The sequence below is a fragment of the Hevea brasiliensis genome, chromosome 3 (genome assembly GCF_030052815.1).
Source record: "Hevea brasiliensis isolate MT/VB/25A 57/8 chromosome 3, ASM3005281v1, whole genome shotgun sequence".
In the NCBI taxonomy this organism is placed as follows: Eukaryota; Viridiplantae; Streptophyta; class Magnoliopsida; order Malpighiales; family Euphorbiaceae; genus Hevea; species Hevea brasiliensis.
Window position 1 is genome coordinate 8,081,098 of NC_079495.1, and position 144,179 is coordinate 8,225,276.

A 144,179-nucleotide genomic window follows, 5' to 3' on the forward strand; every position below is an offset into this window, starting at 1 on the left:
ATGCATCGATAACCGAGGCAGATGCATGTGTAACTGAAGAATTAATTACTTTGACTAAGGCAAGTCAGATAAAGAGGAAAAATCTAGAATGGGAGAGATCGGGAAATGAGGGGGGACCCGATACGAGAGAGATCAAAAAAGGAGAGGGTCATAATAGGGAAATCGGAAGAAAATAGAGAGATTAAATAACTTTCAATCAACTCTCTTCATTATTAGAGCCGAGTTAGTTAAAGCGTTGCAGGCATGATCAAATCCTCACCACACCCCTCATCTGCAGAAATGCCCACCTAGCTGACAGACACCAAAACAGTTATGGCAGTCCTGTACATCTCAATCTCCACCGATGATCATAATCGTAAGGATGGACCCGGAGCCCTTGGATCAAAGAGCAGACGATAGGTTCAGCGCTTTTTATTCCCAGCCTTTAGATCCATCTTGTAAGGCAAGACACTGATCTGTTAGATTAAAAGAAGAAAGGACGGGTATTCTCAATGGAATCCCGACCCTCCATTTTGATTCTCTTTAATTTTCAGACATCAGATTATGTCTTTTTGAATCTAAACCCTCCGTCTCCCTTGGTGAGATCCTGACCCTTCATTATGGGCATCCGTTCCCTATAAATACCTGCATGCAATAATGTAGAAGGGACAGGCAAAAGGAGAAGGTGGTGATTATAGTGGAAAGACTCTGAAATTTGATTCAGTCTTGCTACTTACCATTCTAAGCTTTCATAGTGTTAGGAAACTTTAGAAACCAGTTTTCTTAAGTATTTTCACAAAAAGGGAGCTTTGAACCCTGAGATTTTCATTTTCAGTGCCTGTTCATTACTCTATTTAGTTCCATTCTCACCGCTCTATTACCAGCACATTACTCTCTAAGCTCAACTTGGTTTCGATCTATTCCCATTACGTCTGGCAAGTTCGAGTTCTTCTGCCGTCAACTTTCACCTCTACAAGATTTGTGGACACCAGAGTTAGCTCATTTGTCTCCTCAACTTCCCACAGGTAAGTGTCTAGACTGTCATTTTGTCAAATACTCGTGTTTTATTTTCTCTATTTTTATTCTTAAAATTTCTTTTATATTCAGTCACACTAAAATCTCAAAGTAGATTATCCAGGCTAATAGTTATTTCCCGGGTCTTCTTTTTCTATTCATTCATAAACTCTATTTATCACCTCTTAGTTTTCATTTCCTTCGAGAATAGACGTTCAGGTACTGGACGACTTGTAGATAATTTAAAAGATATAGGTAGAAGTATCTTAACATGAGAGCTTCGGGCCTGAATGAATGAAAAGTGACATAAGGTAGGCATAGCAAAAGGTCGAATAGATCAGAAATAAGAATGGGTCAAATAAACAAGTTATGAGATCGGGCCTCTGAACAAAACTAGGCGAAAATATGATAGATCGAGAATTAAGATGAGATCGGATCCCGGACTAGCGACAAAAAGAGATCGGACATCGAAGAGTTATAATAAAATGATTAGGCGGAAGATCGGCAAAGAGTTCGGTCTTTCGTCCACTATCTAGTTATAAGGTCTCGTAGGCTAGGAAAAGCTTTACCCAGACTTTTTGTGTCTTTGGTACTCTATTCCCATAAAAGGGAAGGGGGGGGGGGGGGGGGAGTCCAGAAATACCCTTTACCTGAATCCTTAGTCCCAAGTTTTTACAAAACTCCATTATAATGAACATATTAAGAGTTCAGGGTAGAGTTCTCACCCGGACTCAGTTTAATTTTTAACGCAAACATATTAAGAGGTCGAGGGAGAGTTCTTGCCCAATTCTCAACCAAAATCTTAAAATATGTGGAGATCGGAGGAGAGTTCTTATCTGAGATCTTTCACTTAAATTTTTAATAGAATACTTTAAGAGATCGGGGAAGAGTTTTTACCCGATTCTCAACCAAAATCTTAATAAAATATGTGCAGATCGGAGGAGAGTTCTTATCCGAGATCTTTCACTCAAACTTTAAACAGAATACTTTAAGAGATCGGGGGAGAGTTCTTACCCGATTCTCAGCAAAAAAATATTAATAAAATATGCGGAGATCGGAGGAGAGTTCTTATTCGAAATCTCCCGTTCAAACTCTTAACAAAATACATCAAGGGATCGGGAGAAATTTCTTACCCGAATTCTCTTATCTAAAATCTAAATTAAAATATCACAACTTCAATATACAAAGTAACCCCTAAACAAAAATCCGCTATACAACGCCTACTCACTAAAGGTCATCTCATGTACTCATGTTCTTGAGTAGCCCTGAATAGTGGAATATCAACTTTTTCTTTTATCCATATGAAGGATTAACATCGGCACTCCAACCCCCCCCCCCCCCCCTAATTACCAATTTTAATTTATGAAAAATACTATGTTAAATCTGCTTACCCTCGTTGAGGGACGAGGTGGGGTGCCTAACACCTTCCCCACCCGTATACGGACCCCAAACCTAGAATCTCTATTTTTGAAGTGGTTTCTTTTTTAATTTACTTTTACAAATGGTTTTCTTTAATTTCCTTCAAAATTAAAGTGGCGACTTCTCACTTTTCCCACTTCGATGAGAACTCGTTCAGGCGACCACAAAAACCCTTGCGACAGCTTCGTGACTCCGCTGAGGATTTTGTTTTTAACCCTGGTTTAGAGGTCCAAAAACATATTTAATTTTATGCTCATATAAATTAAAACTGTAATTAGGGGGTTTAACTTGCAAAATTTGAAGATCTTGATATATTAATTGTTATTATTTTTTCTAACCATTTTGCTTACTTTGGTTGTCTTATTCCCACAGTAATCTTTGTTTTTTTTTTTTTTAAAAAAAAAAACTCCCCCTATCCAGGGAAGAGGTAAATATGTCCCTTCACACACTGAATACTTACACAATGTCCTCACACACTTCAGCCCTATACCCGAGCTTTCTTACCCTCTTAGGAAATAGGAGGGAGTCATATAGTGGTACTCGTGGGTTTTACCCCATTAGTATCCGTGAAGGCTTCTGCTCAAATTGGAACTTGTTCCATTTGCTGTGATACCTGTGGAATCTCCCGATAGTATCATGGTGGTGGAATGGGGCTCTACTGTTCACAGTAGGGACGATTTAGGGACTTGTGGCTTTTAGAAAATTAGACCTTGAGCTAAACAATCACATTAGCTGAAAGCCATAGCAAACTACCTCGTAAGATAGAACTATCCAATTAGATAGTACTTACTCGGTACTAGGACTCTCCTTATTTTAGCACAAAAAGGGACATACTTGCTTTTACCTTACTCTGTTTGTATTTTTAAATTTTTTTTAAATAAAGGGTAATTTTGAATCATACTGTTAGAATGATCTAAACACCTTCCTACTTTGATAGGTGTATGGATATTACCACACTAGTAGTATAATTCAAAATTACCTGAATTTATTCTGCTGACAAATTTCTCCACAGAAGTTATGAATTGGAATCTGCAAAGGGTAAAATGAAAACTTTAATATGGCATCCTCGAGTCAGTCAACAGAAGAAGTTCCAAGGTAGGAACAGAATGCTAGACAATGGTCCGAACTGCTTCATAGTTCAGAATCCCCACAGATTGACGACATTAGGGCAGACATCGGCCTATTACCTCCATTCGATCCAAACAAGTTTGAGGTTAGAACGACCGGTCTTGAGGATCTATCCAGCAGTTGGAAATCACTTCCCGATCATGTCAAGGCAAAGTTTGAGGAAAAGTATGGAAGGATTGCGACCTTGATACGGGTTAGAATACAAGTTTCGGTGTTAAAGGCCATGCTATCAACTTGGAATCCCAAGTATGGGGTGTTCTCCTTCAACGACATAGATACAACTCCCACTATAGAAGAATATCAGGCGCTGCTGGAAATCCCTTATGTGGCTTAGAATCGGATCTACCTACACCTCGAGCATAGACAAACCTAGAAACGGTTCCCGCATATGCTTGGAATCCCTGCAGAGGAAGCAAAGGTGAAAGAAACCATCAAGGGAAGCACACACGGGTGGTATTGGACTTACATCAAGAAGTATTTGGATCTGTACATTCAAAACAAGCAATGCGAACAGGCTTCATTGACACTAGCTTTGGGATTTACGACCTGATCTTGTTTCCCGAACCTTTGGGAGTCATAACTCACAGTGTCATAGAAATGTTTTGGGTAGTAGATAAGCAAAACATCAACCCAATACCTACAATCCTTACAGAGACCCTTTTGACTCTAACCTATTGCAGACAACAAGGTAAGGGAATCATCAAGTGCTGTTCCCAATTGCTACATCTTTGGATCCTCAGCCATGTCTGTCCTTTGGAAACTAAGGGATTAACTTGGTATCCCAACCAGCCGCTCATTGAAAAAATGGCTAGATTGACAGTAAGTCCAAAGAATGAACTGCAATGGCAAGAGCAAATTCTAAGCTTCAACAGTCATAACTACTGCTGGAGGAAGTTATGGTCTGTGGGTTAGCCTATTTTGTCCAGTACAGGGGACAATCATTTGGCACCTTTGATCAGATTGACAGGATATACAAGTTCCATCCCAGCTTTAGTAATGAGGCAATTCCGTTCAACCCAGCTTGCGACTAATGTTGAAGTACTTCATCAAGCTCATTTCTATCATGAACCCGGTAGAGAGGAAGAACTGAAATCATTTCGCAAGTCCTGGGAAAAGGTCACCATGATTGAACGGTCACCTAAAAGGCCAAGTACCACAGAAGATTACCTTAGATGGAGGGCAAGCAGAGATTAGGGATACCCAGTTTCCGAACCAGCAGAACCAAAGGGCAGCACACCTCGTCGAGAAGTGCTTTCAAAAGAAGTTAACGTCGAGTTGGTCAGCTCTCTACAAAGTTCGAACGCTAAAAACCAGCAACTATAAGAACGGATAAGGCAATTGGGAGACCAACAGCAAATCCTAAAAAAGGAGGTAAAGAGACTCAGGGAAGAAGCAACGACAGAAAAGGCGAAGTTTGAAGAACATGAAACACGGTGGGAGAAAGAAAAAACCTCGCTTCAAGGTGCAATAAGAGAGGTAGGAGTTCGGAATAGCAAATTGCAAGAGAAATTGAAATACCAGGAGATACTTATGGAAAAGTATAAACAAGAAAGCAAGAAGAAGAAGCTTGAACTAAAGGAACAGGCACAACTGATCAATGACATTTTGAAAGAATGCGCTAAAGAAAGAAAAGAAAAAGAAAAGCAAGCAACCCTTCATCAAGAGCTGAGAGAAAATGTTGGCCAGCTAGAAAGAATGATAGCACAAGGGAAACAAGAACTCCTGCCAGAATCTGAATATGCCTTGAAAATATTCAATCCCGCCAGACAAGAAGAAAGACTTTATGAGTATCTCAAAAGATGTCATTGTATTCTAAAGAATCTTCCTGAGCTTAGGCAATTGTAAAAAATGCTACGTATGAACTATTTGATTAATGAATCGTTTTGACCCATTGTTTAGCAAAATGTGAATGAATAGTGTAACTCCCGTGGGAACTATCCTCGTTAGGGTTATTCAAAAAGATGAATACGTCACATGGACAAGTATCATGGACACGTATACGATCCCGTCATTCATTGTTGGACTATCGAGGGATGCCATAATAAAGTTAACGCAATTCACCTTTTGCAGACTCCATTTCGGCAGTCATTTGCCTCTGTATCCTTTGTCCAGTTAGGACTTTTAATGCTAATAGAATTTAAGAATGATTTAAAATACTTCCCATAGGAAATCAACATTGCTCCTAGCAAGGCAAACCCGACTAAGCAAGCAGTTCCACCAAGATGAGTGTACTTAACAAGGTTTCTAGTGAAGAAGATAATGGAAGACCAAGAATAAGTACATAATCTACAGGGACAAGTTTCAGAATTAAGAGACCAAGTCTCAGAACTGATGAAGGAAATGTCCCAAAATAGACCCACATCCGAACCAAATTTGCCATTACCTCCCCCACTCCCTACAACAGTTGATTCTCATCAAGCATCAACCTCTTTCACCTTTCAACCTCCTATTTCGGATCCGACAATCACTGACAATCCGACCCTCCCAAATAATGACTTACCTTTCCCTTATTATCCGATTGTCTCAAATGCTAAGTTGCACCCTTCCATAACAATCCCTCCAGTTCACCCTGCCCCTTATTTCCCAACTGGGGGAATAGCTCATGCAGTAGGAGGAGAAAGTAAAGCAAAAGAAAATGATAAGTTATCCACTCTAGAAGAAAGATTAAGAGCGATAGAGGGACTGAATATGTACGGCTTAGTAGATGCATCGTCACTGAGATTGGTACCAGATGTGGTGGTGCCACCAAAGTTCAAAGTTCTGGACTTCAACAAGTATATCGGAAATTCAGATCCCTACATCCATCTGTCAACTTACATAGCCCAGATGTTTGCCCTCACTGAAGATGATACGCTTTTGGTCCATTTCATTTACGAAAGTCTCTCCGGGGCAGCTTTGCGATGGTACATATAACTGGATAGGAGCAAACTACGCTCCTGGAAAGATTTGGCCGATGCTTTCTTGAAACAATACAAGTTCAACTGCGATGTTGTCCCCATGAGAAGAGACCTCCAAAATCTGGTGCAAAGAGAGAGGGAAAGCTTCAAAGAGTATGCCTAGAGATGGAGAGAGAAAGCAGCAGAGGTATGCTCCGGTAACTGACAATGAACTCTGCTCTCTATTCATTGAGACATTGAAGGCTCCGTACTCAATCTTATGATCGAAAACACCTCCAACGGCTTTTCAGACATCATTAAAGCGGGCGAAAGAATTGAAGCTAAGCTCAGATTAGGGAGACTACAGGAGTTGACTGAGAACTCTGCAAAGAAGACCGCCAGTTTTGGAAAGAAGAAAGAAGGTGATGTACACTCCATCACCTGACAAACCCAACCTCCATTCTCTCAAAATAATTTTCAGTCATACCCTCCTACTCAAGGCCCGACAATAGCAAACATTCCGCCCTCTTTCCCAAATTATCCTCACCCTTGCCCACAATATCCACCGCAAGCAGCTTACAACCCCAGACCGCCCGCCCAACTGAATCAATCAAGACCACTTCCTCCCCAAACCAACCCGAGACCACAAAGGAACCCTGATCCACCTCTCCTCCTTCCACTTAGTGAAATATATCGGTACTTACTCAGTATAAATCAAATAGTGCCTATCCCCCTTGACCCGAGTTAGCCACCATATCCTAGGTGGTATGACATCAATGCCCGATGTGAATATCATAGCGGGGCACTCGGGCACTCAATTGACAACTGCGGAGCTCTCAGAGGAAGAGTACAGGCCCTGATCAGAAACAGTTGGTTAAAAATTGAGGGAAATGGTTCTCTTCCCAATGTCACTTCAAACTCATTGCCTAATCATGGTACAGGTAATGGCGTGAATATGATAGAGCCAGAGGATGAAAATTCAATTTTGGAGGTAGATCAGCTGATTCCTCATTTCGAGAAGATTTTTGCTATGGCAGTAAGAGAGGGATATCTATGTCCTCAAACGTCTGGGTTAGAAAGTGACACAGGATGCCCCTACCACAGAGGAGCGGCTAACCATGAGCTACAAAACTGTGAGGAGTTTAGGCAGGAAGTCCGGAGGATGCTGTTACTCAAAACTTTGATATGTCAACAGAGACCGAGGTTGGAGGGTGAAGTGAACATAGCCAGGTTTGGCCGGAATGCCTCCACCCCTAATCCTAGATTAACCTTTTCTGCTCCTTGCATACCAACATCAACACCACCAATAACAACCATCCGAACCCCACCTCAACTCCCAGTCACAAACACCCATACAGTGCCTTAGAACTACAATCTTCAAGTCTTTACTCAGGAGGCATATAGTAGCACTTCAGCTCCTACCCTCAACTATATATATACTTAACCCATAACCCCTCCTAAGCCATGCTTCGCTCCCCATGAGCACTTTAAAATGGCTTATGCCGGACCCTCCAATAATGCTACTCCCTAATCGAACCCAAAACTTGTCTCCCTCCTGTAAGATCAGGAAACAGAATTTATAACTCGGAGTGGGAGATGTTACGGAAATGATGAGAGGGAAAAGAAGAAGGGGAAAGTAAAAATGGGAGAGCCATAAGAAAACATGGAGGACGGGGCTGTGAGAGTTGAGAAAGGGGAACCTGCTGAACCAAAGGAAGAGGAAGAACTGTTGCTACAAATAATGAAGCAGAGTGAGTATGACATCATCGAGCAATTGAGAAAGATGCCTGCTCGAATTTCATTACTGTCGCTAATACTAAGCTCAAAAGTGCATAGCCAAGCCTTGCAAAAGGTTCCAGACCAGGCCTTTGTGAACCCCGATATCATACCGGGGCAATTTAAGAAAATAGTGGGGGCAAATTCAAGCGTCTAGTTTTGTCATTTTCTAGGAAGACGAGATAGATCCGGCTGGCTTGAAGCACAGCAAAGCTCTACATATGACAATCAAATACAAAGGGTGCATAGTTGCCAAAGTCTTAATCGACAATGGATCTACCCTCAATGTCTTGCCTAATGCCACCTTGGCAAGACTACTTGTTGACTCATCAGCCATCTGCCAAAGTGCCATGGTGGTAAGAGCCTTTGACGATACAAAGAGGGAGGTGCTTGGGGACATCGATTTACCACTGCAGATCAGGGCATGCACTTTCAATGTCACTTTTCAAGTGATGGATATCGAGCTTGCATACACCATGTTGCTGGGGAGACCCTGGATCCATTCGGCAAACGCTGTGCCTTCAACTCTGCATCAGAGGATTAAGTACATAATGGGTAGCAAAATCATCACAGTAAGAAGGGAGGAAGCCATGCTAGTCACCAAGCCTCAATCGGTTCCTTATGTGGAAACAACCGAAAGGTCCTTGGAAAGCTCTTTCCAAGCACTGGAGTTACAAGGGACTACCCCGATGGATGAGGGGGCTGCGGCTATGGTTGCGAAGGTAATGTTGAAAAGCGGCTATGAGAAGGGCAAGGGATTGAGGGCCGCATTGCAGGGAATTATTGAACTAATACCAGCTATTCAGAAAATCGACCATTTTGGTTTGGGATATGAGGAAGATGCTCTTATGGACGGGAGGTTCTGGATGAGGAACATCCTCCGGGATCAAAGGTTTGACAAGAGAGTGGGGAAAACGAAAGTTGTCCAGAAAATCACCGATGTTTTCACCAAGCCAATCATTCAGAATCCAGTAGAAAGTGAAGAGTCTCCTGAAGAACCATTCGTTGATGTCGTACAACTAGACTCCCTGTCTGAGGCACTAATATCGCCAATCACCAAGGGGCAAGAGCTAGGTAATTGAGAAGCAAAAGACATTCCTATGCTCAATCTCGAGTAAAGACCATTGACCAATTCACACCTAATAACTCAATTGACTCAGAAGTTCCTTATGTTAATTTTGAAACTCTCATAACTGCCATTACTTCAAGTGATTCTGAAGAAGAACCTGTAGAAGAATGGGGTGAAAGAGACGAACCTTCCCTGGTGCCTTGTGGAGATGAAACGCACACCATAAATTTAGGGATTGAGGAAATAAAGATGGAACTTAAAGTCATAAATAATGGGGAATTTGAGAGTATGGTCAGCTTGCTCAAGGAATTCATCGATGTATTCTCATGGAGCTATGATGATATGCCTGGATTGGATCCTCAAATAGTAACTCACAAGATCCCTTTGATTCCTGGGACGGTTCCAGTAAAATAGAAGTTAAGAAGAATGAACCCCAACACACTGCTCAAAGTTAGGGATGAAGTCAAAAGGCAGTATCATGTTGGATTCTTGGAAGTGGTCAAATACACTCAATGGATAGCCAACGTTGTCCTAGTAATGAAGAAGGATGGAAGAGTCAGCGTGTGTATTGATTATAGGGATCTGAACAAGGCGAGCTTGAAGGATGATTTCCCTCTCCCTCACATAGATGTGCTGGTAGATAATGCTGCAGGCCTGGGGAGATGTTCGTGTATAGAAGGAGCATCAGGGTATAACCAAATCCCCATGGATGACGAGCACAAAGATAAGACTATTTTTATTACCCAGTGGGGGATATTCTGTTATCGGGTCATGCCATTTAGATTAAAGAATGCTGGAGCTACTTATCAACGTGCCATGTTCACATTATTCCATGACATGATGCACAAGGAAGTGGAGGTGTATGTGGATGACATGATTATCAAGTCCACGGAGGGAGAAAGTCATGTACAAGTATTGAAAAAGGTGTTCGAAAGGCTCTGGAAGTATCAACTAAAATTGAACCCAGCTAAGTGTGTGTTTGGGGCCAGGTCGGGTAAGCTATTGAGATTTAGAGTAAGTGAAAAGGGAATAGAAGTGGATCTAGACAAAGTTCGAGCCATTCAAGAAATGCCATCCCCAAGGACAGAAAGGGAGGTGCGCAGTTTTCTGGGAAAACTAAACTACATTTCGAGATTCATTTCCAATCTCACTACTAAAGCTGAGCCTATTTTTAAGCTACTCGGGAAGAATAACACCGCTTGGTGGGATCAAGTTTGTCAAGAGGCTTTTGAAAAGATTAAACAGTATTTGTCGAACCCGCTAGTATTGGTTCCTCCAGTGATGGGAAGGCCGTTGATTTTGTACATGGCAGTTTAGCAGAGTTCAATGGGGTGAGTTTTGGGGCAGCACGATGACACGGGGAGAAAAGAAAGAGCCATTTACTATTTAAGCAAGAAATTCAATGATTACGAGTCGAGATACTCATTCCTAGAGAAAACCTGTTGCGCATTGGCGTGGACGGAAAATCGACTCAAGCATTACATGTTGAATCACAAAACATGGCTCATTTCCAAAATGGACCCGATCAAATATGTATTTAAAAGCCCGTTCATGTCAGGGAGGATAGCAAAATGGCAGGTCATACTCTCCCAATATGACATTGTCTACATGACATGAAAGGCAGTAAAGGGAAGCATTATTGTTGATCTCTTGGCAGAAAACCCGATCCAAGATTATGAAGCCCTGGATTTTGAATTCCCCAATGAGCATGTTAACGAGGTCAGCAGCAAGGACAAAGAATCGACTGACGTATGGGAAATGTATTTTGACGAAGCAGTCAACTTGTTCGGTAATGGGATTGGGGCGATTTTGATATCCCCTGATGGAAAACACTTCCCAATAGCCATCAAGCTAAGGTTTGACTGCACCAATAATATTGCAGAATATGAAGCCTGTGTGATGGGTTTACAGGCTGCCATTGAAATGAAGGTCAAGAAGTTGGAGGTGTACGGAGATTCGGCCTTGATCATTTACCAAGTCAGAGGGGAATAGCAGACTAAAGACCCGAAACTGATCCCAATCAAAAGTACCTCTTGGAATTGATCAAGAAATTTGTAGAGATTTCCTTCACTCACCTCAATCGCGACAAGAACCAATTTGCCGATGCCTTAGCCACTCTGGCTGTTATGGCTCAGATGGAAGAGGGACAGACAACACAGGTGTTATAAATCAAAGCAAGGAGTGAGCCGGCTTACTGTTTCATGATCGAAGAAGAAACTGATGGTAAACTCTGGTATCATGATATCCAGGTCTACATCAAAACTAAAGAATACCCTCCAGGGGCAAGCTGAAATGGAAGAAGGATGATCAGGAGATTAGTACTGGGATACTTCCCTAGCGGTGAAATTTTGTACTGGGAGATTAGTACTCATCAGTTGTTTAACTTGGTCTCGCCTTAGCCTTTTGCAATGTGGGGCATTGACGTAATTGGTCCCATTAATCCCAAGGCATCCAATGGGCACAGGTTCATCTTGGTGGCTATTGACTACTTCTCCAAATGGGTCAAGGCAATATCATATGCTCATATCACACAAAATACATTTCTCAAATTTTTCAAGAATAATATTATCTGTCGACATGGTCTCCCCAGTGAAATTGTCACCGACAATGCTAAGAATCTGAACGGCCCAAGGATCCAAAGTTTGTGTGACCAGTACAAACCGGTTATGGCAGAATTCCCAAGATTTGTGAATGCAGATGCTGTTAAAAGATATTATACCTTAAAAAAAAAAAAAAAAACGTAGGAGTGAAAACCCGAAAGAGCGCTCCTAACAAAATGTGCGAAAGAAGGCGAAAACCCGCAAGGGCGCTTTCTGCAAAATGACCAAAGGGTGAAAACCTAGAAAGGCATCCTGAAAAAGCGAGCGAAAAAAAAATGATAAAAATAAAAAACAAAAATCTAGGGGTGAAAACCTAAAAGAGCACTCCTAGAACCAGAAAACGGAGAAATAAAGGAGGGAACCCACGACCAAAAGAGGTAATAGGTCACCACAGCACGAACATTCGTCGGAAGATTACTTGAAATAATGGCAGTTAAGGGAGTTCGAAGTTAGCTACAAGGAATCTGTGAGATCCAGTCTTATACCATTTTCCTTTGAAATTGTACCTCTATTCTTAAACCTTAATAAAATCATTCATTCTCTCTAATTTGTTTTCCCACATGTCTTCATTTATGCACTATTAATCCATTAAAACTTTATTATAAGATCAGGATTTGGATATTGATAACCTCATGTACATTGCTATGAGATTTGCAGGGAATGAACCATAGCCGGGCAAAAAAAAAAAAAAAAAAAAAAAGGGAGTGAAAACCTGAAAGGGCTCTCCTAGCTGTCGCAATGGATTTTGCGGTCGCCTGGACGATCACTCACCGAAGTGGGAAAGAGTGAGGAGTCGCCACCTTAGTTTTGAGGGAAACTAAAGAAAACCATTTGAGAAGTTAAATTAAAAATGAAACCACTTCAAAACAGAGATTCTAAGTTCGGGGTCCGTAAACGGGTGGGGAAGGTGTTAGGCACCCCACCTCGTCCCTTAATAAGGGTAAGTAGATTTAATTCTGCGTCCTTTATAAATTAGTTAGGAAGGCTTAGACGGCAATGTTAATCCTTTTGGTAGAAGGAATATTTGATTTTTCACTAAATTTGGATCACCCAGATACATAAGTAAATGAGACAACCTTAGTGAACGGGTGTGAGAATCGGATAAGAACCCTCCTCCGATCTCTTTTAAGTTGTTTATTAAAATTTTGAGGGGAGACCGGATAAGAACCCTCCTCCGATCTCTTTTAAGTTATTTATTAAAATTTTGAGGGGAGACCGGATAAGAACCCTCCTCCGATCTCCTTTAGAGTTATTTATTAAAATTTTGAGGGGAGACCGGATAAGAACCCTCCTCCGATCTCCTTTAGAGTTATTTATTAAAATTTTGAGGGGAGACCGGATAAGAACCCTCCTCCGATCTCCTTTAGAGTTATTTATTAATGTTTTGAGTTGAGACCGGATAAGAACTCTCCTCCGATCCCTATTTAATGTTTATTAAAATTTTGAAGGGAGACCGGATAAGAACTCTCCTCCGATCTCTTTTTACGTTTATTAAAATTTTGGATTGAGACTGGACAAGAACTCTCTTCCGATCTCTTTCAGATTAACAGGAGCCTGGAAGGGATTTCTCCGATCTCCCGGATTTTTAATTTCAACTACATGACATAAGAACCTAAAGCTAAGGATTCTGGCGTTCTAAGATGCTGGGGATAAGGCTTCTCGATACCTTTTGACTAGATAGGGAAAACTAGACTTGATTTACCGACCTTCCCTGCGTTCATTTTACCAATATCTATTAATGACCGATCTACTCTGTTTCGTTTACTTTGGTCTTATTCCACTTTATGACATCTTTGTCGAATTGCTGTTTACGTCGGCCTAATAGTTTGGCTATCTTCCTGACGTGTTGTTCACGTTCTCTCTTTTAAAAGAGACCCCTAAGTTGCAGTTACCTACGTTTACCCAACCATTTACATATTACTAGGAGTTAGAAAACTTGCTTTCAGAAATGACGGAGATCAATAAAATGAACTGATCACTAAAAGATGATTTGAGAGTGACTTTCTTTGGGGATTGCTTATGCAGAAGTGATCTTGAAGAAAATAGTAGACGTAAGAAGAACAAGGAAAATGCGGAAAATAAATGTAGATACTTAATAAAGCAGTAGCATGAACTCTTACAATAACATTTCTCTTGGGTTCTCTTGTACAAAATAACCTTGAAGAAAGTTACGGATGTATAAAGAACAAAGAAAGTGTGGAAAATAACGTAAACAGCAATATGGACTCTTACCTGTGAGGAACCGGATCTGCTAAAATAGTTATGGGGTGGCAAACAGGGATAAGACAGTGGACCGATTAGCCTGAGAGCGGTGTTCTTCGTGAACTGGAGAGTACTTAGTTAAAATGCAATCAGATCAAAAGAAACGAATGATATTGAGCTTGGACAGCGAAAGCAGAGATAATAAAAGGCAGAAAGTGAGAGTATGACCAGATAATGAACAAGCTGGAAATGTAGAGTTCCAGTATTCAGAATCTTTTCAAGAAAACACTTCAGAAAACTAGTTTCAAAAGTCTTTTTGATCGATACTTCTAAATAGCAGAGTAACAAACTAAATGAACTTTCAGAGTTCCTCTACTATAATAACAACCTCTTGTCTATTTTTTCGTCCGTCCTTTGAACAGTTTTTCATGCAGGTATTTATAGGAATCGGATGCTCCCCATGAAGGGTCAGGATTTATTTTGAGGGAGATGGAGGGTCAAGATTTTGAAGGACATGATCGGATGTTCAGGAATTAAAGAGAATCAAGATGAATGGCTGAGATCACTCTTCAAAATATTTGTCCTTGTCCTCTTTTAATCTGACGGTCTTGAATCCTTTTGTCCGGAACGATCTGAGGGCTGAGAGTGAAAAGGTGTTGGTATTGTCGTCTTCTCTTTTGATCCGATGGTTCCGGGTTCGTCCTTACAAGTGAGATCAACGGTAGGGATTGGGATGTACAGGACTGTCATGACATACTCTGGCATTTGTCAGCATTGTGGGCGATTCTCAGGCGTGCGGTGGAGATTTCGTCTGCCACGCTTTAACTACCTCGGCTCTGATTCTGACGACGGTTATTGGGATTTGTCTTATTCTTTTTGCCTACCGATCCCTCCTCTTCCTGATCTCTTTCACATGTTCTTTCCGACCTTTCATGCTGGTCTCCCACCTTCCGATCTATTATTCCGATCTCTCCTTTTCTCTGGTCCGGTCTGGTCAAAGCATTAATTGTCCCTCGATTCCCAAAGCGTCCGCTTCGTCTTTTGATTCAGCCACGAGACTAGGCTTTGACATAGGCCTTTTAGATAGGATGTTCCACTGGTCTCTAGAGATCGCCCAAATGATGTAATCCTAAAATGTAATCAGATCTCTAGAGATCGCCCAAATGACGTAGTTAGACCTTTATTGTAGTCCGTTCCCTAGAGATCACAGAAATGATGTGATCCAATTTTAGTGTAATCCGATCCCTAGAGATCGCCCAAATGATGTAATCCGATCTTTTGAAAATAAAGACTTTATTTTGTCGGTTATCATCTTATTTTTGCATTGATTATTTTCCGATCTCTAATATGGTTGTCCGATCTGGTTCTTTACCTGAATGACACTTAACTGATCCTTTATTCAAAATATTTAACTTATTATGCCGATCTCCAATTAACCGATCCCTGAACATTCGGATATTTGAGAGAAGTGTCAGAACAGCTGTCGAATCCCACCAATCGATGCGCTGCCTAGAACATCGCGAGCATTAAATGCTCGGACTAGTATAAATAGGGGTGGGAGGGTTAGCCAGTTGTTCTCTCATTCCATTTTCAATCCCCTTTCACAACTTCGAAGTTCTCTCGCTTTCTCAAGTTCTTCCGACGCCGATCAGACTCCGGTAAGGGCTTTGATCCTTTTTTAGTTTAAATTCTTTGTTTCTTTTGAAAATGAGCGGTGCCGAAGGTCAGAGAGCGGCGAGCCCCCCTTCCATTCAGTTCTCATGGTCTTCCGATGAAGAAGAGGTAGTCGGGCCAAGCATGCAACCTGAACCCCCTAGGGTCTCTGCTCCAGGTCGGGGGCGGGTCATACTATCAAGGCTTGCACCTACTTCAAGGAGAGAGACCCTTCCTATAGACGAGCTTCCGTCGGTTCTTCGAGAATCCGATCTGCAATCGTTTGTTCAAGAATACAATATTTGTCCTGATTCATATGAGCTGATCAAGTGCCATGGCGATCTTCGTGTCGATCATTCTTTTGAAGAGGATGACATGGTTATGGTGTACGAGGAACAGTTAAAGGCCGGTCTGAGGTCCCCTCTAGACGATTTCTATAAGGAGGTCCTAAAACTTCACCGAGCATCCATTGTTCAAATTCACCCCAACTCGTGGTGGATCTTGGTAGCTTTCCGAGGTCTATGCCGAGCTAAGGGAATCAGACCTACGGCCAAGGTGTTCGCCGAGCTGCACAGACTAACTCGCGAAAGGATGACGAACATTTGGTTCTTTCAGTGAAGCCTCATTGCGGGCTCTTTTCCGATCTGCCCTCATCCCTTAAGAATTGGAAGAACCGGTTCTTCATTCTGAGGAGTAAAGATCCGAGCTGCTTTGAGGACTTTCCTCGTAGCTGGTGGTACCAGGGGCCCCTGCTTCCGAAACACATTACCCTGAGTCAAGAGGAAGGCTTAATAGTGATGGATCTGAAGAGTCAGGCCGCCACTCTAAAATATTCCTGTCCAAATGCGGTGGCGCGAATCGCACCATTGGACCATGCAGCTAATCACCGGCCGAGATCGCGAACTTCCGCTCTCTGACCTCGGCATTGGTATTTTCTATATCTCAGCTCTCAGGACCTTAGCGATCTCACTGACCTCTTCTTTGTGCAGGTATGGCTGGTGGTGAAGGTTCTAGGAAGCGAAAGGAGAGAGAGATCTCCCGGAAAGTGAAAGAGATTAAGCGTGCGGAACGGCTTCAAACACCCGGTTACGAACCCGGGGAGATACAAAGAGACCCGCCTCAACCTTCGGATCCGCCAACCACTGAAGCTGTCCGATCTCCTCATAGATCGGAAGAGCAGCCTCTGACTCTTCCAGTTGTTCCAAGCACGGAAAAGGGGCCTTCTCAATCTTCTGGGAGGACCTCCTCTCGCGGCGCCCAAAAGCTAATGGAGTCTCTGAAGAATAACCGGACTGTTCGGGAGAACCCCGGTTTTGCCCAAGTCTTGGGGTCTTCCATCTTTCTTCGGGAGGATCGGGACAGGCTATCTTCGAGCAGCCCTGATGATATCTTGACTCATTCCATGAGCCTGAATGTGGAGTGCCTGGTGAATCAGACCATGGTTTGGGAAAAGGTCCAGCGTCTGGGTAAGGAGATCGGGAAGAAAAATCAGGAATTGGCTTCACTCCGATCCCAACTCTCATCCGCTCGGGATTATATATCTCAAGTTGAGGGACGGGCAAAGTTCCATGAAGACAGGCTGGCCGAACAAAATCATATTTTGGCTGAGAGGGAACGTGCTCTTGGGGAAGTCCAGGCACTTCATGCCAACGAAGCCGCTCAGGTCGCCCAACTCATCGAAGAGCTTAAGGAGAAAGACGAGGAGCTTAAGGCGAAAGATGAAGAGATGGTGACAGGGATAGCCGGAGCCTATGTGAATGCTCACAAGGACCTCTTGGCCGAACTCCAAAAGCGCTACCCTGAAGAGGACTTCTCCTGGATGGACGACCTGGCTCCCGAGGGCGACGGCGAAGATAGTGAGGAGGAAGTGAACTGAGGAGAGAGAGTGAGTGAGCCAAATGTAGATCAGGCTGGGGGTGATCCCCCAGCCGAATAACTTGTACAAATTATGATATGGAATGAAATGCCTCTTTGTTCAATGAATGGTTGTGATCGGAAAATTTTAGACCATTGTTTGTCTGAGTATTTGATTGTATGAGCACAGCAAATCGAAAACTAAATGCGATTATTATTCCAAGTATAAGAGATCGGAAAGTACTTTAAGCACGAGATCGGTAGGGAAGAAATGCTGAACGGAACTTGATTGAAAATTTAACCCGAACACTTAAGATCTGAATCCTCATTAAATCGAACCAAAACTTTAGCTCTTAAACATTTGGAAAGGAGGTCAGTAATAAAACCGGTAGGAAAAGATCTATTGTCAGTTCATTTTATCAACAGAGATCAGGAATATACTCGACAGGTCCGGAAATTCGACAGCGGGTTTGAGAGTTCGGTAAATGTTTTGAGAGATCGGCGGAGCTTTGACGAATGTAAGGACTTAGCGTTGATTCAATTCCTTTTAAGGAGAGATCGGAATAATGACTACCTATCAAGGAAGGATCGGAAATGTAATTAACTGTCCAGAGGAGACTTAGTACCAGAGATCGGCTTCAAAGTTTTATTAATTTTGGGGATCGGCCAAAATATGGTGTCGACACTAGCTGAATGTCCAGATGAGAAAGTGAAAACCCACAATGGCGCTTTCTACAAAATAAGTGAGGGCGTTCCAGAAAAGTGAGGAAAAGAGGAAGTCGTAGGACAAACCTGGGGGATTCATTCTGACCTTCTCCATTAGTCATTTATCTTCGAGATCTTGTTAAGTACACTTCGATTGGAAGAACTTCTTGCGTCAGGTTTGCTTTGCTTTGTCAGAATTTTAATTTCCAGTTATCAACCTCTGGTTCCTTGATCCAAGTTGATTTTAATTTCCAGCATTTTAATTTCCTGTCATCAACCTCTGGTTCCTTGATCCAAGTTGATTTTAATTCCTAGCATTTTAATTTCTAGTTATCAACCTCTGGTTCCTTGATCCAAGTTGATTTTTTATTTCCAATATTTTAATTTCCAGCCATCAACTTCTGGTTCTTTGATCCAAGTTGATTTTAATTTTCAGCATTTTAATTTTCAGTTATCAACTTTGGGTTTCTTGATCCAAGTTGATTTTAATTTTCAGCATTTTAATTTTCAGTTATCAACTTTGGGTTTCTTGATCCAAGTTGATTTTAATTTCTAGCATTTTAATTTCCAGTTATCAACCTCTGGTTCCTTGATCCAAGTTGATTTTAATTTTCAGTTATCAACATCTGGTTCCTTGATCCATGTTGATTTTTATTTTCAGCATTTTAATTTCCAGTTATCAACCTCTGGTTTCTTGATCCAAGTTGATTTTAATTCTCAACATTTTAATTTCTAGGTTGATTTTAATTCTCAGCATTTTAATTTTCAGGTTGATTTTAATTCTTAGTATTTTAATTTCCTGTTATCAACCTCTGGTTCCTAGATCCAGATTGATTTTAATTCTCAGCATTTTAATTTTCAATACCCCAACCACCCAAAATATGGATCCAAATCTTTACATAATTCTTATACGAGAGAATTTCATTCTCTTTAATAGAATTATGTAAAGAGGGGCAGCTGTAGACACCATATTTTGGCCGACCTTAGAAGTCAAGGAACTTTAAAATCGACTTTATTATCCGCTCTCAACCGACGTCCTTCGATCACAAATGGCTTTTTCGAACTCACCGATTGCTCGACCATGGAACAAACCGATCTCATACTTAAGTTAATTATTCTCTGACCTCTTGATCTTTGTCAGATGAGTTCAAAACAATATCCAGTCTCCAGACCATCCGATCTTGCCTACTGATATTCTTCGATCTCTTTATACAAATATTGCTAAACTTCATTTGGCTAATGTTAAGATCAGACTTCTCACTTGAATGCCCCAGATTTTCCTTAAAACAAAGTTAAGGTTGCTATCCGGTCTGATGATGATTCTGATCTTAAGAGTTCAAGTCAATGTCAAGTCTTTGCAATTCTAATGTTCCAAAGTTTTATCCGGTATTTGGTCATGACTTAGTTCGATCTTATGCTTACGTGTAATGTTTTTCTGATCTCTTATACTCTTATTAATAATCGCTTTCAAGTTTAATGTTCAAATACGTTCAAACAATTAAGTACTCATACAATTTGGACGCTTTCCAATCTCATCAAGAAATTGAACAAAAAGGATTTCTATTCATTTCAAAGTAAAATATATACAAGTCATTCAACAGGTGGAACACCCCCAACCTACTCCCTAGGTACATCATCCGCCCCTCCCTCTCTCTCTCTCTGGCTCCTCGTCACTCTCCTCTTCGACCTCTGGAATGAGCTGGTTCGTCCAGGAGAAGTCCTCTTCAGGATAACGCTTCCTCAACTCAGCCAGGAGATCATTATGGGCGTTCACATATGCCCCAGCCTCTTTCATTGTGCTTTCCTCTTCCTTGGCCTGGAGCTCCTCCTCCTTCGCGCGAAGCTCCTCAGAAAAATGAGCGAGATTAGCAGATCGACTAGCTCGGGAGTCTTTAAGTTTTCGCTCCACCTCAGCTATCCTCTCTTCGTGATGCTTCATCAGATCTTCTATTCTGGCGATGTAGTCATTAGCAGAGAAGAGTTGAGCTTGTACAGCTGAGGCATCCTGGACCGCCTTAAGGATCTCCTTCCTTAAGGCATGGGCTTTCTATCGGATTACATGTTGATTGGCAATAGCCTCCAAACCCAAGCTCATTGTCTGAGTTAGAATATCATCGATGCTATCCTCTGCCAATCTGTTCCGCTCTTCTTGGAAGCAGATGGAGGCGCCCATGACTTTGGCTAAGCTGGGGTTCCCTCGGGTAGAACGATTCCTTTCTAGTGATTGGATCAGGAGTTGAGTGTCTCAAGAAAGCATCCTAACAGAAGGACCAGAAGACTTCCCTTCCACATTGGAAGGGATCGGAGGAGGCAGAGGAGGTGGAAGTGCAATCTGCTGAGAAGGAGGAATGACGACCTCTACTTCTGGGATCGGCTACTCTTGAGGTCAGGGAGGGGAGCTCGGTACCTCTACCAGTTCTCGCTGAGGAGTCTGAGCAGCAGTAACAGTGGCCTCCTTCATCACCCACACCTTTCGAGAGACCTCCCTCTTTTGCTTGCGGCTTTCCTTAAAAGCGTCGCCACCAGCCATACCTGCACAGGGAAGAAGTTAGTGAGTTCGCTAAGATTCAGAGGCTAGAGATATGGATTGTACCAAGACCGAGGTCAGAGAGCTGAAGCTCATAGTCTTCATCAGTGATCAGCCGCATCATCCACTACTTCAGTTCAGCCATAACCACATCTAAGCACGAGAATTTATGGGTGGATGCTTGGGACTTTAACTCTTTCACCATGGTATCTTCATCCTTATTTAAGGTGATCTTCTTCAGGATCGAAGCGACCAGGTGTTGCCAACTCCGTGGGATACCCTCAAAGCCGTTCAGAATTTTGCTCTTCAATATAAAGAACTGATTTTTCCAGTTCTTCAGCGAAGAAGGGAGATCAGTGAAGAGCCCGCAGTTCGGCTTTGCCTGAAAGAACCAAAACTCGTTATGCTTCCTTCGGGTAAGCCTGTACAGCTCGGCAAAGACTTTAGCTATGGGCTCCAGTTTCTTAGCTTGGCAGAGTCCCCGGAAGGCTACTAAAGTCCGTCAGGAGTTCAGATGCACTTAAGCTATCAAGACACGGTGGAACTTTAAGATGGTTTTCAAAAATTAGTCTAAAGGAAAACGGAGTCTGGCCTTCAGCTGCTCTTCGTATACCATGATAAGATTTCCTTCATCAAAGAAGTGATCGACCCGAAGATCGCCATGGCATTTGATTAGCTCAAAAGAGTCAATCCGCAGATTATACTCTTGGCTTTTAGATTGGAGATTGGTTTCTCTCAGGACCGAAGGCAACTCATCAACTGGCAGGTTTTCTCTTCTCAAAGATGCTCCTTGCCTCCGTCTGGTGGCCGGACCAGTAATCGAAACGATGGCTATGTTGGGACGTCCTCTTAGCCCAGTCGCATCGCCTTCTTTCGAGGTCCACGAAATATGGACGGAAGGCGGGCTTGCAACTCTCTGACCCTCGGCACCATCATTTTCGAAAAAATAAAAGAAATTAACTAAGAAAAGAAATCAAAACCCTTACTGGAGTTTGATCGGTGCCTAAAAACTTGAGAAAATGAGAGAAAATGCTAAGATTCTTAGAGAAGCTCTGAAAATGACATAAGGAGACAACTGACTCACCTCTTCCCTTTTTATACCCATCTAAGCATTAAATGCTCACGAAGTCCTAAGCGACTCATCGGTTAGTGGAACCGACCACTTCCTTGACACGTCGCAAGAAGGTTCCACAAACATAATAAAATCGAATAAATGAGATTAGTTAGTCAGGGTCATCAGATTGAGCAAACTTCCAAAACCACGGATTGGCTAATGGCGATTCATTTAGAGATCAGATCGGATACACATATCAGAGATCAAAAAATAACTAACGCAATAATAAGACAAACATTTAAACAAAAAAAAATTTATTTCATTTCTAAAAGATCGGATTACATCATTTGGGTGATCTCAAAAGATCAAATTACATCATTAGCACGATCTCTAAAGATCGGATTACATCATTTGGGTGATCTCTAAAGATCAGCACTACATCCTGCCTAGCTTAAGACTACTCCGATGTTCAAAAAGCAGGCCTATGTCAAAGCCTAGTCTTGTGGCTAAATCAAAAGTTGTGTTTGATCTGAAAGCCAGCCACAAATGTTAGATAGATGTACAGCTCAGATGGGGTGACTATGACTCTCATGATATTGAGCGGAGTCATCGCCGATGTCATCGACCAGAACCGAGCTGCAGTCGGGACGCCTGATGTGGATGGGAGCCAAATGAACTTCAAGAGGCAGTCACCAACATTAAGATTGAAATTAGCAGTCCTCTTGCCCGAGATCGGTCCACTGATTATACGGGTAGACCGATTTGAGATTAGCACGATCGTCATTTTCGATCTTGATCGGTAAATTAGTCAGATTTCCTCACTGTCATCAGATAATGTCCTCATGATTTTCCGATTATCGGGGTCATAAATTTTTAGGCAAAGGGCAAAGAAAACAGTCAGAAAAAAGATCAAAAGCAGCCACCATAATCAGAATTATTACAAGAGAAGCTAGAATTGGAGAAATGGAGCATTGAAAAACTGAAGGAGGAAAATTGAAGTGTGAAGGGGATTTCCCGTAGGTGCATATATATAGGGCCTGGGCATTTATTGCATACAGAAACCAAAGCGGATGCATCGGTAACTGAAGAATTAATTGCTTTGACCAAGGCAAGTCAGATAAAGAGGAAAAATCTAGAATGGGAGAGATCGGGAAATGAGGGGGGACCCGATACGAGAGAGATCGGAAAAGGAGAGGGTCATAATAGGGAGATCAGAAGAAAATAGAGATCGAAAAGTGCAGAGAGATTAAATAACTTTCAATCAACTCTCTTCATCATCAGAGCCGAGTTAGTTAAAGCGTTGCAGGCATGATCAAATCCTCACCACACGCCTCATCTGCAGAAATGCCCACCTAGCTGACAGACGCCAAAACAGTTATGGCAGTCCTGTACATCTCGATCTCCACCGATGATCATAATCATAAGGATGGATCCGGAGCCCTTGGATCAAAAAGCAGACGATAGGTTCGACGCTTTTTATTCCTAGCCTTTGGATCCATCTTGTAAGTCAAGAACCTGATCCGTTGGATTAAAAGAAGAAAGGACAGATATTCTGAACGGAATCCTGACCCTCCATTTTGATTCTCTTTAATTCTCAGACATCAGATTATGTCATTTTGAATCTAAACCCTCCGTCTCCCCTGGTGAGATCCTGACCCTTCGTTATGGGCACCCGTTCCCTATAAATACCTGCATACAATACTGTAGAAGGGACGGGCAAAAGGAGAAGGTGGTGATTATAGTGGAAAGACTTGGAAATTTGATTCAGTCTTGCTACTTACCATTCTGAGCTTTCATAGTGTTAAGAAACTTTAGAAACCAGTTTTCTTAAGTATTTTCACAAAAAGGGAGCTTTGAACCCTGAGATTTTCATTTTCAGTGCCTGTTCATTACTCTGTTTAGTTCCATTCTCACCGCTCTATTATCAGCACATTACTCTCTAAGCTCAACTTGGTTTCGATCTATTCCCATTACGTCTAGCAAGTTCGAGTTCTTCTGCCGTCAACTTTCACCTCTACAAGATTTGTGGACACAGGAGTTAGCTCATCTGTCTCCTCAACTTCCCACAGGTAAGTGTTTAGACTATCATTTTGTCGAATACTAGTGTTTTATTTTCTCCATTTTTATTCTTAAAATTTCTTTTATATTCAATCGCACTAAAATCTCAAAGTAGATTATCCAGGCTAATAGTTATTTCCCAGGTCTTCTTTTTCTATCCATTCGTAAACTCTATTTATCACCTCTTAGTTTTCATTTCCTTCGAGAATAGACGTTCAGGTCATGGACGACTTGTAGATAATCTAAAAGATATAGGTAGAAGTATCTTAACATGAGAGCTTCGGGCCTGAATGAATGAAAAGTGGCAAAAGGTAGGCATAGCACAAGGTCGAATAGATCAGAAATAAGAATGGGTCAAATAAACAAGTTATGAGATCAGGCCTCAGAACAAAACTAGGCTAAAATATGATAGATCAGGAATTAAGATGAGATCGGATCTCGGACTAGCTACAAAAAGAGATTGAATATCGAAGAGTTCTAATAAAATGATTAGGTGGAAGATCAGCAAAGAGTTCGGTCTTTCATCCACTATCTAGTTATAAGGTTCCGTAGGCAAGGAAAAGCTTTACCCAGACTTCTTGTGTCTTCGGTACTCTATTCCCATAAAAGGGGGAGGGGGGGTTCCAAAAAGACCATTTACCTGAATCCTTAGTCCCATGTTCTTACAAAACTCCATTCTAATGAACATATTAAGAGTTCAGGGGAGATTTCTTACCCAGACTCAGTTTAATTTTTAACGCAAATACATTAAGAGGTCGGGGGAGAGTTCTTACCTGATTCTCAACTAAAATCTTAAAATATGTGGAGATCGGAGGAGAGTTCTTATCTAAGATCCTTCATTTAAAATTTTAACAGAATACTTTAAGAGATCGAGGGAGAGTTCTTACCCGATTCTCAACCAAAATCTTAATAAAATATGTGGAGATTGGAGGAGAGTTCTTATTCAAGATCCTTCACTCAAACTTTAAATAGAATACTTTAAGGGATCGAGGGAGAGTTCTTACCCGATTCTCAGCAAAAAATCTTAATAAAATATGTAGAGATCGGAGGAGAGTTCTTATCCGAAATCTCCCACTCGAACTCTTAACAAAATACATCAAGGGATCGGGAGAAATTTCTTACCCGAATTCTCTTAACTAAAATCCAAATTAAAATATCACAACTTCAATATACAAAGTAACCCCTAAACAAAAATCTGCTACGCAACGCCTACTCACTAAGGGTCATCTCATGTACTCATGTTCTTGGGTAGCCCTTAATAGTGGAATATAAAATTTTCCTTTTATCCATACGAATGATTAACATCGTCACTCCAACCCCCCCTAATTACCAATTTTAATTTATGAAGAATACAATGTTAAATCTGCTTACCCTCGTTGAGGGACGAGGTGGGGTGCCTAATATCTTCCCCACCCGTATACGGACCCCGAACTTAGAATCTCTATTTTTGAAGTGGTTTCTTTTTTAATTTACGTTTACAAATGGTTTTCTTTAATTTCCTTCAAAATTAAAGTGACGACTCCTCACTTTTCTCACTTCAGTGAGAACTCGTCCAGGCGACCGCAAAAACTCTTGTGACAGATAGAAAAAAAATGATCTCTAAAATTGAAATGGAGAAAGACAGAAAAGGTGAAGCTCATTAGATTCTATATCTGTATTTTAGTTCAAGTCAATGAATAGTGACATTAATTGTATAAGGTGTGTTAGTAACATAAATGGAAATTGAAATTGAGGTGACTATATTTGGCCTTTTATAATTGTTATTTTTAATTATATTTATATTTAGCAGCAATTATTATTATTTATTTAAGTTTTTTTACTATATATTTATTTCTAATTTTATAGAAAATTTCTATTATTTTCTATTTAGTTACTAATTTAACTATTTCAAATCGGGGACCCTCCATTGATAGAGTAGCTATTTTACTCGTAATTTTTTTATAAAAAAATAAAAAAAAATATTTATTCAATGAGAAATTAATTATAAAAATAGTAATTTTAATAATATGGACTGAGTTGGGCCAAGGCCGAATCATAAGTTTGCGTTTCAGTCATTACAGCCCAGGACCATATGAACCATATGGCCTCAATGGTTTTAGCTTGACTACTCTGCCATATTCACCCAGCTGCAGAGGAGGAGACGCAGGCTTTTTAAGGATATGTTTGGATAAGGGTAAAAAAAGGTAAATAAAAATAAAAGGAAATAAATAAATATTTTTTTATTTTTTTAAATATAAAAAATATATATTCTTTTCTGTTTAGCTTTTTATTAGCATAATGTTAACATTATGTATGGATAATTTATAATTTTTATTTTTTAATTTAATTTTAAATTATATTTTAAATAATATAAATTATTATTATTAAATTAATTTTAAATTAAAATTTTTTTTATTTAATTTATTTTGAATAAATTTTTATAGGTTATAATAATAAATTTTCAATTAATTTAAGTTGTAATTAATTAAAATATGTATTTAATTCCTTTTATACTTAGTATAGTTTTCATAATTATTTCGTTTAAAATTTAATAAAAATATTTTATTTAAAAAATAATATAAATTTTATGAAATTTTTATATTTTTATATTTGATCTCATAATTCATGTAAATAAAAATTTATTTTTTATAAATTACAAGAAATACATTAAATTAATAAAAAAATAACATTATTTTAAAAATATATAAATATAATTTTTTTGTTATTAATATAATAAAAAATTAAATTACTAAATAATGAATTAATTATTCAATTTTAATAATAATGAAAATATATAACACTATTATTAATTAAAAATAATATTATATTATATTATTTTTTAAAAATACTATATCTAAGTATAAATTTTTTTATTAATTTGATATATATTTTATAAAATAATTTTTTGACAAAAATGATTATCACTTTATATAAATTTAAAATATAAAATAAATATCTTTCATAAAAAATTAAAATTTAAAATATCATCATGTTCTATTGATATAACAAATATTAAAAATACATATTATTTTTCTAAAGATATATTTTATAATTTTAATACAATAATTTTAATTGTTTTTAATTATTTTTATTTATAATTAAATTTTATTACAATTATATTTACAATTTATCTTTGAAATTATACTTATATATAAAAATATAGTTGAAAGATAATTTATGTATAAAAATATAGATATTTAATTAAAATTTAAAAATAATTGTGTTGAAAATTAATGATAATAAATATGAATAATCAAAATATTAGTTATTATTGCATTTGATATATAATTATAATGAAATAAAATATTGAAAAGTTTAAAAAATATTAAATAAGAAATTTATAAAATTAATAATTAAATAAATATTAATTAAATATATTTAAATAAATAAATTTAGATGATGATAACTAATAACTTTTGACAGAAATAAAAAAAATAGTATAAATAAAAAAAAAGATTTGAGAGCACTTTGATAAAATGAAAATACTTAATAAGAGAAGAGTACTTGAAGTGTATTAAATGTATCATATGACATACTATATATAGACAAACAAATAAAAACTACTTAAATAAAGTATTAATTGATAATAAATATTATTTAATTAAAAAATGATAATAAAAGCATTCAAATTCAATTTCTATAATAATAAAATATTTTCTATTTACTTGACTATTTTAATTAAATCATAATAAGTTTGCCATAATGATAATTGCAATAAACATTAATTAATATTAAGAAAGTGAAAAAAAAAGAATATTAAATTATTAATATAAAAAATAATACATACTAATTATAAAAAATTAAATCTCCATATTTTATTTCTATAACTTTTTATATAGATTACACTTTTTGTCTCTCAAATATTTTTACGAAGATTTTATAATAAAAATAATAGAAAATATATAAGGTAATAAAAATATTTATAAAAGATATAAAATAATTTAATGTTGATTAAATTATATAATAGTTGATTATGATATTACAAATTAATTACTAATTTTCTTTAAACTAATGGTCATCAACGACTTATTATTATTATTATTATTATTATTATTGAGCGCAACATGTGATAAAAAATTTTTTTGCATAAATAAATTTATAAAAAAAATAATATAAATAAATTTAAATATTGTCTTTAATCATAAAAAGTCTTCATTTTTTAAAATTAAAATTTAAAGAAAATAATAATGATAATTAAAAGAGAAATAAAAAAATTAAATAATAATTAGTATTTATAAAATAATATAAATAATTTTTAAATATGTCACGACCCAATTTATGGGCCGGACCGGCACTTGGACTTGGGTCAGCCTAAAGCCCCCTGAGGCCCGTAGTAAGCCTAACTATTCCTCAACCCAACTCTAAGGCCTATTTGGGACTAATTTCAAGAATTTAACCGGACAGAGTCGGACCATAAAATAGACCATTCAACAGAGAGTTTTTGACTCGCCCGACCTGTAAATACAATATATAATAAATTGGAAAACTCAGCTCACCCTCCACATAATCAAAATATCATAACTCAAATAAGAGCTCAGCTCCCTTATTCAATCCCATCATGCATACAGTTAATAATTTTACAGGTCCAACATAACTTTTATAATAGAGGCCCAAAATAAAAAGAAGTGCGTCTAACACATGCGGAGTCTAAAATTTAACTCAATTGTATAAAATATAATAAATACTATTAATGGACCTGCGAAGAAGAAAAGCATGTTAGTCACAACAAATAATCCTCCTGTAGCCTGGAAAAATAGAAGAACAGGAGTGAGTGTTCAACTCAGAGAGTAAAATACCAATTTTAATCATAATCTCTATAACTATCTAAAGCTAATGCACTCTGTGGAGTGAAATGCAACATCATTATAATTTTCATATCATAACAGCAAAAAGGCAATTCGGAGCACTTACACACCCAATACTGTTAAGCAATACATATATAGGAGTTGATCCCCTATACAGCCCTCTTAATCCAACATTTGCCAGCGAGTATCTCTCAAACCGGACTTTCGCTTAATAAACCAAATGCAGGGTCCCAACAAATATCTCTCAAGCTGTGTATACCCCGAAGGACCAGGTCCCAGCGAGTATCTCTCAAGCCGTGTCTACCCGTCCTGTCCATATCCAATACCATACCATATGCACGCTACGCACACACATTGCTCTAAATTACCACAAACAACATCCATGGCACTTCAACAATTATGAATGCAATATAAAACGTGCCTAGCATTTAACTATATAGATACATATTTATAAGTGATGCATGGGCATGCTTGAACCTATAATAATATCAAAATTACAATTAAAATTAATATTTTACTCACAAACTTGAACAGAGGTCACTGTGGCGGCTGGGCGGAGGAGGAAGGTTGTCCCAGCTCACCTAATAATTTTATTGCAATTATTTAATATATTTGACTCAATACAAGTTTAGAAAAGACCAAAGACACCCTAAGTTGTGTTGAAAATCCGGCAGAGTCTCTCCTATACCTATGACCTACCCAACCTGCAAAATGGTTCAAATAATACTTCTAAACTCAACCCATATCTCATCATCATTATATGGCCCCTCCAAACCAAGCAATAATCATAACATCAGACAACTCAATTTTAAGACTTCAAAACTAATATTTTTCAAAAACTATCCAAACTAACCTTAAAAATTCTATAAACCTGTCCCGCGGTCCTTAACAATATTATAAGGCTATTGCAATAGGAATTGTAATTTTCTTATCATCCACGAATATTTTATAAATTTTATTCTAACCCAGTATAAGGCAAAAATTGAGTAATGTAGAGTTCGAGTTTACCTATGCCAAATCTGACAACTGGAACGCGTCCAGAACGTCTGAAAATGGTGGGGTAGCCTATAATCTTGACCCAGTTCTGAAATGGTTCCAGCAGCTTATCTGCTCGGCCCGAAATTGCAGATCCGAGCGACGATCAAATTTCTACGAAATGAAAGTACATACGTAAAGTCCACAATACTAATGTTAGAATATATATATATATATATATATATATAATAATTATTTGAAAATTAGGGATGTTACATTCTTCTCCCCTTATAGAAAATTCGTCCTCGAATTTTACACAAGGCAGAACAATGACACATAGTTGCATATCAAACTTATGAGTACTTGCTGTGCATATCCCGCTCTAACTTCCAAGTGCATTCCTCCATAGATTAACTCCTCCACTGGACTAACCATAGGGATTTGCCTTGACCAAAGTTGTCTCATCTGATAGTCTACTATGGCTATTAGTTGCTCCTCAAAGATCAAATTCTCATTTAACTCCACTGTGTTTGGTCGCAGCACATGAGAAGAATCGGGAACATACTTTCTAAGCATGAAAATGTGGAATACTGGGTGGACATGACAAAGGTTTGGTGGCAACTCTAACTGATAGGTAACTGCTCCCACTCTGTCCATGATCTTAAAAGGTCCTATATAACGGAGTGCCAATTTGCCTTTTCTTTCCAAATCTCAAAACCCTTTTCATAGGAGAAAACTTCAAGAACACGATCACCCATTGCAAATTTTACATCTTTCTGCCTTGGATCTGCATGGATGGTTAAAAATTTTTATGTCTATTTGCCCCTGCTGTAGTATGGCAGCTACCATCCTCCTTCTAAGTCTAAACCATCACATCTGACTACTCGTTTACCCCTCTTTTTTTTTTTTGTCATCTCTAGTACTCATTATAACTCCACTACTCTCGACTTGATATCTGATAACTTTAATCAACTTTGGCACTTACCTCACTTTTATTACGCCCTAACGTGTCTCTTGGTGACTTCAGTCCTCATTCCTTTGTTTCAATAATCTCTGTTCCCCAAAAACATGACTTATGTTCCTTACCCTTTAGTATCCTATGAAATGCTTTCCTGTAGCACCTATCATATACATCTCGTTCGAAAACCTTTACTTGTCCTATGACCTCAATGGTCAATACCTATAAATCTTCTCACTCCCATGATACTTCAAATTTTCAATCTCTTTTGTGTCATTACTAAGGTCCTTAGACCAGCTCTTGTCTATCTTATGTAACTAGTTATATAGAGCTCCATCCAAATGTCAAGTGTACCCTACACCACTTATTAATATTGGAAAGTAAACTGGGTCTCTTCTCTTATAGGACAAATGTATTTGTATTCCTTGACAACCCAATTAATGCAACTTTATCGTTTTCCACTCCTTCTCTGGAATGAAAATATCTAGACTTCTTCCTAAAGCTTCTTAGTATGTGGCCTACTTCTGACACATTGGCACTTAGATTGAGGCTCTACTACTCCTTTAATCTATTATCTCATAATAACTTGTTTCAAACATCTCTTAGTGTGTTCCTAGCATACCTATTCCTTCTTATCCTCATCATTATAACTAGCTCTACCGAGCTTTCTTCCTGTCCTTTGGATCTTATCCACTTTCTTTTCCTATTTCTGCTATCGTTGATATCTTTTCAACATGCTGTACTTATTCCTTAATCTTAGTCCTATCTCACCCTTACACCTTTTCCTTCAAGGATGTCCATCCCATCATCAACTTTAACTTTTTTTTTTTTTTTATTTCTTAGTCTTATCTTGATTACTAGTTCCATTACTTCGAGAATTCTAACTTTACGATTGACTCCTACCAGCACATTCTTCACATTACGTAACACTTGTAATTAACCATAGAAAATTCTTTTTGTATCCCCTTTCCCAACTTACCTATCAGAACATTATCATTCCCTACCAGCCTTAGTAGGAAATTGCTCATCCTGGATGGATAGGAGCCCCAGAAATTATAAGTTCCATCTGAACTAACACGGCTGTGGGAAATATGTGTCATGCCTTAACCCTGAACAAGATACTTCACGTTTTCATTATCCTTAATATAATCACATATATTGCCCATAGCTTTCCAAACTTCAGCCTCAACTTTTCCCATTAGCAACAATTTCATTCACTGTAACTCATTAGCAAATAGCACTTCCTTCAGCTTATAGTTCAAAAGGGTTGTAAGCCCTAGTAACTAGCTCGATTTAACTCCTGTCACCTCTCTGATTATTCTTTCATACTTAACATTAGGTGCACCATTATCATCATTTTCGCCTCAAAAGATTGGATATGTACTAACGCCCATCAAATTTTCAATTAATTGGGTCACTTTGACACGACCTCTCTTCTTAACATAATCTCCTAGAATCGAAACACGAGCCAATTTGAAAAGAAGGAGAAATGTTCTCCCACCATTTATAGTATACCATTGTTTGATAAACAAGATTTAGCTCATATCCCTTAGTCTTCCTTTTTAGTTTCATTATTTCTTTGTAATTATTGTGTGTTATTACAAGATATCAGTTGTATCTACAATTTGTTATACTGTTATCCTGCCTGACATATCATCTTAGAATTTACTATTTCCTTTTTACTCTCCATTTATCTTCCATACTTATAATTATTTGTCCAATGCTCCTTATACTTAGTTATATTCTAGAAGATAAAAGCACTCACAGATTCTTTCAGATCTACTCCAATCTTACCAACAATCACTCCACTAATCCATGTACTTCTCAATATCTTATAATTACACATATACTTATCTTGTCCTATTTGGACCGTTATTAGCGTTCTGCTATATATTATCATACTATTATTTATTTATTTATTATTACTTTTTTTTACATAATTATTCTATCGATCACACTGAAAATATATGTCTAACTCTAATTTTTGACTCTAGGTCTCACCACTCTAAATTTTAATATCAAGCCTCTGTGACATTATCCCTCATCTTGCATATTTATATGTCTTATGTTGACCTTTATCCAACTTACTCCTACTGATCTTGCTTCTTTATTTGACAATACAATTCAAGTTACCACAGCACACTCAACAGTTACTATCTACTTTGGTCGCACACCTCACTTAATTTCCATTATACTGTCAACAACCAAAAGGGTTCTTATGTCATTGCCCCATTATCCTACCTTAGGGGTAGAAAACAGATAAGGTCTAATACAGATCCTGTAACTCTAAGCTCTAGGCTTAGGCTCCTAACACTACATCAATTATGACCTGCTCTGAGTCCTGTACTTCTGGGTTCCATAACTTAACAGTGTTCTTCCTAATGCCATCCTTTTTTACGCTCTCTATCCTTATTATTTTTTTTTTGTTTATCTCGTTTACCCTTCCTAGAACCACATTTATCTCCTTAGTATTTTGGCTCTATTCTTTCTAATCTTTCCTAATCTGTTTTTCTAGTTTATTCTTTAGCCAACTCTTTTTATCTTACCCAAATCAGAACTTTCACTCTTCCATCCTTTAGCTCTATTTTCTTTTTGAACCTGATTGTCATATTAGAAACTTATACCTTTTCACTATCCCTACCACGTCATCTATACCTCAATGTTACTCAGAATTGATCCTCTAACTACCCTAGCTAGACTTCTACTGGCATTCAGGCTATCTCTCCTACTACATTTGAACCACACTCCATCTATATATATATATATATATACATATTCTATGATTTATCGATGCTAACTTTTGCCCTTTTTCTTTTACTTTATTTGGAGTATACTTTAGTCTTAAGCATTAAGAAGCTAAGGATGAACTTAGGGAATAGCAGTCATACTTCTCCTGCGTGATCTCTATTCTTACCCTTTTGGACTACATACTACCCCCTACTACCTTAGGGAGGGGATATGTAGCAACTCTAATTTTTCATATCTATTTAATTAGCTGAAACTTAAAATACTAGGTATCCAAAACCGTCCTTCAATTTAAAAGCTTCCATACATCTTGATTTTACATCTTATAATTCCTACGAGGAACTTATACCTTCTCCGGAACACCTGAGCTAACAACTCTCTATCTCACGCTACAATCCCATCTGGGACACTACTCCATAAGTCATCATTATCAGTAATAACCTTCAATCCCTTCTGAAAAGATAGGACTATACCCTAACTTACTACAACAAAGGTACCACATTTACCACCTTGCCAAAACCATGTTAAATTAATGACTCTCTTATTATATCATAGCTCTGTAAATCATCAATTCATAGTTCCTACCTTCCCTAGGTAGTAGGGTTGTACTTTACACCTTGTTGATACACGCAAGGTATACTATTCTCACTAAGCTCTAAGAAAAACGCCTGTTGTACTGCAAAAACCATCCAAAATTTCATACCGAAGACCAGATGGTCTCACTCTATAGATGTCACCTTTACTTTGCAACTAATCTGCAACCTCTGGTCTGATGGCAACTCTTGATGTAACTCGAGCTCATGCTAGGGTAACCGAGTTACTGACTCTAGTTACCACCCAACTGTGACCTTTCGATATTCTAGCTCTAGATCCCTAACTAGGAGTTCCCAACTCCTCTGCAGATATAGAACTCTATTCTGGCATAATTGTACCAAAACAGGGGCCATCTACAAACACCCTCATTATGGAGCACCACGGGGATACACGCGCTCTACATAATAATCTCATGTCGGTACTATAATCTGCAACTTACATTGCAGACATCGAGAACATTGTATAGTTACTACGATATGTCCTGACAGACTAGGTCTCCTAATCTCTTATCTCTCTTGAATCTACTGTTATCATAAACTTACTCTGACTGGGTCATCCATTGACAACTGCCAACAGTGGTATCCTCACCCTTATCTAGTGCAATTATACTATCAAAACTCACCTTTATGTACTTGTACCTAGCACCAGATAGGCACAACACTTAAACCCATACTGAGAGAAATATAGTGTTTCTTGGAGAACGTATTTCCATGGTAGACCTCAACATGTCTGCTAACTCTATTTCACACTTCTATGTACTTCACAAAACTGAGGTGCTAAACTGAAGCACTCTTATATTAACCGAGAAATTACAGAAAAAAGACGAAACAGAATCCTATACTCTGCATGTGACAACTCTAGGTGCACACTTTCCCATTAATCTAAAGCCTAAGCTCTAATACCACTTTTGTCACGACCCAACCTATGGGCTGGACCGGCACTAGGATCTGGGCCAGCCTAAAGCCCCCGAGGCCCGTAGTAAGCTTAACTATTCCTCAACCCAACTCTAAGGCCCATTTGGGCCTAATTTTAAGAATTCAACCGGATAGAGTCCAACCATAAAATAGACCATTCAACGGGGAGTTTTTTACTCGCCCGACCTGTAAACACAATATATAATAAATTAGGAAGCTCAGCTCACCCTCCACATAATCAAAATGTCATAACTCAAATAGGACTCAGCTCCCTCATCCAATCCCATCATGCATACAGTTAATAATTTTACAGGTCTAACATAACTTTTATAATATAGGCCCAAAATAAAAATAAGTGCTTCTAAAACATGCGGAGTCTAAAATTTAACTCAATTGTACAAAATACATTAAATACTATTAATGGACTTGCGAAGAAGAAGAACAGGTTAGCCACAACAAATAATCCTCCTGTAGCATGAAAAAATAGATGAATAGGAGTGAGCGTTCAACTCAGAGAGTAAAATACTAATTTTAATCATAATCTCTATAACTATCTAAAGCTAATGCACCCTGTAGAGTGAAATGCAACATCATCATAATTTTCATATCATATCAGTAAAAAGGCAATTTGGAGCACTCACACACCCAACACTGTCAAGCAATACATATATGAGAGCTGATCTCCTATACAGTCCTCTTAATCCAACCTCTGCCAGCAAGTATCTCTCAAGCCAGACTTTCGCTTAATAAACAAAATGTGAGGTCCCAGCGAGTATCTCTCAAGCCATGTCTACCCCGAAGGACCAAGTCCCAGCGAGTGTCTCTCAAGTCGTGTCTACCCATCCTATCCATATCCAATACCATACCACACGCACGCCACGCACAAACATTGCTCTAAATTACCACAAACAACATCCATGGCACTTCAACAATTACGAATGCAATATAAAATGTGCCTAGTGTTTAACTACATAGATACATATTTATAAGTGATGCATGGGCATGCTCGAACATATAATAATATCGAAATTATAATTAAAATTAATATTTTACTCATAAACTTGAACCGAGGTCACTGCAGCGGCTGGGCGGAGGAGGAAGGCTGTCCCAGCTCACCTGACAATTTCATTGAAATTATTTAATATATTTGACTCAATACAAGTTTAGAAAAGACCAAAGATACCCTAAGTTGTGTTGAAAATCCGGCAGAGTCTTCCCTATACCTATGACCTACCCAACCTGCAAAATGGTTCAAATAATACTTATAAACTCAACCCATATCTCATCATCATTATATGGCCCCTCCTAGGCCCTCCAAACCAAACAATAATCACAACATCAAACAACTCAATTTTAAGACTTCAAAACTTATATTTTTCAAAAACTATCCAAACTAACTTTAAAAATTCTATAAACTTGTCCCGCGGTCCTTAACAATATTATAAGGCTATTGCAATAGGAATCGTAATTTTCTTATCATCCACAAATATTTTATAAATTTTATTCTAACCCAGTACAAGGCAAAAATTGAGTAATATAGAGTTTGAGTTTACCTATGCCAAATCTAACAACTGGAATGCGTTCAGAACGTCTGAAAATGGTGGGGTAGCCTATAATCTTGACCCGGTTCTGAAATGGCTCCAGCAGCCTATCTGCTCGGCGACGATCTAATTTCCACGAAATGAAAGTACATACGCGAAGTCCACAATACTAGAGTTAGAATAAAAAAAATATATATATATATATATATAAATTAATTATTTAAAAATTAGGGATGTTACAAAATATTACTTTAAATTAAAAATTTTCTTAATTTTTAAAAATTAATTAAAAAATAATAATTAAACTCATAAATATTAAGGTAGTATTGTAAATAACAATGATAATTAAAAGAGAAATAAAAAAAATTAAATACTAATTAGTATAATGAAAAATATTTTTGGTTGATTATAATATTACAAATAAATGATTAATTTTCTTTAAACTAATATATATATATATATAAATTATTTAAAAATTAGGGATGTTACAAAATATTACTTTAAATTAAAAAATTTCTTAATTTTTAAAAATTAATTAAAAAATAATAATTAAACTCATAAATATTAAGGTAGCATTATAAATAACAATGATAATTAAAACAGAAATAAAAAAATTAAATAATAATTAGTATAATGAAAAATATTTATGGTTGATTATAATATTACAAATAAATGATTAATTTTCTTTAAACTAATGGCCACTAATGACTTATTATTATTATTATTATTATTATTATTATTATTATTATTATTATTATATAGTAAATAATATTTTTACATAAATAAATTTATAAAAAAATAATATAAATAAATTTTAAATATTATATTTAATCATAAAATGTCTTAATTTTTAAAAATTAAATTTAAAAAAAATAATAATGTAAATATTAAATATTAAGATAGTATTGTAAATAATAATGATAATTAAAAGAGAAATAAAAAAATAAATAATAATTAGTATTTATAAAATAATATAAATAATTTTTAAATATTACATTTAATTACAAAAGATTTTAATTTTTAAAAATTAAAATTTAAAGAAAATAATAATTTAAATAATAAATATTAAGATAGTATTGTAAATAATAATGATAATTAAAAAAAAATAAATAATTAAATAATAATTAATATAAAGAAAAATATTATGAAACGTGATAAGTAATAAATTTTTTAAGAAAATTGTTACCTAATATTTTTTTGAGATAATTACAAAATGTCTTAATTTTAAAAAAATAATAAGATAACAATAATAATTAAAAATATAAAAAAATAAATAATAATTAATATAAAATAACGTATTTATGAAGGTGATAAGTGAAAATTTCTTTTAAATTCTTATTAATTTATATATATATATAAAAAGATTAATTCGCTCCTCACTGTTCCTCTGCTTTCTTAACCCTCTTCAACAAGAAGGCCCCAAGTTCTACCCAGCTGATGACGTGAAGAAGCCAATTGTCAACAAGCGCAAGCCCAAAACCACCGAGCTGAGGTTCTTACTTATGAGATGAAAATTAGAATTTTTGTTTTTTCAATTGCATTTTTATTTTTGCTTTTAATTTGATGCTAAGGAGATTATAACACCAGGGGCGGTGTTGATTTTTTTGTCGAGGAGATTTATGGGGAAGAGAGTCGTTTTCTTGAAGCAGCTTCCTTCTGGTTTGCTTTTGGTCACTGGTGAGTCATTTTCTTTTCATTTTTTTTTTCTTTATTTGGTGGCTGAGGTAATCTTGTTGAGTCCTGTTTGGATTAGAGAACCATGCGTGTGATATTGGATATAAGATTGTTCTAATCATGGCATATGGGATCTATTTCTTGTTTATACAGAATATTTCGTTTTACCATTTCTAATTGCCCCATCCCAAGAACAGGAAATACCTTTATTGAACGCTTTGTTAATTTATATTGAAAAAAAAAAATCATTGGAAGCTAAATTTCAGTCGTCAAAAGGAGGTTGTAAGGGGGGTGTTTTACTCTGATTTATGAAAATCAGTTTATAATATAGTGTTTATCTTATATAAGCACATTTATTATTAAAATGATTATATTAAATAAAATTTATGATAAAATTTTAAAAATTAAATAAAGATAAATATTGTAAAATATTTAGTTAAATTATTTTATAAGTATTAAAATAAAAAGATGGTTCCCAACTTATTCTTTAAGATAAACTTGTAAGTTTAAAAATTATTATAAATAAACAGGTCTTATAAGTTAAGACAAACACCCTCTAAATTTAATTTCAACCATAAGTTTGTTAGCTAAACCTTTTATGGTGCATCATTTTTTTTTCTTCTATATTAAGTAGGTGTATGATCCAGACGTGTTATGTAACTTTTTTCAAATATCTGTATCTGTATCTATATTTATATAAATGTAATAAAGCTAGTCCCTAAAAGATGGCTCTTTATGTTATTGACAGATGTTGGTTTATATTGTAGCTTTTTAAAATTTTTTCATATGTATGTATATAAACTACTTAACCCTTCGTCTCTTTTATTAATTATGTTATGTTATGTTATGTTAGCTTTTTTCATGTGTTAAAGTTATTTAATAGATTATGACCCTTGATAATACTAATGTAAATTATGGAAAATTCTTAAGTTATATCTCATTTAAATATTTTCATTTTTATCATAATGAGTGTATTTTTAATTCATTTAAGTAATAAATGTAGTAATTTAATTTTATTGTATTTGCAAAATAACTTTTAAATTTTAAGCGTTGATTTTATGGAAAAATATAAAAAGAGGAGCCTTCGCATAAATTAGATAGTTTTATTGTTATTATAAATATAAGTTTAGTTTTGTCCATTTTTCTTTTAATATAATTTCTCTTTGAAAAGAGATAAAATTCAAACATATAATCAATATATCAAAATCAAAAGGTAAGAAATGTAGTGCTATTATTTTTTTTATTATAGTTCTCATGAGTGGGAGCGGAAGATAAATGCTATGATTCAGGAATTGGAATTGCAGCAAGAGAATTTGAGAAAAGATGTAACACCCCTATATTCGGTAGTGCGTTCTACTGTTCCTGTGACCAGTGTTGTCCGGACAGCTAGGATGCCTAGAACTACACTTCGATATGAGTGAGGAAACATAAAATAATGAAATACAAGAAAAGAAAATACAAGAAAAACAAAGGAAAAATAATAGCAAAGAAATGTAACCAAGTTAAGAAAGCCGAGAACCCTAGCGATGGGTGACCGCACCGGGAAGTCACGCCGTGGACCGTTGACTAGCCCTGGACCGCAGGGAACCCTGAAAAATATTTTTAGGACTTAAATAGACACCTATTGAAATACAAATACCATTAGAAATATTAAATGAAAATTAAATAATTAGTACAAAGAAAAGTGAGAAATCGAAAAACGGACAAAACCCAGTGTTACCGAAAAATCGGGAATGTAACCCGAACAGGGGCATTGTGGTTATTTGACATCCCGAGTTGTCTTTTGACCTAAATGTCCATTAAAAATAAATAATATTACACTTGGAAAATGTCATGAAAAATGAAATTAGGGGTACCTAATATAAATAGCAAAAGTGGAGTGTGATTTGAGTAATTAGCACTTAAACATATTAAATTATTTTCTTAAGTGAGTGGAGCACTATGGGAATTTAATAAACACTAAGTGGGCAGATTACTCCACTAAAACTTCATCTTCCTCATTCATTCAAACACCATGGCCGAAATGAAGAGCTCCCAAAGTCCTCCCATGGCCACCCAAATGCATGGCTCTTTACACCCATTTTCAAGCTACATTTTCTTTACTTATCTTCATTAAAGTTTATCCCCACGTCACAAGGAAGAGTTTGATAGCAATTTTAAGAAGTTTTAGCAAGTCCCAACAATAGGTAAGTTTGTGTTTTTTATTATTGCTTTGTTAAAGTTTGTAAGGATGTTATGGGTGTTTGATTTATGGAGAAATTTTTGAGGTTTGATGTTGAATGGGGATGTGTACTTTTGGCAGCCATGGAAACACCTTGAAGACAGTTTATTTTTGCTTGTAAATGGTGAATTAAAGGATTGATTAAATGTATATGGTGTAGGAAATTATTTGGGTGATGTATACTTAGTATATGTGAATGTGTATTAAAATTTGAATGCTTGGAAATTATGGGAATGTAATGCATGAAATGGCAGCCTGGTTTGGCGAACCATAAGGATGTTATTTCATGTTTGGATTATAGAATATTAATGTTGAATTGTGTTGGTTATTATGGCAGTTTGAGTATGTGTGTGATGGTGTGAAGTTGGACATGTAAAAGTGTTATGGTTAGGTGATTGAATTGTTGTAAATTTGGTTTAAAAAATTCTGTACCAAATGGTGCACATTGAATGTAATTGTAAGCTGCCAAAATGACCTATAATATGTTGTGAATTATGTTTAGTTATGGTACAACCAGAATTGGCTTGAATGTTGAGTTTGGTAAGTGTTAAAAGTGATCCTTGATTTGTATAAAAGAAATGCAATAAGGCAGTTTGAGTTTTAGGCCTAGAACTTTAAGTGTGTGGCTCCAATTGGTATGAGACCAATTGGAGGTGAAACTAGGCACAAAATGTGTCAACTTTCATGAAGAAAGCTTGCTAAAATTCTGCTTGCAAGGTAGCTTGAAAAATGACCAAATCCGGATTAAGGCAAATAAGGCCTGAAAATTGACCATTTGGGCAGCAGTTAGTGTTTAGGCCATAACTCACTCAAAACAGGTCCAATTGACCTGAAATTTTGACCATGAATAGTTAAGACCCATATCTACAAGTCTTATGAAGACACCAAAGCCCAGAAATGACCATAAGCAAGTCAAACAGCTTGCACAAGTTCGGGTCTGAAAACTGGCCGAACCTAAAATGACCTAAAGTGATCAATTTTGGTGCAATTTGACCAGCAATAGTAAAATGACCATAACTTGGCCTACATAACTCAGAATGACCTGAAATTTTGCCCTGCGTTCCATAAGACATAGATCTACAAGTTTGTAGTTTTGACCAAAACTCGAAAACCGAGGGAACTAGGTCGTCCGGCTAGGTCAAACTAGTATCCCAGAATCCAGCAAATTGCAAGAAAATGCAATATACAAGGAAATGAATTTGGTAACATGTACCAACCCTAAAAAACTATTGAATGTGACATATTAGTAACATTAAAACCTAATTTACCTAGAATGCATCGAGGGTCGACATATTAGGTTGACTAAGCAAATAATAGAATTCAGTGAATTAATTATCGAGCATTATCGTTAGAAACAGTTTAAATGAATACTGAAACACTTCAAATTGTATTTCTCAGTTAGCAAAGAATCAGGAAAAGGGAAGGAAACACTGAGTCAAGACTAGGAGACAGTTATCAGAGGTTTGTGCACAACAGCTAATTCTTTTGAATTTTTTAATTGAAATGAATTATGACTATTTGTATATTATTGTTTTAAATTATGGAAATGTGTTTGAATGAATATTTATTGCTTGAAAAGCATTGTAAATGGTTTGAAACTGTGAAAAATTGTTTGAATGATATTGATGGATACTTACTGATTGAAAAGCATTGGAAATGATTTGAAACCACAGCTATCATGTATATTGATTGTATTCCTCGCTAGCTTGCCTAGTGGGACGAATTGAATTCCCTCTCTGGTTGAAGTATTGAGGTGTGTGCCTGTTGAGGACGAATCGAATGAGTACTCATATTTTTGCTAGCTAGCTATGTTATTCCTCATTAGTCATCGACTTTTGGGACGAATTGAATACCTCATTAGCCATCGGCTTTTGGGACGAATTGAACTTTGAAACATGATTAAGCTATGTGTGATTTATTGATATGTATTGTGAGATTGTGAAATGAATTTAAACTCTTATTCACATTCACTGTCTTTTGAAGTTAACTATGTGTTGATCTCTGAGATTTATTATGATATTGTGTTAAATTCTTTATGACATTAATTGTCTTGAATTTAACTATGATTTTGCGTATCTATCATTTATATAATTTATGAATTGTGATTTAAAGTTGTATTTGGTTAATATTGTGCACCACTGAGATATTGTCTCAAATGATAGCTTTTTATTGTCCGCAGTAGACAGACTGGCAAAGCAGACTAGACTGCTAGTACATCCAGCGAGAGATTATCGGGTATATTGAGTATACCACATTTTGCATTTTGTACTGTAATGTATGACCACTATATGTATATATTGTTTTTGGTTTTGAGCAGTTGTAAATTAAAATTATATATTGAAGTTGTAAAGTAAATTATGAGATATTTTGACTTGTAAAATTTGTATTATATTTCTTTTATCTCATCCTTTGAAAATACTGAAAAATTATTGTGGATTTGAGTTGAGAAAAATATTGTGTAATTTAACTGTTGGAGTTGAGATTGGGAAATATATTTGAAGTGCTTTTTACAGATTTTCTGAAGAACTGTTTTATCCAAAATACAGATGGCACTCTGCCAAAATTTTTACAGAAATTACTAATAGTCTAAATGTGTTAACTGTTTCAAGTCAGTTCACAAAAATTTTTTAACACCTGTAAATAGTGCTCACCACTGTAAAATGAAGTAAGAAAAGTTTTAAAATTCCTTGTAGTGTACTTAATGGGTTATCAGTAGACGAAGTTGGTAATTCATTAGGTATACTACGGGATCATGTTATGCCTTACAGAGGGGTAGGGTGTGACAAAAGAAGCGGAAACAAGAAATCAAAGAGCCTTAGGTGAGATTAAAGCACTCATTGCAGAATGTGGAAAGGGTTTCGGGAAAAGGTAAGGGAATGTTGGATGAAGGAAGATCCAATAGTAGTGAGTTAGGTTGGAGTGCCTATATAGCAGCATTATCTGCTTGGTTTGGAAGCAAAGCTTATGAGGATCCACTAGCAGATCTGTATAACTTGAAACAGGTTGGATCTTTATAAGAGTACTTGAATCTTTTGACGAGTTGTATCCAAAGGCAGAGATTAGGGAAGATCAGGCCTTGAGCTTCTTTTTGTCGGGTTTAATGGACAAGGTTTAAATCCCCATTCGAATGTCCAGGCCAAGGGCATATTCCTTGGCTAGATTGCAGGAAATAATGGTTATCGCAATCCAAAACAAACCAAAACCTCTTCCGAAGACTTCTTGTTGTGGGTTCAATTCTAGAATCAAGTCAATTAGTTTAAGTTTTCCAGCAATAAAAACCACTGTGCCAACGGTGGGAGCAAAAGAACAAGTAAGTGCTTCAACTTCTAAACCTGTTAATGTCTTTAATAGAAACCTCCAGATTACTGATAAAGAGATGGATGAAAGGAGGGCTAAAGTGTTGTGTTTTTGGTGTGAGGAGAAATTTACTTCTAATCATAAATGTAAGAAGAAACAAGCTTTTATTATTCAATTAGTGGATGGTGTGGGGGAGGAGAATAATGATGAAGAGACGGTTACAGAGAATAATGAAATTCTTGGTGTTCAATTGTCTTTGAATGCCATGTGGGGGTTGCAAGGAACTCAGATAATGAAGATTAATGGGGAGTGTCAAAAGAAGAAATTACATATTTTGGTGGATACGGGAAGCACACACAATTTTTTGAATGATAATATGCCTAAGAAATTGAAGTGCTCGTTAATAGTAGCAAGGGGGGTATCAGTTGAAGTCGCAAATGGTCAAAAACTTAATTGTGAATCTCTTTGTAGAAATTTTTTAATGGACAATGCAAGGAAGGGAGTTCACAACGGAAGTGTTTATTCTCTCATTGGATGCTTATGATTTAATATTGGGTGTTGAATGGTTATCGACCCTAGGGACAATTCTTTGGAATTTTCAGACACTTAAAATGTCATTTGAGAAGGACGGGGTGGTATGTGAATTATTAGGCGAAGGATGGAATCTAGGCATAAAATAACTTAATAGTATGCATGTTGAAATTGTTAGAATCTAATTCAAATATGTTTGATTTAGTCTTCATTTTTTAAATTGTTGCATTTTAAATTTTAAGTTGTAATCTAATCTTAACTAATTGTTGAGATTTAGATGATATTTTTGTTTTGTTTTGTTAGATCTAAGTGTTATATAAGCAGCACATTAATTAAGATTGTCAATAGAGTTGTCCAGATTCCTTTCTATTCAATAAAATGCTTTTTGTTCTTCCGCATTAATTTTTGCTTTAACAGTGGTATCAAGCCTCAGTTATCCTATGGGCAAACCTTTAAGTCCTTGATTCACCAATGGCCTTAACCAATTTCTCCTTGTCTTCACCCCCTATATTTTCAGGAGAAAATTATCAAATATGAGCTATCAAAATGAAGTCCTATTTACAAGCTTTTGATTTATGGGATTCAGTAGAAAATAATACTGATCCTACCCTACTACTAGAAAATCCAACTCTTGCTCAAATAAAAATTCACAATGAGGAGAGAGCTAAGAAATATAAGGCAAAAATTTGTATAGAATCTTCAGTTTCTGAATTCATAAAGATTATGGCTTGTGAAAATGCAAAAGAAACTTGGGATTTGCTCAAGGAGGAGTATGAAGGCAATGATCAAACAAGGTTCATGCAAATTTTAAATCTCAAAAGAGAATTTGAGATTCAAAAAATAAACGAGTCTGAAAATGTTAAAGACTATTGCACTAAGCTCGTGTCCATAGCCAACAAAATTAGACTACTTGGTGAAGAATTTCTTGACAAAATAATTGTAGAAAAAATATTAATTAGCCTCCCTGAGAAGTTAGAGCCAAAAATTTCCTCACTTGAGGTTCATGCAAATTTTTCACAAATAACTGTTACATAATTAATCGATGCTTTACAGGCTGTGGAGCAAAGAAGAGCAATCAGATAAGAAGGAACAATTGAGGGAGCCTTGAAGGAACGGAAGCGTGAAAAACACAAGTTTATACCATTGAATTCAAAAATTTTCACCTAGGGTCACATGCATCATGCAAGATTTATTATGTTTTTGGATCTGTATTTGCCATTTAAGATTTTAAAATTAATCAGATTAATTTTAGAACCCTAGATTAAATCAAGAACGATTACACTAACCTCTTGATGCACCGCAATGTTCTGCGCTTTGAGATTCGTCTTCAGGACACCAAATGTTGTCCCTCTAGCTTGTCCACACCAAGAACACCTATGGCAGCCCTTGAATAGCTTCTAAAGCTTTTTCTATTAATTAGAAATTCAAGTTCTGCCTTTTAAGAGATTAGAGATGTAAACAGGACACTAGAAACAATTTCTAGTGTTCTTAATTCAAGAGATTGATGGCTAATCTCTTTGAATTGATAAGAGATGAAGAAGAAGAGATAAAAACCCTCAAAGTGGCGTGACAAAGGAGTGTGGCTGCTGGTTGTATTTTATTTTCTCATAACAACACTTAAATAGCTAGGTTAACACATTAAACCCTTGCCACATGTCACCCTTTGATTAGCTCTAAGTTTAAGTGACCCAATCACATTGTGCCAAGTGTCAAACCTATATTTAATCTTGATTTTAATCATCTTACATGATTAAAAAAATTTGGCAAGCTTATATGTTATGCCATGTGTCACCATCTCATGGTGCCACGTGTCACACTGCAAAATGACCAAAATGCCCCTGTGTCTTAATTTTGAGTTCTTAACCCAAAATAATTATTTTCTTCTTCTAATTAATTTATATCAAATATAAATTAATTAATTAATCTCTATTAATTAATTTCTCATTAATTAAATTCATATTTAAACACTTTAAATATAAATTTAACTTATATTATACATCCAATAATCTAGATTTGGTTTCAAGTCATGCTAGGGACTTTGCAATCTAATTGCAAACCAAACCTATTTAATTAATCAATTAAACTCTTTAATTAATTAATTAAATCATATTTAATTAGGTGATAACTTGTGTATGTGTGTGACTTACTAGGCTCATCACTAATTGGCAATGAGACATGATATCAACTCTTAATATCATCAGAACTCTTTCTTACCATAAATGATTTCTCTAAATCATTTTATGAACCTCATAGACCATGGTTAACACCTAGCATAGCATGCCATGGCCACCCAATTAGTAATAAGGTTTACCTTAAATGAACCTATAATCATATGTTACCATGCACTAGAATCTCTCTGTTACAAAATCCCAACTCAAGCTGGAGTCATGGTTTATGTCAAACTCCATTTGCTATGAATATTATGTTCTCTTTTAATTTCAGCTCTTGATTAAAAAGATTTTCTCATCAGAAACTCTTTTCTGAATAAATCTATCTGTCCTGGCCAGGAACTTGAAACATCAAGAACAATTAAATGAACATAGGATTTTATCTCTATTTACTTAGAGGAACAGATTCCATCTTGATCAACACCTACCTCCATATATAACTAGTAGGAGCCAACACATGCCCATATACCCATACATAGTACAAGTATGAAAGCAGTATCAAACTCAAACTACCTATATACAAGATAACTGTGCTATCTCAGGTCTAAAGATTATATGCACTGATATGATTTATGACAAAACATTGACAAGAGTAAACTCCATGTGCTTGTCATAAGCGTCACTAGTTCGGCCTACTTATCATTTATAAGTGCCTATCATATTTGTTATATGGCATGAGACTCACCATTCCATCTTATTTATATCTCATATAAATAACTTGGGAACAAACATGAATACAATCTTTCTGGATAAGTCATGTCCTTATTATGAAGTATCCTCGATTGTGAACCTATTTATGATACTTTGTGCTAGAAATATTGTCACTCATATTCTTAACAACTTAAGAATAATATTTCTAACAAAATATCAATGGACCTTTTCTATTACACATAAATATATTATGTAAACGGAAAAGTGGAAATGCCTTTATTAATAAAATATGTACAAGATACATACTAAATGATATGCTCTAGGGCATACTACTAACAATCTCCCACTAGCACTAGAGCCATTCATTACAATACCTTAGACCCATCTTCTCAAGATGTCAGTCTAACTGAGTCTGTGACATAAGCTTAGTGAATGGATCAGCTGAATTTTCAGCTGATGCTATTTTCTGCATGGCTATATCGCCTTGCCCAACTATATCTCTGATAATGTGGTAGTGCCTTTCTATGTGTTTGGATTTTGGGTGAGACCTTAGTTCCTTAGCCTGTATGACTGCTCCATTGTTGTCACAGCAGTGGAACCGCCGACTCAATGGAAGGAACTATTGTAAGTTCTCACACGAACTTCTTTATCCAAACAGTTCCTTTGCAAAGATCTCGATGCAAAGAATATACTCAGCCTCGGTAGTGGAATCTGCAGTCGTACTCTGTTTGGAACTCTTCCAATTGACTGCACCTCCATTACAAATGAACACATACCCAGATGTTGACTTTCTATCATTGATATCTAATTGGAAATCAGAATCAGTATAACCATCCAATTGCAAGTCTCCATCTCCATAAATCAAGAATAAATCCTTAGTTCTTCTCAAGTACTTAAGAATATTCTTGACAGTTATCCAGTGTTCCAAACCTGGATTGGATTGATACCTGCTAGTCAAACTAACAGCATATGCGTTATCCGGCCTAGTACACAACATTGCATACATTAAACTTCCAATAGCCGAAGCACATGGAATCCTGGCCATCTTATCTCTTTCTTCAGGTGTCTTTGGAGACATCTCTTTAGAAAGATGGATACCATGTCTCACTGGTAACAATCCTCTCTTGGAATCAAGCATGTTAAACCTCTTTAACATCTTTTCCAAGTATAGACTTTGGGATAAACCTATTATTCTTTTCGCTCTATCTCTATAGATGCGAATCCCAAGAATATAGGTTGCCTCCCCTAAGTCTTTTCATGGAGAATGTATTTGACAACCATACCTTTATAGTCGTCAACATATCTGTGTCATTACCCATCAACAGTATGTCATCCACATGTAAGACAAGGAAAGTGATAACACTGTCACTAACCTTCTTATATACACATGGCTCATCCTCATTTTTGATAAAACCAAAGGATTTAATGGCTTCATCAAAACGGATGTTCCAACTCCTCGAAGCTTGTTTCAACGCATAAATGGATCGCTTTAGCTTGCATACCTTGGAACCATCTTGGGATTCAAATCTCCTAGGTTGTTCCATGAAAATGTTTTCTTCAATGTATCCATTGAGAAAAGCTGTTTTGACATCCATCTGCCAAATCTCATAATCATAGTATGCAGCTATTGCTAATAAAATTCTAATTGATTTAAGCATGGCAATAGGCGAGAAAGTCTCCTCATAGTCTATTCCTTGCCTTTGGCGAAACCCTTTCGCTACTAGCCTTGCCTTATAGGTCTCTACCTTTCCATCAGAACCAATTTTCTTCTTGAAAACCCATTTGTTCCCTATAGGTATAATACCTTCAGGTGGGTCAACAAGATCCCAAACTTGATTCTTATACATGGAATCAATCTCGGATTTCATAGCTTCAATCCATTTTGAAGAGTCTATATCTGATATAGCTTCTTCATAGGTAAGTGGATCATCTCCATGATCTACTTCTTCATGAGTAGACAACTCTTGTTCTTCTTCATGAAGAAAACCATATCTCACTGGTGGGTGAGATACCCTGGTTGTTCTACGAGGAACAGTTGTAGATGTTTCATCAATAGGTATAGGTTGACTAGATGGATCCATATCCATCTGATCTGTTGGTTGGTAAGAATTCTCCAATTCTAACTCTATTTGCCTTCCTTTGCCTCCTTCTTGGACAAATTGTTGTTCAAGAAATGTGGCATCTCTACTTATCACAACTTTTGTGAAGTAGGCAAATAAAAATAATATCCAAAACTATCTTTTGGATATCCAACAAATCGACCTTTTTCTGATCTGGTCTCCAATTTATCAGTGTTCAGCTTTTTGATATAAGCTGGACAACCCCAAATCTTAACATGCTTAAGACTTGGTTTTCTTCCATGCCATATTTCATAAGGTGTGGAAGAAACTGATTTTGATGGAATCCTATTCAGAATATACAAAGCTGATTCTAATGCAAATCCCCAAAAGGAGATTGGCATATCAGTATAGCTCATCATACTACATACCATATCCAATAGGGTACGATTTCTCCTTTCAGATACACCATTTAGCTGTGGCGTTCCTGGAGGAGTCAGCTGAGAAACAATGCCATGCTCTCTCAAGTATTCATCAAATTCAGTACTCAAATATTCACCTCCACGATCTGATCGAAGAGCTTTAATACTCTTTCCTGTTTGATTTTCTACTTCAGATTTAAATTCTTTGAACTTTTCAAAGGATTCATGTTTGTATTTCATCAAATACAAATACCCAAACCTTGATTTATCATCGAAAGGTAATAAAATAATGAAAGCCCTCTAGCCATTTCTTTAAACGGACCACATACATCACTATGTATTAGTTCCAAAATATTTTCAGCTCTTAGCCCTTGTCCAACAAAGGGTGATCTAGTCATTTTGCCTTGAAGGCAAGATTCACAAGTTGGAGTAGGCTCAGAGCCCAATGAGGATAGAATCCCCATTTTCTCCAATTTTGCAATCCTATCTTCTGCAACATGACATAACCTTAAGTGCCAAATATATTTTGAACTTGAGTTGGTTTTCACCATGGCATTGCATTCTTTTAGATTGCTATACTCTAGCCATGGAAACACTTTCTTCGGCAATGGAAACACTTTCTGTTGGCAATGGAAACACTTTCCTATTAGCGTGGAAACACTTTCCTTTGCCTTTGTCACTTTTGTCTTCCCTTTCTGCTTAGCTATTTTCTTGGAAGGACCAGAATCAAGTTTCTTTTTCTTATTGCCCTTCTTCTTGTTGGACTTTCCAGAGAAGAAGATGCAACCAAAGCTACCTCTTTTCCTTTATTGCTGGCATATTCTTTTGGGCAATAACCAGCATGTTGAGTAAACGGCTAAGGTGCATTCTGTTTAGTCATATGGAAATTTGTCACAAAATTCCCAAAAAGACTCGGGAAGGGATGAAGGATCAAATCTGTTTGTAGTTGGAAATCCATGTTGAAGTCAAGATGTTCCAACCGCTCAATCAGCCGAATCATCTTGTGGACATGATCCCCAACATTACATCCCTCGGACATCCTCATACGGAATAGCTGTCTAGATATCTCATACCTAGCATTCCTGTTGTGCTCACCATACAACTCTTGTAGGTGAAGGAGGATCTCACTCGCACTCTGCATGTTCTCATGTTGCTTCTGTAACTCATTACTCATAGAAGCAAGCATGTAACACTTAGCTCTCATATCATGCTCCTTCCACTTGTCCAAAGTTTCATGTTCCTCTTGTGTGGCCTCCGGAGGTAAGGGACCAGGAACATTTGAATCTAGAACATATCCTATATGTTCAAGGTTCAGACAAGTTTCAAATTTCTTAGCCAATCAGATGATTAGGTCCTGTCAACTGTTGTGATCAAGTATGCTTGCAAGGATATTGGATGGTGGTGGTTGTTTTGTGCTCATTTTTATCGTAAAAATTAACTGCAGAAAATAACCAGATTAATTAGTAAATGTATCATGTAATTAACCAAAATGATTATGGTCTTTTAATCAAATTGGTCCTCCCACTAACTTAGCGAATCCTACACTTCCAAAGTAGAAAACGGAAATCCTAGTTGGATAGATTTCTAGTAGGTGATTGAATTCTTATAATTCTATTGATCATCCTCAGGTACATCCATTATTGGAATTACAATAAACTATAAGCGAGCAACTTTTTGCCCATCACATCTCATGTGAGGTTCAATCCTTTACCTAGCCCCTAATGCTCAAAATCTCAGGTACATCCATTATTGACTTATCTTGCATTAGTTAAGTTGATCCCATTGAGCCAGTAATTATGCAAGTAATTTTAATGTCCTCAGGTACATCCAAAATTGGCCACCAAACCATTTACATATTTACAACATCTCATGCTTAACAATTATTCTTAAGAAAATCTCTTAAATTAATTGCATCTCATGCAACTATTTAAAATTTCTTAAAATAATTGCCCCAATGGAGGGCTTATATTATAATTACTTTAATTATACCATTTCCAACTTAATCATTTGTTTGGAAGATTTTATAGCCATCCTAATTACTATTAAGGTCTCACTTTGCACATTATCTATTTAGCATGCATATATCATATAATTGCATACATTCCCATACATCTCATGCATTCATGGATAAGCAGTAAATATGGTATGATCATGGACTTTCTAAGGATTCAATTCGAGCCACCAAGAATTGAATCAGGGCATTCCTAGGTGCATTTCATTCATTCATTTTACAAGAGTTGCTGAAGGAGTACATAATCAACACTTGATATTGAATTCCTCCCACTGGTCCCACCAATGCTCTTGACCTCCTTGAACTTCTTGCAATCCAATATTACATAGTAATCCTTGGCATACCAAGGCGAATTTACAAGAACTTAAATAAATGAAATTACAACTCAAAAAATATTACAAACTTAATAATACATGCCCAAAATAAATTAAAATAAATTAATTAATTTACAATCCCAAAGAAACATAAAAGAAATAAATCCAATCACATTAGTCTTTTATAGTCCATGATCATCCATCATGCATATCACTATTTAACAATTAAATAAAACATACATACTTAAATTAAATTGAATATCTCATATTCAACTTAAAAATCCAGATTTGAATATGATTCAAATAAATTTAAAAATTCAGATTTGAATCTCATTCAAACAAATTTAAAAATTCAGATTTGAATCACATTCAAACAACTTCAAAAATTCAGATTTGAATCACATTCAAACATTTTTAAAAAAATCAGATTTGAATCACATTCAAATATTTTTTAAAAAATCAGATCTGAATTTTATTGAATCAATTTTAAAAAATCAGATTTAAATATGATTCAAACAACTTTAAAAATTCAGATTTGAATCACATTCAAACAACTTTTAAAATTCATATTTGAATCACATTCAAACAATTTTTAAAATTCTTATTTGAATCATAATTTAATTGTGTGATTAAAACAACTAATTAAAAACTTTAATTAGTCAAAGAATAGGCCTTAGATCATACAACAATTGCAGAATTAAAAGCCAAACCTTGAACCACCCAAGGAACCATTGTTGTCGCCACCAATGGTGGCTTCACCATGTGTGACGCCACATCTCATGATCCAACCAGCAATGAATCAATCATCTCATGATCAAATCACACAATTAAATCATATAATCAACAATCTAAATGGCAAATAGTGGCTCTGATACCAATTGAAGGAACGGAAGCGTGAAAAACACAAGTTTATACCATTGAATTCAAAAATTTTCACCTAGGGTCACATGCATCATGCAAGATTTATTTATGTTGTTTATCATTGAAATCAAATAGATAAAAATAAATCTTGCATGATGCATGTGACCCTAGGTGAAAATTTTTGAATTCAATGGTATAAACTTGTGTTTTTCACGCTTCCGTTCCTTCAAGCCTTTCTAGTAGCAAAGTCCTCCACAAAGAAAAAATTTTCACAATGTGGTATTTGCAAAAGTTTTAACCATGAAGAAAAGAATTGTTGATATAAAGGCAAACCACAATGTTTTAATTGCAAAAAATTTGACATTTATTAAAAGATTGCAGGTTTAAAAATGAAGAAGCAAATTTAGCATAAGAGGAAGAATCTCTTTTTTGAAGTTTGGAGAGAAGTGCTCCAAGAAAATCAGAAGCAAAAGTTGGTGAGAAGTGCATCAACAAATGGTGAGAAATGCACCAAAATTGTCAGTTGGAGAGAAGTGGTTTAACATACAAATTTGTCGGCTGGAGAGAAGTTCTCCAACACTCAAATTGCCAGATGGAGAGAAGTGCTTTAATAAAAAAAAAAAAAAATTGTTTTGAGTCCATGTTTGAATTAAGGGAGAGAATGTTAGAATCTAATTCAAACATGTTTGATTTAGTCTTCATTTTTTAAATTGTTACATTTCAAATTTTAAGTAGTAATCTAATCTTAATTAATGGTTGAGATTTAGATGAGATTTTTATTTTATTTTGTTAGATCTAAGTGCTATATGAGCAGCACATCAATTAAGATTGTCATAGAGTTATACAGATTCCTTTCTATTCAATAAAATATTTTTTATTCTTTCGCATTAATTTTTATTTTAACAGAAATAGTGTTTTCGCATTTTAATTTTCATGACCTTTGTTTCAGTTGTCAAGAAAAGAATTAGTTATTTCTTACTACGAAGAAGCAATTGTGGCTCGAATTGGAAGCCTTTTTGGAAGGTTATAAGATGTTATTCAAGAGCCTAAATCTTTACCTCCTTAAAGGCTGCATGATCACAAGATTGTGTTAAAAAAAGGCTCTCAACTAGTGAATATCCATCCTTACAAGTATGCCAGAGTTCAAAAGGATGCTATTGAGCAATTGGTTGGTGAAATGAAGTTGGCAGGGGTAATTTGGGATAGCAACAGTGCTTATGAAAGTCTTGTAGTGTTAGTGAACTAGAAGGATGGGATGTGGCATTTATGCATCGATTATAGAGCATTAAACCATCAAACTATTAAAGACAATTATCCAATACCTATAATTGAAGAATTGCTTGATGAATTAGTAAGAGCGACAGTCCTTTCTATGATTGACTTATGGTCTGGGTATTAACAGGTTTGTATGTGGGAGTTGGACATTCATAAAATAGCCTTTCGAACTCATGAGGGACATTACGAGTTATTGGTGATGCCATTTGGTTTAACCAATGCCCCTACCACATTCCAGAGCTTGATGCACTCTATATTCAAGCCATTTCTGAGGAAATTCATTTTAGTGTTTTTTGATGATATATTCATATACATTCGAAACAAGGAGGACCATATTAATCATTTGAAATTGGTGTTACAAGCAATGGCAGATAACCAATTGCTTGCGAAATGCAGAAAGTGCACTTTTGGATGTGGTGCTATAGAATATCTTAGGCATGTGATATTTGAAGATGGGGTACGAACTGATGAGAGTAAAATTGAAGCAATTAAAACATGGCCTCAGCCTAAGAACCTTAAACAAGTGCATAACTTTCTTTGGCTTTCGAGCTATTATTGAAGGTTCATCTGAAATTATGATAGTGTTGCTCGTCCACTTACTGAACTATTGAAACATAATTCTTTTATACAGACAGATGGTGCCCAACATGCCTTTTTCACACTAAAAAATGCAATGTTAATAACATCAGAGCTTGCTTTGCCTAACTTTTCTATGAATTTTATTGTTGAAACAGATGCTTCAAGGATTAGAGTAGGGGCAGTGCTCATGCAATCAGGTCATCCTATATCTTTCATTAGCAAAGCATTGTCCGATAAACATCAACGTCTTTCTGCCTATGAGCGTGAGTTGTTGGCTATCTTGTTGGCGGTGAAAAAATGGTAGCACTATTTACAGTCACGTCATTTTACATTCTTGACAGACCATCATAGCCTTAAGTATCTCTTAGATCAAAACTAAGCACTCCTAATCAACAAGCTTGGATATCAAAGCTAATGCAGTTTGATTATGTAATCAAATATAACAAGGGGTCCGACAATGCTATGGCAGATGCATTTTTTAGGTCACCTAATTTGTCTTTGAATGCTTTAACATCCATTTTTTTGCCTTCACCATTATATGATCAGATTGCTTCTACTTGGTGAACAAATTCTAATTTGTCTAGGTTAATTCAAGAGAAGCTACTTGACTCTGGATCACATCTGACTTATAATTGGTATAGTGACCAATTACTCAGGAAAGGGAAGTTGGTTGTGGGATTTGATAATACTTTGCGCTAGCAACTCCTTCATCACTTTCATGCTTCTTCTTTCAAAGGTCATTCGAGGGTTTCGGCAACCTACAAATGGTTATCTGCGGTGGGGTATTGTGTCACACCCTACTCTTCAATAAGGCATAACATAATCCCGTAGTACACCTAATGAATTACCGTACTTCGCCTACCAGTAACCCATTAAATATACTATAAGGGATTTTGAAATAATTTTTGTTCATTCATTTTTTTTTCTGGTGGTAAATTTTTCACAAATTTTAAAAACCTTTAATAGGCACTAAATCACAAATCAAATTTTTTGGTAATTAAAATTTTTGCAATTTTTATAAAAATTCCGGTAAAGTGTCAGCTGTATTTTGAGAAAACAGTTCTTTAAAACCTGCAAAGAAACACACTTTCAATATTTTTGCTCAACCATAACTCTATTTCAAATCATTTCTCAACACAATTCAATCTAAAAAATGTATAAATTATTTGCATCAACTATCTTAATTCATTTTCAACTCAAACTCATCATAAATGAAACCATACATAAATTCAAACTCAAGAAGAAATTAAATAGTACATTCATTAAAGTACTAAAATTAATATTACAAAAAATTTTCATTTCAATTACACACTAAAATAACATTACAAAAGTTCTAGTACAACTGCTCAAATAATTTACATACATATAATTACATGTATACATCAAAATTTATGTACAAGGGTATACCTATGATATACCTGGAGCTAGATCCAATGTGTCTTCAAGAAAGCTTACTCAACTGCTTTATACTCTTTTCACCGGCGACAGCATGCAAAGCTATCGCTGAGTGGTGAACTCAGTGGTGCACAACTATAATTTAAAATGTAATACAATACACATTGGCAAAATTATAATAATTAATTTGGAAGTCTCAAAATTCAACAAAATTCCAAAAATCAAAATCTTCGTTGCCAAACTATAAATCATTTGTTAAAGTGACCTTGATCAATAAATTCAATTTATCGATCACAACTGAACATTTAAAGTAATTCCAGCAATTTATGGAAATAAATATTAATTTCAATAGAATCAAATATACATAAATCCTAATTGAAATCACAATTCTTTACTATTCAAAAACCATTATTTATCTCACTAACTCTGCAAGACTAATCCGAAATGGCCATCTTCGGGGCGATTCTAAATCCCTATGGTCGGGGAGGTTGAATCATCGTGCATAGTACACAACACAATAATGAAACTTTCGAAAACGGGCCAATGAAAAACTTACATCTAACCTCTAATAAGAGGAGAATCTAAACATGTGCACATACCATGGTATTCAAAACAAAACAAAGCTAACTCCATTGTCTTCTCAACAAATAAGAGAGACGGGTAATAACCTAATCAAGCGTCTATAGTGAGATATAAAATAATATTATAAATCTCTTTGTCCTTTTTATGACCATAAATCATAACACAATTCAATTCAATGTGTAACACCCCAAATTTTAAATGTATTATTTTGTGAGTAATATTAATATTTTTATTTTATTTAAATTTTAGGAAATTATTTGAAATTTTTCGGATTTTCGAAATCGGGTTTGATTTCCAAAAATATAAAACTTTGATGATTTTTAAAAATTAATTTAAAAACCACGTGTCAAAACTAAAAATATATTTGGAGTCTATGAATTTTTTTGAGTTTTTTAGAATTTTTTTGAAATTTTTGGGCCTCGTTTTCGGTCCCAAGGCAGAGTAAAAATTTAAAATTTTGTATCTTGAATCAAACCGATCGAATCGAACCAGATCAGATCGGACCGGTCGAATCGGACCGGCTCTTTTCTTTTTCTTCCTTCTTCTCCCTCGCGCGCCCGACCTCCCCTCCTTCCCTTCCCGTTTTCTCTTTCCTCCCTCACCCCTAGGCCGCACCGCCGCCTCCCCAGCTTTCCCACCTCACCGACGCACTGCCCCACCACCTCCCCATGGCCGGTCGACGCTCCATGCGGCAGAAAAATGCGCGCGAAGACCACCCAACATGCGCGCGCTACTTCGGCTTTCCGGCCAAAATCCAGCCAATTCGGCCACCAATTGGGCCGGGTCTTGTGTCAAACACCATCTACATCTCGAGAGCTTTCCATAGACACCAAGAACACCAAAATCAATTGAGCGGTTTGTCCAATTTTTGTCCAAGAAGTTTTAGCCCATTTCGACTTTTGGGCTAGATTTCTCGCAAATCGTGAACCCCACGAGAAAACTGAGAGTACCAGAGCTCTCCACTCGTCGAGAGCTTCGCAACAATATAAATTTCAAAATTTTTCGACACCGTTTTTCAATGAGTCCCACGGAACTTCGTAGTGTTTTTCCGAGAATTAAAAGAGCTTAGAAAATTTCGTAAAAATTTTATACTAACCCCCGTGGTGTGGGCTTCGTGTAGGCATTTTCAATTCGCGAAAATTCGATAGTTGTCCGAGTCTGTGAATTTTCGACCAGACAGATCGGCTACCGAAAAAGTCTTAGAATTGGATTGGAATTTTGGCTACCCTACCTTTGTCAGACGCCTCGAGCGCGTTCCTGAGATCAGAATCGGCATAGGTCAACCCGAACCTTGCTTTTTTGTAATTTTCTAGTGGTTAAATGGGATTAAAAATCCATAAAATATTCATGATAGCTCAGAAAATTATGATTCTTTTTGCATTAGTCTAGTAATATTGCTAAGGACCACGGGGCAAAGTTTAGAATTTTTAGAGCTTATTTGTGCAGTTTTTGCAAAAAGGATCAATTATAAGGACTAAACTATAAATTTACATATTGTGATTGATAACTATTTGGATGGGCCCAGGAGGGGCTGTGTGATGTGATTGAGTTGTGAGTGTATGATTTATGGATATAGAAGTGTGTTTTAAACCCATTTGCAGGTTGGGTAGGTCCTAGGTATAGGGGAGACTATGCCGGATTTTCGGCACGACTTAGGATGTCTTTGGTCTTTTTCTTAGTTTGTATTGAGTCAAATTTACTAAATAATTATAATAAAATTGTCAAGTGAGCCGGGACAGCCTTCTTCCTCCGCCCAGCCGTTACAGTGACTGCTGTCAAGTCTGTGAGTAAAATATTAATTTTAATTGTAATTTCGATATTATTATATGTTCAAGCATGCCCATGCATCACTTATATGTATATATCTATGTAGTTAAACTCTAGGCATGTTTTATGTTGCATTCACAACTGTTAAAGTGCCATGGATGTTGTTGTGGTAATTTGGAGCAATGTGTGTGCGTTGGCGTGCATGTGATGTGGTGTTGGCTATGGATAGGACGGGTAGACACGACTTGAGATCTTCGCTGGGACCCGATCCTTTAGGGTAGACACAGCTTGAGTTCTTTGCTGGGACCCCGATTTGGTTTATTAAGTGAAAGTCCGGCTTGAGTTCTTCGCTGGCACAGGTTGGATTAAAGAGAGTTGTATAGGGGATCAGCTCCCATATATTTTATGATTTGATATTACTGGGTGTGTGAGTGCTCTAAATTACCTTTTTACTGTTATGATGTGAAAATATTGCTGATGTCGCATTTCACTTTACAGGGTGTATTAGCTTTAGATAGTTATAGAGATTATGGTTAAAATTGATATTTTACTCTCTGAGTCGAACGCTCACTCCTGTTCATTATTTTTCAGGCTACAGGAGGATTTTTGTTGTGGTTAACCTGCTTTTCTCCTTCGCAGGTTGTTTATTAATGTCTGTGTAATTTTATTAACTCCTAGAATTTTTACATGTGTTAGAAATATTTATTTGATTTGGGTCTGTAATATAATTATCATGTTGGACCTGTAAACGTATTATTATATGCATGCTTGATGGACTAGATGAGGGAGCTGAGCTCCCATTTATTTTTATGACATTTGAGTATGTGGAGGGTGAGCAGAGCTCCCCAATTGTTTATACATTGTGTTTAGAGGTCGGGTGAGTAAAAAACTTCCCGTTGAAAGGTACACTTTATGGCCGGACTCTGTCCGGTTGAATTCTTAAAATTGGGCCCAAATGAGCCTTAGAGTTGGGTTAAGGAATAGTTAGGCTTACTATGGGCCTCGGGGGCTTTAGGCTGGCCCAGGTCCTAGTGTCGGTCCGGCCCATAGGTTGGGTCATGATAAATGTGGTGTCAGAGCTTAAGCTCCAGATTCATAGGGAATAATTGTCTAAAGTGTTGGGAAGAGTCTATTAGGAGTCACATGCGGAAAATAGGGTCCACATTCGTCTTGCATTGTCATCTTTGCTTCTAGTTTCTGCTTCATATAATTATGTATAAATATGAGTCTATAGAGTTGTGTAACATGCTATTTTGAATTTTGTGGGCTAATACTACTGAATTTCAGGAAAATGCGTAGAAGCAGGAGAGCTGCCACTACACCAGAACCAGATGTGCCTGACGAGGTGTCGGCACAGGATGAGGCGCTTGCCCCGAGGAGGCAGGGTAGGAGGCCTAGAGCTGCTCAAGTAGAGGAGTAGCCACCACCAGTTCAGGAACAGTCTTTTATGGCACAGGGTCACATGGACCCAATGGCAGCTACTCTAGCTGGGTTGCAGAGAACCATCGATATGATAGCACAGTTTATGGTCCACCCTCCACAGTAGCAGCAGTCCACCGCACCAAGAGGGGAACCTTACAAACAGATAATCAATTTCAAGAAGTTGGTGCCTGGTACTTATGATGTGTCAGACAATGCATATCGGTTTTTGGATTCCTGCAGACAGGCAGGAACAGAGTTGCAGTTGACTGATAGAAGACTTATAGAGTGTATGCAGCATGTCATGGGGCCTATGCCTAGACAATAGATGAATGATTACATATTACCTCGAATGGAAGGTTTGTCATGGACCTAGTTTATGGAACTGTTTATCAATCGGTTTGTACCATAAAGTTTCAGAGATCAAAAGCAGTGGGCCTTTGAGGCCTTAAGGCAGAATGGCAGGTCTGTAGATGAATATGCTACAGAATTTCTGGAACTGAGCAAGTATGCCCCTACAGCAGTAGCTACAGAAACTATGAAGGTGAAGAGATTCCTAAAGGGGCTTGACAGGAGGTATGCAAACCTGGCCATGATGTCTGATCAGTCTTTTGATGTGGTGGTTGATCGAGCCAGACAAATTGAGATTAGCTATGCTGTGGATGACAGCGGAAGGGCAAAGAAAAATAAAGCAGAGGGTTCTTCAGGTGTTCCCCACATGGGTGCTCCGGATAGCGGAGGCCAGAGTAATTACAGAGGAAGAAGTAGGAAGAAGAAGAGTGGTTTTAAACACAAATCTCGAGGATTCAGACCAGGGTATGGATCTAGCATTGGTCATAGTTCGGGATACAATAGTTCTAGGTCTGGTTCAGGATCCTCCTTTGCACCTTGTGCACAGTGTGGAAGAGGATATTCAGGACTTTATATGATGGGTTCAGGAGTATGCTTCTGATGTGGCCAACAAGGTCACTTTGCTAGGAAATGCCTCGTGTTCAGTGAGCCACAGATGGGGTCATAGGGTTCTATTGCAAATGTTCCTCGTCAGTTGTATCCTGGTGCTTCCAGCATGGCAGGCAGTCAGTTCAGTGGCCAACAGGGCCGAGGACAAGGAGGACGTGGATTTGGAGACAGATCAGGGGGTAGAAGTCAGTATCAGGGTTTTGCAACGCAGGGTAGGGGTCAAGCTTGGGTTTTCACCCTGACCTACCAGGATGCTCACACTTCCAATGCAGTTGTGGTAAGTATTCTTCTAGTCTGTTCCTATGAGGCTCATGTTTTAATAGATCCGGGTGCTACGCACTCATTTGTCTCCCCAGTGTTTGCCATGAGATTGGGTAGGAACCCTACAACTTTAGAATGTCCTTTGTCTGTAGCTACCCCGCTTAGTGACAACATAGATGTAGATATGGTTTTTCCGGGTAGCCCAGTAGTAGTGGATGGAAAGATCCTCCCAGCAGACTTGGTTCCTCTACCAGTAATGGATTTCGATGTAATCTTGAGAATGGATTGGTTGGCAACTCATTATGCCACTTTAGACTGCAGGAACAAAAAGGTGTATTTCCACATACCTGGTGTGGAAGAGTTTAGTTTTGATGGTGACAGCAGCGTGGCTCCATATAATTTGATTCAGCAATTAGTGCTAGAAAAATGTTGAGGCGTGGATGCTAAGGTATTTGGCATTGGTGAGAGATACATCTATAAAAGGTGTCAACATGGAAAATGTTTCTGTTGTTAGAGAATTCATGGATGTCTTCCCTGAAGAGCTTCCAGAGTTGCCACCAGGAAGGGAAACAGAGTTCTGTATTGATTTTGTGCTAGGTACAAACCCCATATCAACGCCGCCTTACAGGATGGCACCAGTAGAATTGAAAAAGTTAAAGGAGCAACTATAGGAGCTTTTGGATAAGTGTTTTATACGTCCGAGCACTTCACCCTAGGGCACTTCTGTTCTATTTGTGAGAAAGAAAGATGGGTCCTTGAGGTTGTGTATTGACTATAAACAGCTAAACAAGGTGACTGCGAAGAACAAGTATCCAGTTCCTCGGATCGATGATCTGTTTGATCAGCTCCAAGGGGCTAGATTCTTTTCCAAGATAGACCTGCGATCAGGCTACCATCAGTTGAGAATTAGGAATGAGGATGTGTCCAAAATAGCATTCAGGACAAGATATGGTCATTATGAGTTCTTAGTGATGTCTTTTGGACTCACTAATGCACCAGCAGCCTTCATGGACTTGATGAACAGGGTGTTCAGGCCATTCCTGGACCGTTTTGTCATCGTATTCATAGATGACATTTTGGTATACTCTCGGACCGAGGAATAACACGTGTGGCACTTAAGGATGGTGTTGCAGACTTTGAGGGAGCACCAGCTATATGCCAAATTTTCAAAATGTGAATTTTGGCTAGAAAACATCTCATTCTTGGGACACGTGGTTTCTAGTGAAGGCATTCAAGTAGATCCCAAGAAAATTGAGGCGGTAACTGATTGGCTTAGGCCTGTAACAGTCACTGAAGTGCAAAGTTTTCTAGGTCTAGCTGGCTACTATAAGCGTTTTGTTCAAGATTTTTCCAGGATAGTGGCTCCCCTAACTAAGTTAACTCGGAAGAATGTTCCATTCATTTGGACAGATGACTGTGAGGAGAGTTTCCAAAAGCTTAAGGAGTGTCTAACCACTGCCCCGGTGTTGACACTATCGATGAGTGGTCAAGGATATACTGTGTACTGTGACGCCTCCAGAGTTGGCTTAGGGTGTGTTTTGATGCAGAATGGAAAAGTAGTGGCTTATGCTTCAAGACAGCTGAAGAGGCATGAGCAAAACTATCCCACCCATGATTTGGAAATGGCAACTGTAGTCTTTGCACTAAAGATCTGGAGACACTACCTGTATGGTGAAGTGTGCGAGATATACACCGACCACAAGAGTTTGAAGTACATCTTCCAACAGAGGGATTTAAACTTGAGACAGAGGAGATGGATGGAGCTTCTGAAGGACTACGATTGTACCATCCAGTACCTCCCTGGGAAGGCCAATGTAGTAGCAGATGCTTTGAGCAGAAAATCTTCTGGCAGCTTAGCGCACATATCAGTGGAGAAGAGACCGTTGATTCAGGAAGTACATGAGTTGATGGATCAAGGTCTAATCCTAGATCTTTCAGATGAGGGGGTATTGTTAGCTCATTTTTCAGTAAGACCAGACCTGCGAGATAGAGTTAGAGTTTCCTAGCAAAGAGACCAACAATTAATGAAGATCATAGAAAGAGTACAGCAGGGTGAAAGTGGTGAGTTTGGATTTGCTAATGATGGCGCCCTAGTGCAAGGTTCTAGGATATGTGTGCCCAATGTGGACAATCTCAAAAATGAAATCATGCAAGAGGCACACTATACACTGTACAATGTCCACCCAGGCTCTACCAAGATGTACCATGATGTGAAAGATAGCTATTGGTGGAATGGCATGAAGAGAGATATAGCAGACTTTGTGTCCAAGTGCTTGACTTGTCAGAAGGTGAAGTTTGAACACCAGAGGCCATCAGAGAAGCTGTAAGAGCTCCCTATCCCAGAATGGAAGTGGAAGATGATTACTATGGATTTTGTGACTGGGTTGCCTCGTACCATGCGAGGATATGATTCGATATGGGTAATTGTAGACCGCCTAACTAAATCAGCTCATTTCTTGCCTGTGAAGATCACATATTCTATTGCACAGTACGCCTTACTTTATATTCGAGAAATAATTAGATTGCATGGAGTTCCGGCTTCCATAATATCTGACAGAGGGCCTTAGTTCACTTCTTGATTTTGGAGGAAGTTGCAGGAGACACTTGGCACACAGTTGAACTTTAGTACTGCTTTCCACCCTCAGACGGACGGACAGTCCGAAAGGACAATCCAAACACTGGAAGACATGCTTTGCTGAGTGTTTTGGATTTTGGAGGTCAATGGGATAATCAGCTACCTTTGGTGGAGTTTGCCTACAACAACAGTTACCATTCCAGTATAGGGATGGCACCCTATGAGGCACTATAAGGAAAAAAGTGTAGGTCTCCTCTGTGTTGGATGGAAATGGGAGAAGCGAAGGTGCATGATGTAGACCTAGTGCAGCACACATCAGAGATAGTTCCTTTAATTAGAGAACGATTAAAAACAGCTTTCAGTAGGTAGAAGAGTCATGCAGACCCCAGACGGAGGGATGTGGAGTTTGCAGTAAGCGACTATGTATTCCTAAAGGTTTCTCCGATGAAGGGAGTCATGAGATTTGGAAAGAAGGGCAAGTTGGCACCTCGGTATATTGGACCTTTTGAAGTTACTGATAGAGTTGGAGCAGTTGCTTACCGGTTGGAGTTACCACCTAACCTTTCCCACGTTCATTATGTATTCCACATCTCCATGCTCAGAAAATACATTCCTGATCCTTCTCATGTGTTACAGCCGGATGTAGTAGAGCTAAAAGAAAACTTGACGTTTGAGGAGTAACCTGTAGCCATAGTGGACTATCAAGTGAGGCAGTTAAGATCAAAATAGATCCCTATGGTTAAGGTTTTGTGGAGGAGCCTGTCAAAGGAAGAGTGCACTTGGGAGTCAGAGCGGGACATGTGAAGCAAGTACCCTTATCTATTCAATATGTAATTCTGTACTTTATTCTGCCTTGTGTAGAGGTGCCAGTCAAAGGAAGAGTGCACTTGGGAGTCAGAGCGAGACATGTGTAGCAAGTACCTTTATCTATTCAATGTGTAATTCTGTACTTTATTCTGCCTTGTGTAAAAATTCGAGGACGAATTTTCTGTAAGGGGGGAAGAATGTAACACCCCAAATTTTAAATCTATTATTTTGTTAGTAATATTAATAATTTTATTTTATTTAAATTTTAGGAAATTATTTGAAATTTTTCGAATTTTCGAAATCGGGATTGATTTCTCGAAAATATAAAATTTTGATGATTTTTAAAAATTAATTTAAAGACCACGTGGCAAAACTAAAAATATATTTGGAGTCAACGAATTTTTCTGAGTTTTCTAGAATTTTTTCGGAATTTTTGGGCATCGTTTTGGGTCTCAAGGCAGAGTAAAAATTCAAAATTTTGTATCTTAAATTGAACCGACCGAATTGAACTGGACCAGATCGGACCGGTCGAATCGGACCGGCCCTTTTCTTTTTCTTCCTTCTTCTCCCTCGCGCGCTCGACCTCCCCTCCTTCCCTTCCCGTTTTCTCTCTCTTCCCTCACCCCCAGGCCGCGCCGCCGCCTCCCTAGCTTCCCCACCTCGCCAGCGCACCGGCCCACCACCTCCCCACAGCCGGCCGACGCTCCACGCAGCCGAAAAACGCTCGCGAAGACCACCCGATGCACGCGCGCCGTTTCAACTTCCGGGCTAAAATTCGGTCAATCCGGCCACCAATTGGGCCAGGTATTGTGTCAAACACTATCTACACCTCGAGAGCTTTCCATAGACACCAAGAACACCAAAATCTATCGAGCGGTTTGTCCAATTTTTATCCGGGAAATTTTAGCCCATTTCGACTTTTGGGCTACATTTCCCGCAAACCGTGAACCCCAAGAGAAAACCGAGAGTACCAGAGAGGTCCACTCGTCGAGAGCTTCGAGGCAATATAAATTCCAAAATTTTTCGATACCGTTTTTTGGTGGGTCCCATGAAACTTCGTAGTATTTTTCCGAACATTAAATGAGCTTAGAAAATTTCGTAAAAATTTTATACTGACCCCCGTGTTGTGGGCTTCGTGTAGGTACTTTCAATTTGCGGAAATTCGACAGTTTTCTGGGTTTGTGAATTTCCGGCCAGACAAACTGGCTACCAAAAAAGTCTTGGAATTAGATCGGGATTTTGGCTACCCCACCTTTGTCAGACACCCCGAGCGTGTTCCTGAGATCAGAATCGGCATAAGTAAACCCAAACCTTACTTTTTCGTAATTTTCTAGTGCTTAAATGGGATTAAAAATCCATAAAATATTCGTGGTAGCTCAGAAAATTATGATTCTTTTTGCATTAGTCTAGTAATATTGCTAAGGACCGCGGGGCAAAGTTTTAGAATTTTTAGAGCTTATTTGGATAGTTTTTGCAAAAAGGATCAATTATAAGGACTAAACTGTAAATTTACATATTGTGATTGATGACTGTTTGGATGGGCCCAGGAGGGGCTGTGTGATGTGATTGAGTTGTGAGTGTATGATTTGTGGATATAGAAGTGTGTTTTAAACCCATTTGCAGGTTGGGTAGGTCCTAGGTATAGGGGAGACTCTGCCGGATTTTCGGCACGACTTAGGATGTCTTTGGTCTTTTTCTTAGTTTGTATTGAGTCAAATTTATTAAATGATTGTAATAAAATTGTCAGGTGAACTGGGACAGCCTTCTTCCTCTGCCTAGCCGCCATAATGACTGCTATCAAGTCTGTGAGTAAAATATTAATTTTAATTGTAATTTCGATATTATTATATGTTCAAGCATGCCCATGCATCACTTATATGTATATATCTATGTAGTTAAACTCTAGGCACGTTTTATATTGCATTCACAACTGTTAAAGTGCCATGGATGTTGTTGTGGTAATTTGGAGCAGTGTGCGTGCGTTGGCGTGCGTGTGATGTGGTGTTGGCTATGGATAGGACGGGTAGACACAGCTTGAGATCTTCGCTGGGACCCGGTCCTTCGGGGTAGACACGGCTTGAGTTCTTCGCTGGGACCTTGATTTGGTTTATTAAGCAAAAGTCCGGCTTGAGTTCTTCGCTGGCACAGGTTGGATTAAAGAGAGCTGTATAGGGGATCAGCTCCCATATATTTTATGATTTGACATTACTAGGTGTGTGAGTGATCAAAATTACCTTTTTGCTGTTATGATGTGAAAATATTGCTGATGTTGCATTTCACTCTACAGGGTGCATTAGCTTTAGATAGTTATAGAGATTATGGTTAAAATTGATATTTTACTCTCTGAGTCGAACGCTCACTCCTGTTCATTATTCTTCAGGCTACAGGAGGATTTTTGTTGTGGTTAACCTGTTTTTCTCCTTCGCATGTTGTTTATTAATGTTTGTGTAATTTTATTAACTCCTAGAATTTTCGCATGTGTTAGAAATATTTATTTGATTTGGGTATGTAATATAATTATCATGTTGGACCTGTAAACGTATTATTATATGCATGTTTGATGGACTGGATAAGGGAGCTTAGCTCCCATTTATTTTTATGACACTTGAGTATGTGGAGGGTGAGCTGAGCTCCCCAATTGATTATACATTGTGTTTACAGGTTGGGTGAGTCAAAACTCCCCGTTGAAAGATCCACTTTATGGCCGGACTCTGTCCGGTTGAATTCTTGAAATTGGGCCCAAATGGGCCTTAGAGTTTGGTTAATGAATAGTTAGGCTTACTACGGGCGTCGGGGGTGTAACACCCCAAAATTTTAAAACTTTATTATTTTATGAGTATTATGGATATTTTAATTTTATTAAATTTTAAGAAATTATTTGAGATTTTTCGAATTTTAAAAATCGGGTTCGATTTTTCCGAAAATATAAATTTAGATGATTTTTAAAAATTAATTTAAAGACCACGTGGCAAAACTAAAAATATATTTAGAGTCTACGAATTTTTTCTGAGTTTTTTGAAATTTTTTCGGAATTTTTGGACCTCGTTTTCGGTCCCGAGGCAAAGTAAAAATTCAAAATTTTGTATCCTGAATCGAATCAGGCAAATCGTCAGGACCGGTCGAATCGACCTTTTCTTTTCTTCTTTCCCCTTCCCCGCGCGCGTCCGACCTCCCTCCCTTTCTCTCTCTTTTTCTCTCTCCTCCCACCGCCCCTTTCCGCGCCGCCTCTGCCACTCCATTTCATGGCACCCACCCCGGTAGTCCCACCATTTGCTGGAACGCTGGAAAACGGTGCTCGAAGTGGAGCGACGTGCGCGCACGACCGTTCGTCTTCCCGGCCAAAATCCGGCCGATCCGGCCACCAATCGGACCGGGCCTTGTGTCTAAACTCATCTACTCGTCGAGAGCTTTCCATAGACACCAAGAACACCGAAATAAATCGAGCGGTTTGTCCAATTTTTGCCCGGAAAGTTTTAGCCCATTTTGATTTTCGGGCTAGATTTCTCGCAAATCGTGAACCCCACGAGAAAACCGAGAGTACCAGAGCGCTTCACTCGTTGAGAGCTTCGCGGGGATATAAATTTCAAAATTTTTCGACACCGTTTTTTGGTGGGTCCCACGAAATTTTGCAGTGTTTTTCCGAGCATTAAATAAGCTTAGAAAATTCTGAAAAATTTATGTACTAACCCCCGTGTTGTGGGCTTCGTGTAGGTATCCTCAATTCGCGAAAATTCGACAGTTGACCGAAGTTCAGTGAATTTCCGCCAGCATGCACTGCATCAAAAGTCTTCGAATTGGACCGAGGTTTTAGCTACCCCCCCATTGTCAAACTTCCTGAGCGCGTCCCCGGAGTCAGAATCGGCAAAGGTAAACCCGAACCTTGCTTTTTCGTAATTTTCTAGTGCTTAAATAGGATTAAAAATCCATAACATATTTGTGGTAGCTCAGAAAATTATGATTCTTTTTGCAATAGCCTAGTAATATCGCTAAGGACCGCGGGGCAAAGTTTTAGAATTTTTAGAGCTTATTTGGGTAGTTTTTGCAAAAATGATAAATTATAAGGACTAAATTAAAATTTTACATATTGTGATGGATGACTGATTTGATGGGCCTGGAGGGGTCAGGTGATGTGATTGAGTTGCGATATATGGGTTGTGAATATAGAAGTATGTTTTGAGCCCTTTTGCAGGTTGGGTAGGTCCTAGGTATAGGGGAGACTCTGCCGGATTTTCGGCACGACTTAGGATGGATTTGGTCTTTTCTTAATTTGTATTGAGTCATTTGTATTAAATAATTGTAATGTAATTGTCAGGTGAGCCGATGCCTTTCTTCCTCCGCCCACCGCCACCAAAGGACCGTTGTCAAGTCTGTGAGTAAAATATTAATTTTAATTGTAATTTCACTATTATTATATGTTCAAGCATGCCCATGCATCACTTATATGCATATATTTATGTAGTTAAACTCTAGGCACGATTTATGTTGCATTCATAACTGTTAAAGTGCCATAGATGTTGATGTGGTAATTTGGAGCAGTGTGCGTGCGTTGGCGTGCGTGTGATGTGGTGTGGACTATGAATAGGACGGGTAGACACGGCTTGAGATCTTCACTGGGACCCGGTCCTTCGGGGTAGACACGGCTTGAGTTCTTCGCTGGGACCCCGATTTGGTTTATTAAGCGAAAGTCCGGCTTGAGTTCTTCGCTGGCACCAGGTTGGATTTAAGAGAGCTGTATAGGGGATCAGCTCCCATATATTATGATTGATACTACTGGGTGTGTGAGTGCTCCAAATTACCTTTTTGCTGTTATGATGTGAATTTATTGCTGGTGCTGTATTTCACTCTACAGGGTGCATTAGTTTTAGATAGTTATAGAAATTATGGTTAAAATTGATATTTTACTCTCTGAGTCGAACGCTCACTCCTGTTCAATATTTTTCCAGGCCACAGGAGGATATTTTTGAGGTTAACCTGCTTTCTTCCTCGCAGGTCGATTATTAATGTTTGTATAAACTTGTTAAATCTCAGAATTTCCGCATGTGTTAGGAATGTTTATTTGATATGGGTCTGTAAACTAAATTATTATTTTGGACCTGTAAACTTAATATTCTGTGCATGTTTGATGAATTGGATGAGGGAGCTGAGCTCCCATTTATTTTTATGCTGATGAGTATGTAGAGGGTAAGCTGAGCTCCCCAATTGAGTATTTATTGTGTTTATAGGTCGGGTGAGTCAAAAACTCCCCGTTGGTAGGTCTATTTTATGACCGGACTCTGTCCGGTTGATTTCTTGAAATTGGGCCCAAATGGGCCTTAGAGTTAGGTTAAGTGAATAGTTAGGCTTACTACGGGCCTCGGGGGCTTTAGGCTGGCCCAGGTCCTAGTGCCGGTCCGGCCTATAGGTTGGGTCGTGACAGGGGGCTTTAGGCTGGCCCAGGTCCTAGTGCCGGTCCGGCCCATAAGTTGGATCGTGACACAATGTCAATTTCAATATCCCATAATTTTATGCTCATTACAATTCAAAACAAATTTTATCCATTTTCCATGTCAAGTATGTTTCAATTAAAATTTTTCCAAAGCTAACTTTATTCAATTTATGACAAAATAAAATCATAACTAATTTCATTTTCCAAAACTAAACTCATTCATACCATAACACATTTCATTAATTGTTGAGATAAATTCAATATTTGATAAACATAATACAATAAGAAATAAAATCATTTAGTCAAAAGACATATGAAGAAACATAACCAATAAAAACACTAGTTGTGCACAAACCTCTTTACTCCAAATTTCAGTTTTTCCTTGAAGATCCCTTTCCAGTCTATTTTTCAACTGAAACACACAGTTTACAATGTTTCAGTACCATATCTCATAATAAATTCATTAATTTATTTCATACCTACTTATTTGTAGTTTTAATTTTGCTTAAATTGGTATCCTTTGAATTTTATATTTTGGAGTTACTATTTATTATACTATTCAAGTCAAAATGTTGACTTTTTCCTACTAAATAGGTTTATTAATTCTAATTGCACTCATATACCACATTTTGAGTCATATTTTTATTGGCATTGATTGCCAAATTCAATTCAAAATCTACTAGGGTTAAATATCAAAATTTCAGTTTTGGGTTACTTGTTTGTACTATTCCATTGGTCTGTCTACAGTGAGAATTTGGCCAACTTTCCTTTACCAAAGTTGTTCCTTAATGTCTTATCTTTAATTCCCTTTTTGCATCACTCCATTTGGAGTTTTTTAGCTCAAGTTATGGCCATTTTCCTAAGGCTAGCCAGATTTGTATCTACCCAGAATTCTGGGCAGGTTTTTGGTTCTAGGAGTTTTGGACAACCAACTTTGGGAAGTAAAATGACTTGGTTATGGGCAGAATTTGGGTTAGTGTTCTTCATAAAAGTTGTAGTACTATGTCATATCTTTCCAATGCCACAAAAATCAGGTCATTTGGACCTGCCTAGACCAAGTTATGGCTAAATGAACAAATACTATTTATTTGGTCATTTTTGTACAGTGGCAGTGCACATTACCTGGATTTGACCTAATTGTTCACTAACTTAGAGTCACTTTCTGGGCATGGTTTCTACATGAAAAATGTGTCATTATGTGTCTATTTTCATTTTCAATTGGCCTCACACCAATTGGAGTGGCAGAATTACAGTTTTGGTCCCTGAAAGGGACCTAGGTCAGGCTGTCCAGGATTGGACCCCTACCTATCCGAATTTGGTTTTACTTCTAACCATTCAAACACATCCTAATTTGTCTCAATTGACCATTTTGAGTCTCATTTAGGTCAAAGTACATCAATTTACCAATTTCTCAATTTTTCCCCCCAAACCCTAAGGGTCAAGTACCCTAATTTTTCTACTTAATTCAATTGATGCAATTAAAGTGTATAAGCATTATCTACACCCTAAATCAAGTTTAATTACACCTTTAATTGCATCAAAATCAATCAAACGCTAACTTACTTACATTGGCCAAAATTCATGTGGATGGGGATAAGCATGATTTGTTTCATTTGTTTATCAATTTCTAGTGTAATTTAACTACTTAATCATGAATTAAAGCATAAATTTGAAAACTAACCACTAACCTCTTGGTAGCTCTTTCACTCTTCCAATTCCCACTTCCTTTTTGAATTTTTCTCTTCTACTCCTCTTGCCAAAGCTTGATTATAGGTTTTTAACTATGAAATTTAGGGGATTTATGGGTTAAATTCAAGCTTTAAAAGCTTGAAAAATATGGCTATGGAGGAAAACTAAAGAAAGAAGAGAGGATGAGGAGAGGGATGACAACTAGAAAATGAAGATGACCATATTTTTTGTTTTTAATTTTATGTATTTATCTTGCTTTTTGACTTAGAAAAAATTAGAATAATTAAATTTTATTTTTGACATCATGGGTGAGGTCACTAAGATGAGGTCATAATTCATTTTCTTTTCTTTTTCCTTTTTCCTTTATCCTTTATTTTTCCATAGTTCTTTAATTTAATTCTATATTCTGAAATTTTCATTTCTCCGATTTTATTAGACAATTAGGTCGTGAGTCACCTCCAGGAGTGAATTGACCAATTTGCCCCTCGCCTGTTTGATCCGGTTTGCAAGTAATTTGATATTTCTTCTAGAGCCCTGACCTAATTATTTGACCTGCTTATTAGCTCTTTTCCGTGATTTGCTCTTTTCTATTAGGTTCATCATAGTCCTTAGGATCGCGGTGTCACAATTTCCCATTCAAAATTAGGGTTAGGACTGACCTCGCAGTCACTTCCCGGGAAGGTCACCCATCGCTGTGACCCTCGGCTCATTTAACTTTTTATGCTTGTTTTCTTTATTTATATTTTTCCTTCTTATAATTGTTATTTATTTTTATCTATGACTTTTCTGGATGTCACAGATATAGCTCCAGACGTCTTGACTGTCCGGGCAAACATCAGGCGTCGGAACAGTAGATTGTACAGGAGTGTCCAATATGAGGGCGTTACATATTGTCTTGGCTTAGTTAAGGATGTTAGGGAGTTCATTCGCAATTGTACGGTATGTCAGTGCTTCAAACCTAATTTATCAGCTTCTCCAGGGCTATTGCAACCTTTACGTATCCCTTCAACCTTATTTTCTGACATTACCATGGATTTTATTGAGAGTTTATCTTCTTCTAGTGGCAAAACAATTATCTTTGTGGTAGTCGATCGATTATCAAAGTTTGCTTATTTTATGGGACTTTTTCATCCACTGTCAGTAAAGCAAGTGGCCTCTGTTTTCCTAGATAATGTTGTGAAGATACATGGGTTGCCTCTTACAATTACTAGTGACAGAGATTCTATTTTTTAGGTGCTTTTTTGAAAGAACTTTTCTTAATGCAAGGGGTTCAACTGTAATTTTTGACTGCATATCATCCTTAAACGGATGGGCAGACTAAGGTAGTAAATAGGTATTTGCAATGCTACCTTCGGTGTACGATGGTGACCTTCCTCACTCTTGGCTTCAATGGCTTCCTTTAGCTCAATACTAATATAATACATCATACCATTCTTCCATTAAGATGTTACCATTTGAGGCTTTATTTGGGATATCACTGCCAATTCACACCCCTTATTTTCCTCATGATTCTACTATAGAGGTTGTTGATGTGTTCTAAAGGGATCAAGAAAGTTCTCTAGCTGTTCTTAAACACCATTTGCAAAAAGCTGCTGATCGTATGAAAAGTCAAGCAGATAAGGGTCGTACTGATAGGCAATTTCAGATTAGGGATTGGGTTTTTCTTAAACTTCAGCCTTATCATCAGTTCACAATTCGAAAGAAGCACCAAAAATTTTAGGCTAAGTATTTTGGTCCTTACCAACCAAAAATTTCAGTCCAAAGTATTTTGGTCCTTACCAAATACTTGATAAAATAGGTGTTGTGGCTTACAAGCTTAATTTGCCTATTGATTCCCAAATCCATAATGTGTTTCATGTTTCCCAATTAAAACCTACTTTTGCTTCGGTACAAATTTCTATGGATTTGCCTTCTATTTCACACATTCAAGATGCTTACCTACAAGCAATCTTAGATAGGCACATGGTTCGATCTCATAATGCTGCTGCAACGCAGATATAGGTCCATTGGCAAGGAGTTTCTCCTGCTGATGCGTCTTGGGAGTTTGCAGATGAAATAAGAGCTCATTTTCCAACTTTCTTCCTTGAGGACAAGGAATCTTAGGCGGGGAGAAATGTTATAAGAATAAAGCATAATGGTGTGCTAAGCTTAAGAGGAAAGGCAGGAGAATTGGAGCTGAGCTGTATGGGATTTGTATGGCTGTTAGAGTTGTTTGAGTAGGTTACGCTGAGGAAGACACGTGTCAAGCAAAGAGCAGAGAGGATTCATGTTAGTTAGCATGTGTAGTTAGTGAGCTGTATTCTGTTACTATATAGCCAATATATACTGATGTAATCTGTTGGGAAGGGTATTGTGAATAATACAATTTTGTTGTTATTGCTATTGGTTCCAAATTTCCTTTTCTGTGTATCATATATATACTAAAAACAGTGACACTGACATCTCTTAATCATTTTAATTGCTTGAATTTTTTACCATAGGTTTTCCATGTATATTTCAGGGTTAATTATATCAACGGTCCCTAAACTTAGGGGGTAGTTTCATTTTCATCCTTGAACTTCAATTTGTTATAATAAAATCCCTTAACTTCAATTTATTTTCATAGAAAATCCTTGTAACCTGCCATAACAAGTTTACAGGTTAAAAAGTGTGAAATTAACTTTTTGTCCCTCTCTGCTAAAAATAAAATCACCATTTTATCCCTTCATTTCTTTTATCTTTTTCTCTCCCATCTTTGCTAAAATACAAATCGTGTTTTGAGCTCCACCATCCCATTTAGCATCGCAATCCCTTTCCCCTATGTTTGTTTACTTCCAACCAAAATCAATAAGCATCGATGATGGCAATGACCTCAACATCCTTAGGCAGCTCTATTTTCAACCACCTTGAAATGTCGACAAGCATCGGTGATAACAACCCTTGAAATGTCAATGCTAGTGGAGAAATTGATCGGTGAGCGATGGGTCTATTTCCAATCACCTTTTCGCCACCTCTAAGTTCTATTCAACTAGTCACAACTTAGGGAAATTTTTCCGACCAGATTTGCTGTAACACCCTAGGCAAATCCCACATCGGCAAAACACGGGAGAGATGCTGGGTTTATAAGTTGGTGGTTCATAACCCCTAGCGATGCGTTTTAAAACCGTGAAGACTTCGGCCCAGAGCGGATAATATCACTAGTGGGCCGGGCCATTACATTTGTGGTATCAGAGCCGCTCCGCGTGCAACCTTGAACGATGGTGGGGCAAACCTCAGCGAGGACACTGAGTCCCATAAGGGGGGTGGATTGTAACACCCTAGGCAAATCCCACATCGGCAAAACACGGGAGAGATGCTGGGTTTATAAGTTGGTGGTTCGTAACTCCTAGCAACGCATTTTAAAACCGTGAGGGCTTCGGCCCAGAGCAGACAATATCACGAATGGGCCGGGCCGTTACATTTGCAGTCCCCTATTACCGGAATGACACAAATTGATGAGAAAGGGAGAAATGGGTTTCTCGACAAAGCGAAACTCACATTCCTTTCTTGTTGATCCATGACACACTTCTTGATAAAAAATTCTACAAGTTGATTTCTACCTTCTCCTTTCAATTTCTTCCATATTTTGGGCTTTGGCGAATGCCACGTCAATTTATCCATGACACATCCATGTCCATTTGTTTGTCTAATAGTCGAATTTTTTCCTCTAAAACTCTCTTTGGCCACCAAACCCGCTGGTTCTGGTGTCCACCTATCAACCACGCCTTGTTTCTGCAAATTACGCATCAAGAATTTCCCTTTCCAAACCGCCATCATCCCTCTTTGTTCTACTGCTAATGACTCTCCTCCTGACACCTCCACCTCCGCCAATGGCTTCCACCTTGACGCTAATGCCATTCGTTATCTCCCTAGTAAGCCAATCACACTCTGTGTGGAAGTGTTCACTAGTCGGATGGGAAGCACTTGCGGTGTCAACGGCGGGAAGTTACTGGGTCAGGTCCAGGTCAGTGTGGATTTGAGGAATGGTCAGTCCAGCTCAAGAGCATTTCAAAATGGATAGTTAAAGCTAGGGAACTAGCCAGATAGACTAGCGGCTCAACTCCATCTGGTAGTCTAGGTTGAACTAGACCCACGATTTGTTTTTCAGTTTGGTGGCGAACTTGAGTGTAGCCTAATGGTTTTTCAGATACAAGGGAATATACGTCAACCTGTTTTAAGTTGCAAGTTTAGTGCGGACCAGAACTCAAGAACCTGATAATTTAATTTCTTTATCTTTTTGTTATTTGGTACATTTTAGTGGGTATAAAAAGTAGGAGTGCTGACATGCGCTTATGATGGTAGGGTAATGATAATTTGTTTAATTAATGAATAAAGTGAATAAAGGTTTGTCTCAACCAATCCTGGTTTATGGTGGAGAGGGTAAAAGGGTAATTTCATTATTTTTTACTTGTAAACCTACTATTACAACTTACAAGGATTTTTTGTGAAAATAAATTGAAGTTAAGGGATTTTATTGTAACAAATTAAAGTTAATGGATGAAAATGAAAATACCCCCTAAGTTCAGGAACGGTTGATGTAATTAACCCATATATTTCACTGTTATTTAGAATTTAGGAATTATTATTTTTCCATGAAAAAAGTATGTGAAATTGGGGCACTAGACAAAATTATAAAAATTGTAAAGACGTGAAGGTTTTTTTTTAAATAGTGCTATATTTATTTATTATATTTCGCATAAATATATGCAAGAAATCCATTCATAAGTTAAATTTTCATACAACACTATTTTTTTTATTTGAATTGTATATATTTTTAGTACATTTTTTTTCAATTTTTTAAAAATGTCAAGCTATTTAAAAGATTATAATTTTTATTTGTATTTTATTAAATAATTTTCATACCCGTACAACGTGCGGGCTTTTGGCTAGTTCTATTAAATGCTTGGTTTATTATTTGATTGTATTAAACTGCCTTAGTTACATATTTTGGTAGTTTAGGGCAGTGATGAATTGGGGATGAAAAATTATGGCCTTCCTCATAGTTGTCAAAGGCGAACTTGAGGCATAAGGTAATTGAGCTCAAAGGGGATTGCCTCAGGCGCCAAAAGGCAAGCGCCCTCACCAAAATGCAGTGAGGCCCAAGGCATACCTGGGTGAGGTGGGGGAAGAAAAAGACCCAAAAAAAAAAAAAGGGAGGATGAGAAGAAGAAGCCTATCCATCAAAGAAAACCATTGGGAAAAAAATGAAAAGGAAGAAGAAGAGGAAAAAGTGGAGAAGTAAAGAAGATGCACTTGGCTGGCTCTGGTTGCCTTTGCTCTCAATGATTAAACGTGGCTATGTCTATGTATTGGCTGTATATGTCCAATGTGACTAATGGATGGTGCTTAAAATGGGCTAGTGGTTAATGGGTTAAAATTTAATTTATTGTTTTTTTGGTGCTTTTTTGGATTTGTTATTTTTTAAAATTCTATTTTAAGTAAGTTAAAAATAAATGTAACATAGTTATTCTTAATGAGTTTATAAATATATATATATATATATGTATTAGTTATGTTACTTGGACTCGAGTTTAGGTGTTGGAAATGGATACATATCCATGTGTTTGACAAGTAAACTTTCTAAATAAAAAATATAGGGATATAGATTCAAATTTAGACACAAGTGCTCGAATACGTTACGCTAATAAAATAAAATAAAAGATATAAAATTATATAATAACTATGTTACTTAGACTCAGATACAGGTGTTTGAAAAGTATACATATCCATATGTCAGACTTGTAAAGTTCTTAAATAGTAAATACGAGGATATGGTTCCAAATTTAAACACGGGTGTTTGGATACGTTATATAACAAAAATAAAATAAATCTATATAGATTAATATGTAAAAATTAATTAATGTGATAATTTTTTAATGTAATATACATATTATTTAAGATTTAATAAAATATAATTTTAAATAATTAAAACTCATGATATTTATATTTTGTAATATTTCTCATCTTTTTATGAATAAGTTAATTATTTATTACATATTTTCCAAAAATAAAGATTAGCAGCCACTTAAACATTAAAACTAAAAAAAAAAAAAAAAGAAGTCAAAGTACCTTGACCCATTAAAATTAGAGAAAGAATAAGCCAGTTTTGCGCACACATGAACTCTAGTGAGTGCATGCTTGCCACCTAACGCCTATGAAATAGAGAAAAGAAAAAAGCAGTCAAATTTCCCAAGGCATCATTTAAGCTTGCATCCTTTCTTCTTCTTCTTCTTCTTCTTTCTTTATTTCTCTTTCTGCGTAGCTGCTACCTCCTCCTCCTCCTCCTCCTCCGTCTTCTTCTCTTCTTCTTCTTCTTCTTCTTCTTCTTTCTTTATTTCTCTTTCTATGTAGCTGCTACCTTCTTCTTCTTCTTCTTCTTCTTCTTCTTCTAGGCGTGTCTAACTTCATGGATGTGTGTCGGACACATATTTCGTGTCCTATCCAGTGTCATGTCGTGTCGATACGGTCGTGGCAAGGGAGAATGGCGAGTTCGAGTATCAGAGTATATTAGTGTCTTAAACTAAGTTCTCTCGTTTATTTGATTTTTTATAAATTTTTTTAAAAATTTTTGTACCTTACCTTGCTCAAGGCCCCAGGACCCTTGGCGCTTGGTGCTGCCTGGGCCTTTAATAACTATGGCCTTCCTTCCTTGTTATTACTTGGGTGTTATTTGGATTTAATTTCACAATGGTCATTGAACTTTTCACCTGTTTTAACATGTTACCAAGTTAGAGTTTAATTTTGTTTCAATAAGATTAATATTGGTATTCTTTAAGAGAATGTCATCCAAACTTATTGTACAGCAACCAAGTAAATTTTTTCTGTTGAACATTTAAAATTATGCTATTCATAGTGTTTGTTTTATAGAGGGTGATTTGGTGTAATGATAAAGTTACTCCATTTGTGATTTGAAGGTCATGGGTTCGAGCTACGAAAATAGTCTCTCTGCAAAGTAGGATAAGGTTGCCTACATAAATCCTTTTTAGAGCTTACAAGTGAGGGATGCTTTGTGCACTGGCCACTGGGTCATTCTTTTTTATAGTGTTTATTTGACATTGAGGTTAAAACAAGTTTTTTAAGAAGAGAACATTCTTAGTTGCTATTGCTATTATAGGCTTCAATACAGTATGGCTAATTTTCTCCTCTGATGACCAAAGAAAAATGCAATTTCTTGACCTTTTACAGTTTGTTCTAAAATGTAAAGAGACTTTGCAATTTGCTCCTCGACACTCCACGGTCACAGTTTGTTGGTCGTAAGCCACCATCTTTAACAAATATATCACAGAAATTTAAAAATGCATTTGGACCCATTTGTATGATATCATGACACATCACTACTAACAAGCCACTCCATTATTTCCGGTAGTGTTTAGTATAAATGAATTTCACAAAATTATGTGAAATTCATTTATAAATATAAAATTTTAGTGTTTTATTTAAATAAAAATTTATTTGAAATTCTTAATAATTAATTACATGTAATTTATTATAACTAAATCAAATTTCATAAAAATTAATAGAATTTATAAATAAATTACAAACTTAAAATCATATATGTTTCAAGTGATAAAATTATCTTTTTATTATATATCATTTTATTTTATTTTATTTATTCTAAATATAAAATCCATTTTATTTGAAATGAATTTCATATTTAATATAAAATATACCAAATAAAGGAATTAATGGAATTCATTTGCAAATAAAATGAATTTTACCATAAAATTGATCAAAAGGGTGTTAATTAGTTTTTGCTTTCCATTTGTAATCAAGTCATGAATAACTTGAATTTTTTTTATTGCAATATAATTTGGACATTGAATCCATTTTACATGAAACTGTTTTCTGTAGTTTTACAATAAATAAAATTTATAAACAAATATTTTATTCATTTTTCTTCTTTGGCTTCCCTTTTACTCCATATTTCTGTTTTACTGACTGCTCCTTGATTGATTTTATTTACCATTTTCAGCATGTTTGTAGTTATTTCCACCTTTATAATTTTAGAGGCTGTTGTCAGTTGTCACTTAGATGTTGATTTCTCATGCCTTGGCAGGTCCATTTAAGATAAATAGTGTGCCACTAGGACTTGTGAACCAATCACATGTTATTGCAACCTCCAACAAAGTAGACATACCTGGGGTCAATGTGGAAAAGCGCCAAGGAAGAAAAAGAAGGGGGAGGGAGAATTTTTTGAACATGAGAAAGAGGTTAGTTTTAACTTTTGTTTGTATGATAGTTTCTTTGGTCCACAGCAGTCTTTGTTGGTGTGGACAAAAAACATGATCCTCTTTAGTCCACTGCTATGTGAGTTGACAATGGCATAGGCACAAAATTGAAGCTTAGTACAACATGGACATGCCTATTGCTAAGGATGCCAAGTAAATAATATGTAAAAAGCAGAAAGTTGTCTGCATGAAAATATTTTCTTCAGCGGTTTAATTGCGCAAGAAATATATGATCATGTGCTCTTGCATGCACAACCATACTTTTTCCAACTTTTTGATGATAGTGATACAGTCAACATGAAATGATAAGTGAAAACTATGTCATAATGTTGCAGCATATAATCTGTCCAATCATATCTGAGACTGAAAGATGTATGCAGTGTCCTGAGGTCATTTTACTGGCCTTTGTTTCTTGTTTTTATGTGGAAGTGTCCTTGTTAGGGTCTATGGTATCTTTTCTAATTATGTTTATTTCTCAACCAACTGACTGTAGCAAAATCAGGAGCTCCCAGCTGAGAAGGATGTTTATCAAAAGGTTGTAAATACTGCTTTGATAAAGTCCACTGGAGGAGTCCTGGACGTGAAGAGCTACTTGGCAGCAAGATTCTCTCTTAAGTGGCATGAAACCTCATCAGTTTTGTCTTTCAGAGGAAATCTTTAATTTTCATCCTGTGGAATTCTTCAATTTGGTCTAGTTTTCTTGATCGTTATCCCTAAATTTTGTTTTAATGAGTCTCTGTTGCACAATGAGATGTTTACTTGTCTTTTAATGAATTAGGTCCAATAGGATGAGTCTATATGTTATGTCCTTTCTTTATTATTCATTTTATTTTTTGTTAAAATGAATAATAAGCCTATTGTTCACTGGAGTGATGCCAAGTGTTCTATGCTGTGGCCCTTGCCTATTTGCCTTGCAAGAGTTCTATGCACTGCTGTTCATGGAAGAGATAGATATGTGCTAATTGTTTTCAAAACGATCAAGAAAGAAATGCAGATTACATGATTGTTTGCCTAAGTTCGTTAGATAGACAATTTTATTTGATGCAAAACAGAGATTAGGAACTTGCGAGGATGAAAACAGATGTTAGGAAATGACAGTTTATTGAAAACAGTTCCAAGAAACATGGTTGAAGTTGAAAACAAACTAAGAAAGAGGATTCTCTTCCTCCATTTCAAAGCAAGCTATCAGCTCGAGATGGCAATCTCCTGAAGAAATTGCTAGGAACTGATGGTAGCTTGCTTCGAAATCTAGGATGCCTGAACCAGAATAAGCCTGTAATCAAGACAATTATCTTGAAAGGCGTTATGTAGAGCACAAAAGCTGCAATAAAGCAGAAAATTACATAGAGCGCTGTTGCTCTTGGGTCTCTCCAGCTGAGGAGAGCCTGAAATCGTTCCCCTTGTGTTGCCATATCTCCCACCACTGTTTGAATCCTTCCTGCAACACTTCTAAGCCTGTCATACCTCATTCGTGCTACATCTTGCTGCTTTGATGTAGGGAAAGTGTCGAATTCCTCATCTAATTCATCTGGGTGAACTACTTCTGCGCATGAAAGCTTGGTGTCCATGTGAGGAGGGTGCCTTGGTCGGAACCGATAATTCCATATTCCAATCAAGAACATATACAGGAAAATAGTTGGCAGAATCAGTTCTGGGTAGCAAATCAATATAAAAAATAGAACATGAACTAGTATTGTTGTGACAGGGTTCTTCCATTGACATACTTCACCAAGCCATTTGCTCATTGAGATTACACCAGAAAACAGTGACAAAATCCTGAAGAAGTTGGCTTTGCTTCTTCTCATGCTCCACATATGAGAATCTACATCCAGCATATACTCCACAACTTCTTTCCTCAGTGGTGGTTCTGCTCGGCTGAGCCTTACAGCTACAATATTCATGGCTTGGTATCTCAAACTGTCAAGCTGGTTTACAGTGAATGGATGCAAATAATGCATTTTTGGTAGTAACGGGTGGCCATAGAGATAAATCATATGTGCAAGAGATAGGCAGGTGAACCGAACTGCTAATTGGAGTTCTCCCATCTTTTTCAATCCAGATGGTTGTAAGACAAGAAGTGGGTAAGAGTTTGTGTAGATTCGATCTGTTTCTAGAGTGGACAGTCGAATTCTTACCTTTCCGATTCTTGAGTCCAACCGAGCTCCACCACCACCGCCACCTGATTTTTCATTTCCACCTGAGTGGCAGTTGTCAAAAACTCCCAGTGTGATCACTGTGCAAGGATCATAGACCTCCCATGTGTATTGTTCATTCCACTTTGGATTGAAGCTTTCTAGGATTGTTCTGGTCCTCACCCACTTCAGTCCGTACTTAGCTACACAATAGGCATCAGTGTTTCCTTTACCTTCTTTGGTCTTCATTGGAAGAAGCCCTTGCGCACTTAGGATACCCACTTCAAGAATGCCGATAGGATTCTTCCAGAGCTGCCTGGCTGTTGGCCGCTGGTCGCTTATATACATTGTTGATTCATCTAGTACATGGTAAGCACCTTCGAGACAAACTCTGAGATGAACTCTGCTTGAAAACTTGAGCTCATGCCTCTTGTCTCCCTCAAGAGCACCAAATCCAAATTTTTCGAGGTTGAACCATCTAGAGTGAACAGGCCGGTGATCGAAGCGCCTCTCAAAGTTGTGAAGGGGCAAAATCAACCTCCCCATAATTTCATCTTTTGCAGGGGTGACCTTATTTTCTACAGTAAGTGACAACTGTTCCTCAAAAGGCTCAGCTGCTACAAAGATCAGATCTTCGTTCCATGTTGGGTTGTTTGTGCGAATTGGGCATAGCTTGGTTTTGAGTACCTGGTTTCCAACTTGAGCCTTTACAAAAACCTGTGACTGTTGGCTTCTGTCAAGTGGTTCCACATCCTGAGCTTCAATCACGTTTACTCTGAGATACCACAGTTTTGGTGATACATAAACTTTTGATCGGACACTGAAAACACCTTCTCCTTGCACTGATGCAGCATCTGAGTTCCAGGCCTCAGGAAAAGCTTCATCAGCTTGTGTTCCCATCCAAACTGCAAGCATTACTTCTCCTTTCACTTTGCTATCCGCATGCCGATCCTCCAATCTATACCATTGAGGTGCCAAAGGGCTATCTGGTGGAACCCTTGTAGGCACTTCATGCATATCGAAGATTACTTTCCCTATATAATCATCTCTTCCTACCATTTCTCTGTCTCTAACGAAAACTTCAAGAATGGAAGATTGAATCTTCTCCTTCGAGAATGCAAAGACCTGGTGCCATTCAGGGTTGGTTTTCTTCTCAAAATGCTTTGTTTTTCCTTTGTAATTGCCAAGTTTCACTTCTACATATGGGTCACAGTTTCCTGTTACGGGATTTGGGGGAAGATCTTTGGCTTTCACAACTCGGACATACAGGTAAAACATCTGCTCAACAAGATCATAGGTGCTTGTAGCTCTGTCGCTGCTAATCCACCCGCCTCCGCCACGTCCTCCATGTGGCCATCGTTCTCCAAGCTGAGGCTTTGTATCCTTCAGTTTGAAGTCCTCTTGGCGGTTTAATGGATTCATTGGTTCCTTGTTGCAGAAAGCGTACTATTTTGTGAATGCTAAGAGCAAACAATTGTAACTTGAACTGTTGGAAATACGGAAGCTGAGGTATCCTTCCCTGATTATGTAGCTTTAATACCTGAAGTGGAAACAGCTATATCAATATTCAATATTGATAGAAGAAGAATATATATAATATATACGCCGGAGATATTTAACTGTACTTTTGAGTAGTTTCCACTGATGCTCAACTTGACATGTAAGAACTGCTTTTTTGGCAACAACCATTGATTATCTTCATCTCCTTATTGATTTGTAGCCTGGCCAAGAACTCTTCGTTGCAGGAAACTTGCAGGCAGTGTATGAATTTCTCTCAATAGAGTTTTTAAATTCTCAAGGCATTTTAAATCGTTGAGCGTGATAATGAGCAACCAAATCAAAGGAGATTAAGTGCAATATGAATAAACAACTTCTAAAACCAACTTCAGATGATATTTTCTGTCTTGATAGAATTTGCCAACTCCACTACCAGCTACATATTACCTTTTGGGTTCCTCTGAATAGTGAAGGAATCTTCATTTTGCGAGAAAAAAGAATGACAGAAAGAATGATCAAGGCTTTGATGGATTGAAAAGAAAGTAGCAAGTGCTAGAGGAAGTGTAACAGGGAAGGCGTGTGCCTTTTGTTTTAAAAGCATAAATGCCAATTGAAATGGTCCATAGTTAGCCATACTAGCTAAAGGGAACTGATACCCCACTTGAGAGGACAAAGATGACCTTCTAGATTTTTAAGCAAGGTGATTTTGCTGGATGTTTTTACTTTACTAGATTCTTTACTTTGTTTAATTGTCAAACTGAAAAATTTTAGGCTACCCACAATTTATCTCTCTCCACAGATTAAAGAACTTTGTTTGTGTTGTTTTATAGGTGTGGTTATCTGCTTTCTGTTTTCAGCATCAAAGTCAATGTGAAGGAAGGAAATAACAACAGATCATTAAAGAAACATTTAAAGAGCAAAAGTATACCATGGTGTATGGTGACCTTCAGAAAAGGAAAAGCAATATAGAAAACTTAAGGATGAGGCCTTACTGATAAAGATGCTTTATTCAATATTCTCCATCTTTATTCTCCTTTAATTTAATTTTCTGCTTTCAATAGGACTTTTCTTCTCATAAAGTAAAATTTGGTTTAATACTTTGTTTGTTAACCCATTCCCCTAATGCTGGTCAAAAGCTAGTTAGTGGCCATAGAATCAGTGTGTATGTGTAAAATTCTTTGTACTTGGTGTTGGATGATATGGGTTAGGCACTAACAAACATTGATACATGTCTACCCCATGTATTGTTATTCTACTTTTCTACATTTTGAGCCAGGAAATGTTCCTTTACATAAGGAGCATCTTCTGTTTTTGAATGATCATTGAATTCGTGTATGTGGAAACCATGCATATATGAGAAAAGACTGATTTGCAGATCATTTTTACTGTAAAGAATTGAAATATGTAATTGAACCTTCACCTAGAATTATAGCAGAATGATGCAACTGTTATAAGTGCCTTTCTGAGGGCAGGGCAGGAGTAGACTTAATTTTATTTCTTGCAATTAGAACGCCATGATTGCTTGATCAGAAACATTTGATTAATCACATATTCATGATTATCATGTTCAGATGCTATGCTTTGCATGATTATACTAATTATTATAACTTTTGCTTTTGACATCAGCTGGTTCATTGAAAGAAGTAGCTTTATGAGCAGGAAAAAAAAAAAAAAAGAAAAAGCAGCTTTATCTCATATTGAGCTGGTGCTCAGGGTGGACATTTAAGGCAGTGATCTTCAGCTTTAATTGAAGAGCATCCCTGCGCGGCCGCACCCCGTCTCCCCCCTCCTCTTTCCCCTTTTTCTGAATAAATTTCATGCAACCATGCATGTACAATGGTTAGATGATGAAATTCATCATAGGCTATAATAAAACTGTTATTTATACAACAATTATTCTAAAATTTCTCCCCTTTTCAAGAAAAAAAAGAGAGCATAATACAGAAAAAAAAAAAGAAAAAAAAAAGAAAATCATCAATAAAATCCCAAATGCAAGCGTAGATTTGCAAAACACCGAGTCAAAAGATTAACTATATTCCATCCCAGAATAAAAGGAGGGCTAAACCCACATTTTTGGGTGAGAGAATGGCCATCCCCTACCCCAAAGGGGGATGGGCAGCCTCGGAAAGGTACAGATGGGCTACTCAAGACTCAAGAGTAAGAAAAAGCTACCTCCAGAAAAAAATCTCTCTCTAGAACTCTAGAGAGAGACAGAAAAAAAAATATTTTTTAATGCCTCCAAGTTGAACTATGGTGATTTGGGGGATTTGGAATTTTGAAGGAATGAAATTTTGATATTCATGAATTTCTATAAAATCAATCATTTTGTTGGCTGAAGCAAAGAAGAAATCCATGAATTTGGAACAATGACAGATTTGGGATATTTCAATGTGGGATTGTTCTTAAGAAATGAAGGATTTTGTTTATTTATTTTCAAAATTACTTTGTAATCATTGAATTTCGATTGTTTATCATGGTGGAAGTTACTCAAATTTTATAAAATTAATAAAAAATAATTAATTTAGATTGTTATAAAATTTTATTTATTTCCGGAGTTGGGTGTCAATCGGCTTTGCAATTGGGCTCAACACACAAGGACTCGTTTAAGTAGTTGATTGAAGTGTCCAGAATGCACACTATTTCTGGAGTTGGGTCAATTGGCTTGGAAACTGGGCCCTGCATCGCCGATTATAAATGTACAGCACCAATCCTCATCTTCCATGGAGACTATTGGAGATACTTAGGATGGTGCACTGCACATGTATGTATATGTGTGTGTATATATATATATATATATATATATATATATATATATATAAATTGTTTTTTATATAATTTTTTTATTATTTAATTATAATATTAATCTAATAATATGTATTTATATTATATATGTATAAATATTTTTATATTTTAATAAGATTGTTAAAATTTAAATTTTCTCACTATTTTCTTTGAAAATGACTTAATCTTTTTTTATTTGAGAATTTTTTTTTTCTATTAATTCATTTCTTATATATTTTAAATACTAAAAATTATGAAAAATATTTTTTTCTCTATTAACTCATTTCTTATATATTTTAAATACTAAAAATTATGAAAAATATTTTTTTCTCTATTAACTCATTTCTTATATATTTTAAATACTAAAAATTATGAAAATATTTTTTCCAAAACAAACATAGCTTGAATGAATCTTGAATTATCTTCAAGACTGTATGATGCTGATGCATGCTTTTTGGAACATTCATGCAATACAATATAAGTAATATACTAATGTAGATTAGGAATGATATCGGGTTGGATTTTTATTGATACTCAATTTAACTAAGCCATAATATGATAGATTTTTATCGGTATTCGATCCAATTAAATCACAATATGATGAATTTGGATAGTATATAATCGAGTTTAAAATAAGTTTAAATTAAAAAATAATTTCTATTACGAATTTTGATCGAGTTCGTGTTTTACACGTTAGATATTTACTATATGAATCCATTTATACAAATACTTAATTAAATATAAAATATATATTTTTTTAATAATATTTATAGACTTTTATATATTTTATTTTAAATTTAATAGAATTTAAATATTTTATAAAATTATTAAATTTTTAAAATATAAATTATTAATAAAAATAATTTTTTTATAAATTATTAATTAAAATATATAAAATTAAATAAATTCAAGAATTTTTCTAATAATAATAATTGTATTTAAAATGGATCTAAATTTTAAGGATATTAATCAAATTTGCCCTCCTAAATTGTAGTGGATGCAAATCGCAAATACTCAAAGTTGGGGTTGCTACTTCAATTTCTGCCAAGGACTAGCAGCCCATCGCAGACAGAAAACCCTGAATATCCGGCTTATTGATGCTCATGCTCCCCCATTGAATTTACTTTTTGGTCTGAATTGAAAAATCGAATCGAATCGAATTAATTTGGTTCAATCAGTTAGGTTTATAAATTTTGATAATTTCAATTAATTGGTTTGATTCAATTATTTTCATAAAAAATAAAAAAATCAAACCGAACAGAAATTACTAATATATATATAAAAAGAAAATCCTAAGATTTTTGAGTTCTGATTTTTAAATTTTTTTTATATTTTTGTTATTGAGATTTAATGTTAAAAATATAAAATCTTATAAAATTTGATTTGGTTGGTTTAAAATCGAATCGAACTGATATTTATCTATTTAGTTTAATTCGATTATCTTTTAATAATTAATTTGATTCAATTTTTAAAATTTTTAATTTTTAATTTTTAATTTTATTAATTCAATTCGATTTGAAATCGAACCGTCCATATGCACACTTTTACTTTCGCTGATATTCGAAAAGGCTAAACCCAAGCCCAAGTCCAAAACAGATGAGCTTCCATCTATTGGAATGGATCAGCACCCGCAGACTCGAGGCATGTTTGATTCAGCAATTGCAACTAGTACCAGCATTCAGTAATTAATGACCAAATGTTAATCTTGGGTCAGATTATATGAGTGTCATTGTCATTGACATTACCTGTACAGCACGAGGATAGAGATCACTTGGTGAAGTTGTGTGTGGTGGAGAAGTATATGAGGAAGATTTCCCAAGGGAAAGTCAAGGCTGAAATTCTCTTTCAAATCTCTTTAGCATAGAATTTAAAATCCAGCTCATAGATTAGATTTAGGCCTTCAATATTGACCAAAAGCCGGGTACAGCATTTTAAATCAATAATTTCATCTGTAATTGCTGTCCAAAGTTCCCACTTTTGGCACGTCCTCTCCCACCAGTCTCCCTGCAGAAGAAAAATCTAATTTGCACTGCCTGCTATCCACAACCATATTGGCAACCGATCAAATTTTTTTTATATCCGATCCGATCAAATCATAAGACAGATTTAGATAGTATATAATCGAGTTTGAGATAAGTTTAAATTTGAAATTTAATACTCATGACGAATTCAGATCGAGTTCGAATTTTATATATTGAGTATCCGTTACCCGAATCCGTTTATATAAATATTTAATTAAATATAAAATATATATATTTTTAATAATATTTATAAATTTTTATATATTTTATTTTATATAAAATAAAATTAAAATATTTTTTAAAATTATTAAATTTTTAAAATATAAATTATTAATAAAAATAATTTTTTATATAGATTATTAAATAAATATATAAAATTAAATTAGTTTGAATATTTTTTTTTATAATAATAATCGGATTTGAGAAGAATTCGAATTTTAAAAATATTAATCGAATTCGGATACAAATAGAATGATTTTCGCGAGTACCCTACCCGTTACCATCCTTATCCCTCTTCAATACATCAATTGTGCATCATTACCTTGACAAACCATTCAATAACTCACCCCCTATAAATAAGACCCAGTTCTTACACTAATTTAACAAAATCTTCAATTCTCATCTGCAAATATGAAGAAGAATCTTTTCCTTTCCCTCCTCATTTCCTCCCTCTTTTCCCTTTCCCTCTCAGAACTCTGCAACCACCATGACAAGAAAGTTCTCCTCCAAATCAAACAAGACTTTGGCAATCCTTACCTTCTTGCTTCTTGGAAGGCAGACACTGATTGCTGCACACAATGGTACCAGGTCGAGTGTGACTCTACCACCCACCGTATCATTTCCCTCACCATTTTTGCTGGTAATCTTTCTGGAGAAATTCCCCCTGCTGTTGGTGATTTGCCTTATCTCCAGACCCTTGTGTTCCATAAGCTAACAAACGTTACAGGCCCCATACAACCAGCCATTGCCAAGCTCAAAAGCCTCAACTTTCTCAGGCTTAGTTGGCTAAGCCTCACTGGATCAGTGCCTGACTTTCTTGGCCAACTCAAGAATCTCACGTTCTTGGACCTGGCTTTTAACAGACTCTCTGGATCAATACCGAGTTCGCTTGCTTTACTGCCAAATCTTGGTGCACTTCACTTGGATAGGAACAGGCTTACAGGCTCTATCCCAGAATCATTCGGTGCATTTCAAGGCAACGTACCTGGCCTTTACTTGTCTCATAACCAACTTTCAGGTAAAATCCCTGCATCTTTGGGCAATCTGGACTTCGGTGCCATCGATTTCTCTCGCAACAAGCTTGAAGGCGATGCTTCTATCCTGTTTGGGCCAAATAAAACTACCCAAATCGTAGATCTTTCCAGGAATTTGTTGGAATTTGATCTGTCAAAGGTGGCGTTTCAAAGCAGCCTAACATCGTTGGACATTAATCACAACAAGATCTACGGTAGCATTCCCCAGCGGATGACTCAACTCGATCTGCAGTTCTTGAATGTGAGTTACAACAGGCTTTGTGGGAAGATTCCTGTGGGTGGTAAGTTGCAGAGCTTCGATTACTCCACATATTTCCATAACCGTTGCTTGTGCGGCGCTCCTCTTGAAAGCTGCAAGAAAGCCTAAGCATTTTCTTCATGTTAATTATGTAAAAGTTGTTGTTCACATAACGACTGTAGCTTGCTTTTGAGAATGTATAGCTAGATTTAGCTCAAGCATACTTGTGGAATGACCTTGAAACTTATCCTGATTCAGGATTTCAAGAATGTTAATTGTGCAATATTTTTAATAATAAGAGAATCTATGGATTTCGATGTCTTTGAATTCATGAATTTGAATTAAAAACCTTATTTAGTAAATTTAAAAAAAATATATGAATTTGAATTTTAATCAAATCTAAAGTAAATATAGACATAAAAAAGTAAGTATTTGAAATAATAATATTAATTATATTGTTCGAAATTTAAAGTCAACTTCACCTCCATTTTAAATTCAAAATTTGAAATTTTTTTATATTCAAATAAAGTATTTTTAAATTTATTTTTAAATTTAAATCAAATATTTAAATTTTAAATTTCAAAATTAAATATACGAATACAATCGCAATATAAAGAATTTCCTCAAACATTATTATAGGTGCATATGAGATTATGTCAACTTAATTGAGTTTTAAGTATTTATTTTTATGTCCTCTCAATTTTCAAACATATTTATCGGAAATAATCCAATTAATTTCTCTTCATTTTAAAATATAAGAAACGGAAATGTATTTTATTTGAATGAATTTATTCATTTTAAGACTTATTATTTTATTTTGATATTTATTATATTTATGATGTGAATTATTAAAGAGATAACTTTCCCTACTATATAATTTATTAATTATTATGTGATCTTAATCCCTTTTAAATAAAATTGTTGTAAAATTTTGTATTCTAAACAAAGAAATTAAGTTTTTAAATGAGAATTAATAAAAAAAAATTAAATTCTTATAAAATTTTAGTTTCCAAACAAAGTAAAGAAATTTGTTAGAATTCAATATGTCAAAGTTGGTGTTTTCAAGCAGCTTGACATGGCTGTATAATAATGACAACAAGATCTACGCTAACATTTCTGAGCAGATGACTAAGCGCTTAGAACTAATTTGTTTCAAAATACTTTACTTCTTGAGAAATATATTGTGACGACTTTCTAATCCGAATCGACACTAAAATTTGAGTTAACATAAGATCTCAGAAGCTCATAGTAAACTTAATTATCTCTAACCCCACTATAAAACCTAATAAGGTAGCTCAAATTCAAGAAAATAAACGTACAGATTCCAACTAAAATTTGGATTAACCAACAGAAAATATTATGAAGAGCTTAGCTCACTCTCACTATCATCAAATCACATAAAATAAACATTCGGGAGCTCAGCTCCCTCCATCAATAACAATAAAATATCACGTAGTTAATTTTACAACTCTAGAATTTAAGTTATTATAATCCAAATAAAAATTACAACTATTGATTCATGCAGAGTTCTAGATTTATTTAAAAGACAATAATAGCAAAATAAAATATTTTCTGTTTAAACCTGCAAGAAAAAAAAGTAGGTTAATCACAAAATAGGCCACCTGTCACCTGAGGAAAAATAATTGAGTAGGAGTGAGTAGTCGATTCAGAGAGTAAGATATTGATTTTAAATATAATTTCTATAACTAATTAAATCTAATGCGTTCCTATATATGAAATACAACACGTTTATATAGTTCAAACAATTTAATCAATGTTCGCACAAAAGATCATTTGAAACACACACGCACCCATGTATCAGATCACTATATATATATATATATATGGAAGATCTCGACACAATTCTCTTAATCAAATAACTGCCAATAAGGTCAACTCAAGCTGAACTTTTACTTAATAATCCATATGCAGAGCCAGTGAGATCAAATACTAACTGCAACTATCCATTCTATCAATATCTAAATCCACACCAATACACACCATATACACACCAACACAAACAAAAAAAATAAAGTGCTCTACTCTTAAGAAATTAATTTAATAATACAAACCAAACAAAACACGAAACTATTTTTTGCATTACTCAAAAATTTCTACTTATGCAATAATTGAATGTGAGTTGCAACAGGTTGTGAGCCAATTCCGGCGGGTGGTAAATTGCAGAGCTTCGCTTTCTCCACCGATACTTGTGTGGCGCTGGTCTTGAAAGCTGTAGGTAGGCTAGAGAGTAGGCTTAACACTCTGTTTGGATAAGGGGAAAAGGGAAGGAAAGGAAAATAAACAGAGGAAAATAACCACATGATAAGACATTTTCTTTTGTTTGGATAAGGGAGAGAAAATAAAAAAGGAGAGGAAAATTGGCATTATTTTCACCTGGGTACTTTCTCCCCGATTCGGAGAGAAAATGAGAAACCAGAGAGGAAAGTTAGCATTTGTTCTGTGAAATTACATAATTATCCTTCTTGTTTTATTGCGTTTTTTCCTATCGTCTCTTCCTATAATTTTCCCTTTTCTCACAAATAGTTAGGGTTCACGACAGAAAGAAGAAGCGATCAAATCTACTGGTTGTTCCTTCACCATAAAAGGGAAGATTTGACAGATAAGGGAGAGAAAATAAAAAAGGAGAGGAAATTGGCATTATTTTCACCTGGGTATTTTCTCCCCGATTCGGAGAGACAATGAGAAACCAGAGAGGAAAGTTAGCATTTGTTACATAATTATCCTTCTGGTTTTATTGCGTTTTTTCCTATCGTCTCTTCCTATAATTTTCCCTTTTCTCACAAATAGTTAGGGTTCACGACAGAAAGAAGAAGCGATCAAATCTACTGGTTGTTCCTTCACCATAAAAGGGAAGATTTGACAGATAAGGGAGAGAAAATAAAAAAGGAGAGGAAATTGGCATTATTTTCACCTGGGTATTTTCTCCCCGATTCGGAGAGACAATGAGAAACCAGAGAGGAAAGTTAGCATTTGTTACATAATTATCCTTCTGGTTTTATTGCGTTTTTTCCTATCGTCTCTTCCTATAATTTTCCCTTTTCTCACAAATAGTTAGGGTTCACGACAGAAAGAAGAAGCGATCAAATCTACTGGTTGTTCCTTCACCATAAAAGGAAAGATTTGACAGATAAGGGAGAGAAAATAAAAAAGGAGAGGAAAATTGGCATTATTTTCACCTGGGTATTTTCTCCCCGGAGAGAAAATGAGAAACCAGAGAGGAAAGTTAGCATTTGTTCTGTGAAATTACATAATTATCCTTCTTGTTTTATTGCGTTTTTTCCTATCGTCTCTTCCATAATTTTCCCTTTTCTCACAAATAGTTAGGGTTCACGACAGAAAGAAGAAGCGATCAAATCTACTGGTTGTTCCTTCACCATAAAAGGGAAGATTTGACAGATTGGAGAAGAACTATTACCATTACTCGATATTGATTCTACAATTTCTTTTTCATATTTTCATCTCAAAAGTGCTATAACAATGTGTGGTGCTTCGTTTTATGGGTGTGTTTGTTGATATGCAAAACGATCGTGCTACAAATGGTTTTTGGGTCTTCACAAATAGGGTAGGGTTTAATTAAAATTCTTAACAAATATGAAGATTCTAGACTTAAACAACCCTTATATCTCTATTTCTTCACTCAGCTTTGGTTTTCTGTCCCTATCACTCTCTTGAATTGGACTTCTTCTCTTTGGTCTCTCAATTCATTGCCATATGCGATTGTGTGGTGGTTCATCTATTCCCTTCTTTGTTGCTCCCATTAACTTAATTTCTCCTTTCTGTCGAATGTCACCTGCGATTCTCCAATCGTCCGTCACATTGAATCAGATGGAGAACTCTGCGTGTTGATCCATGTACCTCATTGCCTTTGTGGTCCATCCATGTCTTTACCCCCTTGATTTACTAGCAGCTGCGATTCTGTAGTCCTCCGTCGCATTGATCCACAAAGATCTGTGATGTGGATCCTCAATCTTGATCTATCTACTGTGCGTGTTGAATTGAAGACGCACTTAAAAAAATTCTTGCATAGAAGTGGCTTCTAAAGGAAACGGTAAGATTTTTCTATATTTGAATATGAAGATAGTTCATGCACTTATGGGTATCGCTAAATGAGGCTATTTTTATGGCCAGTAATTAAAATTGAGGTTTCCCAATTCATTTTTTCTATTGTAATATCCATTGATTTTTATTTATTAGGCAAGTTATACTGTTAGATATCTTGCAATAATTAGTTTGATCATAAAAGTACATTGAAACTGACTTTAATGTTGGTTAAGACAGAGTAAGGGAAAGTTGTAAATGTAACAGTCTAGCAGCAACCATGTTCTATCACAAAGAACTACTGTGTGGGCTGTAAACTTGAACAACTTGATTCTGTCAAATAATTTGAAATGTCCTGAATCCATGATGAAAGCAGAGGAAGATAATCTTATGATTGAAAATAACAGAGTCATTTGGTAAAGACACCTCAAACTGAAGAGAATGAATCTGACTCTAGGCTAGAGTGTCTTCTAATGTATTTACAGGTAATAATAATTTCTAATGAAATGTATATGTGTGTCATAGTTGCATTTCTACATGAATGCATATGTATGTTTGGGTAGTATGATTCATTTATGCAGTTGTTGGTTCTTTGATGACATTAACTCCAGCTATCACTCTGTAGCATATAGCCATTAACTGTAGTGAAAACAATATTTGCTTGTGTAACTCTCTATCCTTGGTTTGGCCCTTCCTTGTTTGACTCTCTTTCGAAAAGGACCAACTACACTAACCTCTACAGCGCTGTATGTACAAACAAATTTGTATCCAAACTATACCTTAACTAAGACAATCACAAATAAAATATCAAAACATCATAAGGACAGAATTTAAAAAATAAAATTCCTAAATATGTCAAAAAACAAAAAGCCGCAGTCTTTGTTTTAATTGACCTCATTGCTATTGCTAATTTTAATTAAAATTTTCAAACCTTGATTGTTAATTTGGAACTGGGTTTTTGTGTTTTTTTTTCTTCTTTTTAATTATTATTACTATGTTGAATTGCCCATGATTAGTTCTTATTTTACTTTTTTTTGTGAATTCAGTGCCTTTTTGTCACTATGTCTTCATACAACGTGGTGGGCTTCTAGCCAATTTTTTTATCCTTTTTTTGTTACCCTTATAATGGTTTTTATATGCAAATTTTTAGATTTTGTCATGTGGCAATTTATGTGAAATCAGGCCTTTTCTCCCTCTATCTATTTGGGTCCACCACCTTTACCACCAAAATTATCTATTCATTATACACACACACACACTAAATGAGGATTCAGATTATTGTTGGATATTGATGTAATAGTTGTATCTTTATATCATTAAACGTTAATTATGTGATTTTAAGTTTATATGTGGACTTCTTTACTAAAATCTTCCTAATCTGGAATTTATATTAAACTGATTTTTTTTTTTTTATAAATTGAATATAATTAAAAGAATAAAATAAATAGAATAAATGGTTAAAAATATTTATGGAGTATATTTATAGTGGAGCTATTCTCTCCTTTTATAATAAATAGGGAAACTATTTAGAAATTTCAGCAATTTTTTTTAATTAAAATGATTTACTTTCTCTTCTTTTGGCATATTTTGAATACATTTCTTTCTATTTGCTTATTTAAGAGTAGGATATTAATATTTTGATTTGTAGATGGATAGGGAACATAATTAAGAAAATTTTCTAGAATATAGCATGAATTATACAAGTGATGGCATGTCAATAGCCAATACAAATGATGCTTTAGAGTTTGAAAATATGTGGAAACATGTTATGGACACTTGGCAACGACAACGAGTGGAGGCTATAGTTCAGCTATTATGTTATATTGTGAATCTATTATGGTTATTGGACATCCAAGCAATGGCTATTGCCAAACCCTTAAGCAGTATAAATGCAGAAAGAGATGCATTATGGCAAAAGTTAATGAATGAGCTCACTGCAAATGAAGTCATATGTCGTGATATGGTACGCATGGGTTCGATCGCTTTTGCTGAATTTTGTGAAAAGCTTCGGTCTACTGGTTTACTGAAGGACTTTAGACGTGCTACGGTGGAAGAGCAAGTAGCTAAATTCTTGCATATTTTAGGCCAAAACTTTAGAAATCATGCATTGGGATTTTTTTTTCCATCACTCAGGTGAAACAATAAGCCGTCATTTTCATAATGTGTTAAGAGCAGTAGTGGCACTTGAAGCCAAGTTTCTTAACCAACCAACTGGAGCTGAAGTTCCTTCGCAAATTCTGAATAATAATAGATTCTATCTGTACTTCAAGGTAAGCAAAATTGAGGTCAAATTAATATATATTCCATAATTTAATTAGTTAATGATACTTCTAAATAGTTGTAGGTGCATATACGTGTCTACACAGGATTGTGTTGGTGCATTAGATGGAACACATATTCCAGTTAAAGTGTCAAGAGAACTTGCCCCCAGATTTCGAGGAAGAAAGGAATGTCCTACACAAAATGTGTTAGCGGCATGTTCGTTTGATATGAAATTCACTTATGTGTTGCCTTGTTGTGAAGGAACGGCTTCTTACTCAAGAATCCTAAAAAATGCACTAGATAGGGAGGATAAACTTGTAATTCCTCTAGGTAAGTGTAATTGAATATATAAAGCTTTTCCTTTGAAGCATATTATAGGTCAAAAATTTATTACTTTAGCCCTTTGGTAGGAAAATTTTATCTCGTGGATGCTGGATGACCATTGAGGAGTGGATTAATTGCACCATACTATTTGAATGAATACTCCAGATGCGGACCTCAAAACGCTAAAGAATTATTTAGCCATCGTCATGCATCACTCCGTAATGTCATCGAGAGAGCTTTTGGTCTTATAAAGAAAAGGTTTCCAATAATAGCTAGTGGCACTGAACCCCATTACTCATTTGAAACAATGACTGAAATTCTCTTGGCATGTTGTATAATACATAACTTCTTGATGAGTGTTGATCCTGATGAAAATTTAATTGCTGAAGTTGATTGCGAGCTTATGCATGCTGAGGTTGATCACCATATGGGTATTAGTGGATTATCAACGGATGCAGAGTATAGAATAGGATCTATGTTAAGAGAACAAATAGTAGTGCAAATGTGGAATGAATATCATAATAACTTGTAATCGTAATTACTAACAATGTGCGACTAGTATGTATGATTTCTTAACATTTTTTCCATGTTGGAAATATGTTTGTTGTCATTGTATAGACATGTCACTAGATTTTACATTCCATGTTTACTATGTTATATTTAGCAAGAATTTGTTATGCAATTGCCTTACAGATAAACAATGCCAAGGAGAAAAAAAAATTCCAAATCAGGAAAGTTCAATGTCAAGTAGAGACAATGTAGTTTGGACAATGACATGGATAATGTGTTGATAAATGCCTTGTTGGAAGAAGATCATAAAGGGAATCGCCCTAAAGGAACATGGAATACTATAGCTTTTGACAATATGTTACAGGTATTAAGGGCAACATTTGGTCCTCTTATTTAGAAATCAACATTAAGAATCGAATAAAGACTTTGAAGCAAATCTTTGCTGAATGTAAAGATTTATTTCATGGTCTTAGTGGCTTTGCATGGAATCCTGTAACAAAGTTGTTTGAGGCTTCTTTTGATGTTTGGGAGCAATTAATTCAAGTAAAGCTTATAATATTTCTAAGAGCATATTAAGTTAAAGTTTAGTAGTGTATTTTATATGTTTTTACATTACTTAAGATTTATTTTAAATAATTGTGTACTGAATAAAATGACATTTTTCAATGTAAGAAAAACCAGAAGCACGCAAGTGGATGCATACACCAATCATTAATTATGATAAGCTATATGAACTTTATGGTGAGCAAAGAGCTACTGGTGAATATACAAAAAGTGCAAGAGAAAATGTTAGACGTTGGCAATGGGAAGGAAGTTCATCTCAAATTGATTTGAATGAAACATTTGAAAATGCCATAATGTCTGACAGCGAGTTCAATTGGGCTAATGAGGTCGCTGATAGCAATATGACTAGTCCAGAACCTTCACTTCATTCTCAGGGAACTTCTTCTAGAGGCTCTAAATGCAAAACTTCAATGATGGATATATTAGATAAACAATATGAAAGGTTGAACAATGGAATTGAACCGGTGTCAGAGGTGTTGGAAAAAGGAAATGCAATTGCAGAAAAATCTCTTGCTATTCTTGAAAGTGGCAGACCCCATTATTATAAGAAGGAAGACTTATTGGCAGAGTTGGAGAGGATAGAGGTCTATCCAAATTTTGTTATGACAGCATATTGTTATTTTTCTAAAAATTCATTAGCAACAAGGTCTTTTTTCATTGTTCCGCATGCAAGGCGTTTGGAATGGTTGATGAGGGTTATGAATGACAAGTGATCTAAAGCTAAAGGCTATTTACATGCATGTTGTTTTACTAATGATATATAGTGTTATATGAACTTATTTTGTATGTAATATTAGGTATGAATGCCACTTAGTATTTTGATTTATATGAATAAATTTTAATAATTATTAGGATTTACTATTAATTTTGGATTTAGATTTTACTTGAAGCAATGGGCAGCAACAGGCAATATCAATTATGGCTACCGGAAGGATAAGCATCTTGGTACCGTAAGATAATTATAATATGCAATATTTAACAAATATTATGTTATATTTTGTTTAGGATAGATTTATTATTATATTATTTGTGAAAGCCTTGGATATATGTATAATATATGTAAAATTGGGAAGGAAGGGAGCCATTGGGAAAGGCACAACTAAGGAGTAATATCTGGTATCTCATTTTTAGCCGCATATAACCTCAGTAATAGAGGGAGCTGAGTCATGTCACTTTCTGGAAAATATTTTTTTATGAAATGAACATGAATTAATGATTTGGGTGGATGTCATTATCATTTAATAAGTTTGATTGTATTATTGTTTATGGATTTGTAGTCATATATTAAAAATACAATTGGTAAAATAAGAGTAAAATAGTAATTTTAATTATTTTTTTTCTCTTTTTATTTTTTTAAATAGGGAAAAATAAATTTATTTTTTTTTATTATTTTTTTATTTTTCATTTATTTAAATATGAGGAGGAAAAAATAAAAGAAAAAAAAATAATTTTTATTTTTCTTCGTTTATTTTCCCTCCCTTCTCTCAAGTTATTCAAACAGGGCGTAAAAGCATTTTCCCGTGTACGAGTTTGGCACACATTCACTTAAAGCACTTTTTTCTCCACCGGTACTTGTGTGGCGCTCGTCCTGAAAGCTGCAGGTGGGCTAGAAAGTGGGCTTAAAAGCATTTTCCTGTGTACGAGTTTGGCACACATCCACTTAAAGCACTTTTCTCTTTTTGATATCTGTGTTCTTGTTCAAATACTTGAGCCTAATAATCAGGACCCACAGAAAGGCGAGCAATGATACAGAATGAGATAAGGTGGCCTTTGGATTTGAGACATTGAGGAAGCAGCCACTATTTGCTGAAATTTTCCCAACCATCATTTTAGAACTCTTTCCAGTTTCTCATGAAGTAAATGCTAGCAGTAAGCAAATGTTCCGGTTTCAATCTTCTTTCAGTACTGCAATGGGATCCCCACAGAAACTCTATACACAGCTTAGGATTACCAGTTGCGACCAGAAACTATATATCATAATCTGCAATGTTGACAAGCAAGTTTGGCTATGTTTGTACGGAACAAAATCAACTCTCTCATTCTCACACACACACATCGTCTAGGAATCATGTTCTACCACAGCCTGCCTGGCTCTACTGATTTAAATGTGACCTTTACTCTCCAATCAAAATAAAATAGATTGCTCATCGATAATTAATTGATTACTGTTAATTCCAATAATTATTCCTTACAATCAGTGAAGTTTGGCATTCAAGTAAAAAAGTTCCTTTGGAGATTAAAGAGAAACAAGTAACTCATTCACATAACACCCTTTTTTCCCTGCAGGGGTCATTCACAGATATCACTATCAGTTGTACATTTTACAAAGCTTATCAAGAATTAAGGGAGAAGAAGATTAATGAAGAAAATAATAGTGGACTTCTTTATATGTGATTACTATTACAATGGAGACTCTTTCCACTCTAATCTGTTCAGCCCATCAACAATGGCCTTGCGAAACTCATCATTGTGAAGAAGGAAAGATGAAACATGGCCTCCAGTAACCCATCTCACCTCTGAACCTGGCCAGGCCTTTTGAAGCTCCAAAACAGAATGTTTTGGTATGTAGCCATCGTCCTAAAAGACAAAATTTTAGTTGAATAAGTTCTAAGATTGAATATGGCCATAGAGAATTTAGAAATATTTAGTTGTAAATGCACCATAAAATAAACACAACACTCTACATATGTTAAAAAGGGTCAAGACTTAGTACAGCATCATATCATCCTGTGAAGTGCTCAATGCCTACCTTTTCTGTCAGGCAATCCAATCCATCAATGGATCAGCAGGCTAAATTACTCGATTTGAATGGCAAAAATATATACCAGAAAATTTATCTTTTCTTATCCGTGAAAGAGAGGAAGAGAGCGCTAAAAAACCTATTCAAATAATAATTTGACGAGTTGATGCAGGAAGATGGATAAGTATTGCTCCAACTAAGTATACTATAATGCATTTCACTGTAAATTGATCCACATAATTAGCAGAGAAGTTATAGCATACGACATGGTGGATACATAGTTTATCTAGTATTAATTAATAGAAGAAAGAGAATATAGGGTAGAAAAGATTGAATGAAGCATAAATCATTTCTATACAGTAATATCTGTATGATAGCACAATAGTCTGCTTATCATAAAATGAGGTAAAATGTTAATCCAAGGAAAAAAATTTGAATGAGAAAACCTGAAATGAAAAAAACCACCAAATTCTCTTCAGTCTTTTCAAATAACATCAAACGGTGATGCTAAGACATATTACTTACAGTTGCAGCAACAAATATTACAGCACTGGGATTCTTAGGAATTGGAAAGCGCGTGACATCTGTGAGAGACAATACATTTCGCATCCGTTTTTGCACCTCCTCTAGAGTCATTGCAGTCTCTTGAACTGCAAGATCCTTTCTCAGTGCATCCCATGCAGTGCCATGCCTCAATATCCCCTCACAGAATGCCACAACAGCAGAATGTGGGGAGAGAAAAGGAAGGGTTGCAACGGGTGTGGGGTACAGTGATCCAACCATTGCAGCATGTACTCCCCCTAAAATTCAATAAGATCATCAAATTTTAGAAAATATTTGGACCAATACAAAAGGTGAGATATCTTTGTACACTGTTTTTTTATCTGTTGGTGCTCCGAAATAATATATTGGTCTCAAGCAACTAAATAAATTTAATATTTTAAGTGGCCAGTGCTTGAACAGGAGAGGTGTGTACCCATGCTAAATCCACAAACACCCATCTTGCCAAACCCTGCCTCGAAGTCAAGCCAATGTAGAAGACTGCGTGTCTCCTCAATGGTTGCTCTGCCTAATAATAGCAAGTCACTAACACACAAGAGTTTTGCACCACGCTGCAGCATAGGGCGTCTGTGTCCATAGAAAGGGCTGCAATTGCATATTAAGTTGAATCATATGCTTATAGTTTATGAGAGAGAGAGAGAGAGAGAGAGAGACGCGGGGGGTGTGGGGTGGGGGCGCAAAAAGAAAAACTTCCATCTTCTATTAGTAGCTAATAGCACAAGATTGACTCTAACCTCTCCAGCACCATGGTTGCAATGTTTTGCTTCAACAATGGTGCACCAAGACGCAATCTTCGTTCAAATGAATGATCTCCAGTGCCTGAAAAATGGAAAAATGAAGTTAAAGTACGTAATCTCTAACTTAAAAGTGATAACCGTCAAATTCACCACTCAATTCAGCCTAGGAAAAACTCACTTTCTTCAAAATAAACATTAAATTTTGCAGAGATGACACAGTTTTGGCTAAAATGAAACAGAACCTATTGCTCAAAAGCATAAATCATTCTGGAAAGGAATGGGAAACAACCCCAGCAAGATTATGCAATCTGAGTCATGAATGATTCCTTAATTTTAAAATTCACTGAGCTGGATCAGTTGGGAAAGCATATAGGAAAGCAAACAGATGCTTCAAGTTTCTTCAATTGAATGCAAATTCAACAATCCAAAGGCACAACTCATAAACCATTGAAGGTAGTGATTAGCAATTGTTCCTGCACAAGTGCAACTCCTTTGCAGCAAATGAACATTCTTAAAAGATAATCCAACCTATATGACACATTCTTAAAAAAAGAAAAACGCATAGTGAAAATTTGACCTTCATAAAGTATAGGAGCAAGTATTAAACTGCACCAGATAAGCAAAATGGCCATTAACTCCGACAGCTTGGCGCAAGAAACTAATTCACAACGTTTCCAATTAGCATTAAAGTAGCTAAATCAAACAACCTATACAGATTCTCCATCAAATAACAACAAACTAGAATGTAAATTGTTTTGTTCAAAATCTAAACGAAAAGGGAACTTGAGCGAAGGTAATGTATCCTATAATTTCAAATTCAAAAGATGCTCAGCTTACCTGCAAGATGAACCACACAAGCCATCTTTTGTGGAGAGATGGATTTCGGTGCAAGAAAAGCAACCCTTGCAGTATGACTTTCATGAGGTAAAGCACTAAGGAGCTGCTCATCGCAAGGGGTCTTAAAGATCCCTTCTCTTAAAGAAGCAGTTTGGGTCTCCCAAACTGTTCGCCAAATGGGCTGTATCGAACTCGGAGTCCAATTCTGGCTCTCCACTTCAGGGAATAGCTGCTTGATCATTCTCTCCAAGAGCTCAAGCTTTGAGCCACCCCATCCTCTGGAAAAGAATGGAGGGCTTATTTTGGTTCTATGCATAAATCCTCCATAAATGTGGTCAAGCACGTAATGGAGCATTCCTAGATTGACTGTCACCATTTTTTGACAGACACCCAGAAACTCAAACGCACAAAAGGATTGAACTTTGTCAGATTTTGGTTCAATTAAAAGAAACCCAGAATACAATGTTCCGCGAAGAGAAATTAGAGCCACATTCAATATTTTTAAGAGATACGCACAAATGCAAACACCATAAACACGATAATTTAGTATTCCAACGCAATTAGATTGATTTTTTTCAATCAAAAAATCATACAATCAGATCTAAGTAAAGGGGAAAAAAGTTGCCAAATTTGAAAACCACGGGAAGACATAGAGAACAAAATCAGATCTAATAAATCATAGAAAGTGGGAACTAATACAGGAAACTTGAGTGAAAGAAACAAACAAGACGAAGACTGCACTGTAGGAATCAAAAGGGCATTGAAAAAATTGCAGAAAATTATAAGAGATTAAAGGGGGGAAAATGGCGTGAGAACTCAAAAATAATTAGCTGTGGGCTAATAATGAGAGAATCGAGGGAAGATCCAAAAGCATGAAAACGAGAAGAGAGATGTGTGGATTTACCAACAGGATATTAAATTGAAAACTGGGGGCTAAGGATTGAAACAGCCAAATGACACGGTGGATTGGGGTCCCACGCGTCAAACTGCCAATACCCACCACCTTTCGGATTTGTGTTGTTTCGCTGGTTTTAGTTTTGTTTATTGGTGGGATTGACGATGATGATGATGGCCAAGGGAACCACAGGATAAGTTTCAATTATTCTTTGTGTTTGACAGGCTATACGTATGGTATTCCCGGAGATTTCTGGCCATTAAATCAGCATTTCACACTGTGGTTCCTTGATCTTTAAGAAAAAAAAAATTATCACATAATCATCGTACATATTTTTTTAAATTAATTTTTTATTTAAAAGAATTAATTTTTTTATTTCAAAAAATAATAAAAAATTTAATTAAATTAATAAGATAAAAAGCATAATATATTATAATATATCAATTATATAATCTAATTAAATTATAATATAATGACAATAGTGATTGGATTGTAGTAACAATAAAGATAATAATAATTAAATAATAATAATAGTGATCAAATTATAATAATACAGTGATCATAGTGATCGTGATTGTGGTGGTAATCATAATAAAATAGAGATAGTGGTAATAAAATAAATATATCATCATGTTTTTTTAATATAATTAATTATATTATATAATTATTATTTTATTATATTAAATTTTTTATATTATTAAATAATATAATTATAATTATATTATAATTTTAATATGGCTATATTAAATATGACCTAAATTTTTACAGAATTTTAATTTTTAAAAAAGGGATATCTATTTTTTTTTATGTAATTCATTTTAATTAGGATTTCAATTCCAAATTTTATCACTTTAAAAATATTATTAAACTGAAACTTATTAATAACAATATATTAGCCATGTGGTTTTATATATAGATTTAACTTTTTTTATTGTAAATTAAAAACATAAATTTTAAAAGGTTTTATCAAATTAAAATTTAATAAAAGCAAATGTTCAATAAAAAAAATTAATATTAAAAAATTTTAAGATTTTAAAATTTCGATAAATATTAAAATTAGAAGCAATTGTAAAAATAATAGAAAAAATTTTTAAAAAATAAATTTATTTTCTAAAGTTTATATATGGACAAATAATTTTTTTAGGCCTAATATATAATTAATTTTGATAAAGTTTATTTTAAAATAAGATTAATAAAAAATAAACCACCATCTTTCATACATATGCAAAACACATGATATTAAATGAAAAACACAATATATTTTTTTTATACTTTTTCCTAATATTAATAATATTATAATAAAATTTAAATTCATAATTTTTTAATTATTGAATCTCAATGGTAACTGATATAGTAACACTCAAATATCTGAATTCTAAGCTAATATAAATATTATCTACTAAAATAATAATCTCACCTTGTTAGGAGTTACACTTTCGTTAGACTTCCTTCAATATAAGAATCACGTTGTTCTCTTTAGTTAATTTTATATTTTACTCAATATCCATCTAAGCATTGGATAGATTACTTAAGTCAATCCATTTAGTGTTATTTAGTGTTATCTCTTATCTTATGAGCGGTGTTCTCTCTTATTTTGCAAGTTGATAACGGCAGAAAAGATCCACCAACAACATCAATAACTTATTAGGCCAACACTTCATCGATAAAATCATGATTAAGTTGTTTTATTAAATCATGATGACTTGATAAGTTGTGGTTGATTAAATGTTATTAAAAGTTATGTTTAAAAATAAATTCCTTTTAATTTAATTATAAAAATTATTAAATAGTAGCATTTTAGATAATGTTTCATCATTCTTTCAAAAAATAAATTCAATCCCAAATTGGCACGAGACTATATAATATGATCGACTCAACCTTATTTTCAGAAAAAAGTTGGGATTAAGGTTACCCAATGATAAATGCTTCACATTTTATTGATTAGAATTTAAATTTTAGAGTTAAATTATAAATAATATATTTTCATTTTTCATAAATTAAATTAAGTTAAATTTAATATAACATATTAAAATTATCCCCTCATATTATCTTATTATAATATTTAAAAAATAGGCTTCCTTAAGTGGTTGTGTTTACTTAATTTGCTTTGATCAAATCTCCACTTAAAAATAGCTTGCATTAAAATGTCTTTTCTTAAATTGATCAACTAAAATTATAAAATTTTAATTTTTTTTTTAATTGTCTCAGTCCATATACAATTCAAAGATTAATCAATTTAACACCCAATCAATGAATTATAATTAGTATATTGAGTAGTTTTTAAACTATAAGGTATCGAGTTTAAATTTTAATTAAAATTAAACATATTAAAAATAAAAATTTAATATTCAAATAAAAAAATTAACTTAAAACTCGATTACACATTAATTTAGTTTATTTTTAATTTTTTTTAATTTAATTCAGAAATTTTAATTTAAGTTAAATTTAACTAAAAAATCAATAAAATCAAAAAATTGAGCTTCTTAATTTTTATAATTAAATCAAGAAATTAATAAATTTAATGTCAATATCAAAAAAATAAAATTTTCATTTGTTATTTAAATAAAAAAAATAAAAAATTTAATTCATAAATTTTAATTTTTAAATTAAATTAAACTTAAAATGAAACTTTAAATTAAAATAGCAAAATATCAAAAATAAACTAAATTAAAATTTCTAATAAATACAGGCCTAAATTATAACATTTGCAAAAAGCTTTAGTATATCACATTGTGTTGCATCTTCCTTTTAGCCTCTTATTTTGAATACCCAGTAATGCGTCAGAATGATGGGAATGGATTTAGCCTAGCAACTGGAACACAAATCAAAGGATTCGCTCTTGGAAGGGTTAGTCCAAGTCCCTCATCCATGTCAACAGTACCATCCCCTCCATTAACCTTCCATTCAAAGCATTGAATCATAGCAGCAAGGCTTGTCTGCACCACTTGCAGTGCTAGTGAGGTTCCAGGGCACCCTCTTCTTCCACTTCCAAACGGCAACAAATGGAAATGCTGACCCCTCACGTCCAGCTGACTCTTTCCATTTCCCTCTTCACTCATAAACCTTTCTGGCCAGAATTCAAGTGGGTTTTCCCAGTGGCTTGGATCCCTTCCAAGAGCCCACACATTCACAAAAAGTCGAGTTCTTGCAGGAATTTCGTATCCATTTATACTGCAATTTTCAGTTGATTCTCTCACAATTAATGGGCCTGTTGGGTGAAGCCGTAGCGTTTCTTTTACTATGGCTTGGAGGTATGGGAGGTTAGGAATATCTGATTCTCCTACTAGTCTGCTCTTTCCTATTACAGAATCAATCTCTTCTCTTGCTTTCTTCATAATATCTGGGTGATTGATTAGCTCTGCTAGTGCCCATTCTGTAGTAATGGCTGAAGTGTCTGTCCCTGCTGCAAATATATCCTATGCAATGCAGAAATCAATTTTTTTTTTCAGTTTATTTATATGAATTTTTCAATGACATAAAATCATCATATTGCTGCTTTTGCTATCATTATAACTCCCATTAACTAAAATCCCCAGGAGACATGACATCGCAGAGATTGTAAATGGGGTTATTATTTCGCTGCTTTAGAGGATGGGGGGACTGAAAAAGCAGAGTTAATTGCTAAAATCTAATTATATCATCAGTTATGTAGGATTTGACAAAGATACCTTGCTTCCATTAGCATGATGAGTATTTTTAAATGTCATCCATAGTGGGGTAGACTAAGTCATCCTACTGGACCTCACCCTTGGCCTGGTCGTAATTTCCCTAGTAAAACATAGGGGATATGGTTTTGATTCCTCCACCTAGACTTTCCATCAAGTTAGTAGTTTGATTGTCCTGCAATCTTGCCACGAGTTAGGGAATATCCTTTTTTTCCACTATGTTTGGAGCCCATCTTTGTACTTGGAATTTTTATCCTTGTCATTTGTATTTGTGTGATTTTACAGTTGTGATGGGGGGGGAGGATCTGTATCTACTGGCTGAAGTATGATTATTACGAAATCCTCTTATGCCTACACCATTTCCAAATGGAAAGAAAAGAAAAAAAGTATGCAGTTTGTGATGTAGAAATTCATTATTTTTTGGAGAAGATGATTTCCAAGGGAAAGAAGGCTGTGTAAAATTGATTGGTAATAAAGAATGCAGGAGTTGACTAGGAATTGGAGCCATTTGGAATTCTTAAAAACTTTGCACCTAACAGCAATTAGATGACCAGTGATTCTACCTGTCATGTCAACACCTACATTGATTGTTATTCTTAAATTGTTAGTCATATAACGATCTAGTTAGTCTCATGGACAGTGAATGAGCTTTAAGGATGTTACTTTAATGATTGTCAGTTGCATGAGTTAAGGATATTAAAATTAATACTGAAAACCTGTTTGTATGTGTGTGTTGATGAGACTTTACCAGAATAAAGGCCTTGATGTTTTCTCTAGTCAGTTTCATTTCTGAGTTTGCATCTTCTGAAATATCGAGTAAAATTTCTAGTAAATCTTTCATTGAATCTCCTCCTGTTTCTTTCTTTATCTTCCTCGCCTCTTGATGCTCTCCTATGATCCTCTCCATCATTTTGTCAAACTTGTCATGAACTTCCTTCAGCCGTCTGTTAAATCCCTGCAAATCTAAGTTCTTACAGAACCAAATAAAGTCTGACAAATTAAACTTCCCTGTAAGTTCCGCGGTCTCTTGCGTCAACTTCCTGACCTCATCAGCTTCATCTTCACCGTCTGAACACCTTTGGCTCATAGTCATTCTTGATATTACATTATTAGTTGCCCTTATAAGCTGTTTTCCAACATCAACTGACTCGCCTGCATTTGCTTTCTTTAGCATCAAATGCAAAAATCTCCTTATCTCTTCGTGTCTGACTGGAAGCAACTGGTCCAGCATTCGACCTCCAAGAAGTTCAGAAACACAAATTTTCTTCATGAATTTCCAGTATGGTCCATAAGGAGCAAAGGAGAAATCAGCTGAGCCATATGTGAGGTAATCTACAGCAAACATTTTTGGACGATCACAGAAAGAAGTTTCATGTGTTTTGAGGAATTCTTTTGCCATCTCAGGGGAGGAAGCAACAACACAAGGGACAGAGCCAAGGAATATGTGAATTAAGGGTCCATACTTGGTTGAAAGCTTGTGGAGAGCTTGATGAGGTATCGGAGCAAGGAGATGGAGGTGTCCAATGATTGGTAGGGCTGGTGGGCTTGGTGGAAGATGAGCTGTGGGTCGAATTTTGTTAAGTATTACTCTGATCACAATCATGGAGACTAGCCATATGAGAAGAAGAATCACGTATTCTTGGAAATCTGCCATGTTTGAATTTTGATTGAATATAGTAGAAGGTATCATATCAGAGAGCAGTTTATATAATGGATAAGGGGGACTCTTTCCTTTACTAGAAATACCACTTGGTGCTAGGCAAGAAAGCTTGGAGAGGCATTTCAGAGACGACACAGTGAATGCAATGATTGATTACAAAGCAAATAAACAGGCGTTTGAGAAATTGCTTCTTTTTAACTTGGACTGTTTGTTTTTTAATCATCTATTTACAATTATTTAAGTGAATAGAAAAGAAATGATATTTGACAAAATAACATCTTAGAATTCTTGGTTTGGACCATTTCCATTAAATACATAGAAATAGATTGTATGTTTCCTATACATATAATATTGGCAGTTGTGATTAGAATATACATTCTATCGCTATCAGGTTTGTAGACTTTTGTTAATGCCAACAATTTTACGGCAAATGTGATAGCTATAGGGGGCCAAAGGGCTGAAAGATATGCATGGATATTAAATTTGTGATGTATATAATAAGAGAGTTATTTTATTCATCTTATTCTAATAGAGTTATTTTGTCCATACTTGTTTGTATCCTTATGGTCATGGCCTATTTCTTCATGTTTCGTGTTCATGTTACATTCTTGCGTCTCTTTCAAGAGTTTGAACGCTAGCACTTTGGTCCTGTTTGCAGGAAGCCGGCCAGGCCAAAGCTGAATCTAAGTAATTCACCTTAATGTGAGGCCAAGCCATATGCATTGAGAAGATGCCCAAAAATGATGGAAACCTGAATTTCATTTGGCAGGACCAAGCAAACGTTGAACATTAACATCACCATTTTGAGTATGTTTCCCAAGTGCTTTTCAGTTTTATTTATTATTATCAGCAAACTAAACCCATCAAAGGTTGGGCCCAATACAAACAAAACCCTAATCTGTAACGGGTCTAACCTTGACCCAACCAAAGGAGAACATAGCTTCCAAGATCGCTGCAACCTGGCTCCCACTTACGGTCATTATCATTCAAATAATATTTTGTGACTTCCATTATAATTTGCTGTACAAGTTTAGTTCAACACGATCATATCTATATAAATATAATAAATATGAGCTCTAAAATAAGTTGAAGACATGCTGCCATGTGACTTTCTATATTAAGCACTACTTGGCATGATAGGAAAGCCATATCAAGGGTTTTAACAGCAAAATTTTTTCATTCTTTTGCTTTCTTAGACTTTTTATTTTCCTTATTCATTTGAAAAATTTATAACAATAGTTATAATCTAGCTAATACTAGGAAAATTAAGAGTTATAAATTATATAAACCAAAGCCACATTTTCATTGCCACTATAAAGAAATCATGTGTTTAATTCATTATAATAAAATATTTATGATAATGATTACAATTTAATTAATATTAGAAAAACTAAGAGTCAGTCATAAACCATATAAATCAATATTACACATTAAAAATCAAATTAGCGACATTCTAATGCAAATAGAAAATATAATTTTCAATCAAAATTTTCTCTTAAACTTATCAAATAATAGCTTAGTAACCAAGGCATTATAAAAAAAAATAAAGAACAATTTGCATAAATGTTATTAAGATAATCTTCATCTTATAAGAATTTATTTAAATATGTTTTATTGGTATTTTATCTTTAGTTTTTATTTTTATTTTCAATTCATATTTTTTTTATTTATTTTTTTTTATATTTTCATGGTTGCTTTTATAAATATTTCTTAAAATATTTCAAATAAATTAAATATAAATATAAAAAACGCTATATAGTCATATCTTTATTCAATTAAATAATATATTAATAATGATCACGTTGGCGCAACACTTGCTAATTTACTAAAATTTATAGTTTAGCAAGCAATGAAGTTTGCTTCTAACTTGTTTAAATTGCAACTTAGCAGCTTTGGACCTAGTTTGCCAAATGACCAGTTTAGTTTTAGTTAAAGGAGAAGCAAGGTTCCATAGTAATGCCCAGAGGTCACTTTTGGCTTTACCAATTAACAGCAGTGTCAAGACTCAGGCAACCGAGTGAGAATCTTGAAACTCGTGTGATATTTGTACCCATTAAGGTTTACTGAATGTACCTACTAGTAAAGGGCATAACAATTTGTAATTTAGCACAATTTTCCATATGTTTTGTCATTCAAATTGTATATTTTTATGTTAATAAATTGTATTAAATAAACATTAATGAATGTAAATTTATACCCATTAAAAAAACCACGCAAATAAAATACTGACCTTCTCAGGCTTGACTCCAGATCCTAACAAGATGGCATCGAGCAACCACCTTTCTTTCCCAGATTTTGGGCAAGTTAATAGTTCAAAATTTTTCTTAAAAGAGAAAATGCAACATTCTTTTACATGTACTTATCTGGAGAAGTAATGACTTTCCACGAATTACGATGATCTAATTCAATGTGAATAACATATAGACAGCCTTAACCTATCATCCAACAACATCGATACCCACATTCTAAACAATACATCATGAATTTGTTCGAAACAGTAGATCCTAATTAAATAAAGAACAATTTCAGAAGGAAAAACAAAATTGGTAAGTTAGAATTAGCTTGATGAAAAGCAACAACCACCTTTCTTTCCAAGATTTTGATCCTGGACTGGAACAATGATCCTGGTTCCCTTTAGAAGGCCTGAAGTCCCATTAGCATCATGCTCATCATTAGCAGAAAGAGTTTTCTTGCTAATAACTCGATAAATCTCAGTTAGTACTGTCAAAAAAGCAGTTTCAACATTGGTTGCTTCAAGAGCTGATGTCTCCATAAAGAATAGATTTTCTCTTTGTGCAAACTCTTGGGCATCTTCTACAGGCACTGCTCGAAGACTTCCTAAGTCACACTTGTTGCCAATTAGCATTACTACAATGTTCTTATCAGCATGTCCCCTCAATTCCTCTAGCCACCTTGCCATATGATCGAAAGATTGGCGCTTTGTCATGTCATAAACTAACATTGCTCCAACTGCACCTCTATAGTATGCACTTGTCACTGCCCTATACCTGACGGGGAAAGAAAAAGGGAATAACATTACAATGCATCTCTCAATATAGCAAAATAACAATAATAATAGTGACTTGCAACATGTCAATCATCCTATCGAGGTTCTATTTGGTGAAACTGTTTCACTACAACCAATGATCATAGTGAGATCTATGTGGAATCTATCACTATCAACGGTTATAATATAACCGTTGTATAGATATCAATTGCATCATATAATTTTCACTCCTATCCTTGATCAAGAATGTAGGGGACACTAGAGAAAAGGAAACCAACAAAGAAGTCAATATGATTTGAAATTTTCTATATTTGCATTCGCATACTTAATTTGGTGACAAATATTCCACTCAAGTAATACTTTAAGTTCATGTCTCTTTTTCTCTTTTTTGTAAACAAAGAAGAAGAAAAGAAAAACAAATTCTCTATTTAGATATTGTCTTGTCCAATAGATCGTATTAGCACGGTTAAGGAAAGATTAGTAACCAATAGTTTGAATAATGTATTATCAAAGTTGAATGCGACTAACCAATTAGCTTTAGCTTAGTGGAGGTATCAAGTTCAAGTCTCAGTCAGAGCTAATTGAACAAAAGAAAAAGTTGAATGCGAACTAAATTTCTCCAAGAAAGCTAAATATCATTCGGCTAAGCATAGATTTGTAGCCCCCTACGAGGTATTCATGTAAACTTGACAAAAGATGAAAGTATGAAACTAAATTGCTCAATAATGTTGGCGGATTTTTGAATTAGTACCCAACAAATTCATACTAATTAATTGTGTTCTTAGGAAATGCTTGAGCATAAAGGAAAAAGGTGCATATCTTGGTCACAGCGAAATTCAAGATATATAGAGATTAGAGACTACTAAAATGACCAAAATACAAGGTGGAAGGAATTGTTCTGAATATGAATCACCAAACGAATTCCAATCAATCAAATTCACAAAACAACCAATTAAGATAAGTCTAGTTGGCCATCACAAAACAAACTTGACAATCTGTGCAACATTAATTCCTTGTTGCAAGTCATTGTTCCATCAGGTCATTAACTCAAGAAATTAAAATAATTTATGGGCAACTTCTATCTCGAATGATTATCAAGTTTTGATCATTGATACAACCTTACTGGCACAAAATCTATGCCTTTAAAATGTAAAAAATTGCAGAGGGCTGAAGAAAAAGAAGAAGGAGCGCACCTTTCTTGGCCAGCAGTGTCCCAAATTTGAGCCTTGACAGTCTTGTTATCCATAGAAAGAGTTTTTGTCTGGAATTCAACCCCAATTGTGGCTTTTGAATCCACACAGAATTCATTTCTTGCAAATCTTGCCAGGAGTTGGGATTTCCCAACAGCTGAATCTCCGATCAATACAACCTTAAATACATAATCAATCTTCTGATTAAAATCTACATAATTGGTCATCTTCAAATCAAATCAAATCCTGCTAGTTTTTCTCTCTGCTCTACAACATATATATATAATACAATGTGAAAATCTACAGAGAAAACTTGTTGAGATCTATGATCTTATCATAAAATGAACAAAAAGCACAAGTTGCAACATGGGTGTTGGAAATAAAAGCTTGAAAAGGCAAGGATTTGGATTCACTTAATGGGAATGATTGATGATGGATTAATTAATTAAGGGGAAGATAAGAAATTATTTGAAATGTTGGATTGATTTTTTTCTGTTTGTCTGTTGCAGAGAAGTGCTTGGGAGATGAATGGAGAGAGAGCCTACTGAAGATTTGTTATGTAACGGCTATGGTGATCCCAGATATGCGAAGATGAAGAAATTAGATGAATGTGACCAAACTACCCAAATTCACCATCTACAAATGCCTTAATTTCACTTTTTTACGGGTTATTTAATTTTTAATCAATCATTAATATTTTCAAAATATAAAAAAAAAATTCTCTAGGTAAAAAATTCTTCATATTAATGTTATTGCTGTTTTTATTATTTGAGAAATGTGAGTGCGACTTTTATAAATTAATTAATAATTACATTATATTATCGCATAAATACATTAAATGAAATATATTTTTATCTAGAGTTCTTATATAAGTTTTCTTTTAAACTTTATTATTAACTTCATTGACTAATAATCTAAGCAAGTATTTAATTTTTTTTTTTTAAATTTCCATATATTTAATTTTTAATCATATTACTATTGATGATTTAAATTTACTTGTTCTAAAACATTAATAAAATATATTTAAAATTTTAATTAAAGAATAAAATAAAATTAACTTTTAAACATTGATAAATATAAAATAGTATAAACATTGATTTTCTCTTAGGCATGAAAATGAATATTCACTAGAAATTCATCTTGATAAAAGTTTGACTCTAAATGAGTTAAACTCGAGTTTAATTAGTGGTGGATCTATAAATGTAAATGATGGGTCAATTGACTCTTCATTTTTTTAAATTATTTCTATGTATGTATGTGTTGTTATAAATTAACTCTTAAATTTAAATCGTGAACTCTCTTTTTGATGAAAAAATGTACTTTTATAATGAGAAATCAATTGATCCTTCTCAATTTTTAATAGTTTTGAGGGCATTAGATCTCGTTGATTATAATTATGAAAATATATTTAATTATATTTTTTTTATATGTTGACCCCAGAAAAAAAAATATATGAATCTACCACTGAGCTTAATATTTAAACTCATTTAGTAAATAAACTAAACTTGAGTTTATTAATACTTGACTTGTCAAAATTTATAAGCTAACTCATTATATAAACTCATGAGTTAACTTATTGAATGCACTCTAAAGTAGACCCATTAAATAGGATTGTTAATGAGCTCCTTAAATAGATTTATAAGTGATTTTATTGAATAGATTTGTGAGATAATTCATTAAGAAAGTTCTTTATATTAATTATTGTATTCTATAATATTATAAATATATTGATTTTATTTGTCATTATTTTAAAAATAATATATTAATAACTATTACTTAAAATTATGATATAATTAAGTTATATAAAATACAAATATTTGTCATTTATATTTAATTTTTATGAAGATTAAATTATTTTATGTGAAAAATAAAATTAAATATTAGATGATATAAAATAAGTTTTAAATTTAATTATAAATTTGAGTTACAAAAACATGTTTAAATTTTTTAATATATAAAATTTGAATAAAAAACCTAACCATAACATAACACATGACATATATTTATATTTATTAAAATTGTATTTATATATAAATAAATTAATAAATTAATATATTAAATACATAAAATAATAAGTAATAATTAAATTAATTTTTCATAAAAAGTTAATTAGAATAATTTTATCTATGAATTACTAAATAAATCAAAATTATATAATTTTTAAAATAGAGAGATTTAAATCTCACACTTCTCTTTTTAAACTTTAAACTTTTTTTAAAATTCAAATTTACCACTAAACTATATAAATTTAACTACTATTATTTTTCACTTTATCATTATTGCATCTTTCTTTCCAAACCCTAAATTTTTAAAAGTTAAGGTTGGAGTTTACCATTAAACTATCCTACCATTGCTATTATCCTCTCTCCCTTTGATTATAAATCTTAAACACATATCAAATTCACAATTACAAGTTTTAATTAAATTTAATAAATCATATTATATGCATTATATTAGTGGGTTCCCTTTCAACTTCCAAACGATTTGTTTTTTTTTGTCTTGCTAATTATAAGAAGGGTAATTTATTATTTGGTTCTTGAATTTTGATCGATATTATGATTTGATCTTTATATTTTTGAAATTGAATAATTTAGTCTCTCACTTATACTTTCGTCAAAATCAGAGATCTTTTCGTTCAATATTGTCGTTAGTTTAAGTGAAAAGACAAATATATCATTTATTAATTAAAGAAAATTTATTATTTGATCCCTGAATTTTGATCAATATTACAACTTGGTCCTTGTGTTTTTGAAATTGAATGATTTAGTCCCTATATTTGATAATTGCTGAATTATTATAATTTGTTTTTTTCTTATTAACTTTGTTCTCATTAAAAATTTTTTTAATTTATTTTATAGAACAAAAAGAATTAATTTATTTGATAATAATTAATTGTAATTGAAGGAAAATATAAGTGAGGGATTAAATTATTCAATTATCAAAATATAGGGATCAAATTGTACTATTAGTCAAATCTCAATGGCCAAATAGTAATTTTTTTTAATTAAATAAATGATATATTTTGTCTTTTCACTTAAACTAACGCAATACTAAAAAGAATGACCTCTAATTTTGACGAAAGTACAATTGAGGTATTAAATCGTTCAATTTCCAAAATACTGAGACTTAATATGGGTCATAAACTAGATACTAAATAGTAAATTTATAAGAATTCATATTTTACAATCAATTCTCAATTTCAAATTTTATGTTATATAGATAATTTATTTTTATAAAGTCCTAAAAATATATTATAATATATAATTGAAATTTTACTATATTTATTCCATTACTTAAAAATTTTTTAAAATTTAAATATTGTTAAAAACTTTATTTTAAGCTTTTAAAAATATAGTTATATACATAATCAGGCCAAGAATATTTATGCATTTAGGATATTTGTTGATTTTTTTTTATTTTCTTTAAAGCTATTTTTTAAGAGTTTTTTCTTTAAAAATTATATAATTATTATAAGATACAAATATTAATTATTTGATTTATATTAAAAATGCTTTTAAAGTTTCAAAATATTTATCATATATGCAATATTTTCAACTTTTAAAAATTAACACTTATTAGTTTAATAATTAGGAACAATATGTGAACAATAAACCTCAAAGGAAATTAAATTTAAGTAGCAATGATAGTGGAGATAGTGGATATGTTGTTGAATCTGAAGGAGGTGATGTGTCTATGGACAATTATTCAGCTGCCAATGATGTAAGTGAAATGTGGGTTGATTATGAGGGAAGTATTGGTGGCATTTTTTAGGGACATTTTTTTATTTTGTTTATTTCATAAAATAAATTTTCCTCCCTTATATGAGATATGCCGATTTCATTCTCACATCCTTGCAATTTGAAGATTATGGGCCTGTTTGGCATTACTGTTATAATTGCTATTGAGAAAATCAATTTTTTAAATATACGAGTTAGATAATATTAAAAAATAATTTAAAATTAAATTTGATAAATTTCAGTTATAAGAATACTAAAATAATAAAATAACTTTTTTTAAATTACTTTTTTCAACAGTAATATGGAGCACTTAAATTTATTTTATTTTATTTTAATAGAAATATTTATTAGTTATCTAATTTCAATTAAGATTAGTTATTTTCTTGTTCTATCTAGATTTCTTATTCTATTTATGTTTATGTAAAACTCCTAGATAATAGTTATCTTATTCTAATTAGTTTAGGACTATCAAATCCTATAAATACCTGCCATTATATTCAGATTTTGTAATTTTACTTATTTCTTCAAATTTCAATAAAATTTCTTTGCTTACTTTTATCTCTTTTTTCTTAAGGTTTTGGATTAAACTTTTGTTGTTCTTTGGAGATTTGTTCTTATGACAATCTTTACACGCTACGTCAGGTAGTATTAGATCAAGGATTGGTGGTGGTGGTGGTGGCAATCAATCTCATAACAGTGATCAGGGGTTAGTAGCTGCTTCAAGAGCAATCGAAAAGCATTGAAATTCTCTAAAAGAAATTACGTGGCAATTACAAGTGATATAAGAGCAATTGTAAACCAAAATGAATGTTGGTGAAAATAGGAATCAAGTACCTATCCAAACCAGTGGAGTTAACCCCGGCAGAGTTGAACTTGATCCTGTTTGAGTTAACCCAAGTAGAGTTGAACTTGAACCTGTTCTTATCAATCCAAAAAGAATAGCCATGATGGATGATGATACAAGCAAAGATGAGGAGATGGACTTCAGGTATGTTGCATGCCAAGAATAAGAAAGAGGTAGCCAAAATTTCCAACAATAGCATAAGAGGGATGATGAGTTCAAATTGAAGATGGATATCCCTACCTTTAGTGGAGATCTTAACATTGAAGGTTTTCTTTATTGGTTGACTGAGGTGGATCATTTCTTCAAGTATGCTAAAATTTCTGAGGAGCAAAAGGTAAAATTAGTGGCTTATAGATTAAAGGGAGAAGCTTCCGTATAGTGGGATCGATTGAAAGAGACAAGGAGGCTAGAAGGGCGCAATCCAATCACCATAGGAAGGATGATGCAACAATTATTAAGAGGTAGATTTTTACCTTCAGATTATGAATAATATTTATTTGAAGCTTACCAAAATTATTTGCAGGGAAATAGAAGTGTCAATGAATATACTGCTGAATTCTTAAGGTTGGCAGTAAGAAATCACTTATGCGAAAGTGATAATCAACAAGCAACGCGATATTTGAGTGGATTAAAACCTTCAATTTGTGATAAAATTGGAATTCAAATGGTGATGAGTGCGCAAGAGGCAAGGAACTTAGCCTTGAAAGCTGAGATGATATTATGGGAGAAAACTTGCCAAATTTATTATCCCACATATGATAGGGATAACCACCAAGCTAGAACTGAAAAGGAGAGAACCTCACAAGATGTTTCTTTGGGTGGTAATGTGGAGATAGCCAAAAATCCTGCAAGTTTCAACAATAAAGCTAATAGTTCTAACCCTCCAAAGACAAATAATCCTTATGCTAAGCCAATTCCAGTGAAAAGCAAGAGTGTAATGAGATGGGGCACAGGTCTAATGAATGTCCAAAGAGGAAATCTATCAACATCATTGAAAAACATGATGATGATGATGGTGAAATCAATTGTGGACCTAATGGAGAGGATGAAGAGGAAGATTATGAATAAGATGAATCGGCATGCTTGATGAGGAGGTCAATGTTCATACAAAAGATTGAAGACAAATCATTAAGGGCCTATTTACTTAGAGAGAATTTTCTAATTTTCTAGAAAATTTTTCTACAGAAAATGGAAATTAGAATATTCTGTTCATTTTGATTAATTTTCCAAAAACGAGTTAAGAAATAGTTTTCCAAATTTAAAAGAAAATTTAGAAAACATCTCTGAGTTGTTTTCCAAAATTTTCCGTTATAAAATTTGGAGAGTTTTCCAAATTTTCTACAAGTTTCCCAAATAGAAAACACTGAGGTTTTTATATCAGCGTTAAAAAGCATGTCTTCGAATCCTGGCAGAACTTTTTTTTCATTTTATCTCTTTTCTCCCCTTTTATTCCTCCCTTCCTCAATTATCAATTAATCCTTTTCTTCAAAGAGTTCTTTCTCTATTCTTCTCTCAATCAATTATCTCTCCTCTTCAGTCATGACGTCTTATTAGTTTTTTTTTTCTTGTGAGATTCCCCCAATTTAATAACCTTAAATATTGGATTGCGTTGATAATCCAAACTACCCCATGTTAATTTTCAATTTCTTCAATCTCAATACCCTTTTTGCTTACTTGATCTCTAGTTAAATTTTACATGGGTTCAACATCATCAAGTACATTTTTCTTTTTTTCTTTTTTTTTTCCCTTTACATTTTTATTTAGTCTTTTTGGTAATTGAGAAAATTTGAGAAAATAGTTGAGTGTATAGATTCAATAAGCTTCAATCCCACATATAGAATTGTTACTTTTTGTTGCAATCATGTGGCTTATGTAAATGTGAGCTTACATATTCTGTTTGTCTTGTTCTTTCTGAATCGGGAAATGGTAGAAACTTTTAATTTGGAGATTCAATAAAAAAGGACAAGAGATAGGTTGGAGGTATTTTAATCAAGTGTTGTTGTGAACTGGACTTCACAGTGCTCATAATTCTTCTTGTTCTTTATGTTCCAAGAATGACAATGTTGTCATTGTTTCTTTAGCTAAGAATAATGTAGATGATTTTTTTTTTCTTTATTGTATCTTATGTATTGTCTTTTTGCTATTAGTTTTTCTTTTGGTTGGTTAGAGATTGATCTTTAGGTTGGGTTATTAGAGATTGCCATTTGTTTGAGCTTAGATTCAATAATGTTTTCATTTGAACAGTTTAGTATCACCATTTATGCATTTCAATATACGTAAAAGTTCAAGTTTACCATCTTACTTAATCCGGTCCGACATTCATCTATCAATCCACTTAAAATAAATAAAATCTGAATGAGCCATTGATCAAATTAGTTATTTTTAATTTTTTTTCTTATCTGAATGGTGTCTTTTCTTCATGCAAGTTGGGTCTGGAATAGAAAGAAGCTCTGCCTTATAATTGAAAATATATTATTTAATATTAATTTATATTAATATTTTTAATTAATGTGTTTTAAAAAATATTGTTAACCTCAATTCCAATAATAATGTTAAATAAATTCATATTAATTCTATCTTTTTCTTAACGTGGTTAGATTATATATTTTAAAGCTTTTATGGGACATCAAAGTAGAATTTTGTGATGGAATACTTTCAAATTTAGGAAAAATACTAGTCAAGCAATTGCATGGTAGATTTATCTGCAATGACTTGATCAGAAAAAATCCTTCACGTGGATTGAAAAAGAATAAAGATATTTTCTCAGGAGGTGGGAATTCAATAATCATTATATATATATATATATATATATATATATATATATATATATATATATATACACACACATACACACACACACACAGAATTTGTTGCTGTACTTTCCAGTTGTTAGGTCTCTTTTACTACTTTGATTTAATTGTTTGTGCTCCATTGGTTCGTTTTGATAAAGGAGTACTCAAATATTGATGTTGAATCTATGTCCTACTCTACTATGTTGCACTTGGTGCACATTTCTACTTTGTTTTGTGAACAATATTTGTGTGTCCTAGCTGCATTTTTGTGTTCATGTTGTGGCAGATTTGGTGCAAAGTTGGTTGACTACTTTTTGTAATATATATATACACATTTTTTCATATATTCTCTTTCAGCTTAATATGATGCAATTTCTTCCTTCGCTTCCAATATCTTTTGCTTGAGAAACGAATCAATACAAGATCCATTAAAGGTATGTTATTTGGCTTGATCTATATATACTAAGTTGGTGGGACTTAATTTATTTGATATATTTATTTGAATATTTAATTTACTGCATGTAAATATTGTGTTATAATTGGTAAATAAATGGGGGGAAAGATTGGGGATGGTTAAGATGTGAAAGAATGGTTTGACGCAAATGAAGTTTCATTTCTAAGAATATTGAAAGAAAGAGTTAAAAAGGATTCTAATGGAACACCCAGTTTTAAACAAAGTGATTGGCAAGAAATGGATGATGAGCTATATTTAGCAATAGGAGAGAGATATGGTATAGATAAGCTGAAGGGAAAATACAATCATCTTCGTGTAAAGCATCACAATTTTCTGAATTGTTGGAGCACACTGGTGTCATTATGATTCAAACTCAAACATCATTTTGCTGCAGAAGATGTTTGGCAAATGTTTTATAAGGTAATTTTTTATTTAAATTATCTAAAGAAATTTAAATTAAAAAAAGAAGTTTTTTTTTACATTAATTGCATGAAAATTTAAAGTGTTTGGGAGATATGGGAGTGGCATGGTTAACTAAATTGTTTAATAAGATTCTAAATTCAAAGAAAATGCCTGATGAATGGAAGAGGAGTATTTGTACCTATTTTTAAAAATAAGGGAGACAAGTTGCTCAAACTATAGAGAAATTAAACTCATGAGCCATACCATGAAGTTGTGGGAGAGAGTTGTGAAACATCGACTACGTCATGATACTTCTATCTCTCCCAATCAATTTGGCTTTATGCCTGATAGTTCAACTATGAAAGCAATCTTTCTCATCAGAAGCTTGATGGAGAAATATAGAGATGCGAGGAAAGATTTACACATGGTTTTTATGGATCTGGAGAAAGCGTATGATAGTGTTCCAAGAGATGTCTTATGGAGAGTGTTAGAACAAAAGTGGATATGTATTAGGTACATACAAGTATTGAAAGACATGTACGAAGGAGCAACTACTATTATGCGCACAGTGGGAGGGGACACAAGAGATTTTGCTATCTTAGTTGGATTACACCGAGGTTTAGCTGTAAGCCCTTACCTTTTTATATTAGTTTTAGATGAATTAACGAAACATATACAATAAAGTATCCCTTAGTGTATGATATTTGCGAATGATATAGTTCTGATAGATGAGATGCAAAAAGAAGTTAATAGAAAGCTAGAGCTTTGGAAAAGTACTCTAGAGTCAAAGGGCTTTAAGTTAAGTAGAACGAAGACAGAATACATGCATTGCAAGTTCAGTGAAGGCCAAACTGATGATAGGGAAGGAGTTAGTTTGGATGGAGTGATACTGTCCCAAAGTAATCACTTTAAATATCTCGGCTCAGTCCTGTAAGTATATGAAAGATGTGAGGAGGATGTTAGTCATAGGATTAAAGCCGAATGGTTGAAGTGGAGACGTGCCACGGGAGTTTTATGTGATCGCAAGATTCCCAATAAGTTGAACAGAGAATTTTACCGTACAACCATATGACCGGCCATGTTATATGGTATTTAATATTGAGCACTAAAGGAGTCGTATGTGTCTAAGATAAGAGTTGCAGAGATGAGAATGTTAAGATGAATGAGTGGCCATACTAGACTAGATAAAGTCCGTAATGAGAATATTAGAGAAAAGGTAGGAGTGGTATCAATTGAGAATAAGTTGAGAGAAGGGAGATTAAGGTAGTTTGGTCATGTGAAGCGTAGACATACGGGGGCTCCAGTTAGACAAGTAGAGCACATTAGGGTAGATGATAGAAAGAAAAGAAGGGTTAGACCTAAATTGACTTGGAGGAGAGTAGTACAACCTGACCTAGAAGCATAACACACTTCCGAGGATATAACACAAAATCATTTAGAGTGGAGAAAGAGAATTCATAAAGCCGACCCCAAATTTTTAGGATAAAGGCTTAGTTGAGTTGAGTTGATTGCATGAAAATTCTTGTTTTTTATTAGCAATAGCTAATATACTATACTTTTTAAATTGCAGAAATATAAGAACTTTAGGCATATAAAAAAAAAAAGGGTGTAATCATTATGACCTACTTGGTCAAGTTTTTAGCAAATCTACTGCTATCGGGCATCTTCACCATGCTTCTACACAATTGCCTCCTACCTCAGATGAAGAGCATCAGACTGAGGAAGAATTTTTAAATAGAGGCATCCATGGATCTGATGGTGAAAAATCTAGTATTGGGAACTCAAAAGGGAAGCAATTTATTGATGATTATATTCCTGGTTGTAACAGGGTGAAGAAAGAATCAAAATTTGAGAAATTGGATTCCTGTTTAGAAATGTGGGCATCTTCACTTAGTGCTAGAGCAAAAAGGGATTTGGCCAAAGCTCAAAAATACAAATCACAACGTAATGAAGCTACAAGTGTTATGTCTGATCCATATTCTATAGAAGCATGTATGGATATGTTGGAGGCGATGAAAGGTGTTTCTGATGCTGCATACAGCAAAGCACTTGAAAAGTTTGTCAATTAAGATTGGAGAAAATTGTTTGTTTTGATGCGTGCTAATGGAAGAAAAACTTGGGTGGACAGTTTGATATGATTATGTGTTATTTTTTGAGAATTATGATTGTAATTCATTTCCAAACTTCTTTATTTAAGAAAATGATTTGTAGTTGAATTTAGTATATTAATGGTTTGCCTTTTATTTTATTAGAAAAGCATTTCTCTATATGTGCATTATAAAAATGTATGAATGAATGTTTTTCATACTCATTTTTTTTATTATTTTATTTTCATGCAGGATCTATGGAACAAAATTTAGATTATAATCAAGTGATAATATATTCCACTAGTAGTGATAGTTTTAGTAATGATGAGGATGATGACATATTAGATTTATTTGTAGTTAGATATTTGATGAATCATGAAAAAGGTTTTGTAGAAAGGGTACCTTGTAGAACTTCTATGCTTAGTGGAAAGAATACATCCTTAAAGTATTAGTAGGAAATCCGACTAGATGTTATGAAGGATTTCGCATGGCACCCCATGTATTTACAAATTTGTGTGATAGACTAAAATTGATGAGTTTATTAAGAGATTAGAGAAATGCTAGTGTAGAGGAAGGAGTAGCTATGGGATTGGCAATTTTATGCCATGGCATTCATCAAAGGATTGTGGCTAAAAGATTTCAACATTCACTTGGCACAGTGCATAAATGGTGATTAGAGCACTGGCGGCTACCTTAGGTACTATTTGATTAAACATGTGAACGGAGGTCTTATGCAACTAGAAATTCAAAGTAATCCAAGTTGGTATCCATATTTTGTGGTATTACATATTTTTAGATTTTGTCTCTATTACTTAATTACAATAACTGTTGATGCATGTATTTTATGCATGAATTAATAGTGTATTGTTTGGTATGGAAATGTATAGGTGTAATTGACGGTACTCATGTTGCAACTTGGTCTCCAACATCAAAACAAAAAATGTTTTGTGGTAGAAAGGCACCACTTGTCACACAAAATATTATGGCTGCATGTTCTCATGATATGATATTTACATTTGTGTATTCTGGATGGGAAGGGACAGCAAATGATTCTTGAGTATTTCTTGACGCATTAACAAGACTGGGAAATAATTTTCCGCTTCCAAGTGGTGGTAATAATTGTATTGAAGCTAGATATTAATTAATTGCTATACATATATATATATACACACACACACACACATGTCTTTATAGATTATTATTATGTAATAGCTGCTAGCTATCTCAATATTCCAAGATTTTTGGCTTCTTATTGTGATGAAAGATATCATTTAAATGATTTCTGTGGACGAGAGCGAATCACAAGAAAATATGAATTATTTAATCAGAGGCATTCATCATCACGTAATGTGATAGAGAGAGCTTTCCGCGTATTGAAGGCTAGATTTTCAATTTTAAAATCAATACCAAATTATCCTTTACGTCGACAAAAGCTAATAGCAATTGCATGTTGTACACTACATAATTTCATCAAAATGGAAGATAGAGTTGATCAATTATTCATGTTATATGGTAGAGAAGGATTAACATAACAAGAAGAAGCAGGTCTTGGAGTACAACAAGAAGGTATCGAGGTAGATTTGTCCCAACAAAAGCAAATGGGAATAATTAGAGAAGCCATTGCAGATCATTTGTGAAATGATTATAATAATCGTAATAGAAATTAGAATATTTTATGATCTAATCAAACTCATGATGAATTTTTCTTTATATTTTGTTTCACTTTTCTTATTGTAATTTGAAGTTATATTTATTTATAGTTTTTTTCTAAATTGTATTTTGTTATGTAACATGAGTTAAATTTATCTATTTAAAAATAATCAAAATAAATTGTTACTTTGAAATTGCATTCGATAATTATTAAGTGATAATAAAATCAATAACAACTTGTAAAAAAAAAATAAAATGATTTTTTTACATAATATAAATATATTTTTAGTTTTACAATTTGGAAAACAATTCCAAATTTTTTTTATAAATAAACATATTCTCCAGATTTTAAAATAGGAAATTTGTTTTCCATTTCTAACTAATAAACACGTTCTCCATTTTTTTTAAAGAGAACTTTTTTCCAACTTTGATAAATAAACATGTTCTCTAAATTTTCTGCAGAGAACATTATTCCAATTTTCTAAAAATTTTAGAGATGAAAAACAACAAACACTTTTCTCTAAGTAAACACGTCCTAAAAGATTTTGTAGAATAAAGAGATCATCTTGAATTTGAATCTAACACTTTTGCAATGTCTTTTACTATGGTAGATGATGAAGAGTTTGAAAAGAGTGTTATGGGGAAAGAAGAACATCAAGCCAAGGAGATCTCAATGAAGATTGAAATTTTCTCTAATAATTTTCCTAGTATTGTTGTTGATTTTATTTGTCCAGGTGAGTCTAAGTATGCCAAGGAAGATGCAAATTTCCTCAAATCAATTTTGTTCAAGCCAATCTTGTTGATACCATTCAAGAAGAAGATATGGTGTGATCTTCCAATAGAGATTTTGATTCATAACACTTTAAAATTCGAGACCGAATTTATCTCAAGTGGAGGAGAATGATATGGGAGATAGTCGTTCCATTATTATTCGGTCTAGAAATTAAAATTCGAGATCAAATTTTCTCAAAAGTGGGGTTGAATCATGCGGAGCATTTAAATTTAATTTATTTTAATAAAAATATTTATTAGTTAACTAGTTTTAATCAGGATTAGTTATTTTTCTATTATATCTAAATTTCTTACTGTATTTATGTTTTTCTAAAACTCCTAGATAACAGTTATCTTATTCTAATTAGTTTAGGACTATCAAACCTTATAAATACTCCCATTATATTTAGATTTTATAACTTTGTTTATTTCTTCAATTTTCAATAAAATTTCTTTGCTAACTTTTATCTCTTTTTTCTGGAGGTTTTGGATCAAACCTTTATTGTTCTTTGGAGATTTATTATTATTACAATCTCTACACGCTACACGTTGTATCAAACAATATCTAAAATTATATTTTTATTCAGAAAAGCGGTTTCGGCCCTTCAAGTGCAATGCCAAACAGTCACTATTACTTCACAATTTTTACAATTCTCATTATTAATCCAAAGAAAAAAAAATTATACTTACCAAGATGTTGAAATCAACAACACTTATAAAATCTCCTTGATTTTCCTCTGTCTTGGCTGTCTTCACTTGCACTGAAAGCTTGACATTGCTCTATCGTTTGCTCATCTTGTTTGGATGAGACTTTGACTCGGATTAGGAGCTCATTGTGCTGCAATTAGGAGAATTAAGGATTGTGGATGAGAAAAGGGAAAGAGAAGAAGGAAATTGTATGCCTCCGTCGCAATAAAAACAATACATTAAATATATTTTCTTTTTTTCTTAATTTTTAATTATTAAAAAATCTTTTTAAAATATTTAAAAATTATTTTTCTAATGCCATATCAGCTAATTCAAACTATGTTTACAAAAATACTGTTATTTGCTAATAGTGAGTAAATCTTAAGTATCATTTTGACATAAAATAAATTTTAGGCTTTGAAGTAAAATTGCACGAATAAAATTTTTTTATATATAATTTCTCTTAAAATTAAATATATTCAATTTTTGTAATAAAATAAATGTTTTTTTAATTTTAATTACAAAATATTAGTTTTCATATTTTTAGATATTAAATATTATTTACTATTTTTAATTAAAAAAAAAAACTTAAGACATGAAGCAAGGTCTTTGTTCTTGGGCTTTGTTGAAGATTTGATCTTTGCCATTGAATTTTGCTCTAGGTTGTGCTTTTTTACAGAATTTTGTTCTAGAAAGTTCTCAACATTTTTTTAGTTTTTTATTTTAATTAAAAATAATAAATAATTTTTAACCATTCCATTCATCATTTGCTCATTTAGTGCTGTCCTTGAATATAATAATAAATGGATAAGGTTTATCAAACGAGGGAAAAAGACAACAAGTACTGAGGTCATCAGGCCATTTATTCAACCTATAAATCCTAGACAATGTTTTGTAGAACTGTGCCCCATGGACAACTGTACATATAGGTTGAAAAAATTAATGATCTTGTCCAAATAACTACAATCTAAATTCTTAGATGGACATTGAGATAAGAAGTAAAATTCACATCTCAAATTTACTTCTACAAAGAGTCGGACTTGATTCTGTTAGGTGATAATATATCCTCAGTTATTAGATCAAGCCAGGCTAAACAACACGTAACTTGCATATAGAGAACAAGATAAATTACAAGAACATGCACTGTACATTTCTCTCTTTTATTTCAGGTATTGTGTAATTGGAAGCTTTGTTACCTTCCATATCATAATCTAACAGTGAAAATTCTACCAAACTTGCAATGCTTGAGCATGGAAAGAAGAACATATCTTGATTCTAGACACTTGTTCACATCACAGAAAAAGATAAATAAGAACATGTTCCTATCTATCCACTTCCCTTATTCTCTGTACAGAAGCATGTCAAACAATTTCATTTTGCACTGGCTTCTGTTTACTCAAACACTTGCAGTTGGCTCTGTTGTCACTGAGAGTCTGCATGGAAAAAACAACTGTGAATGAAAAATGATAAAATTATTTGCTACATTGATTGGTTTTTCTCTTTTTCTTTAATACCTTGTATTGCTTTTGAAGATCTTTGATGTACACAACAGCCAAATCTAGCATGTCTGCTGTGTTTGTTTGCTGCTAAGAAGAAAAATAAACAGCGTGAGTTTTCTAAGGTGATGGTTTTGAGGCGTAAGAGTGTATGTATGGAGAAGTTCTACCTTGTCCATGTTTGGGACAAGCTCCTGTAGTTTCCTCATTCTTTCGCTAATCCGGGTTCTTCTCACCTGAAAAAAGAATGAACAATCTGAATCAACCAATTTAAACAACGGCATGTCATAGTTGAAAGCAATTGATTTTCACAGATTAAGCAAAAGACCAAGACTATCACTGCAGCAACATTATACAGATATTCATTGTTTGATTGATAGATGATATAGAATCTTACTCTTTCTGCAATACTTCGAGGATGAGTGGCACAACCACGCTTTGCCCTTATTTTACAAGGAACAGAATCTTGGAAATGGAGGAACTTTTCCATGGCAACCATATCCACTGATGTCTTTGGCAAACTTAAGTGGCGCGATAATACATGAACACGATTCCCGAGCTCTCCATTCTAATTTTAAATAATCATTTAGATTAGAATTTGAACAATCAAAACAGATAACTTCACACCTAATGCACAAATTGGTACCTGAATATTAGAAAATAGCTTTCCATTATCATCTGGATCTCTCTTCATGCCATTAAAATTTTCTGCAAAATGTGATTCATTCCAAGAACCATATGGGAACCCAGTAGAGCTATAAAATCGACTGTCACAGTTGCCATTTCTGAGCTTTCCACTATCAGGGCTCGCTGCATCAATACTTTCACTCTCGATTGCTGATATCTGAGACAACATCCCCAAAGAAGAAGGCGCTCTTGCTGGGAAGCTAAGTTGGCTCTTTAATCTTGGACTTACTTCTCCATTTGTACCATTCATCCCAGCGTAGTTCCCCATGCCTTTCACGGTGGCATAGCCTGCAATATACTGGAGAGATCTTCAATATTTCCTTCTACTTTGTAATCTTTAATAAGGCTTCTGCCATTATATTTCTCTCCACTTACCAGAATGAGGAATTTATAATACAAAAACAAACCATACATGATCTCAATAAAATTTTTTTGAATTGAAATTTGCTGTAAGATTTTGGTTACATGATGACATCAAAACTCATAACATTAAACCATCTTAACTAAGCCATATACAGACATATTTCTTTTCTTTAAGACTCCATTTTTCTTCAATTTCTTCATCTTTTCACTGCTCAGTTGCATCTTAGCTCCATCGATTGCTCAAACTCATCTATAGAATATAAATTTTTTACATTTTAAGATGCAGTGAATCATCATCCATTCCACTCTCTAAGGTAATGAGCTTCTCATAATAATTTCTTTAATACACATATCTCAAGAATACAAGCAAATTTAAAGGTATGGCTAGCGATATTTATCCATGAAATAAGGAACTTTCAACCATGGAAAACTTAAAAAATCACATAGTGAGCTTAAGGGGATTCATTTAAAAATGAGAGCAAGATAAATACCATTTTGAACAGAGAGGTTAGCAAAAAGTCCAGCAGGGGAGCTATTCTGTCTAGCAAGATTTGAATCAAACCTTTTGGCTTGCTCATGATTACCCATTGCCATTGAACCTATCAAACCATAACAGCTATCCATAGCAGAAGAAGTCGTAGCTGAACTTTGTCTTGGGTAATGAGGAGGCAAACCGGTGTAATTCTGCGGAGAATTTGCATAATTGAGAGGTGGCTCTCTCACTCTTACTGCAGATCTATCCTCGAATACTTGGAAACTCATAACAGAATCATTGCTACCTCCATTATCATTGAAATTTGCAAGAAGTGAGCTTGGAGCTGATCGAAACCGCAACAACCCAGAACAGGATTGACTGTTCTGGTTGTGATAACTGTGATTGCTACTCGAATCCATGAACAAATGCTCTGTTTGCTCTGTTTTAACTTGTTTCTTTTCTAAAATTGTAAGCTAGAGTCAAGAGACTTGATGCTAGGGAACAATTACTCGTACCTTAATACAAATTTATTTCCTTGAAAATTCTGAGAATATTTTCCCATCACTTTCTCAGGAGGAAAAAAAAAAATCTTTCAGCTTATTTTTTAAGCAGAGTAAGATAAGATCTTGAAGAGGAAGCAACCCAAGAAAAAGCTCAAGAACTTTTCAGGGAGAACCCAAGGAAGAAGATACTGAAAACAGTAAATAAATGGAACTTAGAGGCTTTGTTCTGTGTAGAAGGATTGTATCAAGTGAAAAGATTGAAAGAACAGAACTGGTTTAAAGAAAATAGAGTAGAGGGTAAACAAGAACCTCAGATTTTCTTTTCAAAGCACCAGAAGCAAGGAAGTCCTTTGAAGGTTAAAGATGGGAAGGAAGGAGGGAAAGACGGAAAGAGAGAGAGAGAGATGATAGAAAGAAGTAATAGCAAATATTTATCTTCTTTTGTGCAATGGAGCACCCAATGTGAAAGTACAAAGAGCAATCAATCTGATCCCTCTCTCTCTCTCTCTCTCAACACACCTAAGTTTTGTGTCTTTTCATTGATGACCAAAATGGCCCCCGATGTTATGCAAAATTATTCAATTGTCAAGCATGTAAAGCAAACATGAAACTTTATTGGGTAAATTTTAATAATTATTTTTAAATTTATTTGATTATAATATTATAATATTATAATATTTAAATATAAAATTTTTTAAATTTTATATAATAAAATTATTTTAATTTTTAATTATTAATTTTTTAATAAAAAATTAATTTTAATAGTTTTCACATAACTTTTAATCAATATTTTTTTTTATTTTTTTATTTAAATTATAAAATTATTTTCTCTATATCTAAAAAATTATTTTATTTATAATGAAAAAATTAATTCAATTTATATATAATTTGATAGAGAAAAAAGAAATATTAACTAAGCTCTATGCTAGAACTATTCAGATCAATATCTAACTGAAAAATAGATAATTAAAAGTTCGAGAGTTTTTACTGTATAAAATTTAAAAGTTGATGGGGTTTTATGTTATATTTTTAAGTTAAATGGTTATAATGTTATATTAAATAAGTTCAGAGACGATTGTCAAAATTTATTCAACTTTATGTCCTAAAATAAATGAGATTACTTTTGCCAAATCAAAATTTAATACTAACATATGTCAAAAATTGTATATTAATTTTTATTATTTTTATAAATATTTATTTATATTTTAAAATTATTTAATAATTTAATCTAATAATTAATAGTATATCGCCCGTTGATAAATTCTAGTTGGACTTCATTCTCTTAACCTCATTGCTTTAAAATATTTTAATTTTAAAATTTTATTATATGAACAGAATTGTCTTTTTATTTAAATTTATTATTAATTTTTTACTCTCTTTCCAATTTAAAAAAACTATGTTATTAAGTTTCTTTTTATTAATAAAATAGTTTATAAAATATTAAAAAGTATTATATTTGTATAACTACTTTAATAATAGATAATCATTTATATATAATTTGTTTAAAAAATAATAGAAAAATGATTAAAGAAAGTAATATATTTTTAAAAATTTAATTAATATGATTTTATAAATAATTAAAAATAATTGAAAAATAAATAATATGTTTTTTCTAAATTCTTAAATATTTTATATTATGATCTATAATTTATAAAAAAAAATTATAGTAATATATTTTAATAAATAATTAATTATAAAATTTTTTAAGGATATATAAAAGATTATTTTATATTATTTAATATATTTTATTTTCACAATATATAAATCGTTTGATTCTTAAAAGGTTATATTTTAATTTAAATTTTATTTTATTTGTATAAACAAATTAGGAAAAACCGAAAGGGGGAAAGTATTTGTTTTTTTTGGAATTGAGGGAAAGAGATGTGGGACGGCGTTAACCTCGGGAATAGAATCCTCACAGAGCTGCCCCTCGAACCGATGCCTGAGATAAAAAGCAAAGCATAGTCAACAAGGCACAAGGAGACTAAAAACTACTGACCAGTTAAATGCCTTGACGTCACCGTTAGATACGTTTAGAACCGGATTCGTGCCGCGTCCGATTCTTGCCTTCGTTTTCATTGATGAATTTTTATTATTTTACCTATTTTTAATTTTTGCTCAACTTTTTTTAATTTATATGTCAATTTAAAAATAAATAATTAATTATTTAATTAAATTATTTAAATAATTTCAATATTTAATTAAAAAGTTCTTAAAAATAATTTAATTTATTAAATTTATAAAAAAATATGTAATTAAATATTATTTATTAAAATAAAAATAATATTAATATTTTTAAAAATTATTAAGATAATATAATTTTTTACTTAATTAAAGAGTAATTTTAAAATAAGTAGATAAGTCATTAATAAAATATTATTACTTATAATTTATAATTTATTTTAAATACTTTTTTAATTATAAATTAAATTAAATATTAATTTATTTATAATTTTTTATTTATAAATAAATTTAATGAATTTATAAATCAAATCAAATATTTTCTTAGACTTATTTATCATGAACTCAAAAAATAAGTCGAGGTGTTTCCATTTCACTAATACCATAGATTTTCTTATTTTTACAATATTGCCATCACAATGTGCCTTGGACTTGGTATGCTTTTGCTTTTGTTTTTTTTTTATTTTATTTTTATAAAATATGAAACTAAAGAATTTTCAAGGGTGACATTATTAAGAATAATTCCTAATCTTCAAGTGAATCACATTTATATCTCTGAAAAAAAAAAAAATAAAAAGAAGTAAAGATTGAAAAGGGCAAAGTATCAATTTATTCCCACTTTAACCTTAAATTTGTTGATTCTCTTGATGAAAATAGATTTGCATTTATAAATAATGTAATTCTTATTTTAATAAATTTACAATTTTTTTTTTCAAACTATCATTTGATTAAAAAAAATGTTTGTCACTTTTGATTAAGCACAAATTCGTCTTATTTCTTGCTAATCTTTAATTAATAGTATAAAGAAATGTTGAGTTTATTTTATAAAAAATATTTGCATTTTTAATATTTTAGATACTTAAAAAATTAAATAAATAAAAAATATTTTTTAATAAAAAAGAAAATTAAGTGATTTTCCCTCTAACTAAAAGAGAAAATCATTTTCTCAACTTTGCCAATCTTGTTAAAATTAAAATCACTTGTATATACATGTTATCAACATATATTATTAATTTAAAACTATAGTCAAACAATAGAAAATTCTTTTATGGAAAATATTTTTTAAGAAAATAATTTTTATTAAAAATATTTTTCATACATAAATTATTTTTCGTAAAATAAACAAAACTTTAATCCAGTTTAATCAAATAGCTGAATGTATATTACTTGGCATGTTTAGGCTACATCCATGAATACGTTATCCTCCACTATAATAATATTAATAATAAATTATTTATTAATTATAAATTTAAAGTTATACTATCTATTAACTCAATTTCACTAAAAAAAAGACTCATAATAAACTTATCATAGTAAATATATTAATTAATCCTCTCAATCTCCTATAGATATGATCAAATATATTCACTACTTTAACTGTTATACTATAAAAAGTGTCTTTAACTATAATAGATGATAGTCCTCTCCTATTAGATATCTTCTCTACCTTAGGTCGAAGCATCTCTCTCTCTATAGACTGTAATAGGCAAGAACCCTTCATCAATGAGCAAAACTAAATCCTTAGCAATTAGTAAACCTTTTCTGTAATAGGTGATAGCCTTAATCCATGAGTTAAAAGCCAAAAAAACATTTTCATAATACTCCTATTTATAGTGTTAGTCACATCAATTTTAATTTAATTAGGAGTCTTACTCAATTTAAGAATAACAATTAAGTAGGAATTCTACCCTATATAGAAAATATACGACCATCATATTAAGGAAATATCCCACTAAAATTTTAAGCCACAGATCTAACAAAAGATGAGTACAATTATCTCTCATTAATTATAGCTTATTGATGGTTATTCAACTCATTATATTTATTTAGATAAAAAAAATTTATAAAATTATTATAATTTAATCCTTAATATTCTAAATTTTAATGTTTAAATTTTAAAATTTTAGACGTTTAAATTTTCACACTTTTGTTTAATAGCAACAAAGAATTGTTAGACAAAAATTCACATTATATTAAAAATACAATATAATATGATTTATCTCTACAAGCACTTAAATTAAATATTTATATTAAAATTTATAAGCAATTAATTAAGGTATTTATATAATTAGAATAATAAGTGCATAAATTTTAATGTAAATATTTAGTATAATAATTAATAGATTTATTTTTATATAAAATTGAGTTTACAATAGTAGCACTTGTAAAATTTTCTCTCTCCATCCGTCTCATAAAAATATACTTACTTTTTTTTCATTCACTATAAATTATAGCCCATTTTCTTTTTTTGGAACGGTAATTTATTTACTAATTTACTAATATGCCCTTATTGAATATGCATTGAAAAATAAAATCCATTAATTAATAACATAAGTTATTTAATTTTAATGAAATAATATCGAGCATAGGATATATTAAAAAAATAAATAAAAATTATAGTTTTAATTATATTAACTATTTTTTCTTAAAATATATAAAAATAAAAATAAATTTATTTTTATGGGACAGAATGAATATTTTAAAGTTTTGAATTTAATCAAGTGCCTCTTAAATTAATAAATTAATTGTTAATATCAAAATCAAATAATTAAATCAAGATATGTCTTATGATAAAATGTGAAGAAAATCTTAATAATTACCTACTTTGTAATGAAATGTTAGTCATATCATCTATCTAATGTTGCTTAAATCATGATTGAATCTAACCTCTGATACAAAGTTGAATTAACACAAGCATCCTCACATGAGGCCTGTGGTCCTATTGGTCCTCTCACGGTGCCTGTGAAAAAAAAAGGGTAAAGTTGTAAACAAAAGGTAAAAAAATAAAATAATAGTGAGAGATATAGGACAATGACTTCACATTCAAAGCTTTGTGAGGTGCCATTAAAGAAAAGGGTGACTGAGTGTGGAGGGAAACAAGGACACGTGAGGTGGCTATTGCTTCAATGGTTATGCTGCTATTCTCATGATCATCTTTTGTAAAACATGCTCCTTTTGGGCTTTTCATCACAAAAAAGGGTAAACACGGGGCTTCTAATTTAAGCAAAGATCTCTATGGAGTGTGCGTGTGCAGTGTTAACACAATCGCTTTTTATGTTTTTTAGAGAACTTTGTGGGACCTAAATAACTCTTTCTTTTCATTCTCTCATTGAGCACAATTTTTTTTGCTTTGTATATACTAAATAATTAATATATTATTAAAATAACAATAAATTTTATTAGAAAAAATAATAAGTCTCGTTATAAAATATAATTTTATCGAATTCTGATTAATTAGGTGTATAATAACTATACACCTTGATGTGAATAAAAAATTTTCTTTGATTACAAGCTTTGATTTGGTATTTCTATTTAGGATTTTTTTTTGTTTTACATCTTTTAGGCTTTTACATTTTTTTTAATTTATTAATTCTGTCAGACTTGACATCTAGGAAATCCATGGCAATATCAATTAGCGCCGTCTATGGAAAAAAACCATCGGCTATTTTTTTCCTCTACATTTCTTATCAAATTTTTTTTTTTGTGATTTTTCCTGGAAATTTTTTATTATTCATAGCATTTTAATGGCTGATGTAGGTTAAAATTTTGAAAAAATACCTTCAAAATTTTAGGTGACATGAGTACTTTACCAATGACAATAGATCCACAACTAAATACACCAGCCCATAGAACCCAGCTAGTAGGCCTCGATGACCCTGATTCAATGATCAAAAAGATCAAGAAAATGGAAGTCATGTTGGAATCATTGAAAAGAGAACACAAGCAAAACATTAAGGGTAGCACTCAAGATACACTAGTGGTCATATCGCCACTTGCACCTTCAGTAACTACAATACCATCCAAAAAGCCAGCTAGAGAAGTGAAATATGGAAATAGCAAAGGCAAGACAAAGAGAGAACATTCAGATGTTGAAGAATCAAACTCTAAACAAAGTGCTCTTAGCCAAAAAATTACATGAGCAATCAAAAAGTTTCAAAAGAGTTCTCATGACGATGACTATGGAATGGGAGATGGGTCATCTTTGAGTGACAAAATATTATCAGAAGTTTTTCTACCAAAATTCAAATTACTAGCCTTAGAAAAAAATATGACGGGACTTTTGATCTTAGAAGTCATTTGGCAAACTTTCACACAATAATACTTTTACAAAATGTTAATAATTTTATTTTATGCAGGATTTTTCTAATGACGCTAATAGACTTACTAGAAGTGGTGCCAAAGGTTGCCTAACGGCTCTATAGAAAAATTTAAGCAACTGGCAAGCTCGTTTAAACAGAAGTTTGCAAGCTACATTCCACCTGGGAAGTTGTCATTTGATATGAGGAAAATTCGACAAGCAGAAGGAAAGTCTCTCAGTGAGTAAGTGTCCAGGTTCAATGCAGAAGCCATACAGATAGAAAACCTCAACCATGAAATGATTTGTGAAGCAATTAAAAAGGGTTTCATAAATAACAGATTTGTGGATCCCCTAATAAAGAACCCAGTAGCAGAATATGAACAACTAATGGAAAGAGCAAAAAAGTACATCAGGTTAGATGATGAAAGAACAGCCCTAAAAGAGGAAAGGCGTGCAAACCAAAGTTCAAAAAGGAAATACGAAAAAAGACACAGTGTTCTACGAACCTATGGATTAGATTTAGTAACCTCTCGACGAGATCGGTATAGCTCTTACTCCCCACTAATAGAATCCAGAGCCCAAGTATTGATGTGGATACAGAAAAATGGCCAAGAAATCAAATGGCCACTAAAAATGAAAATAGAAATTGCAAATCAAAGAGATAAAAAGAAGTACTATCATTTTTACGACGATCACAAATATATACCATAGATGAATGTCGACAATTGACAGATGAGATCAAAAGGCTCATTCAGCAAGGAAATCTAAAAAGGTTGGCCAAAACGGAAGGGATGTAGGACAAATTAAAGGACAAAAGTCAAGAAAAACACAATAAAGAAGAGCCCATCGGAGTCATCAATATTATAGTAGGAGGACCGAAAGGTCATAAAGATAGTGGCAAAAGGATAGCTGGGACAATTAGCTCAAAGAATATATTCTTTGTCGATACAGAGTTATTCTCTAAAGATGCAATCATCTTTGGACCAAAAGATTTGGAAAATATTAAACGGCCTCATTCTGGCCCTCTGGTGATTAATATTTTATTGAATAGATACATAGTGCAGAGAGTTCCCATCGATACAGGCAATTCGATTAGCCTGATCACACTAGAAGTTTACAAAAAGCTAGGGTTTAAAAGAGTAAATCTCACCAAAGTAATATTCCCTTTGGTTGGGTTAGGAGACAAAACCATTCCAGTAGCTGGAACCACGAGCCTAATTGTAAGTTTGGACGAAGAAGTCTATAAGTGATCCATATATGCAAAGTTTATAGTAGTGGATATCCCACTTTCTTACAATGCAATATTGGGACAATCAATTTTAAATGGTAATAACATTTTAATTAACATAGATTGTTTATGTTTGAAACTTCTAGATCTAGGTGGAATATCCGTGGTAAAAAAGAGCCAAAAATCAGCTCAAGAATGCTATAGCCGATTTATAAATACAGCAGACAAGGTTACATTGCCAATCGATCTCCTGAGTGGTGCCTTTCTAGAGCTAGCGAATTATATCGAAGAAGTCGAGCTCTACATAGGAAAGAAGATCAAAATCGGCACTGCACTGCAGGGTTCAAATAGGAAAGGACTCATCAACACACTAGCTAAGAGATCATCCACCTTTGCATGGAGTTCAGAAGAGGTGCCAGGAGTAAATCCTACATCCATGGTTCATAGCCTCAACGTTGATCTGAACATCAAGCCAATACAACAGAAGAAAAGAAAAAATGTGGTGAATAGATAGTTATTATTATAGAAAAAGTCCAAAAATTATTAAAAGCATGTCTCATAATGGAGGTCAAATACCCAACATGGCTAGCGAATGTGGTCCTAGTCAAAAAGTCAAATGGCAAATGGAGGATGTGCATTAATTTCACCGACCTCAAAGAGCATACCCAAAAGACCATTATCCTCTACCAACAATTGACAAGCTAGTCGACTCTATAACAAGACATTCAGTATGCTCCCTAATAGATGCCATATCTGGGTACCACCAAATAAAGATGGATTTAGAGGATGAAGAAAAGACAACATTCATCATAGATATAGGAGTCCTTTGTTATAAGGTAATGCCTTTTGATTTAAAAAATGCAGATGCAACTTATTAAAGATTGGTGAGCAAAACGTTCAAAAAGTTAATCAGCAAGACGGTAGAGTGTACGTGGATGACATGATCATAAAGAGCAAAAATCTAGAAGATCACTCAAAAGATATCGCAGAAGCATTCAACATATTTGATAAAGTTGAAATGAAACTGAATCTAGAAAAGTGCACATTCAGAGTCTAAGCAAGAAAGTTTTTGGGATTTTTAATCTCAAAAAAAGGAACAGAAGCTAACCCTGAAAAAATCAGAGCCATTATGGAGATGAAACCACTAAGAATCATCAAAGAAATTCAAAGATTGAATGGGAGAATAACAACTCTTAGACGGTTAATGTCATGTTCAGCAGCAAAATGTCTACCATTCTACAAAGCACTCAAAGCAAGAAAGAGTTTCAAATAGGAAGAGGATTGTCAGGTAGCTTTTGATTAACTAAAAGATTTTTTAATGAACCCTCTTTTATTGGACTCGCCTAGACCAGGCGAGATCCCGTATCTTTATCTTACAGTAACAAAAGAGAGTAAGACAGACAGCAAAGGCTAATTTACTACACAAGCCAAGTTCTAAAAGGAAATGAACTCAACCATCCAACCTAGGAGAAATTAGCTTTTATGGTCCTTTCAACAGCCACAAAGTTAAGACCATACTTCGAGTCCCACACCATCAAAGTTGTGACACCCCTTACTCGTCTACAGTGTAGTCGAGTAAGATATGCCACATAGTGTATCGGAACACCATATTTTATTTAAATTATTTTTATCCTTCCTTATTTTTTTTTTATAGTTATGAAGTACAATTTGTGAAGTATAATTCATTTAAGTTATTTATTGAAATCATAAATTTATTTGAGGTTCCTCAAATTTTATAGAAAATCTGACAGAGTACCGATTAGAAATGGAGAAAATAGTTCTTCAGGACCTGTGAAAAACACTTCCAATATGTTTTCAATCATTCCCAAACTCTATTTCATCAACAAAGTCTCAATATTTTTCAACAATATTTCTATTTCTCATTCATTCATTTCACATGATATTCATATACAAGTCATAAATAAATACTCAAATTTTCATTTATAAACATAAATTTCCACTATTTACATTGTAATGATCGGGCTCCAACCACTAGAGGAATTATCCCCTTTGGCCATAAGTCTCACGGTTTTGTCCCATGGGTGGAATGGAGAACTTCCCAGGAGGTCACCCATCCTAGGTTTTCTCTCAAGCGAGCACGCTCAACCTTGGAGTACTTCCAACTCTCTAAGCCATTCCACCAAAATGCGCCTCTAGTGATTAGTTCCCCCATTTTATATATCATTACTTTTTGAACTCAAGACCATCTCCGTGCTTTGCCGATGTGGGATTTGCCTAAGGGACCTTTCTCCCCCCTCCCCCCCCCCCTTTCGGGACTCAGCGTCCTCACTGGGGTTTGCTCCACCATCGCCCAAGAGGACACGTGAGCGGCTCTAATACCAATTGTAACGATCGGGCTCTAACCACTAGAGGAATTGTCCGCTTTGGCCATAAGCCTCACGATTTTGTCCCATGGTTGGAATGGAGAACTTCCCAGGAGGTCACCCATCCTAGGATTTCTCTCAAGCGAGCACGCTTAACCCTGGAATTCTTCCAACTCTTCAGGCCATTCCACCAAAAGGCGCCTCTAATGATTAGTTCCCCCATTTTATATATCATTACTTTTTGAACCCAAGACTATTTCCGTGCTTTGTCGATGTGGGATTTACCTAAGGGACCTTTCTTCCCCCCCCCCCCCTGGTAAGGCATGACATGTTCCCGTAGCATACCTAAGGAATTACCGAACTCCACCTACCGATAACCCATTAGTTATGCTACAAAGAATTTTAAAACAAATCATAGCTTTTTATCTTATCAATTCTTTTGCGGAAAACTGCATGGGAATAGTTAAAATTACATGTAAACATTGGAAATAATGATAGACTAAATATTGCAAAAGTTATATTTTCATAAGTCTCAAAGTAAAATACAAAATAGTTACAAACTTAAAATGTGATAGCAATGCAATGCTTTTAAATACAAACTGCTCAATGTCCGTACATCCATACATATAGGTACAAAATACATCAAAAGGAAATTACAGGGGTATACCTATAATATATACCCATAAATAATAACAAAATGCTGCTTCCAAGTCTCTCACTAGGCAGCCTTCTCCTTTCCCTTACCTGCGACAGCATAAAGAAGCTATCGCTGAGTATATCACTCAGCGGTGCACAACTAATAACTTTAAAACTTAAGGTAAAACACAATTTGTCAAAGCATAATAAATCACATTTTTCTTAAGCATGAAAACTTCACAATAGTTCTAAGTTCATAAGAGCCATTTATTGGAATAACATTTCAAATGAGAAATCACACTTCATAAATCACAATTCACAAAGCATTAGTGTTGCCAATATCAACACACAGTTTAGGCCATGACACAAAATTTCATAATCAATACCGTGTTATACACCACGACAAAGCAATCTCAACCTCACTAACCATTATTAATGAGGGAAGGGTTAGCTAGCTAATGAGTACTCATGTAGTCTTACCCCACTAACTGTTATTAATGGGAGACATAATCAATATCAATTATCAATCCCAAGTAGCCGTTACTATTGGGGAGTTCCGAAAGGGACTGTCATGCTAACTGTGGTTTCAAAACAGTTTCCAAAAACTTCCCACTCAACAATCACATTTATAAACTAATAAACACATTTAAATTCATTATAATATCCATATAAAGGTGGCAGCACCCAAATTTCTTAAATGCAAGAGAAAAACCATATTTCAGTCAAAGTAAACTTGTTCAAAGCAAACTCATTCAATTTAACATATTCCAAGCAATTTACAAGTTTAAAAACGAAGAAAAGGTTAGTTGTGCATGTCACACCTTGCCCCTTTGTAAGGCATAACATGATCCCATAGAATACCTAATGAACTACCGCACTTCATCTACCGATAACTCATTAAGTACCCTATAAGGGATTTTAAAACAATTTTCTCATTTTTGATAAGTGGTGAGCATTTTCTATTAGGTATTTAAAACATTTAGTTAAAATTAAAACTAGTTAATATTTTTGGCCCATTTTATTTTTCCGCAAATTTTATAAAAATTTTGACAGAGTTCCGTCTGTATTTTGAGAAAACAGTTCTTCAAATACCTGTAAAAAACACTTCTAAAAATTTTTCTCAACCACTACTTCAAATTCTCAATCAATCTCAAATATCAAGATTTCACAATCAACATTTCTCAATTTCCAAAATTCAATAATCCTTAAAATACTAGCAATTCATCTCATTCAAATTAAATAAAATAGTTTCACTCATATTTCATTAGAGGCAAAATAATTTATATATACATCATTACAAAATTTACATCAAAGGAAATTCAAACTAAATTTTTATTACAAACTTTGTACAAGCTGCTCAGGACCCATTTTATATGTCCATAAATTTATGTGCAATACATACATCAAAAGAAATATTTACAGTTAGGGTATAAATTATACCCGATAACTTCAAGCTGATAGCTCCTCAATCCTCAACAGCTCAGTCTGCTGCTCCTCTAGTCTCTATATCTGCGACAGCAATAAAAGCTATCGCTGAGTACTAGGACTTAGTGGTGCACAACATACTAAAATAATCATTATGCAGAACTTAATTCACATTTATTCAAAAATTTGACAGAACATGAAAATTAAATACAATTCATGCGTTATGAGATTTTAATCCCAACACTTTCATTTTGAAGTATCAAATCACATTTCATAAAACCCACAATTAGATCATGCCATTCGAAACAAATAGAATCTCAATAGCCAGAGGCTAAAGAGAAATCACATCACAAGGCTAGCTAGCTCAAATATATGGATATCCATTCACATCCTCTTCTACTGGCACACCTCAACACTTTTCCAGAGAAGGAATCAAAATTCGAAACTAATTACCCCCACTAGTCATGCTAGTGAGGTGTTCAAATATATGGTCATGACACTGTGGTTTCAAAACTTATCTTAACAATTTACTAAACATTGTCATTTGAAATATACACAGTAACTTTCACAATTTAAATCAAAACATCATAAATAAGGTCACAATAAACTTTCAACAATTCAAAGTAAAAGTAAAATGCATATTTCATTCACTTTATCAATGAATTTTAAAGCATAGTGATGTTGTGCATAAACCTCAAATGAGTCGCCTCCTGGCTTTGACTCGGTTCTTCGGGTTCTTTCCCGATATTCTTTTCAACTGAAACACAGTTCCAGTACCATAACTTAGCATAAATCCAAAAATAAATTTAACTTCACTTATACCTAGCTCTAACATGCTAAATTCGATGTTCTTGAAATTTTGTATTTCGGGTTACTATTCACTACACTATTCAAGTCAAATTGTTGACTTTCTAAGGCTTAATAGGTATGGGAATTCCAACTTCACCGACATACCACATTTTGGTCACTAAATTTATTGGTTTTGGTTGTTTTCTCAAAACTTAGGTCTTTTAGGCAAAATTGCTAATTTTTAGTTTTGGTGTCCTAAGTTGCACTGTTTCATTGGTCATTTTACTATTGGAATTTGGAAAAACTCTCTTCACAGAAAATGTTCCTTATTATCTTAAGTTTATTCTCCTTTTTGAATCACTCTAATTGGAATTTTGTAGCTCAAGTTATGTCCAACATACGGTTACTGTTCATGCTGCAGATTTTAGTTCTGGCAGATTTATTGATCCAAATTCGTTCAACAATTTGATTAAGTTAAGTCCATAATTTGGTCTAATTTTCTTCATATGAAATGTTCTAATATGTCTTAGGTTTCTATCGGTTCAAGAATCGCTTGAATCGGAGTTTTCTAGAGAGAGTTATAGCCATTGAAACTTTACTGTTCATATAGTAAATCTGCAGTCCTACAGATTTAGTGATTCAACTTTGCTCAGTGATTTGATTGGGTTAATGGCATAATTTGGGTTGGTGTTCTTTATAAAAGTTTTAGGTCTATATCCCATATAACCACTGGTAAAATTTCAGGTTATTTTGACCTACGTAACTCAAGTTATGACTAAATGAATAAACATTGTTCATTTAGTCAGTTTATACAGGGTAGCCTGCAATTTTCCAACTTTGGTCAATTTGTTCACTAGATTTTGGTCACTTTTTGGGCATGCTTCCTAAATGAAAATTGTGTCATTTAGTGTCTATTTTCATTTCCAATTGGCCTCATACCGATTGGACTTGTTAAATTTAATTTTTGGTCCCTCAAAGTTGACTTGGTCATGCTGCCAGCAGCATGACCACACTCCCTCTGAATTTGGCTTTAATTCCAACACTTCTAACACACTTAATTAGGTTATAAATGACCATTTTTCACTTCACATTAGGTCAAAAACATCATTTACAAGTTTCTCACATTTTTTGTCTGTAACACCCCTAAGTTCGGTAGTGCGTTCTGCTGTTCCAGTGACCAGTGCTGTCCGGACAGCTAGGATGCCTAGAACCACACTTCAATGAGAGTGAGGAGACATAAAATAATGAAATACAAGAAAAGAAAGTACAAGAAAAACAAAGGAAAAATGATAGCAAAGAAATGTGATCAAGTTAAATGAGCCGGGAAACCTAGCGATGGGTGACCGCACCGGGAAGTCACGGCGTGGACCGTTGACTAGCCCTGGACTGCGAGGAACCCTGGAAAACATTTTTAGGACTTAAATAGAACCTTGTTGAAGAATAAACCTCATTAGAAAGATCAAAGAAAAATTAAATAATTAGTACAAAGAAAAGTGAGAAATCGAAAAACAGACAAAACCCAGATATTAGAAAAATCGGAACGTAATCTTGACAGGGCATTATGGTCATTTGACACCCCGAATTGTCTTTTGACCTAAATGTCCATTAAAAATAAATAATATTACACTTAGAAAATAAAATGAAAAATTAGTTTAATGGTACTTAAAGTAAATAGTTAAAATCATGGGTTAATGTGGGATTAAGTGAACAATTAGATTATAAAATGATTAAATTTGTGAGTGGACCACTAATGCATAAATTAAATACATAATAGGGCAGCTGTAACTCCACTAAACCAGCAGAAATATTCATCTTCTCCAAAGCATTCAAACTTGCCGAATTGAAGGAAAGGAGAAGAACTCCATGGGCGTTTGCATGCAAGCTTGATCCATCCTCCATTTTCAACTCCAATCTCTTAGGTTCCTTCATGAAACTTTGTCTACACATCACAAGGAAGATATTGACACCAAATTTGAGAAGTTTGGTGAAGGTTTAGCAAGTTACAATTAAAGGTAAGTTTACATT

The 144,179-nt window shown here is 34.5% G+C and overlaps 6 protein-coding genes and 1 pseudogene across 8 annotated transcripts; 2 read left to right on the top strand and 5 right to left on the bottom strand.

Annotated features, from left to right (window-relative positions):
- The first annotated feature begins 9,798 nt into the window (after nucleotides 1–9,798).
- Nucleotides 9,799–80,386, top strand: LOC110647421 (60S ribosomal protein L6-like; annotated as a pseudogene).
- Nucleotides 80,387–80,696: 310 nt separating this feature from the next.
- Nucleotides 80,697–83,805, bottom strand: LOC110647414 (FT-interacting protein 1). 2 transcript variants are annotated; one of them, XM_058143781.1, is made up of 2 exons: nucleotides 83,370–83,805; nucleotides 80,697–83,284 (listed from the first exon to the last, which is right to left on the bottom strand). In XM_058143781.1, exon 2 carries the CDS (start codon nucleotides 83,164–83,166, stop codon nucleotides 80,785–80,787), a length of 2,382 nt encoding a protein of 793 aa, XP_057999764.1. In that variant the 5' UTR covers nucleotides 83,167–83,284; nucleotides 83,370–83,805; the 3' UTR covers nucleotides 80,697–80,784. The 2 variants fall into 2 exon arrangements, with proteins under 2 accessions (XP_057999764.1, XP_057999765.1); XM_058143782.1 differs by having other exon boundaries at nucleotides 83,365–83,805.
- A 4,829-nt stretch (nucleotides 83,806–88,634) lies between these two features.
- LOC110647415 (polygalacturonase inhibitor) lies at nucleotides 88,635–89,861 on the top strand. The gene has a single exon (XM_021801228.2). It carries the CDS (start codon nucleotides 88,674–88,676, stop codon nucleotides 89,661–89,663), a length of 990 nt encoding a protein of 329 aa, XP_021656920.2. The 5' UTR covers nucleotides 88,635–88,673; the 3' UTR covers nucleotides 89,664–89,861.
- Nucleotides 89,862–99,463: 9,602 nt separating this feature from the next.
- On the bottom strand, nucleotides 99,464–103,208 carry LOC110647422 (uncharacterized). Its single transcript, XM_021801232.2, has 5 exons — nucleotides 102,129–103,208; nucleotides 101,289–101,373; nucleotides 100,970–101,139; nucleotides 100,519–100,793; nucleotides 99,464–99,830 (listed from the first exon to the last, which is right to left on the bottom strand). Exons 1-5 carry the CDS (start codon nucleotides 102,502–102,504, stop codon nucleotides 99,654–99,656), a joined length of 1,083 nt encoding a protein of 360 aa, XP_021656924.1. The 5' UTR covers nucleotides 102,505–103,208; the 3' UTR covers nucleotides 99,464–99,653.
- A 2,511-nt stretch (nucleotides 103,209–105,719) lies between these two features.
- LOC110647418 (3,9-dihydroxypterocarpan 6A-monooxygenase) lies at nucleotides 105,720–108,514 on the bottom strand. Its single transcript, XM_021801229.2, has 2 exons — nucleotides 107,437–108,514; nucleotides 105,720–106,439 (listed from the first exon to the last, which is right to left on the bottom strand). Exons 1-2 carry the CDS (start codon nucleotides 108,376–108,378, stop codon nucleotides 105,804–105,806), a joined length of 1,578 nt encoding a protein of 525 aa, XP_021656921.2. The 5' UTR covers nucleotides 108,379–108,514; the 3' UTR covers nucleotides 105,720–105,803.
- A 2,180-nt stretch (nucleotides 108,515–110,694) lies between these two features.
- LOC110647419 (ras-related protein RABA4d) lies at nucleotides 110,695–113,150 on the bottom strand. Its single transcript, XM_058143783.1, has 2 exons — nucleotides 112,549–113,150; nucleotides 110,695–111,356 (listed from the first exon to the last, which is right to left on the bottom strand). Exons 1-2 carry the CDS (start codon nucleotides 112,770–112,772, stop codon nucleotides 110,906–110,908), a joined length of 675 nt encoding a protein of 224 aa, XP_057999766.1. The 5' UTR covers nucleotides 112,773–113,150; the 3' UTR covers nucleotides 110,695–110,905.
- A 13,909-nt stretch (nucleotides 113,151–127,059) lies between these two features.
- On the bottom strand, nucleotides 127,060–129,969 carry LOC110636971 (transcription factor bHLH130). Of its 2 annotated transcripts, none has more exons than XM_058143784.1 (6): nucleotides 129,007–129,969; nucleotides 128,112–128,440; nucleotides 127,863–128,033; nucleotides 127,636–127,701; nucleotides 127,484–127,555; nucleotides 127,060–127,402 (listed from the first exon to the last, which is right to left on the bottom strand). In XM_058143784.1, the coding sequence occupies exons 1-6, from the start codon at nucleotides 129,407–129,409 to the stop codon at nucleotides 127,331–127,333; spliced, it is 1,113 nt and encodes a 370-aa protein (XP_057999767.1). In that variant the 5' UTR covers nucleotides 129,410–129,969; the 3' UTR covers nucleotides 127,060–127,330. The 2 variants fall into 2 exon arrangements, with proteins under 2 accessions (XP_057999767.1, XP_057999768.1); XM_058143785.1 differs by having other exon boundaries at nucleotides 127,484–127,552; nucleotides 129,007–129,963.
- Between the last annotated feature and the right edge of the window lie 14,210 nt (nucleotides 129,970–144,179).

Coding starts and splice junctions, on each gene's coding strand:
- LOC110647414 (XM_058143781.1), bottom strand. CDS start 83,166: ATGAATCCATTAAACCGCCAAGAGGACTTCAAACTGAAGGATACAAAG.
- LOC110647415 (XM_021801228.2), top strand. CDS start 88,674: ATGAAGAAGAATCTTTTCCTTTCCCTCCTCATTTCCTCCCTCTTTTCC.
- LOC110647422 (XM_021801232.2), bottom strand. CDS start 102,504: ATGGTGACAGTCAATCTAGGAATGCTCCATTACGTGCTTGACCACATT. Junction 101,374..102,128: donor TTGTGTGGTTCATCTTGCAG/GTAAGCTGAGCA, acceptor TCCATTTTTCAG/GCACTGGAGATCATTCATTT. Junction 99,831..100,518: donor TAATATTTGTTGCTGCAACT/GTAAGTAATATG, acceptor TTTGTCTTTTAG/GACGATGGCTACATACCAAA.
- LOC110647418 (XM_021801229.2), bottom strand. CDS start 108,378: ATGATACCTTCTACTATATTCAATCAAAATTCAAACATGGCAGATTTC. Junction 106,440..107,436: donor ACATCAAGGCCTTTATTCTG/GTAAAGTCTCAT, acceptor TGCATTGCATAG/GATATATTTGCAGCAGGGAC.
- LOC110647419 (XM_058143783.1), bottom strand. CDS start 112,772: ATGACCAATTATGTAGATTTTAATCAGAAGATTGATTATGTATTTAAG. Junction 111,357..112,548: donor GACACTGCTGGCCAAGAAAG/GTGCGCTCCTTC, acceptor TTTCCCCGTCAG/GTATAGGGCAGTGACAAGTG.
- LOC110636971 (XM_058143784.1), bottom strand. CDS start 129,409: ATGGATTCGAGTAGCAATCACAGTTATCACAACCAGAACAGTCAATCC. Junction 128,441..129,006: donor TAACCTCTCTGTTCAAAATG/GTATTTATCTTG, acceptor AGTATATTGCAG/GCTATGCCACCGTGAAAGGC. Junction 127,702..127,862: donor CTCGAAGTATTGCAGAAAGA/GTAAGATTCTAT, acceptor TTCTTTTTTCAG/GTGAGAAGAACCCGGATTAG.